Below are 144,179 nucleotides of genomic sequence, written 5' to 3'. Positions count from 1 at the left end.
TTTGTGATGCACCAATTTTGAAAGTCAAAACACATATTGCAAATATTAGATGTTTTTCTTTTCCTTTCTGTGCTGTCGTTCAGTGTCTTCGTCTCGTTCCAGTCGGTGAAGGCCAGAAATGAACAGCTGCTGATTTGTGTGAGGTCACATGAGTGACATCTTCATTTTGACGCAGACCATCACTGAATAGAAGCCTGTGTGTTTTGCGAGTGTGTGCGTGCGCATACATAGATGAAGATATGCGAGTCTTGTGTGCGTTGCCCTTACGCATAGGTGTGTGTGTGTTCTCTAAAAAGGCCCGGAGAGGACGGTCCCGCCTGAAACACTGTCACAGCTCGCCTGACTGGCAGTTCAAGAGCTCTTCATTAGAATCCCGCTGGGTCTACGGCAAAGAAAAACAATGTGGTTGGCCCAGGACCTGTAACCTTCCCATTTAATCACCGCTTCAAACTGCATTGTCTCTCTCCACCGTGGGAGCTGGTTTCCAAGGCTCTGCTCAAACAACCTCCTGTGTGACCGGGCTAACACGTCTCTCTCTGTGTCACACTGGCACACAAGGAGCTTTAGGTCTCTTTTACAGCTCCATTAGCACACATTTTATTAGCAACACATTCCGTAACGCATGTTGCTGCTTGTTGAAGAAAATATCAGGCGCTGATTTAATGCGTTGTGTATTTACACAAACAGATGCTTTCGACAAACGCAAGGAGCCTGCCAGAAGAGGCGGACAGCACTTAAATAATTTTCTGTAATTTGTGTTTGTAGATTTGCTATTAAACTAGTCGTCTATGTTTTATACATAATGTTTACACAAATATGATGCATGATCATAACAATTTTTATTTTATTTTTCAATTAAATTACTGTGTGCAAATCGGATAATAATTCAACTTGATTGCTTTCTTGCCGAATACATAATTGTGTTTTTATTGTACATATTTGTATTTCCTTGTATGGTCACACTTTAGTTTAGAGTACAATTCTCACTATTAACTACGACTTTTGCCTCAATAAACTCCTAATTAATGCTTATTAATTAGTGATGGGCAATGATTAATCGCGATTAATCACATCCAAAGTAAAAGTTTGTGTTTACATAATATATGTCTGTGTGTACTGTGTATAATTATTTTGTTTGTATAAATGCACACCTATGCATGTGTATATATACTTTTTTTTATATGTATATAAAATATTTATATATAATATAAATTATGTATATACATGCATATGCGTGTTTATACAAAATAATTATAGACAGTAGACACACATATATTATGTAAACAAACTTTTATTTTGGATGTGATTAATAGTTTCCCAGCACTATTATTAATAGTTAATAAGGTAGTTGTTGAGTTTGGGTATTGGGATTAAGGGATGTAAAATATGGAATGTAGAATAAGGCATTAATATGTGCTAATAAGCAACTAGTCAATTGCGAGAATTGGACCCTACACTAAAGTGTTACCTTATTATTAGTGTTATTATTTGTAGATGAATTTCTCCTTTAATATCAACAGTCTTTTCTCCTCTATTTCAAAGACTCCACCACTTAAATCTGTTTCCAAAATGTCGCATTCATCAGAAATGAACATGCCAATGCACTCCGGCTGCTTTGATAAATGTAAGACAAACGTGTGTTGTAGAGAGAGAGAGAGATAGAGATAGAGACAGAAAGAATGACAGCGAGAAGCCCCCACACGATCACAACGATAACATCTAGGACATCTTTTTTTTTTTCTAGACTCATATCATTCACTCTGTCTCTGTCAAGTATATAAAGAGAAAATACAGTAGCGTTTTAATCAAGCACTGAGACCTGAACAAAAGGCAAATGAGTCGTGCAGTGTGAGTGTCAGAGCTGCTCCAGTGACCTCTTCTCTACACACTGCAAACGAGGCCGGCATTCCAGCTCACCTCACCTCTGACTGCCAGTGTGGGCTTTTTTTTTGCACTATTATTAAAAAATAATAACACATCTCAGCAATTGCCGGGAGTTATTTACCTCGATAGCACTGGGGACAATTATAAAAGGATATCAATGGCATGTTTCCTGCCATTTGTTTTACTTTCCTTTTTAGTGCAATTAATTCCCAACATTTTACAGACGATATTTGACATTTTATCTGATGCGTTTAATTTTTGCAAATAGCATTTAATTAATTTTACATTTCACAACAAAATCAAACATTTCAAAGTATGTTTTATGAGATAAATTGTAAATGTAAATTTCCTGTTGTCATTTAGAAGTGAATTTCACGCTATTTAAAGACATTGTTTGTGCATAAGAATTAACTCAGCTCTTTGTGTTTTATTTGAAGATTCATAATTGGGTGTAATCGGGATCAAACTGCAACTCTCCTGTAAAGAAACTCATCTAAAATGCCTTTTAGAAATTACGTCCTCTGTATTTTTATTTCTTACGCTGTTGTGGCTGAAATCTGTACTTAGAATAAATTACTTTGTGTGAATTATGTCGGTAATATGTCGGTAATACATGACACCGTGGCGGGGGGGAATAATTTTCATGTTAGTTAGAGAACCTTCATAATGATCACATATTATAACTGACAGGCATGTCAGAGGGTCTGTGAGCTTGAGTTTATTGAGTGTTTTGTGGGTCAACTAAATGCCTTTACAATCACAACAACCACCGACACATGCTTGATGGGTCAATATATATATATATATATATATATATTCTTATTTTAATAAATATATATGACTAGTAGGGCTGTAAGCCATTAATCGCATCCAAAATAAAAGTTTGTGTTTACATAATATGTGTGTGTATTGTGTATAATTATTTTATATTATATTTACATATAATATAAATTATATACAAATATATATGCAGTATATAAATGCAAATATTTCTCAAATACATGCATGTGTGTGTATTTATATATACAAAATAATTATACACGACACACACATATATTATGTAAACACAAACTTTAATTTTGGATGCGATTAATCGCGATTAATCGTTTACAGCCCTATAGTTATTCATACTTATTCAAAAATATAGTTTATTTTTAGTATGTATTTTAATATAAAACAAGAAATAGCACATATATATATATATACATATATTATATAAAACTTCAGCCAATGCAGTACATTTGGTATTTAAGTTGTTAAATGATCTGCTATTGTATTGTGTGTTTAGACCTTATTTAGCTTGAAGGACGTTCAGAAAGAGACCTGTAAAAATGATTGGATAAATGATGACTGGACAAATGAAGGCATGAATGAATAAATGAATAGAGGAATGAAGGAATGAATGGCTAGGAATCTTCACATTATGTGTTTTTTGATGTCCTATGATAATATAATTATACTATCCACACATCTGAGAGGAGAGGTTGATTTGTCTTGCTGTGAGCTAACACACTTAATTGCAGTATGCAAATGAGAGCAATTACAAAGCTTTTAGGTAAAGAGATGACAGCTGAGGTTGAAAGAGGAAGAGGCCTCACCCAAACAGTTGTCATGGTAACAATATGGAGTAACCTTACAGTCAAATAATTATACATGGGGGAGGCAAGCTGATAAAACCTAAGGATAGTAGAGGTTTGGTAATGCACATGCATAAAGACATCTGCCACATACAATGAATCAAGCTCTTTATGCAAAAAAAAATGCTTTCTTTTTACGCCTCTGTTAATGACCAAACTTTTCATTGACTTACAGTAGCCTGTCATAAAACCATTCAGGTGCAAATAACATATGTCCAGCAGTACATTATTTGAGCAAGGAGCAAAGCATTAATGTAATTACTAATGTTAACGGGAAACTTATTTCACCGGATACTTTGATTTCACTCTGCCGTAGATTACAAAAAAATTCTCTGTGCACTTTGAATAAATTGTTATCATTGTCATTGCATTAACATCTTATCTTCGATCAATCAAGAACGCAGCAATTTATATGACAATATATCAATTCGCGCACATGCAGCACAAATGACCGATCTGCTCTCAAACAAGTAGAACGAGAGCATGATTGTGACTCAAGTACACTGTTTGAAATCATTTTCGGCTCAAAAAAAAAAAAGAAAAAAACAATTCTTGCCGGCAACTGGCACAAGGGTTGCTTTTCTCCTCTCTTTGTTTACCTCAAAATGAAGGGGTGCGACATAGCGCTGAATGCCTCTAGCATACCTAATAAAAATTGTAGTCACAAATTGATATTTTCTATGGCAATTTATTTTACAATTACTCTTGCGGAGGCTTTCATGAATTAAATATGAGTTCTGTCTGGGAATTAGATGTTATAAAGGTAAATTACAAGAGGCAGGCTGTAATTGAGGTGGCTGCAACATGGGCCTACTGAACTAATCCCTGGCTGGGTCATGTGATAGTCTGTCCTCCAATGGCAGGAGGCTGTTTTGCCACAAAGCCTGAGCAGCTGAGAAAATTGATTTCTCATCTGAGCGCTATTTGATAGCTTTTGAAATCAGAAATTGAAATTAACTAACCTACGCCCCGTCATTACAAAAGAGCAAATTAAAATTGCAACAGTGTTTCCTATTGGCAGTGTACGCCTGCCAAGGTAAATTTCTAAATAGATTTTAAGATGCTCCGCTTGCACGCCTGGCTTACTCCCTCACACACACAAAATCGCTTTATCTTTACACGCAAACAACACGCGGCACACACACACCTGCGCTGCATTGAGAGGGAGGATCTTTTCATTGAAACCTGCAGATCACTGGCAGATATTGTAATGCTACGCCGCAACAGAATTTACATGACACTGAAATTAATTCAGTTTTGACTGAAATATGCATGACGTCTTTGATCTCTAAATAAAAACAGATTTGAAGAAAGGCACCTGTGACTTTTCACTAGCTTTTAAGTGTGCATATTCAAAATGGCATAAACATCTGGGAGGGGCTTCATTTCAGTACATAGTCAAAAGGTTATTTTGCTAATACATTAATTCAGACTCATTTTTTTCATATTTGAGTTTGCAAATAAATATTCAACCATGCTAGTGGTTCTTGAAGCAGTGAGCAATACTTCCGAAACAAAGACATCCGCCGGTTTTCTCGTTCGAGCAGGTGCTTGACCTTCCCAATCCATCGCCTCACGCAATCCGAGGAGCGGAACTTTCGGCGAGGTGGTGGGAGAGTCGTCAGCGAAAAAAAAAAAGTGGATGTTTGTTTGACAAAAGACACGGAGGAACAGATGTTAACGCAGGTGGACACACAGATCAATAAGCGGTGCCGAGCGGAGAGCTAGTTACCTGAGCTCGAGCTACTTGTAGCAGATGTTAAACAGACTGATGCCTGAGTAGGCAGATCAATGGACAGCAAGCAGATGGAGGAGAACGGGCCTGCGAGAGGGAGAGCGGCGAGAAGCACTACGTACACCAGTCCTCCGTGACAGGCAGATGGGCTCACATCCACAAAGAAAAGTTTACTCTCACTGCCGCAAGTAAACAATGGGCTGCCGCAGAGGAAACTTTCCGCCATCTGTGGCTAAGCTATGTTAAATGCCCAAATCTCTGTGTACCGTCGCAATTTGTCTGTAATCGTTCTTAAATTGCATTAAGCCCAGTGCTGTCACTGTTAGACATTGTAGAAAAATGTTCTGCCCCAACTGATTACTTCTGCTGTCAGTCACGCTAAAGAGGAAGCGCTTTATTAGGCCGGAGGAAGTGCGACTCGGCCCCGCGGTCCGAGCTTTGCTAACTTTGCTCATTAACTGTGCTAACAGGTTTGAGTCAGGTTGTGAGGGAACGCTCAGTCCCTCTTGAGTCCTATTAGTGTCTTAAAGCCAGCGTCTGAGACAGGCAAGCGGACATGATTATGACTTTGCACTTCATCACGTTATCGCCGCCGTCTCTTGACCATTAGCTACCTGAGCGAGCTGGATGTTTTGCTCAGCAATTATATCACATTGCTGAAGTGAGAAAATCCCACTTACTGTTTTCTTGTGCCTGCGAGTACGGGCGCGAGGTAGAATTTGCGAGAGGTTGCGTGGGCGAGTAATTTTATTCTTTCACACCCTTCAGAGCAGTGGTATTCTATTACATTAACAAGTGGAGAGCATTCATTGGCTGAAAAGAGTGCTTTTTAGTGTGTATGCGGCGACTTTTCTCTTTGGAGATGAATTTCAATATGGATTTTTTTTTTGGTTTCGCTAATTAGCTCAAAATTCGCAGTACTTGACAGAGGTTATCTGCGGAAGATCAATATCTTTTACGTTGTGTTTTTAAAATTTTAGCGTCTGAACAAAGCACAAATGCCACCCAACGTGAGAGAGAAAGAGAACAAGGACACAAATTCCCTGACAACCCGTCCCAACGGCCTTGCTGTCCGAGGAGCGACTTGAACCGGGCGATAACCCGATAGACGTTATCTTGTCTTCTCTGGGAAGCCTGCGCAACACTCTTCAGTGGTTAGGCATTTCTGCAAACCCCCCAGAGCCCTAACCTTCCCGTGTCTCTCTCCTCGGCCCCCACTGCTCAGACACCCGGGGTTGGAAGATCTGACAGTAGCCTGTTGCTTATTTATGGTCCTGCATGTTTTATGTCTGCACGAGATATGACGGCCGTGACACAGCGCTGATTTCAATCAGCCTTCCACTCGGCGGACGGAGTGACAGCGGGCAAAATTGAGAAGTACGAGAGATGGGAGAGAGCGAGAGAGAAATAATCTTCGGAATCGTCATTGTCTTGGTTCGGGCTTTGGCCTTGTCTCCGAGCTCGGAATTCTCCAGCCGCTTTTAATGAAAATGTTTCATTCACGTCTCAAATGAAGGTGCCTGCCTGCCTCCACGGCCGATGAATTCAATAGAGAGGAATAAAAAGCGGAGAGAGGAGCGAATGGGGGGAGATAGAGTACGAGAGAAATGCGCTTTTGTCAGAGTGAGGAGGCTAGAGGAGAAGGTGACCCCTGAGCCAAAGGTGCTGACATTGCATCAATCCCTTTAGGGTAGAGGCCTGCTAGACCAAGCCTCGCTGAAGATTACCTCCAAACATCTGAGGGATGACGGCTCTATCTATTACACACGTTCCATACACGCACATTCTGGACCCTGAACTGATCTTTAAATTAAGTCTGAGATTGTTGCATAGAACCAGGGGCCCTAACACAGGCGGATCTGTTTCAAAGGCTTTGAGGGACAGCGCTGTGTATTCCTGGGATGAAATTAAGAAGCATCTCCTCCCTCTTATTCTCCGTATGAGAAAAAGTAAATTTATGCCATCCGTAATCACAATGAATCTCTCTCTCGTCATATGGAGGCTCATACACGCTTATCCTGCTAAGATTCTCCCACGCGGCTTATACACAAACACATGGCATGCACTTCAATCTGGAGTTTGCACTTATAACTTTTAATGCAGGTAAACAAATATTATTTTTATTGTTATTTTAAATCATTCACAATTAATATATATGTATTATAAGAAGTTCATATTTCGGTTGATATTCAGTTTATAAAGAAATTAAGTTTACTTAATTACCTAAATAAATTATTTAAAATGAATATTACACACACACACACACACACACACACACACACACACACACACACACACACACACACACACACACACACACACACACACACACACACATTAATTTCCACAAAACATTTTGTTTTACAAGCATATTATATTATGTTTATTATACTATAGTGTTTTATTATAAAAGTTCCTTCTCTTTTTTTTTGACAGAACAACCTATTTCATTTTTATTTGTTTGTTTAGTTCAATTTCCAGATGAACGAGATTTTCATCCTGGGTCATTATCCAAGTTCTGCTTTTTTAATTCCAATCTATTGCGTTTTTTTTAAACGTTCAAACTCGCTAATGCTTCTATTGCAGACTGGAACAGAGAATTAATTAGCTGTCATTGGATCAGTTCAATTTCCTCCTGCTAATAGCCAATGTTGACAGGTGTCTCACATTTCATCTGTTTGGTTTCTAGCTACACTTCATGTTAAAACGGATAATTGATCCATCAAAAAAAAAAAAAAGAGAGAAAAAAAAAGACTCACAACAGGCATTAAATGCCTCCAGACAACAGTAGTGAACATGCAGAAAATCGAATTTAACCCTGTGCTGACTGCAGTATTCCCTCCGGCTGTCAATCAAGCGTCTCGCTCCCTGGCAGTCCTGTTTCTATGTTGTTAAATAATCAGAGCGATAGAAAGAGAAAGAAAATGAAACATGAAAGAAAAAAGCAGTCTCAGAGGAACTGTCATGAGAAAGGAGAAATGCCATGGGGGGTGAAGAATGCCTGCAGTCCGCCAGCTTTTCACATTGTAATTTCAGTTCCCCAGAACTGACTGGTGGTAGCGGCTGAGTGAGCGAAGGCCTAGGAGTCACGGCGATGGCTGACCCTGCCATATACACACGCTCAGAGAGATGTCAGCCCCACAGCTCCCTGCGATCACCCCACTGCCAGACACTTTCAAAGCGGCTGCCAATTCAGCTTTAAGTCGTGGCTGAATGGACACGCAGGAGAAGGGGAGTGGACAGCAGCGAAAAACAGGTTGCAAGGGAAAAAGAATTTGCTTTCAAAATTTATTTGGCCTATGACCCTCGGAGTCCACCCTCTCGCCCCTTCGCTTTGAATGTGAGCATATTTTTTTTTGATTGGGTTTGGGTTGAGGGACTCCGAAAGAGGTGAGGGTGGGATGTTTCAGAGGGGGTGGGCGAGGGGGCCTGTCACTATACATATATTAATAATCTGACGGCTTCATCTGCTTTTGAGGGGCAGGCATGACAGCTTCACAATAGCTGGAGCTGTAGCCTTCCTCCAACACGCATGGCCTTCCTGTCTGAACAACACAGGCAGTGTATTAAGACATCACGCAGCCGTGAAGTATTGACTTAACACCCGAGTGCGACCCGAACGGCAGGAGTCCTTTCCAAGACACTTATTTAAAAGAATTTAAAGGCTAGAAAACCAAGACGTCACGTTAAATGCGATAGTGAGAGCATAGTGCTTACACAATTTTTTTTTTTTTTCAATAATAAAAAATCAAAAAACAATAATCAATTTGAGAATGACTGCTGCTGATCAGGATCATTTGATCAAGATCAAATTGAAAATATGAAAAAGTTGGAACAATTTACTTTGAAACAATTTTCACTCAGAATGTGTTAGTAAATTTCACAAATAATTACTTAGAAATGACAATTACCACACTGAATTAAAGGTAACATTTTAAAGTATACAAAATGGAAACTCATACACAAGAGAAAACGTTTATTCAAGTGTGCTAGTATACTTTATTTTAAACTAAACATGATAAAGTATACTTGAGGTCTACTTTTGTTCTTCTCAGAAATAAACTTAAATTTACTCATAAGTATACTTGATTCATACTGACAAAAGTCTATATTTGGCCTGTACTTGTACCTAAAAGCATAATCAAGTATTCTAAGTGGCTTGTAGTTGTGTTGACTATTTTGATTGAGTGGTCTATCTATTAAATAATTTTTTATAGTTTTACATACTGTCTTATAAACTTACATTGTTTGAAAATATTAATTTATAAAGAAAAGTTAAGTTCACAAGCATAACTTGCAGTATAAAACTACTATACACTGTAAAAAAATATTTTCATGATTTGTTATCACAACTTTTTATCTTTTGTCAAATCAACTTCGATAACTAATGTGTGAAGATAACATACTATTTTGAGTTTCTGTTTATTAAACCATTCTTCTTCATTGTATGAACTTAATTATAACAAACTCAAAATTTGAAGGCAACTAATGTACTAATGTAATGTAACTAACAAGGTAATAATGTACTTTTATTACTATGGTATGTACATGTAGCATATAACAAGGACAGTGTAAAATAAAGTGTTACCAAATAAACTTAAACCAAGTTCACTTGTTGTTATTTTCTTGTATAATGTACTCAAATCTTTGTTTTATTTACAACATCGAAAAATGTATTTTACACTTTAGTCTTACTATTTTATTCTTGTAGTTTACCATTTAATAAAACATTAAAACGTTTTACAATAAGAACACAATGCACAAATAAAAGTAGTATTTGCCAAGAAAAGTTAACACATTACACTCAAATTGTTGCTCAGACAGCCCATCGAGAGAGAGAGAGAGAGAGAGAGAGAGAGAGAGATAGGGAGGTCAGTGGGAGCACAGGTAATTGAGTAGTCCCCTCCCTTTCGTTTTCTAGTGAGCTCCTCAACCCAGTCCCTCGCCCCCGCCCCAGCCACACAGCGGGCACAATTACGCTCCCTATCACCTCTCCAGCTGGCCCCCGTGATCCCGCTCTCCTCAGCCTGCTCACCTCTCCTGGCCCTCTCCCTCTTAACCTCCTGCCAGTCTCTCCCAGGGAGCCAGCATTAGGCTCAACAAACACTGTGAGAGTGAGAGAGCCAGTTTCATCTAAATACCAGTTCTGTGAACAAAGGGTCAACTATTCTCATACTAGTGCTGTGTTTTGCATTATTCAAAATACTATTTTTTTTTTTTTTTTTTTGCTATTGTCAGGTATGCAAGTCAAAGGGGTGTGATGTTTATGAGCTCTGCATTTAAAAATGTGGACAATCTCCATAGAGATGAGAGCATAAGTGCTGCATCTTTTGGTTCACATTTTTATATGAAAATGCACTGTTTTTTAAAAGCTAATAAGACCAACATTATTCCTGTATATACTGTCAGCATCTAACTCTTGGTGAGTTCAAATTTCGTGAAGCAGGGTTATTATAGTGGTAAAACTTTACAAGAAGATCTTGATTGTTAACACTGGTTAATGTATTAACTCAAATTAACTAACAATGAGCAATACATTATTTAGAGTAATTATTTATCACTGACTATTTTTATTAAATAATATAATATAATTATTTATATTAACATTAGTTAATACAATATTACTGTTAATTTATTGTTCATGTTATATCCCAGTGCAACTTTTGATTTTAATATATTAGTAAATGTTGATACTAAGATTGATTAATAAATGCTGTAGAAGTACTGTTATTAAAATAACAAAAAAAAAAAAAAAATACTATAGAAACATTTTCATGATGTACTAAAATAACAAAATGTAAAACCTAAATAAAAATTAATAAAAGCTACTGTATATAGACATAGGAAAGAAAAACCCCCAATAAAAATAACAAAAACACACAATAAAAGATAGTTAGAAAAGAAGTTAAAATAAAAAGAGAAAATATAAAAACGAATTGAATAAAAAAACCTATAGATTAAATATTATATTAAGGGTTAGAAATCTAAATATAACAATAATGATAATAATAATATAAATAAAAAATAAATGACTAGAATATGAATTTAATATAAATAGTATTTATTTGCTTTTTCCATATAATAATTAGGCAAAAAAACATAAGATGAGATCTATCATAGATAATATATTATATTACAGAGGATATGGCGGCTCTCTAAAGCATAGGTAGAGGACACTCAGACTAGCTTTGGTTCTTAAACGGATGTCCGCCTAACGCTTAGCTATGTCATGCACAACTGCTAGTATTTCAGTGCATTGCGTTCGTACCTCAGCTCACTAATTAGCATTTTTCTGCACAGAATGTCTTGATGGACTGCGCTCTCTCAGTCTGTCCCCTCTCGCCTTGACGAGGAAGACACCTCTCTATCCCATTCGCTATTACCTGAGATAATGCCATATGGTAAAATGTAAACAACATCTGCATATTCATGTCGTAATTTCATCTGTTTAATTAGTTCCAGCAAAGCAGTTTAGCCTCTGAGGCCTGGGCTGTCAGTGCGGTGAGGCTCAAGCCGTGCCCTGCTGTCGACGCTGACAGTCTTCCATTGTTCAGCCAGCACCACCGCCCCACCAGTTTAATGCCAGGTGCGTCTGTACAGGGCGTGGGTGGGGTGGGGTGGACACTACGGCCCCTCGCCTATTAGATGCCAATTGACAAAGCAAAAGCAGTTATTTTATAGTGCCACTGAAACATATACACAATACCTTTGCATCTTTTAAAATTCGGGCAACACTTTAGTTTAGGGTCCAATTCTCAGCATGCATATTACTAGGATTTTGTCTGTTTATTAGTACTTATAAAGCACATATTAATGCCTTATTCTGCATGACCATATTCTACATCCTTAATCCTACCCTATACCTAAATGAACAACTTCCTTACTAACTGTTAATAAGCAGTAATTAGGAGTTTATTGAGGGAAAAGTCGTAGCTAATAGTTCATTAATAGTGAGAATTGGATCCTAATCTAAAGTGTGACCAAAAAAAGGGTTGTGTGGTAATTTAATTCATGTGTCATAAACAGGAATTAATCTAGAAAAAATTAATCTACAACTTTTTGACCACTGCCAAGTGCTGTACAGTTGCACTGAGCTCTAAAGTGTGTATTTATGGTTCTTGAATCAGACATTATTCACATAAAGTTCCATTGCAGCTCTGAATTGCAATGACAGCAACAGGTCTGTAATGAAATTGAAACATATGCCATTCTAATATGAACACATTTTATTTACATCTATACATACCTTATGATCAATAAGTTATGCCAACATGTTTTTACATTGCTTTAACTCTTTTTATGAGTTATACAAGATTCAGCTCATTTTTAAGGTCAGTTTAATTAATGTAATTTAAGTTGAAATGACTTAAACATGTAACCACAAAAGTTTTAATTAATTTATTATCTGAAAGTTTTATCACAATGTAGTCATGCAAAATGTTTATAGATGTCACAATTACCGTCCAAATAGTGCTCAAGACTGTGATTTTTAAAAATAATCTCGACTGTGGTCCAAATGCCCGTAGCAAATTCAGAAAAGTGACTTGTTTTTCACTCAGTCACTCTTCACTGGATACTTGTTAATGCTTCAGCATTAATACTCTTGACCTTATACTGGCCGAACAGTGACGTGCTTGGGGGAAAAAGGAAAGAAAAAGAAAACATCGAAGAGTCAGATATGTTTTAGCCTTTGTTTCCTGATGCGTGGCCCTGATGTCGCGACCCGCTGGCGCCTGGCTAATATGCTAGAGTGCGCTGTGGCATTGTTCTCAATCAATAACTAATTATCAAAGTACTGGCTCTAGCTGCCGTTGTCCGCTTTAGCCCTGGAACTCTTCGTAGTGGAATGACAAACAGAGTTGGAGGGGGAACGGATGCCTTTTGGCTGCATTGCAGCACTGCCACCAGTACATGGTTGCAAGCCTTTCAAGATACAGTGAACTGTCAGCTTGAATTACTGTCCCCCGACTAATTGATATAAATTAGAACAGAAGAATTCTTGTTGCTGGCAAAATGTCAAAATGATATCCTCAAAGTAATTGCAGGACAAGAAGGTGAACAGCACAAAACCCACACGCAGACCCCCAAAAAAGGACAAATTAGGCTGACTCCTGCAAGTGACCCAACAAACTCGATGTGACACGAAGGAAAGAGCATTAAACAAACATCTGACTGGCCATTTCACATCCGTCCTGTATAGAACCGATTCAAATACTGAGGTACTCCTCTTTGTCGGAACTATATTTTTGCTGTATTCCTCTTGTGCAGACTCTTGTTTTTGGTCGACTTTTTTTCTTTCATAAGCCGTCACAGTTTGTCATTGTTCTCCAGAGGCGAGCTGTCTGAAGCAGTATAGTGCTGTGCGGAGATGGCCTGGCTGGGCGACTGGGTTGTGGTGCCGGCCTGTCTCTGTGAGAGCGTAGCCCAGGCTCTTCCCACATGGTGGCCCCTGCCCCGCGCCCTGCCCCCCTCCTCCGTCCCACCGCCAGGGCTGTGGGTGCCACTGGCACCAGGGTTGCAGAGGTGGGTGCGTAGGGGGGAAGCTGAGGCCCCTAGGAGCCTGCCAGGGTCAGGCCAGGGGAACATCCTCTCTTCGGATGGGGGTAAAAGTCACGGAGGGAGGTTCCGGGGTGGAAGCTTCGTAATCCCTCGGTGCTGGCATGGCAGCTGGAGCAGTTTGCTCAGCCCATGTAATGATATCGCTTGCACTGGAGATGATGTCTGACCTCATTACCAGAGTTTAATTGGATTGTTACACAGTTTCACTTTTTCTTTCTCTCTTGCCTCTCCCAATTGCTTTCTTTCTTCCTCACCGTCTCTCTCTCAGCCTGCATCTGACAGCTCTCTAAAAGCATTTCCGTACTTGTTTTGAAAGCAAATTATTTCTTTCTTTATGCCTTGTGTTTTTATGCTGTTAGACAATGCATTCGCTATCATTACAAGAGTGAGTGACTTTTAAACAATGTCACAATTCCATCTCACTTGTTTATGGAACTTTAGACATATAATGTATGATGTACGTAGGCGCCATTTGCATGTGGGACATGTCAATTTTGTCCCTGTCAAAAAAAATCTAACTTGCAGAAGGCATAAACAACACACAGAAAAAGCATATGTCATTATTCATAATGTAAGGCAAAAACCTTGCCATGCACGTAGTTTTACACACACACACACACAAAATAGATGTTATATTTGACAAATTTTTAATAATTATTAATAATTTTAAATTATTTGCTCATTTTACAATATATCAGCCATTTGTAGCACATAGGAACATATGTTCAATATAGAACATGATCCGAGGACTTGAACTAGACTAGGTTGTGTGATGCAAGATCCTAACCCACCTACTTAATGCCTGATCAAAACATATCATGTTATCACAATATCTTGTCCTAGCTAATCTTAAATGACTTTAACTAACTTTAACTTTAACTTAACTATGCTAGTAGGCTAGGCTGTTAGCCTGCTAACTGAAGGCTAACTGAAAACACAAAATAGGGAAATGTTTCATTTGATACATTTGAGCAGTGAATAGGCTACTATGTTAAATTAATAAATGATAAATACACTGCAAAGCTATTTTCTATTATTTCTAATCCCGCGTTGAATAGAATACCTATAAAGCCAATGAAAAGACTATGAGGAGTAATTGTGATAGAGCCTATAGCACAACACCAGCCAAAGACCCAAAACACTAGCGAATATACTCTAAAAACCAATTAGCAAGGAAAACTCACCTGGACACAGTAGGAAGAGGACAGGAAACCAATGACAGGAAACGTTAGATTTTCATTTCATTTAACCTCCTGTCGTCAGCATGCGTTGCAACATGAATAAATTATGTTTACTGCTAAGATTTGAAGAAGAAAAAAATACTCACATAGCCATCAGTAGCACTCACAAGATGAAATGAGGTATAACTTCGAGATATTTATAGCAAGTTCAGTGACACTAACTGTGTTTATCTTTCTCACATTCTGTTCTCATCTGGTAGTTCTGAATGGTTGAGCATCAGTTGTTTCAGAATTTGTTGTTGTGCCTGGCTGATTAGTTAGTATAGTTAAAAAATGTGTCCTTCTATGTTTCTGTCAAGTGACAAAACACCAGATTAATGATCGACTCATCTGGACAGCCACACCTGTTGATGTGATCTGGGATAATGTGTAAATCACAGCACTTTTATTGGTATATTAACACCTTTTACTCCTTAAGCATAATAATACCTGACTCTGTTATAGATTACTTAGTGATGCAAATACCTATGGTGTTCTTCACACTTATGATTAGACATTAGTACTAAAGACAAAAAATGTGAGGTGTTTAAATGTATCTCCGTTTAAATTTCGAAGGATCATTGATTCCAATGCTATCTGAGAACAGTTGAGAAGCAGAAGATGTAGAAATCAATGATCAAAATAAGTCTGTTGGGTTTCATTCTGCGTTGTTCAGCGTGTTCTTGGTTTTAAGAAAGATGAGAGAAAATAAATCACCAGCATGCAGGAAAGCAGCGGACCTCAATGACACAGGGGCAGCTCTATTGAGAAAGCGCTATTCCATCAGCAGCCCTGGGACACAATTTCCTCTTTCAAGCCATGATAGCACATAAAATATGAATTAAATCCCCAAGGTGACGCACAAATTGCAGCGTGATGGGGGAATCGGTGTAGAATGTAGATGGCCTGTTCCCTGCTCTATGTGTGTGTTTTGTCTGTGTACCTGTGTGTGGTTTTGTGTGGCCGCGGTCTCCTCTCTTTCACAGAGCTCAGCAACCTACACACCTCTGCTCAGCCATGACTGGGCTGAAGGTGGCCGGGGTCACTGTGGTAAATGGGGTTGCTCTTTCAAAACGTTGGGACACAAGCAAATGGGTCACGCCACTGTGTATTATCCACAGTCAAAGCTTGGATAAATGTAAGGAAACGCAGGGACGCTCAAAGGGCTGAGGGTAGAACCTCAGTAGAGATGTGTGTGTGAGACTCTACCTACAGATTCGGTTCTATTCAATTGCTCTCTCTATGCAGGAATGACAACTTAAACTAATATGCTGGGTTCAATACAAGTCAAGCTTAATCAACAGCATTTGTGGCATATTGTTTATTTTTTAAAAGATTATCATTTTCGCCTGTCCATCATTTTCTTGTGGAAGCCCTTTTTTTTTGTGAAAAAAAGAAGAAGTTCATTTCGGATGATTTAAAAGCAGATATGTGAAGCACTTACAATAATACTTATGGTAATACTCAAATATTATTTGAGCTGTAAAGTTGTTTTAGGGTTTTAGCCATTACGCTGTCATGTTGTCATGTCATTGTCATAAATTACACTTTTTTCAACAGTGAGCATCTTAGCATTTACGGTTTGGCCCCAAATCACTTCAGTGTTATTTTAGTATTAATTATATACTCTTATATTTTAATTAATATTTTGAATTTGCTTTTATTTTCACATTTTCAAAAAAATTTTTTGTTGTTTTTCATCCAATATTTACATTTTAATTTGTTTAATATTTCTTTCAATTAACATTTTTTTTAAATAGTTTTAGTTTTACTTTTAGTGAACAGCACTAAACCAGAATATTATTATGATTATTATTTTTGGTTGCACTTTATTTTAAGGTGATGTAGTTACATTGCACTTACTTAAATAAATACTGAGTAATATTAGTTAACTACTTATTATAGTTATGGTTTGGGTTTGGTTTAGAGTTAGTTATTTGGGTAACACTTTATTTTACAGTGTCATTGTTATGTTACATGTAGTTACTAGTAATAACCATAAATTATGAATAATTACATGAAACTAACCCTAAACCAAATCCAACCCTATAGTTACTTAATATTACTCAGTACTTAAATGTATAATTACAGTGTAACAAAGACACCTTAAAGTTAAAGTGTAACCGTTATTTGTAATTAAGCATAACTTACTGTTTACCTAGTAACTACTGTACACTTAAATTTGGGTCAAATATGGACAAACCCAGCCGTTGGGTTAAATTGTTTAGTTACATTTTTAACCCAACGGTTGGGTTTGTCCATATTTGACCCAAATTTGGGTTAAACAACCGTGCATTTTTTAGTGTGTATGTCACCTTAAAATAAAGTGTTACCGTATTTTTGTTCATTACGAAAAGAAGGGTGAGTGGAAATTACTTATGCCACCAGTGCCTTCAACTGAGCTCGGCTGAACCCAGTATGTTCCTTAAAAAAATCAGCTCAAATCATTGCCACACTTTTGGATTATTTTTCAATCTGTTACTTGCATTGCAGTGCATTCTGTTCTTTCCAATTCTATTACTCTCTCAACACAATGAAATTAAATCACCTCGAAGCATTGACAACAAACAATGTGAAGACTACTCTATTCTGTTTTTCCCCCTATTATATTCAATTCTATTCAATTGAATTCTATTCAATTCTATTTTATTCTGAGTACATACATCAGGGTTTGAGGAATAGAGCAAAGTCTATGCAAACAAAGCTGCAGAGAAAGGGAGAGTTGAGTGAAAATGTGAGTAAGTCTGGGCTTGGGAGAAGGCAAAAAGGGAATCAAACAAATGAGAGAGAAGACAGCAGTGTGTGAGGAAGTAGTAAGGAGTACTAATCCTCTATTAGGCTCTGGTGATCTAATGAGGCATCAGGCAGAGCTCTGTCTCCAGCTCAGTAGAGCCCAGCTGTGGCTGTGCGCTGTGGATAAGAGGTCAGTCTGTAATGGAGGGCTCCATGGCGAACCCTCCAGAGAAGGGAGGGGCCTGCTCGCGTTGACCCATTAAGTCGAGTTGCTCTCCACTGACCCTCCAAAAAGATGGGAAGTGGGCGTCCGACAAGCTCCAGACTCCCCACACATAGCAGCCCCTCTCATGCCCACAGCTATGGACCAACCAGCCGGCATGTAGCAGGGAGACAGGGCCCGCGAAAGATGTAAATTGAAAGGAAAAGGAGCAGAACTTTAACCTATGGGCTATTACGCGGGCGAGTGAAACCGAGCTGCCGTTCGAAATTAAAGGACAATGAGGAGGTTCAGGCTGAGGGCATTTACCCAACGGGCTGCGAGAGTATCACATCACAATCTAAGTGACATCGCTGACCACCTCCTTGCTCTAACGCTGATCTCTGGTGGCAGCGCAAGAAAAAACAAGGGAGAAAACAGGGTCTACATGATATAAGCTGGCAGAAAATAGCGAAAAACGGATGAGAAAATAAAAATGAGACCCCGGTGGACATTACAAGCCATCGTGTGGTGCAGAGGGGCAGCAAAGCTGTGTAAATAGTCACCGGTGCACGCAGTCAATAATTCTTGCAATCTGGGGGGACAGAAAGCTATAATCAACAAAAATCCATAACATGGGTGAATGCCATAGTTTTTTTCCAAATGTCAGCGGCGTGTTTGCAGAAGGGCAGCGATGACAGATGAGGTGTGTAAACCGAGCGGAGTATTTGAGCCTGATGAGGTGCCTGTGCATGCGTCCAAGCTGGGAACATCGAAGGCTTCGGGGATTCACCCAAACCTGATGCTAGAAATCTATGTAAAGCAATTAGATGCAATGTTCAGTGAATTTAGAATCATGTCATCACACCCCTAGTATCTTCAGAAGTGCATGCTGTATTTTGCATGTGTGTGTTGAGCAGTGTTAAGTTACAGCAGAAATTCATGGCCTGCTGTCATAATATTCCTAGCCTGTTTGACTACTTTTACTTGGCGGAGGTCCACAGGGCAAAGCTTCTTTGGTTCTCCTTAGACCGTAAGCTCAACAATCTGCCAGTGCTCTCCATCTTAACGTGAACTGTGTTGCAGTGAAATTGTGGTGTTTTATGTTCGATTTCTCTCAACTCAATCATTTTGAATGAGAGAAGTCTATTCTTTTTTTCCCCCTTCTCTAAGGTCTTTTAAGTCATTATGAATTTTTTTCTCCTTTTTTCATTTTTGGCTTAGTCTGCTTGAATGAAATAAGTGCAGATTTGCTGGAAATCAGAGGCTTTTGTGTGTGGCTGCAGGAGCATGGTGAAATGTTTGGACACTAATACCCATTCATTTCAGGGAGCCCCATAAATAAAAGCAGCCAGCTATGCGGCTTGCCGTGAAGTGGTATTCTTTGGTTCCCAGCAGGACGTCCTGTTCACATTAGCCCAGCAGGGAAGCAAAGCGTCCGGAACAGCCAGACAACTAAATCAAGACATTTTCAACTTTTGACAAAAATTACTAACGGAGGAGAGAGCCATTTTTAAAAGGTGGGAGGGATGGAGATGGGGGGTTAGTATTCAATGTGTGTGTTAGGGATTTTTGAGGGGAGGGGGGAGAAAGATGATGTCTTTTCAGAAATTTTGTATATTCCAAAGAATACCGTAAAGGAAAGCTCCATGTGGTTGACATGGCAAAGGAAGTATTACCAGAACGTGAATTACAATGCCTTGAAAGATATTTAGGCTGATGTATTAAAAAGACCACAGCTGTGTATAAAATTAAGTAGACAATGGGAAAGAAATACAACAACAACAAAAGACCATCAGACTCCTGCTCAGTTTTATTCCACAGAGAGAAACTACACTTGGCACTAGGAATGCTAAGGCATTGATGTTTTGGTTTTGTAATTAAATATAAATATAAATCCTTATATAAAATAATATTTCATTTAATATGTTCAGAATCATTTTCATATCATAGTTAAGTTAAATTTGACAGTGATCTTACTGATTTATTGTTAATGACTACAAAGTTAAAACATTTCAACTTGAGACTTTTTTTTAGCCAAACATGTTTCTTGGAAAATATTTTTTAATAATAAGTAAAATAATAATAATATATATATTTATTATATATATTTTATTAAATAAATAAAATATTAAAATATACATTTTTTTTGTATATTTATTCATCAGTTTGTCTTAAAAATGTATTATATCTTTTCAAATTAATTTTTGTTTTATCTATATTTGACCCAATCATGGGTTGAAACAACCCAACATTTTAGAGTGTTGTTTTATTCTTTGAATAGTTTGAATTAAAATAAAATAGCAAGTGTGATTCAGTTATTAATTATATGAAAAAAATATCCATGACCATGTCCTGAATCAATCGTCAGTGTCATTATTTGTAGCTCGGTTTGCAGGTGGTCAGTTGCTTGTTTCTTTTTGGGGTTCAGTTGGAGAGGATCACTGTCCAGTCACTCCAAGACCACAGCTGGGATGTGCCATGGCATGGCCATCTTGATTACTGCTGAGTTTAATTGAGAATAAAATGAGACAATTGTGCTTTGCGCTATTGGATTTTCAAAAGAATAAAAGAGATAGTGTAGTGCATTGTCCCTCCCTTCCCCCACTCCACCAAGCACATATTGTATCCAGTGGAGGAAAATGAGGTTTGGCAGTGCCACCACGAGGTTGGGGCTGGATTTTATTTGTCTTGAGGCAAACTGGAGCCCTTCCAGCCCTTCTCTCCTCCCTTCTTTTTCCACTCTTTTAGAGTTCTGTGAAGTAGAGCTGAGCGAACGCTCCCTCTCTCGCTGCCGTCTCCCTTTTGTGTGACTCGGCTTGCAATCTTTGCTGCAGGGTTCAGTGGACCTTGAGAAAACACCAGCAGAATCTGTCACCATCTCCCCTCCCCTGAAGGACAAAGTTGGCCGGCCACTTCTGAAGCTGCAGTGACCCGAGGACTGAACCCTGCTGTTCTCAACTCCCCGTTCAACGTCAGCACTGGGATTGCCTGACCCTCTAGAGCATCAGTAACAGGGCCATATCAAGCCAACCCTGCCATGCTGTCATGTACATATCCTACTGTACAGGATGATGTTTACATCTTTGCAGTCCAAAGAATTGTACAGCCCCAAAAAACGATTCAACCTCTACCTAGCCATTGACTGACAATTATTATCATGACTTTGTTATCATGAGTGCAATAATTCTGGGAAATTTATGCCAATTTGTCCTGGCCCAGATGGCTCTTAATTGGTTGGCAAAAGCAGAGAGGGAGTCCTCTTTGAGGCGTGAGGAGGGATTGTTGCAGTGAATGGCTGGCGGTGTGATATAGGGCTGAAGCGGGGAGAGAGCAGCTTGCACAAAGGGAGCACCAGCCATGCTTACAGGGGGTGGGTCCTGAAGAAAGACTGCCCGAAAGGTCTAGCTCTGCAGAGGAGAGGGGACTACAAGTGTGTGGGAATGTATCCTCCCCACAGACTTCAGAGAGAAAGTGTGATGCGATAGACTATGTATGAGTGTGAATGAGCTATGTAAAAGTAAAAAAAAAAAAACTATACCGAAATCTATTTCATATACATTATATTGACATTCAATTTATAATTAAACTTTATTTGGAGTATTTCTTTATTGCACAATGCACATTTCTTAATATTACGCCTAAAATGTTTTAATATCATTGTCAATAAGGATTTGTATGATCTCTGTATAATATCAATCTTTAAATGCAAGATATTTAAAGTGTACCTTAAGTATCTATCTATCTATCTATCTATCTATCTATCTATCTATCTATCTATCTATCTATCTATCTATCTATCTATCTATCTATCTATCTATCTATCTATCTATCTATCTATCTATCTATCTATCTATCTAATCTATACGTTGTAAAAAAAGAAAAAGAAAAAAAAAGAAATCTGTGAAATTTGCTGGGGGGGGGGGGAAACAGCAGCTATATGGTTGCACATTACAGTAACTGTATACAGTAGCAACATTTTAAGTTGCGTGGATTTGTTAAATTTACAGTGAAAAAAAGCATATTTCTCCTATTTCATTCATTCATATAATATTAAAGAGAAAAAACTACGTGATCAATCAAAGTTTATAATTTAGCATAGCTTTTGTATACATATATTAATGTATAAAAAGATTCAAATGATGTATTTTCTATCTATCTATCTATCTATCTATCTATCTATCTATCTATCTATCTATCTATCTATCTATCTATCTATCTATCTATCTATCTATCTATCTATCTATCTATCTATCTTCGACCCTTACAATAAAATAAACTGAGCTGTCTCTATGACACCTTTTCATCTCGACTTATTGCCCGTTTTAAATAAGAGACAAAAGACAAAGAAGGAAAAGAAAAAAGACAGTGGCCTTACATTGCCACAACACCTAGAAGTCGATGTTTTTACAAGCACAAGGCAAAATTAACCTGTGTCAACTTGATAAGCCTGTGGAAACGTCGAGAGAGCCGTCGAATCAGGACTTGTGCAATAGCAGATCCCATTATAAATGACACTGGCAGACCTGTGCAGTCAGAAGCCAGCAGCGCGGGAGAACTTCTGGTGTGACTGGCTTCATTAGAGCCCTGTTTTCAGGTGAGGTGATGGCTCTTCACTTGTCCTGAGAGGGGTGAGAAGCGAAATCTCTTTCACTCCTGCCAGCACCTTGTCACTTTAATTTCTTTTCTGACGCTCATCTTTGACACCTGGGAATGCTATGAGACAAGAGGAGTAGACCAGGATCATGGGAAGGTCCTATTTAAAGGCAGTGCTTGACACAGATGACATTTCCTCTTCTTTCGTCTCAGCTTTTTCATCCTTTCCTTATTAAGAAGAGAAATGTGTCACAGTTTAAGGCATGATTTTCCAGATACTGCCCTATACCGACAAAAAAGCAATGCATTGTTTTTGGTTAGACTCTGAAGACAATCTTTCTTTTTTAAATCATAACTTTTAACCCTTTGCCATATTTCCTTCAACATAGACTGTACTCAAGCATATTATTGTAAACTCTAAGCCCTTTTAATGTTGCAGATAAGAGTGGGTCTGATTATTTTCAGTTTAAATGGAAATGCCAAGAAAAAGCACACTACACTGTGCACAAAATACTGGCAGCTGTGGTTGCTGTAAAAATACATTTTAAACTGGTAGATCCAACAGCCCTTAATTAGTAAGGCCACATTGCTTCTAAAATCAGTTTGAACCTTTAACATTGACTGGCAAGTTGACATCCACCATAATAACAATAATTGTCACGTTATTTGATATTTTGGTTCACTCATGTCTTTTCTTTTGTAGTCATGGTTCCTTTGCTTTTGTCATGTGATTCCCTTATCCCATCATGTGATCATGTATTGTGCTTCCCTAGTGTTAATATTGTCATGTTCTTATTGGTTGATCGTCTTTATTGTTTAAACAGCTCTCATGTTTCCATTGTGTCTTTTTTGTTCAGGTAACCCGCTGTTGGTGAGTTCATGTTTCTGTTCAAGTTTAGTTCATGGTTCAAGTCAAGTCATGCTAATTCTTTTTTATTGTTTTGTCTATGGTATTAAACTGTACATGGGTTCTTCGAACTTGCCTTCAGTGGACATTCGTTACAATAACATGAATCAAAGTTCATCTTAAGCTACACAAAAAAACCATCATGGAAACACACAACACCAAAAAAACCCCAAAAAAACAACAACTAATTTACAGGTTTAAACTATAGCGTTTTTACAGTGTTTTACAAGGAGTGAACCATGACTTGATTAGAGAAACTGACAAACGTCTGGATTTGCATCAAGGATTTGCATCAAGGATGATGTCATCATGACATGACCCTTTGAAATTCAAAGTTGTTGGCTATTGATGTTTTTTATATATATATATATATATATAATAAAAAGGGTAATTTCTATGTCTTGAATTAAAAGCTCAGGCTCCAGACCATCCATGCAGAACAAGTGAACTCGATAAAGTTGACAAGCCGTCAATGGCATGTTAATAATACAATATGCTCCCTCTTCCTCAAGGGGGTGCATCTTCACTATGCGGGTCAGTGACTGTATTGAAGAGGTTAAGGGTGGGCCATAAATTTATAGTGGATGCTACAGCAGCATTGGAGCTGGAGCACTAATGGATGACCTTGTGGCTGGGCTGCTCCAGACTCAAGGAGATCAGATCTCACCAGCTTCCAACCAGCAGGATGACCTCCTTCCCTCACCGGTCCCGGCCTCAACCTTTAACTTGCTGATCTTTGACCAACTTATTAAGCAGACACCTGCTTTCCGGTGTGGCTGTAAATGGAGGAGAATGTCTTTAATTTGATGTAAATGTTTGGTGTGACAGTATCCTTCCGACTAGAGGGATTCCATCTGTGCAACAGTATAGATTATTTACTGTCTTTACAGCAGAGAGCTGCTCTTCTCTCCTCATATGCCCTGAAGTCAGTGAACTCTGATCTGAGGGCCTAGTACTGCTTTGACAACAGTAGTGCTCGGGGAGGTCAAAACATAACATGGAAGTAAAAATATGCTGATAATACGGCATGAGTTGATTATCTTTACTCTGGGCCTCCCTATGTCCAGTCACCCTAAAATGTATTTAGCAAATTACTGTTTACTTCATTAATATGAGCACTATTCTGAATTAATGAATGGAATGAACACTATTCACTATAGTTGGTTATTAGCATGCGTATTACTAGCATATTGGATGGTTATTAGTACTTATAAATCACATGTTAATGCCTTATTCTGCATGACCATATTTTACATCCTTTAACCTTACCCCATACCTAAACTTAACAACTACCTTATATACTATCAATAAGCAGAAAGAGGAGTTTATAGAGAAAAAAAATGTATATAGTGAATGTGTTCCCTAATCTAAAGTGTTACTAATTAAAGTTTATTTAATCCATTTATGTTTGGACTAAATTAATGGTGTCCAATGAGGAGAGAATGGTTTCCAGCATGCATGCTTTTCTTGAGATTAATTTACTTCATTTGATTTTAGGCTACTTTGTGGTGTTTAGAATTGGTGATCTGGGTAGGGGATAGGGATAATATATAGATGCAGTAAAGTGTTATTTTATGCATTTTGTTATCAAGATGAGCTAATTGTATAATTGTCGATGTTTAAGTGTGTATCTTGGTATTTAAAGGAGTTATATGGTATCTAAAATAGCTCAAATATATTGCCATTGTGGTGAAGATTAATGCATGCATAAGTTGAGGTCAGGTTAGTACAATTTAATGTTACATCTTTCAAAAGCAGTTACTGTTTATGCCAGAGTGGTAATCAGTCACGACAATATCTTCCTACAGAATGTTGAAAGAAGGAAGAAGGTATATTGACCATACTAGTGTGGGCTTTTGTTAAGAATCACTGATGTTTAACCATCTTTGAATCGTTACAGTGTCTGTAGTGTATGTAAATGAACAATGTGTACTCTTTCTCTGTGTTACCTGCACCCAGATTCGCCTCTTTAGTTGTCAGCAAACATCTGCCAGATGATGCAAAATACATTTGATCGCTTCAGGGCTTTTGATAAAACATTTTTGAATCCTCGCCCATGGGCAGTCGGATCAACAGAGGGGTGGCAGTGGCACCAAAATCAAAAGTGAGTTATGGGTTTTGAAGTTTTTGGCAAAAGGGAACGTCATCGCTACATGACTATAGAAAAAAGAAAAGGAGAAATGTTTAGCCTTTCTACTGCATACACAGCCAATTTGTATTAAAAGTGAGCAGTGAATTACCCCATTAATAACTAACTGCAAAAGATTTGTGCTACATATAGTATTCGCAAAGAGTTTACACATTTCCAAATAATTTTTTTGATTATATAATTTATATATTTATTGAGGTTTGCTAAATTCTGCTTCTCAAGGTATTTGAATAGAGTTTATATATAAATCTAAAGATAATAAAATCTATTTCTTACATGTAAATCCACTGTCCACAATTTTATCATCATTATTATTATCACTTTTTTTGTGTGTAGGACATGAACCACCAGCATCTAGACTATATCCATTACACACAGGGACACACACAAACGTATAGTCAAACACCTTTACTGTGACATTTTATTTGCTTGGACAGCTCTACGGTCTTGGGGACAGGTAGTTATATGAGATAAACTGTGTCCTCTTGGCTATGGACTCCAAGGGCATTACTTCCTGCCCTATCTAATGTGCAGTGAAAAGTAAACGCAGTGGCAGGAGAGGACGCCCAGGTGTGTGTCTGCAGGGCAAAGATCCACTCTGTATTAAAGCAGCTCCTAGTGGCTTCTGACTGCAGTGCGTAAAACAATTCAGACAGGATTTAGTGCCATTTGTTGGTGCAATTTGTCACTTTTGTGCCCAGGGAGTTACTATTAGAGGACACATTGTGTCCATGTACAGTAGAAACAAGCTATTGTGACCTTTCTCTGTAAATTTGGATTAAAATATCTCAGAATCTTAATGAAGGATGTACTGAAAGCAATAAAACATGGCGGACATTCTAAAGGCATAGTGTCATTATCGCATTTCACAGCCTATGTGTTGATTATTGTGGAGTGCATTAGGAATCTGCATCCCTCATTTACAGTTTACCCTTAAGACCTCATCCGGTTATAAAAGTCAGGCTGTTTGCAATTGTTAGTGACATGTCAATGGTATGGAGGGAAGTTATGATAATTGGTGCTATTATACATCCAGTTGAGGATGTAGTCCTCTGTCAAGGACACAAAGCTAGCAGCACAAACCCTAAAGACCTCTCGGTATCTCAGGGACCGGCCTGTGTCAAACTTCAGGCGAACAAAGAAAACCCAGCCCGAGCCATTAAGGTATGGCTTGGGAATGACACTGACCTAGGTCTGCCATCCTGTATTGTCCCACCATCTGCACCGACGTGAACTTTGCCTTTAAATCCTGCCTTCTCAATTAACATGTCCAGCTGGGTGGAGAATTCCGCCAGCTCCCTAATATCATTACTATGGCGGCAGAGTGGGATATTAATATTAAAAAAGTGCCCAGAGCTCTTTCTTGGGCTCCGGGAAGGCCTCTGCTTCTCACGGCGTAATGAGGTGCACATACACAGCGGTGTAATTCTAGACGCCATGCTCTTATTAGGTTCTGTTCAATGGGAGAGGGAGGGGAGAGAGCGAGCGAGAAAGAGAGACAGGCAGAGAGGGAGATGTCTCGGACTGTCTTTGTTTGTTATACTCTCACAGATTCTCCTTTGTGCTCCACAGAGAGTCCAGACAAAGAGCCATCTCTAGCCTCTCACACCTTGATCATGGACAAGTGGCTTCCCCCGTGCCTCTATCTCGCACTCTGCCGCCAATGTCAGAAACGCTGCCGTTTCCGGCAAGCAAAGTGCGTTTCAAAGGAAAACGGCTATCTTTCAAAGCCAGCCTGGTGAGGTCTCTTTTGATACCTTCCGATTCTGCAAGAAGGCCGTTTGGTGCAAGTATACATCTTAGGTGGGAAAAAAAGAAGTGGTTCTTAAAACCAATGAAGTCTTTGAATGTAGTACACCGCAGCTTGTGACAGTTAATCTCCCCCCACAGTTCTGCAGACGGTCGTGGATTTAGGGAGTTGGCATCCTTGCTGACCAGTGCTGTTTGATTAGATAACAGGACCTACTTCTGACGGCATCAATGGTCCACCATGCTGAAATGAAATGGTTCACCCAGCGGTCGCCGTCCAGTCAGCCTATAGCATGATGGGGGAACCGCTTGCCCGTCTGACACACTGCGCTGCCAAGCTGGCGTGGCTCTGCCGATTCCATGCAAAGGCAGCAGCTTGCACCAGATGCTGGGAATTAGTCGGTCCCTGTGACAATCAGAGCTTGTGAGCACCTCTCTCTTCTTGGGACAGATTGCTCGGTGTTGCTGGGGAAGCCAGTATGCTTTATTCAGACCATCTTCGGCATTCTTTCTTCCTATCTGGCTTTTGCCTCTTTCTCGGTTTCACGTTTGAAACTGTGGCTCTGTCGGAGCTATTATTGGCTTCGATAATGCTGAGTGGCCCAAAGGACGCCGCCTGGCTTGCTCATTATACTCGGTTAACATGTTGACCAGATCAAGACCCCCTCTGTGCCCTTTTGTTGCCAGAAGAAGTCCATTCACTACTAGAAGACAATAAAGAATATTGACACTGATTCGAATCCATAGAAAGGCATTATTGGATAGAGAGGAGAATCGTCTTGATGAATTTAGCGAAACCGATCAAATTAGTATCAGGCGCTGAATGAGGCGCGATGGAGGGGCACAATGATTTTTGTAGAACAGGCTGTGTGAATTCAGAAAGTATGTGAACCATGCTAGAAACAAAGTCGCTCTGGCCACAACATTCGAGCCATGCAGCTGTGCAAACAATAGGACAAAATGTAAGAAAGCTTGATTTGTTTGTCTTATCGCCAGGAGCTACAGTCATTCTTCCCTTCTCTTAGATATAGACATCCCCCATTCATCTTTCCTTCTTTATTTTCATGAACCGTTATTGTTGTGGTTGTTATTTGTTGATTTTGCAAGAACAGGAATCTACAAGAAGTTTACAAATTCAAATGATGAACTTGAAGGAAGGACTTTTCAACCTAGTTCACAAATGCATGAAGGTTTTCTTGTAGCGTTATTTACAAAATAAGCAGTTTAGTAATCCTAAATTCAATTGACAGCACTTGTCACTTGTGTCATAAAGTATTTTTTTATGGGGGACATTTGGAATCAAAGTGAATGGTGCCATTCACTAAACATAAAAAAAAATAACTTACCCATGTAAAGTAATTTTGCAACTTAAGTGATATGACCACATGATGTCCAAAAGCAACATTATGCTAGCCTGGGTTTCCCCAGACTGCCTTTGCGCAGCGCGATTTTATTCTCGCTGAAAGGCAGTCTGGAAACCATGGACCTGATTTTCGCCTCGTTTAGGGAACCAATCACAGAACGGGGAGGGAGCAGCAAGACGATGACGACATCTTTGCGACACAACTAAGCAGTTAGTTTATATCTATGGAGTCAACATGGCAGCAGACGCGAAGCTACCTTTTGATGCAGCCTTAGATATTGTTCTAAGTAGTTTAGATCGCAATTTTATTTAGAAAAAAGAGCAGCGTTTGGCGTTAAACCATTTCTCTACATACGTCATCTGGTATAATGGAAACGATTGGCTATGAGCTACGTACAGGCGCATTTGATAGACATTCTTAGCACCCAATAAACGGCGCCGGCGCATTCGTAAACCACGCCTCAAATACGAGAAAATGAACATGTGGTTCCCAGACCCAAGTCTCAACGAGAATTGGGTCTGGCGTTAGCCAGGCTAACATTATGCTACAAATCATGTCGAATACTGAACCAAGAGTATTCCTTTAAATTGTGTTTATTTTTGTCTTATAAATGAATAGATGCAAATGTATTAAGATGCTCTGTGATGAAGGCAAATTCAAAGCTGATTTGTCTTTTAGGTTCTTTGTGAGCTAAATCTTTGCACTGTGTATAGATTTAAGCATGTGCTGTTTTTGTGTTATACTGGAACTCACATTTGGGGTCCTCATGGGGGAAATAATATACTACAATGATATCTTTGATCATTGTAAGAAGTCCGGCAGCCCAGGAGCTGTGTTGAGTGTGGTTATCATCAGCCCATTTTCTATCCCCCCTTCTCCACAAACACATACACACACACACACACAAACAGCGAGCACAAATCATTCCCGGCCTGCTCCATCCCATGCGCCAGTGCGGGGCTTCAAAAGCAATTTCAGCTGAAAAATAAGGTGCTTTTCTTCAATTTTCGAGCCATTTGTGCAGGGGTTAGTCTTGTTTACCTAGCCAGTACACTGGTATTTACATACCTCTTTAAAGGGAAAGGAAAAGATGGCCAGTATGATTTATGGACTGCAGCAGAAGCACAATTTTCCATGTTGTGCACCTAATCTAAGAGGCCAGAGAGAAAGGTCGCATCGGCCATACAAATACCAAGGCCCCTCTATGGAGAGGGGGAGAGCATATTCAATCCCTCTGAAAAAAAAACTCAGTGGACCTTTTAAGGTGTAGGATTATAGCATGCATAAAGCATCGGAGTTTCATATATGGCTTTGAGGTATATGCACGACGAAGGAGCTCGTGTCGCCATTGGTAAACATTATTATTACAAGAAATACACGTGTGCTTGATGTATATGAAAGCTAATCTTGTGTGAGTAGCCATTATCAGAAGCCTGTTATTATATATATATATATATATATATATATATATATATATATATATATATATATATATATATATATATATATATATCCATTCTGGTATATACAAAGGATGCAGTTCTCAATATTCTATATAAAATAACCAAAATATAAGACAATAATGTTTCATGCATGACCACATATTTTTCATTATGACTTGACACAAATGTAAATTATAATGCAAAGGAAAAGATTACAGCAGGTTGGCCTTATACCAAATGTGTTAAAGCAATAGTTGAAAAAATCAAAGATTCTTTCATAATTTACTCAGCTTCATGTTGCTTCCAAACCTATATGACTTTTCTTTGTTCAGTGGAATACAAAAGAAAATGTTTTGAAAAAAAATGTTTCAACTGCTTTTATCCACACAATGAAACTCAATGGTGTCCAAAAACAACATGATCTGTGTTCTGGTTTGGCATGACATGAGGGTGACAGAATTTTAATTACTGGGTGAACTTTCCCTTTAAAGTGAGAAAGCAAAGATGGGAAAGACGATGAGACAATAAAAAAGAGAGCGATGCCCTGTGTCAAGTTCTGATGCTCCATAGTTCTAACCTTTACCCTGTCCCTTCCCTTGGAGGCTACATGCTACCATGGGATTGAAATAGAGAACGAAAGTACATTTAAAAGTACTTAGTGAACATGATACCGCTTTAGGCCTTTCTGTGTATTTATTCATTTCCCATGCAAGCACGCTGTGTGTGAAAGAAAGCTATCTTTCTTTAGCAATGCTTTGGCTTGAATTTGATCTGCTTGGCAGGGGTTGGGGGCAGAGGGTTGTGGGGGGATGACCTGTACTCAGTCTTTTATGATTTATCAAAATACCCGTCACAAAATGGATGGCATCCCGCCTGAGGCAGTGGTTTCTGAACATGCACAGTTAACAATCAATGGCCAGTCTCTCTAATTTAATATCCATTACAGGCTGACATTCCTTGTGTTGCTCATTAATATTAACTCTGTGGTATTACCATGTGGCATGGACTTAGGTTTCTGTTCCTGGGGAAAAAAAGGGGGGATGAAACTCATGAAAAGGTCAGAGGAATCACAGAACTGCTGCAACACTCGACAAAATAATAAAGGGCATCACAATCAAGCTATCGTATCGGGACAAGCCACCGGTGGCAAAATGACAGCAAGCTCAACTGCATTGAAAAGCCTGGAATAATGTATGCATTATTTCTCATGAAAAGTATTGTTGTTGCTGTAGGCTGTAGGTACTCTATGACATTTTAATGGTTTGATAAAAAAAAAACGGTGACAATGAGGATAATTGGAAAAGATTTGCATCTTGACAATTATGATTTAAATGGCTTTGGTTTGGGTAGCCATCGCTAGCGGGAAACACAATCGCATTTTATACTACATTTGTGCACAGTATCAAAAAGCAATATTTACTCTACTGTTTTTTGTATATTAATATATATATTTCACAATTAGTTTGCTTGTTTTTTCCCCTTTCAGCACAACAGTACACTATAACCACTCATTAGCCCCGTGACTCCCTGTGTCCGCTCTCTACCGACCCACTGATCTCTCTTCGTGTTGAGGAGGATCAAGTTCAGTCCTAATGACGACCCAGAGCTGACCTCTGCAGAGAAAACAAATGGAACCTCAAGGTGATGTTTCAATCCAGCTAACCACTTGGGTGTCCCAGGGAGGCATGAACAGATGTAGCTCTAAGGATGGGAAAGGGGTGAGGTGCAGGTCAAGGTTGCCATACGCCAAGGTTAGGGTCAGATAAGCTCGGCTGGCTTGGGGTCTTCACATGCCCAAAGGCCAAAAAGGGGAGGGAAAGATTGCAGGAACTGTGGATCAAGTGTTGGTCCTCGGAGACTGGGTGGGGGCATTTGCTGTCATCTGTGAAGCTTCAGAGTAGCAATTCTCAGGGTCAGGGTTTAAAGACACAGGATGCTAATTTGAAAATGTGTAGCTAGCTGTTGTTTTTCTGCGTTTTGGGCGCTCGTTTGCATTTGGTTCATCACAGCATCTTTAGCAGCAGGTCGCTGTTTCAAAATACATTTGCATCCAATGATTTCATTATAACGCTATGAGGTACCATGCATTTGACTTTGTGTGCTTATTAAGATTTAAGATTAAGAGGTGCATTAGTTAATGCATCACTATTTTTATGATCTCACACAGCTGCCAGAAACCTCTCCCAGACTATTACAGATGATTTAGATCAAACCTAGTGATGTGAAAACAAATTCTGATGTTTTTATATCAGACTTTGCCATAAGAAAAGTCGAAACATACCTGCAAACAGGAAAAAACAAAAAAAAAAGAGTTGTTATGGCACTCTGATATATTTAGCTGAAGGTAAGAAATCTAAGTCTTGACTGAAGAAAACATGGATGTGATGGTGCAATTAAAATTACCAGGTATGCGTATGTATCTTTAGACAGTAAAACATCAGTTGGAGTTGTCGGTCCCAGGGTATTTCTATGGAATATATTAACTCCAGCATTCTTATTTTGACTTAATTAATAAGATGGCTTAAGTGATTTATTTGATTTTCCATGTCTGGATGTTGCAGTAATAATGCACCGGGAAAGTGCGAAGAATTCAGCCCTGGAATAAAACCGCAATTAATGTCATCCTCGGTAAGAGGAAGTCTAATAAGGAGCCTCTCATTTCGCAACAGGTCCAATCAAATGTAAATGTATTCTGTCAGGTTGTGTCTCCATTAATTAGAATGAGCTAGTTGTTTGTTAAACTCCTTTAGCACCACTGGCTGTCACTTCTTAGCTAATTTACTCCTGATTTCGGCACAGTGGTGCCCATTTTGTAACATTTTAGCCTGTTAATAACAAACCTAGGTGAAAGCACCTCTGTAATAGAGATAAAATGGTATAATAAACACGTGTTAGCATGGCTACAGGGCACATTTCCGAGGTGTGTCTGCTCTTCAGTTGACAATGTGAAAGAGAATCATTGCACTCTTCATTAAATTGAACAGAATTACAATGTCATTTAGACTGCCATACATTTTTTCTCCTATGGTTTACTAATAATGAGCAAAAACTTTAGCTTAATCTTGAGTGTCATGTGACACAAATATGCATTAAGATAAATAAAATTCAATGAATAAAATGATAGGCACGTTGTAGTTTCAGCAAGAAAACTGCAGATGAAACATTCCTTGTTGGTCTGTAACACTAACATAAACATAGCAAAAATACTAAATATTTAATGAAGATGGAGATACTGGAAACTCATTGAATTTCTCTCACATTAACATGATATCCAACGGAAAACCAAGCAGAACTAGAATAGACAGGCTGCTGGATGTTATCTACAGTATAGACCCATTTGAAAACTGCGGTGCATACCTCTTGACTTGTCACTATAGATATGATTTCAAAGTATTATTCTTTTGTCTATATACAATTTCTGTGGAACATTGATGGGTGTATAAATGTGTCCTTAACAGTAACGGATCATATCTTACAAAATCAGAACGGGGAGTTATATGATTGTCAGTCAGTGATTTATTTTTGTTTAAACAGTTTCTGATACCTTGCATACGATAAATGTACACTAGAAAAAAAGTGGGGGGAAAAAATATTTGAAGGGTAAAAGAGCTGTCATGTGGTCAGTACTCTCAAAGGGAAAACTTTCTACCCCTAAAATAATAATAATATGTACCCTTAAAGGTAAACTGTGTAGTTTTTTAAGTATTGTATTAGCTAAAATCAATGTCTTTATTAATAAATATGTCCTCAATGGTGTACAATTACCTCTCCCAATGATCCGACTTATCCTTGTACGCGAAGAATTTCTTATCTTTATTTACATGGGACAGGTAACTCCATGGACGCTTCCATGTTGTTCCGCCATCTTGAAAAACTGTAATAGCATAGAGGGACAAAAAGCACTAGGCTACCTCAACGCGTTTCCACAACGCGTTTTCGTTCAGAGCCAGCGTAACGTGACTGAAACCAGCAGAAACGGACAAGGAGAGAGGCGTAATGCGTATCACTGCCCCGGTAAATGTGAAAGGCTGCACTGCACGGTACTTCATAACTCAGGATCATACTTATGCCGAGCCACAGGAGAAATGCCAAAATTTTATTTAAAAGGAAACGTGACCGGCAAAGTAAAAAACCGAGGGTAAATAGCGGGATATCTTTACCCAGTTGGAAAGAGCTAATGAAGAAGTAAGACTTTGAAAGGGACACTGAAGTTGCCTGCTTTCTTCTCGACAGGTAAGTCAATGTTACGGTCTAAATTACAAGCTTTATTTTCATTGCTTGGATGTGTAATTCATTATATAGGCAGCATAACAGTAGAACATGTAACTTTGACGAAGGGCTGTTGTCATAGCTTCTTGGTACATAGCGGCTACCGTAGTTGCGACATGCATTTGAAAAAGCGAGGAGCTAGAGAGCACTATTCGTTTGAATGCAAAATACAATTTCACTGCTAGATGGGAGAAATTCCTACACAGTGTACCTTTAAGGTACCACTATATGAACCTTTTAATGGTAAAAGAAAGGTAAAAAAAAAGTGTTCTGTGGCGTTTATGCACTTGGTTTTGAGCTCTTTTAACTGAAAGCAACTTGTTTTGTCTCAAGATTGTCTCAAGGCAAAAATTGCTTAAATGTCCTAATTTAAATAAGGCCTAATCTTAGTCTAAGCCCTGTCTATGAAACCAGGCCTTAATATAATTTGTAAAGCTTAATATTTATATATTTTTAATTTACACTCTGTAAAAAAATAAAATAATAATCAGTAAGTTATGACGCCATATGTTTTCACAATGCTTTAACTCATCAAAATAAGTTATGCAAATTTCTACAGTTTTATTCAACTCGTTTTTTTAAGTTGAAATGACTTAAGCATCCAAATTGTACTTAAAAATGTAAGGCAGCAAATGTATCTTTTATTTTTATTATTTATAAGAACATAGCCAGATAGAAGGTATTGTAAGCTATCATACTTTAATAAAAAGAAAATCTTAGTGCAACAGGACATTCAATGGTTACACTTTGCCACTTTTAGTGCACTTTGGTGGAGATCAGCTGTAATTTAAGAGAGGGACCGACCACAGTGTTTGGGTTCACTAATCATGTGATTAAAAACTTGTGTGGCAATAACAACTAGGGTTTAAATAAAAGAGAAAAAAGAGAGCACGGTATCATTAGCACCAGCAATAAAGAAAAGCAGACACAAACCTGGAGCGAGAAAGAGAGGGAAAGAGAGCGAGAGAGAACGTGCTCTTTCAAAGGTCAGTCCTTCTTTGTAGTCAATAATTGACATTTAAACGTGCGTTTCAGACGTCACTGATAATGTTAGGCGAGATAATGGGGGAGAGCTGCTTACACTGCCACGTAATTATGAGCAAAATGAGATGCAAAAATGCAAATGGCTTTGAGCCCACTCCAGCCCGCCTTTTGTCCGGCACGATGACGGTTGTGCTGGATGATAGATACCACGCCGGCGGTGGCAGACTGCACCGTGACATGTGGGAGTGGAAGCAAGCAGGGAACAGAATTAGGGCAACTGCACCACACTCCTCCTTAAAAAAAAAAAAAACATGCTCGCACATGCACAAACACACACAAACACAACAAATTCACCAATGCGACGGTGAATGTCTGTGAACGCTCTCCAACGCGCCACTTTACAGATGACTAATTGTTACAGGCTGAAAAGCCTTGGAGTCAATTTATGATTTGTGAAAATGCGAAACTGTGAGAGTGTGGAAAGCTGTGGGGAGTCAAAGAGGAAAAACAAAATCAGCGATAACCATCTATCCCTTCCCATACGACACAAGGAAGCATCTTGATTATGCATACAGCTACTGTACAGACTATACGGTGACCTCATGTGCAACCAACACAACAGCAGCTTAGATCCTGTAGTAAGCAGAACGCAGAATTATGCAGAGGGAAGAAGTTCCTCCCGGCTTCTATATGACATCAGGTCACCGGTGGGGTCAGACAGTGGGATGTGGGCGGCTGTATGCTAAGCACAGTGCAGTGGTCAGATGCCCTGGTCACGCTAATTGGCGTATGAGGCAGACCTGCACGGGACGGGGGCCAGAAGAACACAAAGCGCAGGGAATACAAATAGCGTTTGGAGAAAACTTTTGAGTTGGAGAAAGAATCACTGTAAACCTGACGTCTGTATTCAGCTTTCAAGGCTTTTAAGCAGAATAATGGGAATGTTTTAAGCTCAATGTACTTCAAGATTATGCAAAGCAATGTTATGACATAAGGTTTTGCTCGAAAGCACAGGGCGCGCAAATATTTATAGCTTGACCAAGTTTTTAATCAAGCTGCGTGGTGTTAAACACCTGAAAAATACAATGAAATAACATAATTTTCCCGCATCACTGGAAGTTGTTTAGGCGGCCAGTGTCCTCCGACACAATAAAAATGGTAATGAGCTTCCTTTCTCCAGATGAGGCGTGTAAACCCGCGCCTCCCGGCATATGTTTTGATAACATAAATCACCTTAGATCAAGTATGCCCTAAAACATATTGCCTTGACCCCCTACCCGGCCCGCCAGACCTCTCCCACCCTTCCATTTTGGGTAGGTAACGGAGTGGCACAGACTGGCTGTAAGCAGTCATGCTGTTTGTTAGCGGCAATTAATTTCTCTGCTGCTTTTGCTCTATTCAGCTAGAAGCTTTTGTGCTTTAAATCCTGCGCCTCTAAGCCTCCCCTCTTGTTAAAAGGGGAAAAAAAGGAAAGCGAGTGAGAGATGAGAGAAAGTGAGGTGGGGGAGAGAGAGAGAGAGAGAGAAAGAAGGAGTGTGAAGCAGGTAGTGAAAGAAAAGGCACACAGTAAGCTAAGGATGACAGATTATCTTGGTCCAGTTAAGCATGTAATTGCTTAAATTAGTTAAAATCCTTTCAAATATCTTCTTTGCACCTCATCTCACTACTTCTTAGACTCAAATATTTGACAATGGAAGAAGATCAACTAAAATACGAATCTCCATTAATTGCCAACCAACCACCAAGACAGACATTCTCTTCCAGAAGGCCATTTTCAGAGGATTTGCGAAGGCTTCAAAAAGTGTTTAACACTCTCCCCTTTTTTTTCCTCCCATGTCCTCTTTCTCTGCCATAATGGACTGAACTGTGTCTATGGCTAAGCATATCCATTAGCTCTGTTCCTTTGTGTACGACATGCACTAAACCGTCGTGCTATACCTTCAACTTTTTAAGTTAAAGTTTCCGATGTTTATTTTCTGCTCACAGAACAACACCTGTCTGTAATCTCCCGTAGCCGGCGTTGACTCCGCCATCGGGGCCGGCGTGCAGCGACCCCAGTTCTGACGAGAGCGGCGTGCGGGAAACAGATTGGACGGAACTGATCAGAGATGTCTGTGATGGAGTAACAGAATGGATGTGCCTTAACTCCTGAGACCGGGAGATTGTGATGGAGGGTGACAGACACAGCAGTCCGCACAAGGATCTGGAGATTGTGTGCACAGCTTCTGCCAAGCCTTTACACATAGCCACTGTTGCTCTAGGTCCGTGTGGATGGATGCCCACCCTGTGGAGGAGGGGCTTCCTCATGCCAGTTTAACTGGGAGCTGTTAGGTAAAAGAGAGCAATTGACTTTCACGGTAACACTTTACAATAAGGCTCATTAGTTAACATTAGTTAAGTTAACATGAACTACGAATGAGCAATACTTCTACAGCGTTTAGTAGTAATTTCAACATTTACTAATACATTATTAAAATCAGAGGTTGTATTTGTTAACATTAGTTAATGCAATGTGAACTAACATGTACAAACAATGAACAGCTGTATTTTTATTTACTAACATTAACAAAGATTAACTAACACAGTAACAAATGTATTGCTCATTGTTAATTTAATACATTAACTAATGTTAACTAATGAACCTTATTGTAAAGTGTTACCACTTTCTCTTTTATAATGTCATTTATCTAATTATGTTACAGTTTTTTTTACTTTAACCTAATTCCCTTTCATCAAATTAAATATATATAAGTAAAAAAAACTAAACCAACCGTTTCAGGTAATGGTCAGCAGATGCGACGGCTGTCCGGCGATTGAGATGACGTGACAGCGGTGTTGAAAACTAACACACTTGACTGCGGATAAAAAGGTAACAGTGATGAATGTCATGAGGTGGGAGGGGGGAAGGTTTAGAGTTTCGCCAGGTGTATTTGGGCCTTGCCAAATGCCACCTTCGGAGCAGAGAGGGTGAGCTGTTTTGCCGCCCGCCCAATGAATGCTAATGAGAGCATGTGTGTGTGTGTGTCTAAATGTTATTCACACCGGATCAAACTAAGCCTACAAAGAGGTGCAAAAGCGAGGCTGGCAGACTACCAAACCAAAACACCCTGGAAGCACGTCAATACATTACATTTACTTAACACATGTAGCAGTGGAAAGTGTGTCAGCCACAATAACCATCAGCGCATAATGGCTTTTTTAGAGTTTTATGTTCAATTGCATCATAAACTGCAAATCTAGCAGTGGCTGCTCTTTTTTCACATGATTGGATATATTGAAACATGCCAAGGTTTACACGGTATAATGCGACACACTGTTTTGCTTTTTTTATTTTATTTTTGGCTGAAAATTGCCACCAAAAAAAAAACCTGTCCTTTTGTTCCCGTAAAGTTAAGCGAACTGAAAGATCCCAAATTTTACTGTCACCTTCTCGCACACCTCTTCAATTCATATAACTTCCTTTTGAAAAGGTGGGTGGAATAGAAGAGTGTGTGTGCTTTGCCTGAAGTTTTCCTACAGATTTTATTTCAGTCGTACTTCTGCAGTAAATGGAAGGCCAGTGCTGTAAAAATTTCTCATAACTGTTTTTTTTTTTTTAAGTTGGTCATGAGCACCTTCTGTCCTACCCATTGTTTTCAATGTCATTCAGTGCAGAATTGCTATGCACAGGATCTGGATGAGAGAAATGTATTCTGAATAGGAGTCACCTGATTGGCTGACAGTTGACAACCTGACAAGGTCATTGGATGTACAAGCTCTCATTAAAAAAAATAAAAAAAATAGTCATTTTAGCAGGGCTGGGGTTAGTTGGGTCTATCAGGACTGTCAATCAATTAATGACAATTATTGAGCAAGGACACCCAGGGGAGGTGAAAGGGAGAATGAGAATGATAGTGGCAGGAAAGAACAGAGAGCAGGATAAATTAAGGAGATTGGAAAATAATGACGGAAACCCCCAGGATGATCAGGCCACACATGTAGATATTATTCATTAGAGTTTCAATTTTAGTTTTGTGAACCGATTTACACCATTTGATTGATTTTGCATCGTTTATATTGTCTGATGCTACACAAAGAGTCATCACAATACTGTGAAACACTTAAATCAAAGAGTGATTAATTTAGTGAGCAGTGTGCGTCAGAATCATATCAAATATACTGTATTAGTGACTACAGTGATGCCAGTGTTTCTTTTGAACTAGCACTGATAGTAGGTTAAGTGATTTAAACAGAGGGCTCACGTATTTCGGTATGAAAGGAATACCTTTTGATTAATGAGAGGGCCTGCATGGAAACCTGGTTAACCCGTTTTAATGAATAAAATAAGAATACGAATACTTATGAGACTGTTTGTGCAAGAGAGATATAGTGAGAAGAGTGGAGGCCATGGAAGAAGAAAAAAATATCACACAGAGCAGAACACACTTTCTCAAATTGAAGCTATTGAGAGAGTAAGAAAGACACAGAGCGAGGGAGAGAAAGCTTTTTGAAATTCTCCAGCTGGCAGGCTTTAATTTTCCACCATTCTAATTAAAATGCAAATTAAATTTATAATTAGCAACCACAGTATCCGAGAAACCACCTTGTGTGCAGCCCAAACATATGGGCCAGCCAGCGGTGGGTAGAGCTGGGTGTCTGTGGCACCGGGGGTGGGGGAGTGGAGGGATAGAGGGCCATCCACACCCTCTCAGCGGGTCTGGAAAATCGAGGTGGGCAGCTTAGATGGCGAGCTCAGGCTAGCCGCTGCGTTTTTTCCTGGGTTCCCCAGCTGGAGGACGTCCAGGCCCTTTTCAGGCACGCAGAGCGGTGAAGGCGAAGACCACGTTCCACACTACTGTCACTGTCTATGTCACAGTTCAGCGCCTGGGTCATCAGGGGCCCGTAGAGGTGTAAGCACTGTTGTGTCCTCTCAATCGAAAGGTCCCCGAACAAAATTAACCTCTGTGACACCCAGATAATTAATTTTCACTCACCGAGAACAACAGCAAATATCTGGAATTGCACATTCTTCTGTAATCATTTGGGAAAGGAGCATGACATGAAGCTACTGCCAAGGGCCTCAAAGTATTTGGGCATTTAAGCCAAAATTAAAAACACGCATAATAATAATAATTGCAAAAATTGGTAAGAAAAGTGACGTTTCTTTGCAGATTCTTCCTGGTTTGATATTTTGGGATGCAACGACATTTAGACCGTTTGAAGAATGACTGGTCAGTAGTTTGAGATCGGTAAGATTTTTCGAATGTTTTTAAAAGAAGTCTCCTATGCTCACCAAGACATTAATTGCAGTAATATTGTGAAATATTTTTACATTTAATAATGTGTTACTTTGAGGCAAAGCGAATTTTCAGCATCATTACTCCAGTCTTCAGCGTAACACAATCCTTCAGAAATCATTCTAATGTGTTGATTTGGTGCTTAAGAAACATTTCTTATTATTTGTAATGTTAAAATGGTTGTTGTGCTTAATATTAATTTGGAAACCATAATCCATGTTTTTTTTTTTCATGATTCTTTGATGAACAGAAAGTTTAATAGAAAATATTTGATTTGAAGTAGAATTTTCGTGTAACATTATAAATGTCTTTACTGGCACTTCTGACCAATTAAATGCATCCTTTTGGAATAAAAGTATGATTTCTTAAAAAAAAATGCTGACCTCAAACTTTTAAATGGTAGTGTATGTGTTCAAATACGTTTGGGACAACTTTACAGTAATTAAATGAGGGAGAGAGAAATATTAAAACCTGGAAGAGGAAAACAAAGTCCACATAAAATGAAAGTTTCAAACTTGTCAATAGCTTGTTTTTTTCCCATTAATTTTGCCATTGACCCCGTATACACAGCCACCGGTTCTCTTGTGTGCATGGGTCAATATTTCATTTTCTTTAAGGTGACCGGTCTGAACACTGATGCTGGCCAAATGGCAGCATCAATCTCTCGTCAGCTGTCAGCGTTGAAGTGTGGGGTCAAGGCTGGAACATGTCAAGATGAAAGCCACCTCTCCCCATGCGCTTTCAGTTCGGACAGTGAGACTGACACGGGCTCGCCGCAGAGGGACCGCCACCAGATACCCAGTTATTCTCTCCAATCAACCTGCCCCGTGTGGAAGTAACCAGTGTCACGTACGACCTCCTCAGTGGCTGTGTCAGTTTGTCACCTGTGTGAGACCTTTGGTCCTGTTGTGCGCTAAGTGTCTTGCCCAAAACCAGACTTATCTTGCTAGCCTGTCAGGTCATTGAACAAGCAGGCCTCTAGCTTTCAATGGACATTTTGATGTGGCCCTGTGACTCGGCTGACATCGCTGGGTCTTTGGGGCTGCTTACGGGGCGCTATTCAAAGCTACATAGGCATCTGGGACAATGACCATTTAAATAATTCACCCCTTATCTGAGGATTCCTTCACTGAAAGAGGTGTCCTGACTCAGGGAGAAATGTTGGCATGGGTTACTTCCCCTCTGTTTCCCTGGCCAACTGTTTTTATGTTTCCTTTTGAACTCCACAAAGAGTTTACAAAGATTAATGCATGCGACTCTTTAGTATGCATCAATCTGCGGAGGACCTTTAAGAGAAGCCTTTCAAGAAGCAATGCTACTGATAACCACAGACCAGCCACATTCAGAAAAAGTCAAGATGATGTATGGTTCCACCAAGGTGGGAGCCATTTTCAGACAAAACGCTTTTCCTCTGCACAATCCCTTACATTGTCTGGCCCCTCTTTTGCAATATTTCCCCTTTTGCTGCGTGGCAGTGCCACCTGTTGCCCCATTAATCATGCAGAGAAGATACTCATAAATCATAAACATTCTGCAATTAATCAAGCTGTCAGGTCCGGGGTCACAGGTCAGCTTCGCAGGAGCCAAAGGTCGTCACTGGGGTGCGAAAGGGGTCGCGGTTGTGTGGCATCTCTCATTCTCGGGAGATGTCAGAAAGGAGACCGCTAGAACAAAGGAGAAATCAAAGTCCAGGGGGGAGAAAGAACAGACCTGCTAGGGTCCAGATCACAAAGCCAGTCAAATTGACCTGTCATTATATCAAGGGTTTCTCGCCAGACTCCAGCACTATCGCGCTCCGCCATACCCGTTCAAAATGACAGAGCTCCTGTAACCTTCCGGGCTCCTCACTTGCTCTATTTACATAATTAACAAGTCCGTTCTTCCCTTCAGTTGACTTACATTCATTTCTTGTGGTAATCAAATGAGTTGGCACCTGCTGTATGATATGTGATGTGTTTTTTTAATGAGCTATTAAAGCAATATTGCAGTTTAATATGAGTTAAGCTCAATTGACAGCACTTGTGGCATAGTTGATCACCATAAAACATTTTTGACTTGTTTCTGTCAAACAAAAAATGTTACAGTTAAGGCACTAATCAGTACAATAAACGTTAAAATACTCAGTGTTTCAATAGTAAAACAAGATGTAAACTACATGCATGTTAACATTATTACCAAAAAAAAAGATCTCTTGTGTAAATTTAGATCCAATTTACAACTGTGAATTGGCAATGGCTAAAATTACCATAAAACGAGTTACAGCTCAGATAATAGTGTATATAACTGAAGAATTAATGTAATTTTCACACTTCTATGAAATTCATATTCATACATATATTCTTCATATACTGTAAATTTCTGTTTTTAAATCCTCCAAAATCAGGAGTGCGTTTTTTTTAATGAAATAATCAAAAACTGTTTGTGATAATCAGCGTTATGCAACAGATTTTGTCGATTTAAGCTTAAATTAACCATGAAATCAAAATTGACAATTAAAAAAAAACATGTATGTAAGGTTGAAGTTTTTATTATAAATGATATAGTGCATATATTTGCAATAATCCCTCCTCTACAGCAACCTCTCACATGACATCACAGCAAATGACTCAAAATCAAAATCAAATCCTGCCCTACATTTTCATTTGGATATACGCCACAATCGCAATTTCCATTTCATGCCAACTTTAAATTCTATTGAACTCTGAATATTCCTTTAAAAAGTGCATAGTTGTCTTGTTTTGATAAATCAAACACTTAATAGCATAAGTTTATAAAATTAGAAAAACAAGTATTTCTAGATATCTCTGAGTCATACATGCTGTGTTATGTCTACCACCTCTCTTTGAAACTGTCTAGCTTGACTTACCAAGCACCATTTCACCTCTGGCAGCCATGAGTTATTATCTGGCACCCTTTCTCAAATGGGAATGCGGGTTTGCAGATGGCGACCTTGGCATGGATGATGGCGAAATTAGCCCACATCACAAAGCCACCGTGGCATTTGTGCAGTGCCTGGCACTTTCCTGGCAGCGCTGCAGTTGTAGGGTGAGGGTCTGTCAATGTTCGTAGTTAAAGCTGAAGCCTGTGAGGGCGTATGTGAGAACTGACACCAGGCCTGCTGTTACCTGCTCTCTGCACACCTCATCTCATCTCCCTGCATCATCACAGCCAGAGAACAGGACTTTAACAGGGCTCTCGCAGGTGTGGGGTCCATAAGAAGCCAATGGATTGTGACGAGCACTTCTGAAGACTGCTTGTAGGTATAGTTCTTCTTTAATAACACGAGCCGCTCGGGGAATGAAACGTTGCGTTCATGCACATATGTAAGTGCAAAATAGCTCAAAACATTGTTTTAGCCATGACCACCTGCATGGCTCAGACTCAGAGGAGTCATTGACATCCATTTCGCTATCGTATTTGTCTTTTACCCTGCTAGCTCTAGGGTGTACAGCGGGATAATAACAAGGCAGGACGGCCACTCTGTTCAGCATTGTCTCAATCTTCTGAAAATGAGATGGATGCTTTCAGCTCACATCCATAATGTGGAAAAGAACATTGCGTTTGTTGGAAACTTCACACAGGATAATCTAATCTGTAGGCTCACAGGGGAACTACACTAGACTATTATGTACATGTTCTGCTTTATACTGGGAACTTCTGTTTTGTTTCGTTGATGTATTGAAAATCTGAAAATGTCAAACATGGTGATTCAGGGCATGGAATAATCATTTATGCGTGTCACTAAGATGATAGGAATTGTCAAGGATCAATTCTGCATTACACTTTTCAAGCAGTCAGATTTGTGTAGTATTAAAAATAGACAGTTTAGTGAGGAATATGCTAAATATATATATATATATATATATATATATATATATATAGAAACATATGTATCTTATTGAAAATATGTTTTAGTTTTATTAGGTATATTATGTCAGAAGACATGTTGTTGTTAAATTATGATTATGATAATAATAATAGCAATAATAATGGTATTGGAATCTAAGCACTTGTAAAGTTTTTGCAATTCATTAAAGTTTTGAATGTTTTGTTTATTTATATTTTTCTACTACTACTTCTACTAACAATAATACTGGCATTAAAACTAAGTACTTATAATATAATATAAGTCTAAACATAAGTTTAGAATGCTTGATCTTATTAATATATATATATATATATATATTTGTTACATTCATGTTCATTTAAATAAGGATAATAAATTACATGAATACATTTAAATGAAACATTTTAAACTTGAAGAGATTGCGTCTTATCTACAAGTGCTTGGCTTTTAATGCCATGTGCATCAAATGTGAACTCTGAACAGCTGAACACATCAATCACTCCTCAGATTGTGTTTGTCGTTGCATTAGTGAGCATGAATGACATTTAAATCTTACAAGTGTTGCTGCTGCCCTTTCACAGGCTACTTACGCTCTTTTAACTGTATATGATTCTGTCAATGACTGAAAAGTGTTTAGCGTGCGAATGCTAAGATTGTCAATTGCCACTGTACAGAAGGAGGAAAATGGTCTATAATTGCAGGTGGTCTCCCACAATGCATTTCATGTGCATATTAATGAGGAGAAATTATGGTAAAGTGAAGAAGAAAAGAACGGATTCAAAGAGCAGACTCGAAATATTCTTAAAGAAACTGATGGTGAAATTTAAATAATTGGCATATTTGCGACTTTTAGTTTAAATTATTAATGAAAAATATGTAAGGAAAGTGATTTCACCTTTACTAATATCTCCAATTACATAAAGGGTATTTTTTGTCAAAAAGAGAGAGAAAGAAGAATCACAAAGAGACAAAAGAAAAAAAACTTGAAATATACTTTTTTGTTGAGTGTATGCACCATTGCAAATAGTGTCTGTTTAACAGTTTGATTAAATACTTTAATCAATCACTATCTAGGCCTGTTTATTAATCACTTTATCAAGCAGTTGATGCATTGCTGCTTTTAATAGACTCCATTTATTTTGATTTCTCTCCCCTTTGTCTTATCAGGACACTCTCCCAATCTGGGGCAGATAAAGGGAGGGGCGCTGGTGGGGGTGCGGTGGCGTACAGGAGTGAGTACACCCGAGCTCAGTCTCCTTAACTTCATTACCATCACCGCACACTGACTTAACCAATTTATTAGAGGCAATATGTTCCCTGGGCAAGTGGTGAGTAAACCACACAGCTAAACTCAGATAAACAGCGGGCCATTCGTTTGCCTTTTCACCTGACACAGCGCAGATACACAATCCTAATAAGATTAATATCCCCTCATCTTCTTCCCCTCCCTTTTTCAATAGAGTGCCTCTAATGTTCCACCTCGACGATTGCAGCTATAAATATGTAAAGAGTAGCGTCAATGTATTTATGCGCTTTTAAGTAACACATAGCAGTTCATATCTTTATCGCAGGTAAAACATTTCCAGTTCATTTTCTCATGCAAAAGCACTCTCAGAATGCCGCGTCCCGTGCTTCGCGGGGCTTGGGAATGTTTTTGGAGTAGTCCTTGAACTTGTCATGCTCTGGTCAGAAATGGCCATCATTAGCAAACAATCCAACCCTCCTTTTGTAGTCTGACCAACCCCGACTTACCTACCCCCAACCGGCCTTGCCTATCCTCGGCACTCACGGCCCCATCCCTATCTGTCCTGTGTCTGCCTCTTCCATTCTCCTTATCGCTCTGTTGTGTGCTAAAAAGCTATTGTCTGCATCATCTGAGGCTCTGTGTGTGCTCACCAGGCATCAGTGGAGGAAAAAAGGGAAGACAAAAATGTGGAGAACACAGGTTGGACCAGTGAATAGAAAATTGCACTTAAGTGGCCTTCGCCAGCCCATCACCCAGCGCTGCTCCTCTGGCTCCCCATGAGAGGGGCTGTGGGCTCAGGCTGTGAGGGCTAGCCAGGGGGGCACAGGCAAACTTGAAAGCTGCCATACATTTGCAGCACTCTCAAAAACAAGCGTTTCACACCTGAAGCCTTTCACGTGGGGCCTCTGAGTGTCCCCCTTCAAGGTATTTAATTGGCTATTGCCTCTGAGCTTGTTGAACGGGGCCATTATGGTGAGGCGACAGGCAGCCAAGTATGCGGAATGAAAAGGGTCCTTCTCCCAGATGGGCCGGGGGGCATTAAAAATCGCCAGATAACTTCTTGCTGTTGACTGACAGAGAGAAGGCACAGTTCATGTGTAGACACAACACAACCTCACCTGAACAGAAGACAAAGGCGACGCGGGTTGTGTAAAGGTGCAGCGTTGTGTACGAAGCGCGTTCGGAGCGATTCGCAGAAAAAGGATTTGTTTTGACATGCATATGCGCGGCCGTTTAAAAATGACCGTGAACTTTTATTGCACGCTCGCTATTTATTACAGCAACGCGGGGAGAGTGATTGAGGTGGGCCGCGGTGCAATACCCTGTTGCCCGCTTCTAAAAGCGGCTTGTATACAAGCAGTTAAATGCGAATAATTCTTTGTGGCTTAGTTGAGCAATTCATTCAGAGGGTAGAAGTGAAAAGTACATGGCTTTGATGAAAGGCATATCAATCTCACCCCTGAAAAATAATGATGTCTGTTTCTTATATGCAAGAAATGGGAAATGTAATGGAAGCTTTGTGTCAGACCTACAGTATACCTCTAAGATATGTATTTTCCGTTCCTGAGCCATCTGCCTCGTTCATTCACTCTCGGATTTGCCTGCGGCAGCAGGTCCCTCCAATGGCCTTGCTTTTGGGCTAGGAGAGGGGGGAAGCGCAGGGGCATGCTGACTCTCTGGACAGCCTTGAGGCGGGCCAGTGAAACTAGGTGCTAACTCCTTTTATGAGGGAGGGGCTGCCGGTTAGGCGGTGCAAAGGCTCATGGGAAATCTGTCTCACAACTGATTCTGACTCGAAGCCAATATGCGGTATCACAAGCTATTAATGGGGACAAATTTTAGTTTGATTAATATGATTTCTCTCTCTCTCTACATCTGTGCCAAAAAATGTGAATACAGAAAAAAATGCAATAAAAATGACTGTATGATATTTTAAAGAGATGGGCTATTGTACTTCCCTGTTCAGGTTTTATGTTAAATCAGATCTTCCCAAGTATGACAGCTCACATCAGAAAAGTAATTTCCAAAGTCACTTTTTGGAATATTAAAGGAACCTTTCTTTCCATCCTTGGTAACGTTCGAAATCAAAGCACTATATTTTGCTTTTAGCAAAGGCACAGAACAGATATTGAGAGAAGTGATAAGTCTAAAACACTTAACTGAGAGAGAAAGAGACCATTCTGCTAAAGAAAATAATAATGTACTACTCGCTCTTCCGTGCAGCAGAAATCAAGAACATGTGACAACACCATCTAATTATTCTGTCCATATTTCCCCACCTGCCAGTCACACTTTTTGGGGACTAAAGCTTAAAACACGTTAGCTCACAAATGATCTGTTGTATTTACATTAACACCTCAGCTGGTTGCACAGACGGCCCCTGATGGAAAGCAATTCATTAGAGGCATTGCCATGCTGGGTAGGCACGTTCGTCCCCATTTTATGGTAAATGGCCTGGTCTTAAATGGAGAAAAATATTTGGCTCCAAATATGATCATAAAAAAAAATTCTGTCATTTTTCCCTGTCCTTCACAATTGTCAGACTATAAACTGAAGAGTGGACAGTGCTGATGGTAATGGGGTATAAATCAGATTGTCTACCTCATTACTTTTATTGCTTACAATTGTTTCCAATGTTAAGAGACATTAAATGATACAAGATTTCACAATTTACACAAAATCACACACACACATAAGAAGTACAAATAATTCATACAGCTTCACAATATGTGTTTGGTGTTTTTCTGGAGGTCAGAGGGTTTGGGCAATCCTTCTTAATCAAAATTAGATCTTACAAGAGAGAGATCTAATATCATGGCACTGCATTCTGGTTGAATTGATGCGCCTGTTGAATCAGTCACTGACACAGAGCAACATGATATCAGAACAGTGTGTATATGTGCATGTGTAACTGTGTACAAGTGGCAGTGCACTTCCTGAGTCCTCATTTTTCCGATGGGTCAGACTACAGTTGCGGTCAGGGAGGTGGAATGGTGACGAGAAGGTGGCAGGTTCAAACTCCAGAGTGAGATGTTTCAACAAGACGCTTAACCTGGCAGATTTCAATAAACATGCTACTGAATAAATACAGAATATCAGTGCGTGTGTAGGGGAAATGTATAGATGACCAGAGAAGAGGAATCTCTCACCTTGTAGAGTTACGTGAGGTAGTTCAAATTGATTGTGGTTTATCATGTGTTTTACAAGTAGGGCCTTCCAGTCACAATTATGTGGCTTAAACCCACTAAATGAAAAAAAGAAAAGATAAAAGAAATTTGAATATGCTACACAAGTAGGCCTATATGTTTTAGAGATTATTTATTACAACTAATAAAATGAAATAAACATCGTAAATATCGTAATATCGCTATTGTTCTGTTTATTAGCATATTAACGTGTTCTGCTGTTTTGTCTTCTGCCTCTTTAAAGCAGGGTGGATTCTGATTGGCTGTCAATGTTTTATCGTTTATCAGCTATACTGTCTATGTTTATCAGTTGGACAAAAACGTTCTGAAAGTGATTTCAACGATATGGTTTCAATGTGCCCTAATCGTTATAGTTGTGGTGTACTCTGCTATTCTTTTATATTTAGAACAATGTTTAGAACTATCTTTATCGTTATTGCTCTAGCGTCTTTAGCGTGAACGGGCCTTGTATGTATTCATATTTATCCTACAAATGAATAAATGCATTGTTTATTTTTTAGTTTATTGATATATAAAAAAAAATTATGCATTTATTATTATTATGTTTATAAATTAATACTTTTATTTATTAATAAGAAATAAAAAATTTGGAGAAATACTGCATAAGAGCAAGTGGGGTGAGGTGTTCAGCTGTATCTGCCCTGATGCCACCCCTGCTCTCCTCTCTCTGTTCCTGGTTCAAAGCAGGAATCAAAAAATCAATAAAGCAGCAAGATGCCCAGTCTCAATAGCATTCGCTTCAGATTAGATACTGGCCAAATAAAGAGGGGGAAAACACACATAATGACCCCACTGAATTACAGCATCATAATCAAAATCCTGATTGATTAGCGGACAGTAAAGAATGCATAATAAGCTTACCTGAATCTGAAATCAGTGGCCCCCTGAATAGCTGATGACATGATATTAATGGGGGGGGGGGGGGGGGGGGGGGCTTAAGTGATCTGGCAGGCAGTATGATGCCCTCCCTGTCAGAATCGATCAGTCCTGCTGAAATTAAGAGCTAGTAAGTAAACTGCATTTAATATAGTGTTTTATCCATGCCCCCTTACACTCTGGGAGTGCTGGTGGCCTGCCCCGGTGCTCCAAAGAGGATGGTTCTCTGAAGGGCCACGGCCCCCAACCGCAGAAAGCCAGGGCGGGAACACAAATGTCACCGCCTCTCTTTTTGCCCAAAGCTTGCAATAAATAGAAATGTCAGAGTGCTAGCATGGTGCAAAGTTGGGCTACTTTGAAATATTGAGTAGTGTTCTGTCGTGCATTGCACTTTGTGATTAGGAGACACGGGACAGAGCACCACCTCTCACCCAGCAACAAACTGCAATCGCTTCCCCTTGGCCTGAAGCAATAGTCTCCTCTGTCCGTAAATGTTAAAGACTCCTTTAAATAAAGAATATATGGGTTCCCCCACCCGCTTCTTTTTTCTGGAAAATAATCTGCTTACATCATTAGGCTAAGCTTGCTGAAACTAATTACCAGATGTTGTGTTCCTTTTTTCTTCTTCTTTTTGCATGTGTGGGTGCATTTAAAGACCTACTACTATTCTACCCTTGGTAGCGCCTCCTCCTTCTCTGGCACTTCTATACAATAAAACCATTTGCAAATAACCACAATTGAAAAAAAAAACAGGGAATTAGAGAGAAAGAAAGGAAGAGCGATAGGAGACCTATCTTGTGCTTTTCACCTCCCTCCCCCTTGTTTTTTTTATATGGTGCAGTCATGTGGGGGCTAATAACCTGAACTGAGAAAAAGGAAAATACCTGGAGAAAAAAAGAAAACAGAAAGGACCAGGGCAATTGGGGTCCCCCTGTCGCATTTACACTTGGCAGGAATTTTTTAAGGGCCTAGTCTAGCTTATCACATTATTAGCCATTAAGAGACATAAAAAGCTCCCCGTGCTTATTACACCACAGAGGCCCGCTGAGCTTACAAACACCTCTTTTATTTCTTCTCAACTATTTGGAACACTGATGTTCCTTTCACTTGTAGTCTCCACAACCACAACATATATTCTTGCAAATGTATTGTATTAGAACCTCAGAAAAACGAGAGAGAGAGAAAAAAATCTGAACAGGTTGATTTCAGAAGTTGTTCAATGCTGCATTTTCAATGCTTTATAACATAGCCTAATAAAATATACATTTCTGCTTGGAGGAAGCCTAATAGGAAACTAAATATTTAGGGGGAAAATATTAATTTTAAAAATCGTGGCGAATTGTATTGTATTGGAGTAAGCTGCTTTGAACTGCATTGTGAAAAGCGCTGCAATATTTTTGACGACTATTATGATCATAACTATTAGCCTATGATCGTGTACTTAAACATATAGGCTAAGGCTATGTCAAATGTATGAATACGCGAAAATGATCACAACACAAATAAGGTCGTAATCTACAAAGAAAAACGAAATAATTTTATTTAAACGAAATATTGACAATAACAACAACAACAATAATAAAGCGTATTATTTTTTATTTTAAAGGCCAAAATATTTCGTGTTGCTCTTTTTTTTTTTTTTTTACTTTGATAAATAATAGCTCACTTTCTATTGCAGAAGTATAGCCCTAACATGACAAAACCTGTGACAGTGTCATTACACTATTGTAGAACAGACAGCAAACACTGGATCCTGGCGATGTTACAGAGATGTTCTTTTCCCCAGCCTATAAAAGAATAAACAGACAACATGCTCTGTCTGTGTGTGTGTGTGTGTGAGAGAGAGAGAGAGAGAGAGAGAGAGAGAGAGAGAGAGAGAGAGAGAGAGAGAGAGAGAGAGAGAGAGAGAGAGAGTCTTATCGCAATCCAGACAGCGTTATAGTGATTCATAGCGGTCATTTAAGCGATAATACACTCATTCACAATACTAACAAACACGCGCCCACAGTTATCTGTAAAGTTAAGTCGGTTGGACGCAGGGCGCGGAGCAGGAGGGAGAGATTCAAGATGGTGGTGACTGAGAAATTGACAGGTTAATTTTGGAGCCGATAATAAGAGTAAGAGCACACGGGCTGAAAGGAAAGCGCACGAGACTGTGCTCTACAGCTTGGGTGCAGCGCCATCTATCTGTAGCTTGGAGCGCAGCAAAAGTTGCTTTCTTCAGTCAAGCACTTGTGTGTGCACCAACATTTCAATTGTGTCAAGTATTTTATAGCCTAATAGTTATTTTAGCAATGTTTTATAAAGCTCCACTAAATGTTATATAAACTATTTTATGTAGCTTTATTATTATTATTATTGAGACACATTAGGCCTATATTAATTTTGTGGGTGTCATACGAATTCGGGTTATTTTTAGTTTATAGCCCACTGCATATAAATAAAATATACTTTCATATTTCTTCAAGGTTAATAAAGATCGATTTAATCTAATACTGACAAACTTCACATAGGCTTACTTAAAATAAGAAGAGTTAATATAGGCTTATTAAATCGCAATCAAAATGAACAAAAATAGTTCTAGCAAGTCGTTTGTCGTTTACGGTTTAATAGCCTACATTTTATTTAAATTCACCGACACTCATCATATATGCGATTTGAGTAAAATACCATTTTTTTCTGAAAACTCTGTTTTCCAGTATTGCCTCCAGTCTTTTCTTTTTTTTATGTATGTGCACGTGTGTTTTTTCCATAACCATTTTTCCAGCCTGCATTTTATATTTTTTTATTGTTTCATTTTCAAATGTTTTACGTACCATTATATCTATAATATCATGATTTAAAAAAAGGTGTATAGGTAGCCTACACATGGCTGATGGCTTACATACATGTGGTAGTTCAATACAGAAAGGGAACACAAATTCTTAAAAAATTTCCTCGAAATTGTATTTCTGGAAAGCATAATATTTAGGCTATGCAAGCATTTACAAAATCTTAATTGTTTGCAAGTTATTATGCGCACGAATATAGCCTATATATACTGAAACAAAGTGGTGCTATTCTGTTCGTGTGTGTGTGTGTGTGTGTGTGTGTGTGTGTGTGTGTGTGTGTGTGTGTGTGTGTGTGTGTGTGTGTGTGTGTGTGGTTATTAGCGTTTAAAAAGTATTTTTGATCCCTATCAACTTTCATTGTTTGTGATGTGAAAATTATTGGAAATTATATTTTCTTTGATTAAAAAAATCACTGTCACATAATTTTGAACTATTTAGGAGGCAGTTGGCAAACTAGTCAAGAAACCTGTATCAGGCTTAATTAGCAGCTACAAACTCTTCAGCTAGGTGGGAGAATGTTTCAGGAAAGGTTAGAGAGAGGTTTCTAAATCTGACACATATTTCTGCCGCTTGTCAGTACAATGTGCAGAGTCGGCAAGCTTTCCTAATTAACTCTGCTCTCTTCATGGCTTTATATGAATCAGCATGCAACATTATCATAATGATATAGTATTATTGTCGTCCCTATACGTTTCTCTGTGAAGAAATAATTCCAGGCCTTCCTTTTTTTTTTCTCCACACAAACTTGTTTACGCGGTTTTGCGTGTTGTTGTTTTTTCCCTCTTATTATCGCAACGGACACCATACATTATGTGCGAAATATGTGTTTATTGAAATATTCACTTTGCTTTTTGATCATTTTTTACATAAGTTTGCAATCTACTCCAACCTAAAAAAAATCAATATATACAAATATTAAAACACCTAAAATTGTTATTGTTTTATTATTATTATTTAAATCAAAGTAATTCGTGAGGAGAAAACGCTATCGAATTTGATACGAATTTGATTGTGTATCGAAACGAGCTGTGCTTGGGCGCAGTGAACAGTACTTAAAAGGCAACCTATTTTGACCCAATTAGTGTATTTCTCTGGAGCTTGCCTGTTGTACAGCTCCCAAGACCACGATCCCTTCTGGGTTCTTCTGAATTGAATTTTCTGGCTCTTAGATGCCTCTGCCCATCTCCCAATAGCGTAGCCGTTGGCTGGGAAACTCCAGTTCTAAGTTCACTATGCTGAACCCTTTGGCTCTTTTGCTGTGCTGTAAAGCTGTCAGCTTTGTGATCGAGAAGCCCCATGTTTCCAAAGCAGGTTATAAAACACTTACCTCTCTAATATTTTTTTTTTTTTTTTTTTTTTTTTACAATTAGAGATCATTGATGTATTTTGATAGTGCTACGTTTTATCGCCTGCGAGTATAATTTTAAATATCGTTTAAAATGTTTTAATGTAAAAACACAGAGTTAATTGGGAAATCAACTGTTAAAAATTAGTGGAGCTTAATCTTTTTTTTTTTTTTTTTTTTAAACCACATTTCAAGCGTTAGCTGGTACTAAACACGTGTGATTTAAAAAATTGCAATAATAAAAGAGCCTGATAAAAAAGTAGACACCATAGTTCATTAGCTCCATTCATTTCAAGGTAGCCCTTAAATTGCATTCTTTGTTTTGCCTGTCTGCTCTGCATGGAACCATCAGCCTATACCCAAAGGGGAATTACAAACAGCAGAGCAATTTGGCATCATTACAAAGCACCGCTACCTGGGTAGCTTCAGTGTTCAGACACACTCGGCTTGTGTCTTGAAGGAATAGAGCATTCTGATGTGACAAGTGAACAGTGTCCCATGAGTAGAAGGCTCTCTTGAGCTTTTGCCAAGTTGCACTACTTCAACTTCTTGTTACTCAAATGTTCTTCCAGCATAACTTCCCACAGAACGCTTTATTGTTTTGCCATAAACACAGAAAGAAAAGAGACAAAGACATGTAAATATCATCCTACCTGTTCTCAGTGTGATATTTTTTTCTCCCTCTGAATTCACTTAGGGTCTGTACAATATCCCTGTGAATTTGCTATTTAAATTGTATGTAGATGCTATAGATTTGCATTAATCATACAGCTGATTGTCTTGAAGTGGCAACGGAATAGTCTGATCTCTCAGGCCGTGCAAAAGAGGTGAAATAATCGCAAATCATAGAAAATAAGTGACTCTTCGTTCCAGAATAAAAAGAGGACACAAAAACGGCACCACGATTGAACTCTGACCCCGTGCCATACGGTGCTGGGTGCCCGCGCGTTGACATCAAGTTGCCCATAAGAAACTGATGACCCACTTCATCTCAATGTAGCTGTAACTTAAACTTGTCCCATCAGTCAAGCTCCAATCAAGTACTCTAGTAAATTTCTCTCACGCCTGGCCTCTGATTACTCATCAGCCATCTTTGGTTTAGTGTGAAATGGCTTCTTGAGACTCATAAGTTATGAAGAATGACCCAATTATCTCAAGGGTGTTCTAAAACAGAAGACGCCGAATAAAATTGTGCCGTTAGGAATCGTCATATCTGAAATCTCTCTGTTAAAAAAAATGCTCGGTATTTTGAATTTTAGCACTATTTAGAAAGTAATGGATTCGTATGATTTTCATCAAAACAATAAGGGTTTTGTCCACGGTCCACTGAATATTTCTTGTTGCAGGTGTCCCAAAAGCAAAATGGCCTCTGTGTTCCCACTCATTATCAGAAACTAAACCAAACTCATCTCAGAATGAGCGATGAAGATGTATCATTGTAAATCAAGAGTGGTTTAATCTTCCATTCTGCTGGTGTTAATTCTCTTGTTGGTAAGGAGCAGCTTGGTGTCACCTGGGGGTCCAAACGGACGCCTTTCTTTGCAGAACCCCCCGCCTCTGACAGACAGACAGCACGACAACAAACCGCCATTGACTTAGTGCTGCTGAGGGAAGGGTTGCTGGGGACGCATCTTTGAAAGATCATCCCGAGCACCAACAGCTTGATCTTGTGTCAATCTGAGGGTATGTGACTCGGGTCTTGCTCTCCTTTTGTCTCTGAAAGCTAAATGGTTAATTGTAATGGATAAAAAGGGGTTTAAGTGGGAGGCGTTTCTCAAGAAAAGAGTCTGGATGCGAAATATAGTACATGAAAAGCTACTGAGGATAATAAAATTAGATATGGGGGGTTTAGATTTAGAAATGAGCCAGGCAAAAATAGAGCAGGAGAGAATTTGATGCACTGACCCTCATCGTATGGTGAAAATAGGAGATTAAAAACTGTGCCATGCTAATTTCCATGGAGATTTTTTATTTTATTTCTTCTTGTCCGTCCCGCCAGACCCCCACCCTCCGGAGCGGGTAGGGTGGTCTGCCCTGTCACACCGTTGGCCCCTTGCTGTGCCCAGGCATCCCGAGATTACTAGAGCGAAGCTGACGTCTCTATCATCCCGCGCCCCACCATGCCCTTCTCCCATCTTTCTTTACCACACACACACACATACACACCTAGATCTGTCAGACGACGGCTTGATCACTCTCTGCAAACTCTCACCAGTTTCTCACTTTTTTTTTTTCATCCTTCTAACATTTCATAAAACTGTCCCCCTCCCCTTTTTTTGTAGACCTTTTGCTACCGCTCTGCCTTTTCCCCAAGAACTTGCTGCCTGCTCTGAGCTTGTGCTTGCCACATCAAAGGAGAATCAAGGGTCACAAAGCCACCGGCATGGAATATAAATGCAGCTAGCAGCGTGGAAGTATGGGAAATCAATCCTCTAAAGATAGCTTCATCTACTTCATGAACCCATCATCATCCTCCATCATGTGCACTATAGACGATCCCGCATGAACACTTGCATTCACGAAAGCAAATGTGCAAGATTACAGATATTGTAGAAAGGCCATGTTTGTCCATTTTTACCTTTCCTCTTGTGTATGCTCTGCTCCTACAAACATTGTGTCTAGATCCACCAGGAAATCAATGGAGATTCAATAAACAAGAGAATATTTGAAAAGAGTTTGTGTTTTATACAACAAACATGTGTGAAGAGGGGTGGTTCTAGAATTTCAGTCTTTGATGGTGTTATTTGGTGTTATTTACATGTGTTGGTCTGGAAGATCACACACACACGCACGCACACGCACACACACACACACACACACACACACACACACACACACACACACACACACACACACACACACACACACACACACACACACACACACACACACACAGCTTTTTTGGAAAAGGTAATTAGCATTACAAGCTACTAAAAAGTAATACACTACATTATTGAGGCAATAGCTTATTTTTAAATATAACCTGATTGTATTATTTATCACTTAATTAGGCAGATTTTCTGGCACAACCATTTTGTAATGATTAAAAAAATGTTTTTTTTACAAACAAGTCTCAATTAGAGTGATCAAACATTAATATATAAATGTACACTAAATACAACAAAACATCACTGAAAGAAGTAATGAACAGCAGCAATAATTTAAATTTGCAGCTGTAGAAATTAGATTTTTAAAATACCATAAATTATTTACATTCTTTCCAATGCACATATGAGAGAGAGGACAGTTTAGGAAAATGTGTTATATTATTATTTCAGTTTGCTCAGCGCTAACACTAACAGTGTGACATTAACAATACTTCTTGTTAATTACTCCACAATGTGGATTGTAAGGCATATTATAAGGCAAATCTGGTGATTTTTATGAAGGTCTATATGGTTTAGCACTGGCTGTGATAAGACGACTTGTAAAGTTTATCTCTGGCTGCATAAATGGATCAGACAGTAATTTTAACTCTCGTTTGTTCACTTTAGCTTGGACAACTCGTGAAGTATCCTGACAAAATAACACAATATAAATTCACACAAAACATAACAGTATGAGTAAAATATCGGCAAACGGTGGCCAGGATCAGCTCTCTATTCATGCCGCACAAGCTTGAGCCTCTCATCACAGGAGGGAACCCGTGGCTTTGTGCTGTTTCTGGAATCCTGGGAAAAAATGTCAGACAGTTTATTGAGCAAAACACTGTGGTGGAAATATGTAAACAACCTTTGTCGGAGGCCCTCCGCAGAAGACTACTGCCAGCAGAGTATTCAAGCTTCCCGCTGTATGTCAATATCATGCTCCACTTTGATTTAAACATCTGTGAAATACGCCTGCATCTTTCACCATGGAGATTGTCTCCTTAGAAATGTTTGATAACACTTCTCAGTTCCTGTTTTCTTTACAGGAAAACAGTTACGCAACCTAGCATGTAATAGCGATTGTGTCCAAAAGATAAATCTCGCAACCCTTTTGATTTGTGAGGTCTGCTAGCAGCCAGAGCAGCGAATCGTAAATAAAACGAAGTAAAGTGAAGCTTTCGCTCATTGCCAACCGGCCTTGTTTGAATGTGATGGCTCCACACGGAGGCTATTGGTTGCGGTTGCTTAGCGTTAGCATCAGATAAACACGCTGCCGGAAGATGTCAACGTCTCCATTAATGTTGGGCCTGCCACACAGGCTGTGCTTGAGTGACACTGGGGTTTGTGAAGTGTGACGGGGGGTTGTAAATGTTAACTCTTGCTGGCTGCCTCTCGCGGCCTGGCAGCAGCCTCGCCTGATGACTCTTGGGAATGAGGAACCCCCAAAGACACGAACGTTAAGTGAACACACACAGATGTTGTCCTCTTGCTGTCTACTCGCACTCAAATGACTCAATACAAGCATCATGTCACATTTATAGTGTGAAAACTTACAGTTCATTAAGATGTTGACAGATGCATTAAGTTAGGCTGGGATTAAGATATAAGATTGGAATTGTCACAGTTGTAAAAGAAACATTAGCTTAGCAGGAGTGTCTTTCTCCAGGGAGGAAGGGAGGTAGTTCCTCCACCCAAAAATATGGATGATAATATTAAGAAAATTGACAGTACAAAAATGTATCAAACAAATATTATGACTAATATTATTTAGTTATTATAACAACCCCCCCCCCCCCCCCCAAATAAAAATCCAACAGCAATAACCGCTGTTAAAAAGTTCAAAGCATCTCATTGAGGTCTTAAAGCGAGACATCACCACACAGTAAAAAAAAAAAAAAAAGTGTAAAATGTATAAGACTTTGTGACTTGATTTTAATAAAAAGCATTTCAATATACACATATACAAAAAGATTTAGTTGCTCATCAATATACCCAAGTTAAAATGGTGTCTATAACCTGGAAACTGTGTGAACATTAAATGGAAATGTAACATGAATGTTTACTGAAGAAAAAAGAAAAGAAAAAAAGCCAGAGAGGGGACTTTGTCATCTCACTTCTGAAGTCCACCACACTCCGTTGTTATGTAGATATCAAAGAGTGTAAATCTGGACAAGGTAAAGTGAAGCACATCAGCAAAAGTTGTAGTTTTTTGTGGCCATGTGGACATTTTTTAAACCATGTTTTATGACATTATAGTGATAAGACAGGGCTTATTCGGCTTTGGTGAGTTATCACTCTGTACCACCTCAGTCTGAGAGATTATCCTCCTCCCATGGACCGTTAACCGCACTAGGCCTTCTCACTGAGCTCTTCAAGCCACAATATAAAAAGCTGTACATTCAGCACAAATGTAATGCACTTAAAGCATGCCACAAGTAAGCACATCCAGCGGCACAATGGGCAGGATATGGGTTTTTCCATGCTTTCACAAAGCGAACAGAGAGTTGTTCCAGTCAGAAACGGAGCCGCTGTGTCTGGGGATACGATACTTTTGAAGAGGAGTAAAAACATTTTTAATTAATTTTTGTCTGACCCTGGCCCTGTATTTACCATAACAATTAAACACATTTAAAAAAAAATTTTTTTTTTTGCTTTGTATAATGTGCCACTGTAAGATTATTTAAATTGTAATGCCTATCTGACCACAAAGCTGACACAAGGGCTGAAAAAATATTATATGGACAAACCATGGCTATATTTATGACTATATTAAGAGTGAATTTACAATTCCAACCCATTACTAAAAGCCAAAGTCATGGAGTAACGAGGAAGCAATATGATTGTGTGATATTACATTTATACATTTACACTTATAACTGTTCAATAAACAAGAAGTTAATATTGAGTAAATTACATTTTAGACACAACATTTCCCTTTTCCCTTCCCTTTTTCCCCAAAACAACTCGTTTCCCTTTTTTTCTGCTCCTGCTCTGTCAGCAAAAATAGTTGTGAACAAAGCTACAGAATAACCACTGCAACACCAAGCAACAGTGGGTTTTGTTAAAACAAATCTGTGAATGATTCAATTACTCAATCAAAAGACTGCCACTACACTGTGAAAAATGATTGTTGGTTTAACTTAAAAAAGTAAGTTGCCTATATTTTTGAGTTAATTGAAATGAAAAAATTTTAGTTAATACAATGGAGACAGATTTAATAAATAGAAACTCAAAATATTATGTTATCTGAACCACATTAATTATCTAAGTTGTTTTGACAAAATATAAAATGTTGTGATAAATCATGAAAGTATTTTTTTACAGTGGTTCCTGAATGAATCAGTTTTTTTTAACAAATCCGGTTGAATGAATGAATGACTCACTCATAAAGAGTGCCGCCACCTACTGGCGTAGTAACAATCAGATTCAATCAATCAAATAAATAAATAACAGTGATAACTTCAATAAAGCCTCTGTATTGAGAGAAACTTACTTGGTTTTAATGCCAGTCTGCCTGTACTCTGTCCACCTGACTCAGAGGCTCCACATTAAACCCATTAACCTTCTGTCTTTTCAATGCTCATTCCTCTCTAGGTGGAACCTGAACCCTGTAGGCCCAACAATAATTAGCTAAATTAATATTGTTTTGCAGTAGGCTTCATATTGCGTGTGTGATAACTTTTCCAACACACAAAAGCCTGATTAAAATGACTGCGGGTTTGTTTTTGGGAATGTGCACATTCATTCATAAGCTTGTGCCACATAAGATCCTAACCTGTATGAGCAACTGGGGAGCAGAAGGAAATATAAGCATGCTTCCATCAGTCTCCGACTAGCCGGGACTCGATAAGACTAGCCCACTAAGAGCCCCTCTGTTGCCTGATGGCAGGGCCAGGCAGAGCAGTGTACCTAATGCCCCGGTTTCATTGATCTTTCCCGTAACTGCAGCCCTCCACACAAACCCACACTATCTAGACTGGGGAGTGCTCCTGGGCACCCCCCACTTCAAAGGTGCATATTTACTCTTGGAAATTTAGAGAAAGTGCAGCTGTGGATGCATCCAACAACCACAATCAATAATGGGGCTGGTCCTCCTGACCCACCCTGCTGGCTAATAAAGTGCTTCTCAAGCTTGGTGGTTTTTTCCTGCCAGTCTTTTAAAGTTGGCTCCAAGCAGCACTTAGAGGTTCCTTTCCTTTACCTCTTCTCGTAAACAGAGTTGCGTGCATGGTTTATTTGTAATATTACTTTTACCTGTACTGTACTTGACAGCTCACCAGTCACGGTCAAGTGTTAGATGCTTTTGTGTTGTTTAGGAGGTTTAATCCCATAAAGTCAGCATGAAACTGAAGTTGAGATAGTCTTCTCTTCCCTATTGTGAAGTATATCTGAGTGTGTCAGGGTTACGTCTTGTTTAATGTGTTTTTGTTCATGTGTCTCAGTTTCTTGTCTATCCTTTCAGTTTAGAGTTCTTCGGGACCTTAATTACTCCCTTACATGCATCCGAAAGCTTAGCTGACGTGTTGCCTCGCTGCCCGATGACTCTGCAGGCAGTATTTACACACAGAAGGACAAAATGTGGTACAAAACTTTTGAACAGACTTCTAAAGCAGCATAATGTTTTAATGATCTACAACAAAATGTGAACTTTGGTGATAGCTAAGTAAATATTTATTTACTATAATAGTGATTTCTCACTTTTAGTAGGCTATACATATGTAATCAGGGCTTGACATTAACCTTTTTGCATACCAGCCACTGTGGCTAATGATTTTACAAAGTTACTAGCCACTCAGCATTTTCACTGCCACAAAACTGGCATGTAGATATTTTTAATATCTCACAATTTGGCTGACAGAATCTTAGGCTGCTGTCACTTTAAGACATGACGGACCCATTATACTGTTTTATATAACTAATATACTTGTCTTTATGTGCACGCACTTTTGGTGTGCTCCAAAATGATGCTAATTATTTACGTGCAATTCCACGCCAAAATTCAAGCCCTGTAACACCAACAATATTTATCCGGAGCAAATGAAACGAGTGAGTAAAGGGAAGCGGGTTTGTGTGTCAACTAGCTCTCGGAGAGATAAGAGAGCAAGAACGCGCAGCTGGTATTGTGTATCCTGCAGAAGAGTTTCAGATATTTCAGTGTCGATACCTAGTTTATTATTTCAGATGCCTTTTTAAAAGACTGAAAAATGTATATTATATAAAATTCAACCCGCCAAAGTGTCTAGTAGGAGTGACCGTGTTACATTTCCCGGGTGTTAATGTCAAGCCCTGTATGTAATATAAATACATTTAGACCACTCAACTTAGTGATTGCTATCAGGACGTGAAGAGACTTTCAGCCAGCATAACAAATGTTTCTGGAACTAATCGCCTATGCCCTGCCTTTAAGGTCACATATTTAAGTGAACGCAGAATCATCTTGCTACTCAAGCTTGTTGCATTCTGAGCACAATTCATAGCCTAATGCAAGTGCGCATTGCATTCTTATAGCCTTTCTTCATAGCAAGGATTAGCTTAGCCTGAATGTATTATTTTGAGGTCATGACTACTGAGATTTGTAATTGCCAGACCAATGCAAGTAAGTTCAACTGGACCAATCCTTTGTAAACGTAGTAGGTTTGAGTAGGTTTAGGTGTAGTGTTAGTGTATAGGGGGATAGAATATACAGTTTGTAAAGTATAAAAACCATTGTCTATAGGGGGAGAGTCCCCGTAAACCAAATGTGTGTGTGTGTGTGTGTGTGTGTGTGTGTGTGTGTGTGTGTGTGTGTGTATAATCCCACTATTTCAGAGTGATTTTAACCTCAAAATGAAGTAAAGCTTGATATCTCCTGGTGTCTAAAGTCTCTTGATTGTCTATGAAAGCTTATTACAAACGCTTCAATTTCTTTCATAATTCTGGATGTGTGGATTACATTTTTTAGCGGATCTTTCTCTCTCATTTTGAGTATAGTCTCATGCTGAGACCCATATAATCATAATTGTCTCTGACACCACTAAAACAAATGTGTATTAAAGCAGAGGATTGGGATGGGCCTTCTGCAGCAGTGAAATTGAGACAATCAAAATCTTTTGTAATTATATGCAACAATATTCTAATTACTGATGATTACAGATACTCCATGAAGCTCGCTTTCCCTGTAGGCAACAATTAGACAAATATATATCAGCTGTGTTTTTGTCAATCATTTCATTTATAGTTGAGCCTGTTAAAGTGGCACAGTTGGAAATGTATTTTAGAACAATGAAAATGCAATTGTCCTCTTTGTGTAGACCATGTTTAACTTTAATACAGCTTGCTGGAGTCAAAATGCTAAAAACGGCATCCATTTAGCTATTTATTTCAGAAGAATCCTGCAAGCACATGTGAAAGAGTTCCCTTCTTTTCCCTAATTAAGCTGAAAAGATGTACCCACACCCCCTATTTAGAAAGAATACAGATATAACCCCTATACTGTAAAACAACATCTGTCTGCAGATCTCCAGACAGAAATTCATAACATAGTCTTCTGGTTTTAGTTTGAGCGAGTAACTGCGCACCCCTGTGAACTCATCGTATTTATATATGGAGTTAACAATGTGTACTAAATGGACCATCACAGAGTTCTTTCAAGTGTGTATATGGATACTGTTATTAGTGACATTAAGGGAAACAGATCAGGCTTTTTTCCTCACATATGACTGAATCGTTTTACTGAAAACACTTAAGATTTAATTTAAGAGAGCGCTGAAGCTAATAGAGGCACATGTACGAAAATATATTTCCCCTCATAGTTTACAGTGTCATTGTGCCAGGCTCAGTCACGCGTCGCTATCAGTAATTCTGACTATTGAATTATTCTTTCACTTTCTTTATCTTTCACTTTTCATATCTCTCAATTTCTCTCTCTGTCTCCCCAAGCTTGTCTTACATGTTGACAGCCGCTTGTTAATAGGTATCAGTTTGCAGTGAGTGAGACTAGAGGGATGTGTGGTAATCATTTTCATCTCAGCACTGTTGGCAGGCTCTTCTCTCTCACTATGCCGGCAGACACTTGCCATTGAGTGGCTGTCAGGCAGAAAGGGTGTGTGGGATGTGGGAGCAGGTAGCACGGGTCATGCTCCTTTCTCTCCAAAAGCCGCTCCAGCTAAAACCTTAAGTGGTGTTTTAGCTACCTGCACTGTCACAGCTGACACTCTCCACTTCTATAACGAGGAGACCACCGGAGCTGCAGCCAACTCTATTACCTCTCGGCTGCCAATGTGTGTATGTCTGCGTGCATATGTGTGTAATGGCGGGACATTACTGTCACGTCCCCTCTTCAAACAAAACTGTTCAGTCAGATTTGCAGTCATATTAAAACAAGGAAATTAGCGCCAGTGGTCACCAGAATTTGTGAATTTATTGACTTGGATGTGAGTGCTGATGAAATTGACATATTGTAATGTATAGGCCTATATGTAGTAAAAGACAATATATCATAAGTGATGGGGATTTTTTTCAATAGACCCCTTTTCAGTTAGTAAACATGGTGACGTTTTTTTGTGGGCGGAGCTTAGTTGGTTGCAGAACAATCCCTCTGGCCGCTTCACTAACGTTAGTTTGCAAGTTTTGTTAGCTTGTTTTTTAACAAAGACTGGAGAAAATCTGATTTTATCTTAATTTGCAAGCTTACTCACTGTCCAGGACCACGATTGTTATTTGCAAAAGTTAATTTTAACGAACCAGCCGACCCCTACACGCTCAGTCAATGGATGGACGATCTGATAGGATTAACCGTTAACGCTACCTCCGTTTGAGAAGCCTGACCGAGCGTAAAGAGAAACTGAGGGCACATACATCTTTAGATTCCTATAACTATGCGCTGAATGGCCACGGCTACAAGACTTGTGGTACGATCCGAAGTTCTGCCTAGCCAGCGCCAAGGCCAGAAGACGACAATTTAAAGAGTGACATTACGGTGCAATTTTAATTATGTGAATATTTTCTAGAAATAAAAATTCCAGATACAGCATATTCATTTTTTACCTATGTATTTGATTACCCTTTCTTAACAGGTTCTTCAAAAAGTCTAGTCACAATCAATCAAAACAACAATCATAGATGATTCACAAATAATCACAATAATTTAGAAAACATTATGTGATAAAATTTAAAATTGGAGCCTGTACTCCGTCGATTCTAGAACCCAACAACACAACAAGATGACATTTAATAATAATAATAATAATAATAATAATAATAATTTAAGCTCCTTATTATGTAGTCGAATCTGTGCTGGTTTGTGGCCGCCTCCAGTTTTCACTTTTTTGCAACCAGCTAGCATCGTGACGTAATTGTGACATCGGCGCAAAAGGGGTCTATACAAAGCCTTTTTTAGTTGTTGCCATAACCAAAAGTATCATTTCCACAGTGTTCCACAGTCTGTCATGCTCCATAGCTGACTGCTGTCTACCAATAAGGCAAAGTTTCACTTGTCCGGCATTGTGAGCACATGTTCCCTAGACATAAAAACATTTGTCCACTCTCCCCATGTTTTATCCTCACACATGGAGCCTGCTGTGGCGCTCGTGAATATATAGAGTGCAGGCTCGTAAATGGATCACATCAACAGTCCTTCAGGCTACAAGTCTGGAGGCACTGAGAAGGTTTAGTCAATGACCGGCGAGTAAGTTATTGTACGGCACAATCGGAGGCACTCTGTCATCGTCGACTCTTTCCCAGCTTTGACGGATGTGCTGCTGAATAGCTGGTGGATCTGGTTAAACACGATGAATGAAAGATTTACAGCCACTGGTCAGCAAGGTTTACAGAGGTCCCTGCAATGCTCCACTGGTTTGTTTTGTGTTCTGCTCTGGGTAATGTTAAAGACCAGGCAAAGTGCTGAGGTGGTAATTGGCCCTAAACCCAGAGCAAAGGGTGACTTTGAAGCGAAAAAAAGGCAATTTATTAGGATGACATTTTGGACTTCTTACTGATGGGGGGGGGGGGGGGGGGGCAAGCATTGCTTTGTGGCTTTGAATTGACATTCATCTGCTGGCAATATGTTAGTCAAAATGAGTTAACATTTGTGTTGCTCCAAAGGCTCCATGTGCGGGCAAAGTGGGGACACCAAAACCTATTTGCCAAGAAAATTAGGAAAATTACTTTTTTTAGATGGTGTTTCCTAACTTTTATGCCCAAGGGTTTGATTTTTATTATACCTAACACATTGAAATGCTTTAAATGGCCATACAAACAGGAATTATTAAAATTATTACTTAAAAATATGCATTATTAAAAAAATATTTCAAGTAAGATAATCTGAAGAGAGTAAAATTCACAAACCATTGTAATATTTTTAGTGTGAAAAAATGTGTTATGATTTTTTTTTCTGCCAAAAATGATGACATTTCCAACACAACTGTTAAACACAATAGTGTTGATTTTAAATTTGGTGGAAATGTTAACTATTTTGAGAAGAAGAAAAATGCATAAACCCTGTTGAATCTCAAACCCACACATGTGGAAAAAAACACACATTTGAGAGTGTGAAAAGTAGGAATTTATTTCAAGAGTTTCCTTTTTTAAAAGTTCATCCTATGCACCTTTACGATGTAGTCTATATGTAGTCTATTATGTATCTGCAATGTTTTCATAAATAGCAGACATAAAACAATAAAAGAAATTCACTTTGCGAGTAAGAAAGACGTTTAAAAAAATGGATGTTGTTAAACTGCAAGAAACAGTGAGTATTTTACGCTGAAAACAAAAAGAGCAGGAAAACAGAAAACAAAGACATTTTGCTTGGATTTTTCGATGCAGCAGACACTCCCAGTGTTCCTGTTACTCCCTGACAATTATTCTGAATTAATGCAGGTTCTTCCCCAAGTTCAACAAGCGAAGCCCTCCTAGTGTACGCTGTGTTATCTAGCAACAAAACTAATTAGCAATCAAAATCTCAAGCTGCTCCATGAGGTTATCTCCCTAAACAAAAACTGCATATGAAAGAGAACGGCGAGTTGTGTGGATGCGAATTGGCTTCTGCTCGATATGTTACAAGCTCTCGTGACCCAGACCCACAATCTTTTGAGGGATACCCTCAAGTTCACTGCAACAAATGCACTCAATCACTAAGGGAAAAGCGTTTTCTCTCAGTAGACCAATTACTGGTTTCTAAAAGCCTGGGGCGTCCAGCAAACTTTGACACTTGGAAATAAAGACCAATCTGAGAGAGAAACATAACGGCTATTAAAATCTTTATAATTCTACAAATCGCAAGTGATTTGTTTTGCCCAGTGGCTTGTTCAGATAGATGCTTACCACTATTGCAGGGGTCATGAATGCACCGCAATGGAGGAGAGCAAGCTTATTTTTACCACTCAGCCTGAAAGGAAAGGCTGGTCTTTTTTCATGTGCCGGGTGCCTGGAACAGTCAAAGATCTCCTGTGTGTCATAATTGCCTGAAGTGAGGGAGCAAAGGCCCACGAATCCTGATAGAGGAGGGTGTCTTTCATCAGGGCATCGGAGTCAGAACTTCTTTTAAAGGATCATTGTCCTTTGAGGATTTTGCACCATGTTTTGTATATAATAAAGCACTTTGAGAGAAATGCATGAGCGAGTAAACTCTTCTTTTTTTCTCTCTGGTGCAGATGCCCTTTCATTCTTACACAAATTGATTTCCAAAATCTATCTGGTTGTTGTTGTTGTTGCTGCTTTCATTATTCTTGCAAAGAGTTAATATTTCCCTTGAATTAATTGCATTTTACAAGTAAAACATTGCACTTTTCCAGATACCACGTGAATTAATTAACCATTTACATAGTGGCGTTGGATTACTTATCTCAACAAAGTGAAAGCCCAAAGTGCCAGAGAGGGTCATGCAATTATGTATAAAATCACTCCAATAAAACATTAGCGTGTTAACTTTTGGAGTGCTCACACTCAGCTTTCAACTCCACATAATATAATTAGGAATCTACTTTATAAAAGCCCGAAATTAGATGCAGACATTAACAGTGTACGGGCTTATCCTGTGATGGTTTTAGGTTAAGAATGGCACTCTAACTCTGGCTGCATCGCCGCTGGAGAGCTGATAGGCCTTCTGATAGGCCCTCTGCAAGCAGATGAGGGCCCTGAATGAGGAGCCTCTCATACTTCTCTCTCTAATCACTGCCATGTCCCCTGTGCCCAGCTGATGGACCACATGGGTCGCAGGAAGGGTGTCTCACCCATAAATCAGAAGGCTGGGGTGACAGCACACAAAATAGGTGAATTGTTCTTGGGATCCCAGGCCGACGACCATCCATGTCTTCGGAACACACGCTCCGCCCCCCGGTCTATATTTTTTTTTGCAGGGGGGGATCACAGATGCCACCAAACCAGCTTTTCTTACCCCCTTTCCCATCTGCTCCCACCCCTATGACTCCGCTCAGCCAAGCACCAGCTATGAACTTCTTCCAGAGTCAGTTACTGGTGTAATTGAAAGTGCTTTGTCATGGCTTTCAGGCCAACACTGATGGATGTGAAGTTGAATGAGCTTTAGGTTTTGTACAGGGGGAAGTCAGGGGGAGATTTATCATCTCTGACTCGTGAGGCCACCAGGAGCCATTGAAAGCGCAACCTCCCTCTACCTTCCTGTGATCTGTTAATTATAACTTAGTTAACCTGGCCCGGTTAAATCACTCTGCTATATCTTGCCTGGTGAAGTTAAAAGGAAATATCAGCTTTTCTTTTTATTCATTTAATTTTTTTCTTTCAACCCAGTGAATAGAGGAACAAAAAATACTTTTGGAATTGTATTCCGCCTTTACTTTCTTTTGTAGACATTTTCATGTAGGCTAATGGAACCTGTATTCTCTAGATTGAAGAGTTAGAATAGAACATGTTAGAAAATGTCACTACATTATGATAATAAACTATATTAGAGCCGCACGATTAATCGTTAAAGGAACGCGATCTCGATTCATACAGTGACAGATCTTTTTCCTAAATGACAATGGTTCGGCTTTGTCTTGTATACTTATGACAAGTACGATTATAGCAAACATTGAAATCTGCCCCATACAGCAACATAGTGTCGGCCCAGATCCGGGCCACATCTGGTACATGTGGATTCAACGCGTACTAGATGTGGGCCGGATCTGGGCCAGAAGAACTGGAATAAAAGTTTATATTCACTGATGTCTACTGTAGCAAAATAGAGTAAACCATTTGAAAGTAACTTGACATACTTGGTGACAAGTGACTGTTAAATAATGTATTTGTCATTGAATCATTCATTAAAGAGATTCGTTCAGAAATGCTTATTCATCCAGTAATGAAACAATTGAAGTCTTTATCATTGACTCAGATTTTTTAAATAATTATTTCAAGTTATTTATCTAGACTGCAGCAAATAACATTTTGTATGAACCTCTAGTAAATTTCATGTTATTTTGTTTAGTTGTCTGTTCAGAATCGTGGGAGAATCGAGATCTCTATTTAAAAAAAAAAAAAAAAACTAATTATAACTAATAATCTTAACGAAATATTCCATACAATACTCAAAACAATCGGTCTAGCAACAAGACAAACACTGCAGCGCAGTTTTACATTAATATTATTGCTGAAGTCTACTGAGGTCAATTACTCAAATAAATACTGAGTAATATTAATTAACTATACTTACTATAGAATTACGGTTTGGTTTAGGGTTAGTTACTTGTAGTTATGCATAATTTACTGTTATTACTATAGTAAGAACATGTACAGTAGTAACGTGTAACAACATCACCTTAAAATAAAGTGCTACCAAAAAACGACTTTCGTGAATTAAGATGTGTGTGACAAAAATGTAATGTAAAATGAAAGTCAAAGCTTCATATATAGCCTGTGTAGCTTTGTGGGTGTTACGTCTCATTTCAAAAGCACATTCATTAGTTAAGCAGTTAAAAAGTACAACTTTGATGACCCACAATGCAAGGCGCAGGAAGTCAGTGCGTTCTTATTGTCTCCTGATTAGAGCACGCCCCCAGCTGCCTCAGCCCTGGCGAAGGGCCAGAGCGGGGCCAGCTTTGCTCTGATCTGGGCTTCTTTGTGAAGCGAGGAGTGTAGAAGTTTTGCTGGGGCTGCTGTCCTAGAGCCATGTTGGAATGTTAGAACAGCAGAGGAGGTGCAGAGGAGGGATGTGACCCTGCCGTGTGATGTGTGTGCAGGGGTCATGCCGTGAGGTTAGCCAGATTATAAATAAAGCCGAGCTTGATCTCTTTGCCATGGCGATGAGGAGACGTGGAAAGGTGAATGCCAGCGCTAGAAGCAGAGTTGTAAAAGCCCACCCGCACTTGCTCCAAACCCTTGGCTCAAGGCACAGAGGCAACATATGTGAGATGGATGTTGCACTATATGGTGCAGTGAAAACCCCATAGAGGGGCTGTATCGAAAACGTGTCCTGTAGGCTTCCTAACCCTAAGTGCTCCAAAAGAACCGCAATCAGTTCAAGAATGATATCAAATGTTAAAGGTGCTGTCTGCATTAAAGTTTTCAATTCTTCAATAGATAAGTCTTGGAGAGAGTGTTATCTGAAAGAAAAAGGGCCTTGTTTTAGTTTAGTTATTGCCGCTCATGGGAGTAAAGTTTTTACATTCCATGAGAAACTCAGTTGGAATGCTAAGTCAGAAGAGGTTGTCCAAAGCTCATTTGTTTGGCTAAAGGCAAATAAGTTGTGGGAGGTGAATGATTTTGGGTCATTGCACATATGTAGCAGTTTTATCTGGTGCAGTTCATGGACAGAACCACGATAAAGAGCAGTATCACATTCACCAAGACTAAACTGATCCGAGGAGACGGAAAAAGGGAGAGAAAGAGAAAAGGAGGCAACCAAAATGAATTCCTTAGTCTCCTAAATATGCCTTGCTCAGACCAACCTTCTGATTTAAAATCATTTAACTTTTAATACTTCTTTAAGGGCTAGCATCCAATAACCGTATTTTAGTGTAGTACAGTTTTTGACAACCTACCAATTATATGCTCGACATGCCATTGTCTAACTCTGTGTTACATGTCATTTAGTCTGTTCTTAAGAATGACGAAATCCCCCAAGTAGAAATAGATAGACTGTTACCTTTGGGAAAATTAGCATGGTAAATGAATATTAACTTGCAGATGGTTGGATATAGGGCACAGCAGTAGCTCCTAACTAACAATTGATTAACTTGTAAATTCCCATTGCCCAGCTGTTGTTCAGGCTGTTTACCATAAAGAACAGAAAAAGGGGGCAGAGAGAGGATCCAGATGCTACGGGTACAGAGGCAAAGGCAATCTGTCATTGTTGAGAACTAACACTGATGGATGCTGCTTTGAATGGGTATTGGTTTTAGTTAAACATGACAGATTGAAGGATGATATGTCATTGGTCACACAGGTCTGACAACGACTCGGCACCGGGTTTATTTTCCACCTAAGACTTCATGACAATGGACCAGCAGCAAGTTAAGTCAAACAGTTTGGATGAGTTTAGGTAAAGGGAAACAAATCAATGATAAACAATGTGGTTTATCATGTTATGATAACATATACCGGTTTTCAGGTTTTAAGTTTTCATTTGAACCACCTTAATGACTCTAGTCCAGTTATTTTGTCAAAATAATAATAAAAGAATACTTTTAGTTTAAAGATTTTTTTTGAAAGAAATTAAACTTTTATTCAGCAAGGATGCATTAAATTGATCAAAAGTGACAGTAAAAACAAAATGTTGGATAACATTCCTATTTCAAATAACTGCTGTTTTTTTATATTTTTTTATATTTTTATTTATTTTTATACATCAAAGCCACCAGGTTTACCAATCAGCAGCAGCATTGCCAACATAGGAATAAATAACATATTTTAAAACATATAGTTTTCCTTTTTTTATTTTTTATTATATAAATGCATCAATGAGCATAAGATAAATCTTTCAAAAAAAAAAAAAAAAAACCTACCGACTCTACTTTTGAACAGTAGTGTGTGTGTGTGTGTTTTGGTAACAAACTTTTTAAATGAAGGAAGTCAGTCTCAATGCCTACCCAAACCCACATACTTAAGCTACAGTATGCACATTTCTCAAAAATCTACCCTGAACTCAATACATGGCAGCATAGAGGCAGCCCCCTAAACACACTGAGCTGATGCTGTGCTTTAGTTTAGCACTCACATGGGAAATACAGAATTTGCATGAAACTTTTAGATCACAGCCTGGCTTCAAATAAGGCCAGAACGAATCCTGAAACATTGGATGGTCTGCTGCACCCTGACTCTCTGACCCTCAGTTCCTCAGGGTGAGGCCAGGTACATGTGGACCTTCCATCCAGCTGCACAGGATCAGACGTACAGCATGTGAGAGACACCGCTAGGGACCCTGCAGGACAACAAGCCAATCCATGACCCGACAGGCAGGCCTCCTAAGCTGGCCCCAGGTGACGTCTGGTCAGCCGAACACAAGGGCAGAGTCTGGGGAGTGTCTCCATGGGTTTGAATAAACAACACTTCGGCAGAACTCATCTCCCACTGGCTGCCAAACCTCGTTAATGTTTCATCTCCAAACCTTTAGAGTAGCAGGAGTCATAACGCATATTTCGTATAGGAAACGTATATATTTATTATGGACTGTAATTTATTTTCTTGCCTTTTCGATTCTGGAATATTGTAAACACCCAGGGCACATTGTTATGAAATGTAGTTTGTGAGGTCCCCTAACAAGACATCAATTGTTTTTCACATTTAAAAAGACTTTGGTGTGAAAATCCATTGCTACTAGCAAATGAGCAGGTTGTCGTTTTCTTAATACATGCCGATTAGCATGGCAACAGGTATAAGAAAAAGTAAAAGAATAATACATATGACTTTTGCAACAAAAGTGTAGTTATATTAGAGATAATTTTACTGTAAGATTTACAGGAGTATTAATTGAACATCAAACTTAATTTAAATTCATTTTATACTCATTTTATGTTTATCACTTTATGCTAATGCTTAATAAATGGGGCCAAGCCGGCCTGGATATATTTGTATCCCCCCTACCTCCATCCCCCCCACCTCCATCCCCCCCAATATATATATATATATATATATATATATATATATATATATATATATATATATATATATATATATACACACACACACACACACAATAAACAATAAATGTGTATATATATATAAAAGCTTCATGGCAGAACTTTATTCTATTGGTATGCAACTCGAGGTGTCCATTGTTTAAATGAGCACTGTCAGGTCACATTTGAGGTTATTGGAAAAAGGTCGAGTAAATGTTAATTCATGTTAATATGGCAATTACATCAACACAACTAAAATGCACAGTAGATCATTATTTAGTTATTGCTTGTAAACCACAGTACAACGACTGAGTGAAAAGCTATTTCCCTTTTCTGCAGTGTACTGGGAATTGTACATTGTCTTGTTATAAAACAGTATGACATTCCTTGCAAATACATATGTTTTCTACCTAAACAGTGGGGAATTAAATAGGACTAAATAGGCCGGATCTGTAGGCGGATGTGCGATGCAGCCCTTAAAGAGCGAGAAACACTCTGATCGAAGCCCTTGAGGCTGCACTGCTCTCGGACATAACCGCCGACGGTAGCAGGTGAAAGTGTACAGGAAGAAGGACTCACTGCTTTGGTCAAAAGGTAGATGGGTGAAAAAAGAAAAGCAGTTGAGAAGCTTTTCAGCCGGTGAGCTTCAGATGGGAAGACCCTGGAGGAAACAGGAGAAAGCCATTAATAACCACAGTATCACGGTGATCTATTTGCATGGATGAGCTACAAACGGATAATGAACTAGCCGTACTGTTTTTCCTTTTCTCTGCGTAGCTGTCTCTTTGCTTCCTTCCAAGCTTGTAGCGCACCACTGGGAGAGCTCTCGCCTGTACAAAACAGCATGACAAATCAATGCCTTATTCCAAAATCAAGGGAAAAGGTTATTCTCTGTCTCCACGGGATTCGGCGCGCCCCTGTATCTTTTGCCCTCCCCTTCTCCATTTAATACCAAACAAGCCTCAGTCCCTAATTAAGAGTAGGGCAGTGGGGCGTTTTTTTGTGTGTCTTTTTGGTTATGCTTGCAGTGTTAGTGTGGGGAGTGTGAAAACAGATCTGATGGACTGCATGCCCCCGACTCTACTCCGCCCAGGCTCCAGCAGGTACGGCAGCATGATTGACAGCTCTCAGGTCAGCCACCCATCTTCCAGACTGTTGCAGGGTGGGCGTTAAAGAGATTTGGAATGCCTGGGACCCTGATTGCTTTATAGCTGGGCTGTCAGAGCCATTGTATGGGTTGGTATTATTAGGGTTCGCCATCTCTCCCCGTCTGGGAGGCGTCGCGTTCGCTGCTCTCAACATAAAGAGGCAACACCACACCATTTATATCTCTTCTTTCTGTTAGGCTGAAAGAAAGAGAGAGGGAGAGAGGGTGAGAAAGAGAAAAAAGAAGAGAAACAGAATCGTTAGTGTCCCTTGGGAAAGCAACCAAATGCGGTGGAACTCACTCCAAACGTTCTTTGTCTTTGACAATACAGAATTTTCAATCAATACACTGCAGCAGCTTCTGCAAAATACACAGATTCAATATGAATATTTTTATATACTGAACAGATAAAGAGTTAACAAAATAGACCAAAAATATAATGTGTACTCACTCTAAATAATATTTAGTACCTTGCCATTTTATAGTTACAATGTTTTGTTTAAAGGAGAGATGTGTTGATCACACAGAAACTTGATATTTCTTGTCAAGTTGACTATTTTAGATTTTTTTCCCAACTGAAATAAATGCTAAAGATTCTAATTCTTCCTTCACAAAATGTATTTCATTATTTATTTTGATTAATAATGACTAACATTCATGTAATCAGCAACAAAATAAGTTATGGATGTTGCATTTAAATAGTAACAATTGAGAGAAGCAAAAAGCATTTCATGGAATAAACATTTATATTAGTTTATAACACAACATCCTTCCTTTGGCAGATGTTTCTTCAGCCATCTCATTCCCGCAGGTAAAGCAAGTGTGCATCGGTCCTAAGAACAACAAGCAAGAATACATGTTCTTTTTTTCCCCCATCTCTTCCCTCCCCTCTTAATTCCCCAGGCGGGGATGACAGACTGACAGGTTGCTGGAGGTCAGTGGAGCAGCGGCCCTTCTCTCCCTGGGACTGGGCCGATAGTCTATACAGGTCCCAGACACTCCTGGCTTCCTCGTGTTTTTTGGCTGGAACCCTGCCGATGACTCGCCGGTGTACCAGCCTCCTTGGAGACATGACAATGGGCGGGGTGCTGCGTTGCAGACTCACACCTTTCTGGTCAACGCCTTTCTGCGTCCCAGTGGGGTAAGCCGGGGCCAGCATTACTCACTCAGTCAGTATATCCACCCCCCTTTCCCGCTAGCACATAGGACATCCCGGCTTCAGTCGGGCCCCGGCGCCCTGGCACGGACGGCCCTGTGAGACTTGCCGGGATACGGCGCCTGAGACGTCGGTTCAGACCTGCGAGTCTGGGCAGGGCCTGAGAGGGGCAGCGGCGCGCTGGGACGGCCCAGACTGAGGCTGCAGATCATGCTCCATTATGTTTGGACTCAGGGGGTGTGAAAGCACTGCGGTCCCCAACGACTCTCCTCCTAAAAGATCATCAGTTGGCTGTAGCTGGAGGCGAGTGCGGCCCCTAATTCACTTCATTATCCCTATGTCTTTGTTTGGGCTTTTTAGGATGTGCTTTTGTGGTACATGACTACACCATATATACCGTAACATCTGAAGCTGTCTCTAACGGAAAAACGTGTGAGGAACAGGCGGTAGAGCTTCCGGTGCTGACACCGGTATTGATTCGAACAAGTCGTGACTCCTCCGCCATGTGTCTGTATGTCTTCTCATCTGAGAAATAAGTGTTAGTCTCTTCCTCACTGTACTCCATTGTGTCCTCAGCAGTTGCCATATTGATTTAGTTTTTTCTTTGAGTCCTCCCATTGTCTGTGCCCTTTACCGCTGGGATTAATCTAATTGTTTATCTCTGAATCTTTTTCCTGCCTTCACTCCCGTCTGCCTCATTATGTGCCAAGATTTGACAAGTTGAGTCTCCACACTCTCCAATCGCATTTTACAACATGTCGATCTTCAGAACACTACAGATGGCCTGCCTCTCAGCAGACCCTCCCACATGGAATGTAACAAACATGACAACGCTGCACATTCTAACATGGTAACACGCATACACGTTCACACACGTACACAAACACACATCCACACTGGCATATACTGTTGGATGCGCTCGAGCACACACACACGCAAGCGTTCGCACAAGCAACACGTTGCGAGATGCAGACACGCACAGACGCACTGACCAACCCTTTTCGTTAATACGGGATAAAAAATAAATAAATCTGCTTTTCCACACATCGCTGTGAATTTTTTAAGAGAAATTTCAGTGGGTGCAGTCGAGGAGATGACAATATGTGCAACATCTACAAACGCTTGTCAATCCACGTGGTACACTCGACAGCATTGTAAGCACACAATGCTGGAGAAATATATAAATAATGCCAGCCAAAAAGACAACTGTCAAAGAGCTTCGTCTCTCCAGACTGAGGGGACGTACAGGCAGCGATCTTTTTCCACTCGCTTTGTGTTTCATCTTTTTTTTCTCTCCCGTTGTTTTTTTCAACAGCATTCCAAACGCTCTTGGGCCCATGGAAGCCCTGTGGTCAGGTTTTATCAGTGAGTTAACTCTACAGAAGTGGGCCAGATCAATACAAGCATTCTCTGAGAGACGGGGTGCAGTCGGAGCCTTGTGAATGTAGATATGTGTGTGTGTACGAGTGCCTTCAGGAGCAGATCGATGGGCTGACAGGGGCTCCGCTTTGTTCTCACACAGTGTTCAGATGTTCGACGTGCTTTACATGATTGCTTAAAGGTTTCTGTTTGCCGTCTTGTTTGTTTGCTACATACTTTTTTCTGTCTGCTTATTTTTTATTATGCACTTTGCTAGCACAGCAGAGTTAACAACTAGTTATTGTTTTTATTGTCAGGTTTCCTCTGTGCACACTTATAATAATAAAAGACTTCATATATTCAGCTCTACAGAACAACGGGGAACGCTTGTAGTCTCGGATACTTAACAAGTGGAAATCTGAGCAAAGTGCTGCATATCAAACAGTATTGGTCAGAGTGATAAACAATAGACTCTTCGCTAAACCCTGTCTTAAAATTGTACAAGTCAATCCAACATTAGCAACTGTTGCTAACCGCCAATTTTCTCAGACAAGCTTTTGGTCTTTTCTAATGTAAGTCTTTGGATAATCTGTGTTTGTATCATTTTAAGCACAATGTTATGGACATTTTTTTTTTTTTTAGCTTTTCCAAAAAATCTTTAAAGCTACAATTAGGTAATTTGAGTGTGGATAATAACTAACGTTCACAGTATAGTGAATATGTTGTAGAAATGTTAGAAACCATTCTTTTAACTTACAATAATGTGAATGTTTTAAATTGAGCCTTTTCTCTTTTGAGCTGACTGTCAGAAGCGGTTGGATCTATTAGCAGTCACTACAGCTCTATTAAATCACGTTACTGCGTAATTTAACAATTTCGGCAGATAAAAGTGCTCAATTCATGTCACAATTAATTCCCATTAGAATAATAATATCCAACCAGTTTTTACCACTTTAGGAGAACATTTGTCTAAAAAAATCATGCTGTTCACAGAAAACTCAAAATGTATGGGACATTCTGTCAAAACTCATATGAATTAGCAACAGTAACCAAGAAGGGGGGTGGAGCTTATGAAAGTGTGATTTGTTGCTTTTAAACACACAATTGACTGCATTTTAGAATAGAACTTACAATTGACTAACTTTCAATATGTTTAAATCATAAAAGAAAACTAAATGACCCCTTAATAAGTATCATAATTTTTGCATGATAAATAATATTTCTCAAACTACTTTCAAAATAATAAGCAAAATCAACAGGCCTCTTGTACACAAAAGTCTGAAATGTCATCCAACAATATTCACCCCACTCCACTTCTAAACAACTGTCCTAATAAGTGCTTGTAAGAGTGGCTGAAGCTTGAGAATAAGTGTCTGCATACTTGCTGTGCACAATTCTTCATCTGAAGAACTATTTTCGTCCCCTGACAGAGTTGGCCTTTGACATCCTTTGTCGTCTTTAGAGTCTAAAGAATTATTTTTTGCACCAAATTCACCCACTTCCACCGTGGCCCGCACGGTCACCTAAAGCAAGTTAAGCACTTGCCTCTCTAAATAAGCAGCCTGAAATTACTTCTAATAAGAACTTATGTGCGTAGGCTGGCCCTCCACTGAAAGGCGTTGACCGCCGAGGACAAGTAGGTGTCAATAGATCTAGTCTCCGAGCCTGTGGGACTTTGAGAAGCATGAGCTCTTCTTCAGGCCTTAATAATACTGCACAGATGCGCCCTTGTCTGAGCACGGCTTCTGTGTCTTATTGTACTTTGGCCTCACAACCACAGAGCCCCCTAACAGGGCAGGGCCGGGACCGCGTCGGCTGTGTAAGAGGGTCTCATTAAGAGAGGCAAACGAAAACCGGGGTCAAGGTACATAAAGGTGCCCTGAGCTAAGGAGCATGCCGCTAAGATGAGCTAGGAGCTTCTCCACAGCTCAGGGTCGCCCCTCCAGACCTCTGGCCCTCCCTGCCGTGACCTCCTATCTCCAGCATTATTTGATGAAGCAGAGCTTGATAATTATTTTGCATGGATGGAGAAGAGGGCAAGGATGTGAAAGGAGAATGTCATTCGGAGGGAAAGGATAGCAGGGGACGACAGAGAAGAGAAAGAAAACCAGAAGAGGAGAGGAGAGAGAAGAGAGAAAAAAAAGATCAAAAGCAGGCCTTTCGCTTTTCATGCCTCAGAAGGCTCCAAAGAGGATAAGGAACAATCAGGCCTTGGGTCTCCTGTCCTCTCTAGCAATTAGACTCAGCTGATGAAGTGAATAGGATGAATGGCAGGGTTCAAGGCCTTTCTAGGATTCACACAACAGGGTGTGTTTTTCCCCTTCTCCTCCTTTATCTCTTTCTCTCCTCCGAGTGGCACAAATGCAGCTGAAATATTTCCAAATGAAGACAATGTGGTCCAAGGTGCCAAATCTTAATCACGGTGGCTGATGAGACTGAAGAGGAGAAAGAAAAGAAGGGAGGGAGGGAGAGAGGGTGTGAGAGCTGCTCAGGAGAACAAACACATACATTCAATGCAGTGCATCTTTGCACCTTATCAAACCACTACCCCCCCCCCCCCCCCAAAAAAAAAGAAGGATTTACGTCTCAAAATCCCCTTTGTGTGTTTGCCGTTGTTCGCCTATACTAAAGAAAACAAATAAGAGCGGGGAAAAATGTATCTCTCACATCATGACAATCGCCACTGTGCTGTACTGAAAGCACCTCGCAGATGGCGCTTTGTCTGAAACTGATAGTACCCTGGAAATCTGGACGCGAATGTACGGCAACTACACATTCTAGGCATTCTAGGACAGATAATATTGCGTTTACCGCTCAATCCTGGAAATAAAACACCACATTGTAAATCCCCACATATGGTCCGTAATGACCAGGGATGGCGGAATTCAGCGAAATCCGCAATAACAATAAAGACAACAATCAGGCTCCTTTTAACCTTTACTCCTTTTTTCTAGATCATTCCTCCTATTCTATTTCATTTAACCCAAACTTAATTTACCATGAGAGCGCAGCTTTTTTTTCCCACCAACCCCTCTGGTGTGTTTTGTCAGCCATTCCTAATACAGTATATGGCAGTAAGTGGCTCTGGAGGCCCGGTCCATGCCGCCACACTGCACTAAAACCTTAAGATGCTTAGTGATATTCTTTAATCTGGCCCACTGATAATGTGTTTAAAGGAGCAATTCAGCTTTCCAAACTTTGAGGGTTCAAAGTCTCTGAGGCATGGGGTCAGAATGCCAATGAGCTAAATAAAGAGTAGCCAGAATGGGCTTTGGGGAGGATTTGAAATTTGGGCTTCTCAATCTCTTTGATCTAAATAGAGTTTCAGGCCACAATGATGCAGAATATCAAATGCTAAGAACTGTGACTCGGCCTGCATTTGCTGTGTTTGGTATGCTGAATCCACAGAAAGCTCAATAGTGTTTACACAATGGGCTTATTTCAGCAGAGCATTTGGGTAGGGGGCATTTTTTGTGGCAATGCCACAAGAAAAAAGAGAAGAGAAGAGAAGAGAAGAGAAGAGAAGAGAAGAGAAGAGAAGAGAAGAGAAGAGAAGAGAGGAGAAGAGCATAATGCACTGGCTCTTAATTGTGCATATTAAAAGAGCTCATATACTCTATTATTTATTAGTTACTTACATTAAGAAGAGGTATTCTATCTTTAATGGTGTAGTCCTCGTCTTAACAGGATATTATAAATTACAGTGAAGTGCTCCTCATAATATTGCTAAACAGTCTATTGATATTAATAATAATATTTGAGAGTTCTGGATTCATTTTGAAATTTATATTTTGATTGAAATATCAAAATGTCACAATCAGAGCGAACTCATTTATTTCATTTTTAATATTCATCCGTTCTTTAATTGTCACTGAGCAACTAAATGAACAAAAATGATATTATTAACTTGCAATTGACAGAAATATTCTAAGATTAATGAAGGACATAAAAAAGTGCTGCGCCAACAACAGCCGATTACAGGAAACAATACAGTATTTTTTTTATATCAGAAAACTTCAGAGAAAGCTAATTTTCATATCAATTGTTTAAATCAAAGGTCACCTATTAAAAAAAACAAGTTATTTTGCACAAAGGGGAATTAATGAGGTGAAATGTTCCTGTTAGAATAAACCTAAGCTTGTAAAAGCACGTGATTTCATTATTATTATTTTTTAAAGCACTTCATGCTGGTAGTAATTTTAATGTATGTTATTTTGTTACATAACCGCTCTCTCTCGCTCTCTCTCTCTCTCTCTCTCTCTCTCTCTCTCTCTCTCTCTCTCTCTCTCTCTCTCTCTCTCTCTCTCTCTCTCTCTCTCTCTCTGTATGTCTATATAATGGACAAATAAATCAGGCAGAGTACAATTATAGCAATTCATTATAATAATTAATTAATTTAGGGTACAAAAATGTGTACTCCAGATCAGATTGTGTAATATTACACGGCCATATATCCTAAAACGATCCCATTGTTTTAAATGGCAGAGTCATTGATTCCATAATTGTGGTTGTAGTTTGTGTGAAGATCATTCCAAATAAAACCAATGAAATGTGAATAGGAAGTGAGGATGCTCTAGATAATGGCTGTCTATTTTTTAATTGTTCACATATTTTTTCTTTTCCTCAGTGACATGGCCATTACTTGGCAGTCAACACTTATCGGCGAAATCGTCCAGGATTAATGGTCTAACTTGGGCTGGTAAAAAAAAATGTTGAAGTTGTCCCGATTATCAGCTCAGGAAAAAGAATAATGGTTATTTGTCATTGTGTTAGTCTGAAAGAAAGAGTAATCTAACAAAACACAAAGTTAAGTACACTATTAACCCTTCATCGAGAACACATTTAGTGGGGGAAGAGGATGCCCAGATTGCTTTGTGTATGGCTCTATTGCTTTTCTTTAGTTGCCAGTAGTGAGGCTTGAAGAAAGTACAAAGGATCATCTCAATCTACAAAAAATTGCCAAGGTTAGCGGCCATTCAAAATGAGAACTTACATTATGACATCAGCAGACAATCCCATCTTGTTTACTTAAAAGCATATGAAAAGCCTACGTTAGAACCAAGGACATTTAAAAAAAAAATCATTCAAATGATCTGTATGTCTCCATTTCATATACGTTGCACATTTCCATTGTACTGTACATTGTGTTTTAAAGGGTCTTACTATTCACTTATTTCACTTCAGCTTGCTTGTCAAAATAGATGCAACATTCAATAACTGCTGTCAGACATATATAGTCACGTAAGCAAGACGGATTGTGAATATATACATACACATAAATATAAAATGCATATATAAAATTTATAACGACTCAACACAACTCAAAGAACGTCTGAATGTCCTAGAAATTCTGATTCGGAGCTGATCTGACATTAAATGATACGAATCAGCTAGCCTATAAGATTTCCCAGGATGATATTTAAAAGCAGTGAACACTATACCGCCTGGAACCATGTTCACCTCAGTGTGGCCCACAGGACAGACAGGTTGTGACTTCTTGAGAGGGGGGCTATCTGTATGGCAGTGTTTCCTCTTCATCCCAGCCGAAGAGAGCAGCCGTGTCCCTGCCTCATTAATCTTTAACAATAATTTTTCTTGTCTCCCTCCTTGGAAGTATCTATTAGCTACTCACTGCTATCTGTTTGTGGGCTATTTTCTTCCCTTTTTCCCCATGAATGTTTGATATATTGGAGAGAGAATGATTGTTCACTGCAATGAGGCCAGCCCATGGCCCCAGTAAGACAAATTGCTCTATAACGCCCAAATGGCAGTCAATGATAACTCATTGTAAGGAGTGTAAGTGACTTCCAATGGAGTGGCTGGAGAAACTGAGAGTAATGGTGGTGCATGGGTGAAAAATAGATGTTTGGTTCTCTATAATTACTCCATTAGGGGGCTCTCTGTTAATCCACCAAACCACAGCAAGTGTTTTCGCAGCAGTTCCCAATAAATACAACTGGACGGAGACAAGAGGAGCCGTTTGTTTTCTTGACTTTCATTTTCTGTTTCTTTAAACTGAAATGCTGTAAAATGAAACATTTGCCTACACCTTTGGGATCGTATAAGTATCTGGCCGATCTCATTTCGGAATAGCAATAAAAAAACAGAGTAATAAAATTAATGCCAAAAGCAGTTCTGCCTCATCATATATTGAAGACCTGCATGTGTCTGGACAGATTTGACCCTCTCTATTCCTCCCCAACGTGAGAGCTGTTCAACTAGAAAGGAAAGCGCTAGCAGGACAAAAGAGGACAATCTGTCCTTTCAGGAACCTAAGTAACTCACCCTTCCCATCCCCAGACACACATAATGATAACAATTTTTAGACCATTTGGTGTCTGCTCCCACTGCCTGTAGCACTCTGGACAAAGACTAAGCAAAAACTGCAGCAATATGTTCTTTAGGGTTTGATTTGACCAAACAATCTGCTTTCTTAAGTAGACTTTTAAAAACACAGCTACAAGCAATGCCCACAGCTTTGCCACTAAGTCGAGAGTCGACCTCATGCCCTACTCAGACTGTACATCCCATCTGCTTGTATGCCCATCTCGGATTCACTCTGATGGGTGTAAACCTGTCCCTCTCGTTATCATTTCTCCAAACCTGTGCACATCTTTTACGTTTCACAGTAAACTGCCTGCAATATAGAGTAATCACTGAGTCTTTGTGGTTCTCAACTGGTGGGTTATGACCCAAAAATGGGCCATAGGTCTAAAAGGGTCATGGAGAACAGGAACAAAACAAAACAAAACTAAACTAAAATGAAAGCAAATAATACAACGCAAATATAATCTTGCATACTTAAGGAGGCACAATAAATAAGCTTATCAAAACAAATTCTATAGTATTTTAATTAAAATTAATTTTTCACCTGGAAGAAACTAGAAAGGCAAATACTCTCATCCTCAAAAAAACATGAATAACTGTGCAAGGTGAAAGGAAATATGAACCAGATTACAGCGAACACAATGTATTTTGTGTGTGCTGCCTATTATTGCATGGAACTATTAAAATTCAATTTTGTACAATAAATAGTTGAAGCAAGCACTTAGAGAACCAGTAATCTAAGCTACAAATGATTTGATCATTATATGAACATTACAGCGAGGCAAGCTTTGTTCAAGACTAAAAAACATGCTACTGTAACAGCTCAAAGGATGCTAAATTATATTTGTGGTGTTTACCAGCAGTCTGAAGCTCACAATGCTATGGCAGAATAGTAAGTTTATACTGTATATATTATTTTATATCATTGATATTATTTTTATTATTAAATATATCATTTTTACAGCAAAAACTTCAAATGTTCACATTGTTCCTACCTGCATTTCATCATGGGGTGTTCAGTGTGTAGTGCAGCAGAAGTGACGTGCCTCGCTCTCCTGTCACCTTGGAGCTTTCCCGCGCCCGCGCTCTAACACATCATTTTTGCGGGCTATAGCGCCGCTCAGTGGATATATCTAGTCCGTCTTTGCTCCTTTATATGGTTTATGGAGACCTTGGAGGACAAACAGAAACGTCCTGTCCTTCGCCCACTTCTTTTCTTTTTTGAATGTCTACATTTATACATCTCAGGAACTTATTATGTGTCTAACCACTATAATAGCCTTTATAACTGTCATTACGCGTGGTGTTGTTTAGACATAAATTGACCACGCGGTGTTTATTGACGTACCGTGGACTCACCAACACTGGATGCAAGTAATGCTGTTGAAAAGTGAGGTGAGTATAAACACCTGCAACACTGTATCTAAGCAACGGTCCAGAAATTCAATCAGAACAACAGTCGTTTTGACATAGGGAACTTTATGTTTACAAACCTATCCAGACAGCCCTGTTACCCATTTTTAGGCCTCACAGATATGCTGGCTCGAGGCAGACATCTTACTGTATGTAACATACAATGGTAAACTACAAGTTCGCATATATTATTATGTTTAAAAAATATTGATATAATTATTTATTTATTTAAAAGATATAGCCTATTTAATGTAATAATACTAAATTTAAAATTGTTTTAATTTGTGAAAAAAGTATTAATGTAATATTATCTGTATATAATCTGTATATAATCTGTATATATATATATATATATATATATATATTACTGGAGTGTTTTATGATACATGCATGTATCATACATGTTGTTTTAGAAAATGTTTACTGCATTATTTTAGTATGTTACCCTGATGGTGGTTTATGTAGCTAACACTCTTTCTTCATGCTATTATTGACCATTGCCAGAAAGCCCAACTTTGATGAACTTGAAATTATCATGTGGTTTTCTATAGTGTCATCAATTTTATTATCAGTACAGTTTACAAAACCGCCAAAAAGAAGTTCAGTATAGCTCAAAAATGTTGTCATGGTATACAACTTGTAATATTATAAACTAAAAAATTGCCATCCTGTAATGCTTGTTTCTTCGTCATTGTAGTTTTTACAATAACATTCTGGCAATCATAGCTGCATGTTTTTACCATACATTTAACAACAGAAAGGTGTACCGGTAGTTTTAGAGGGATATTTAGGCACATATGGCCACTCTCACAAATGTCTAAACTAATGAGATGGAAAGACCTGCATTTTATTGTTTCTGCTCAATTGTGTAAGATTTATTTTACACTGTTGAGGTGGATAAATGCGATACCTTATGAAGTGCAGCATTTTTATTTTTACTGCTCATTTTGGCAGTAAAATCAGCTGTAAATCGAGGCTACTGGTGTTGGATGCTTAAAATGTCTCTTGCGAATTGGCAATTTGGCCACTCAATGCAAAACCACTGAGTAAAATGTACAAAATTAACATAAATATTTTGAAACCCCCCTCCAAACCATGGACATTTTCTTATGCACTGTAAATCTGATGTTTTTTCAAGAAGGGCAAGAGGAAAAGACTTGTAGAGTAGAGCAGTGTGTGTTCTGACCTGCTTGAAAAGTGAGGTTTACCTTGATTAGCTTTGATTGATTAATTAATAACAGATCATTGAACAGGCATGCTGAGATCTAACTGATTACTGGGCCTGTTGTAGGGGTGGGGGTTTGCCTGAATGCTTGCTGGGGTTGTAATTGTGTGCAGCTGGGTGGCCGGGTGCTTTAAGAGTAATGGAGAGAAAGCGAGAGAAAGGAGAGTGTGGCCTCCTGCTCTTTGTAGAAGCCTGTCGCAACACGTCCGCCTGATATCACCTCTCTCTGACACCTTCCCATACAGGATGAGACCGCACCAATTTAATGGTTTCAAGCCATATGTTGAAAAGCATTGCGGTGTGTGTGCACCTTGTTGCTAAAATAAAAAAGCCTTTTTAGCTATTGCTTTAGGAATTTTAGCATATGTTGGGCCAACGTATGCATCGTTTCCATTTTTGATGATTGCTGAACCAAACCTTTTGTAAACCTGGAGGATATTTGTGTGTGTGTGTGATGTCTTCTCTTTATAGTCACCACGAAACATTTTGGGCAATTTTGGGCATCAGGGCGCATGTGGTCTTGTTTCTCTAGGCGTGCTTTGTATTAGATCAGTGTCCTTTATCTAACATAGCTCTGAAAAGATTTGCCTTTAAAGGGATAACAGTCTGTTTAAAAAGGCTCAGCGACGTGTTTGAAGCTCTAAGTGCAACAGAGGAGGGCCGGAGATTGGCAGTCTTCAGGATGTGTGAAGGAGGAACAGGCGAATTGCTTTCTCTCCTCACCCAAAAGGAGAGTATGTGGCCAAGCTTGATTTATCCAAGATGAGAGAAAAGGATTGTTGAGTTCTAAAAAATCTCACACTAAAGTTGTCCAGTGTAACATAAGATGTAGCACTAGGATTCTCTCCTCCTTTGTAGTTTTCTCACTCTTATTTCGTGATTGCATGTTTTCACCTAAAAATTGACAATTATGTTTGACAATAATAATTGCTTTTTGCATATTGAAAATCTAATATTATTACGTGCATGATGTTATTAGTCGCCTGCCAACATTTGATGCTATAACCAAAAATATTCCAACATCATCAGTTAGCGCTTTGCCAACTGGCTAATGTTGGACATACAACATCTGGTTTGTTCAGCATTAATTCATATCAAAGACAAAATAGAATTCATTTAAGTGTGCGATTGATCAATTTGGCAACTATGCTGATGATGTTATGATAGATTTGTTTTAAATGCTTTTTGTCACTCAACACAACCGCTGCCAAAATTTTACTTCATGATTAGGCCATTGTAAGCTCACTACGCCTAATGAACGCAGCGCTTAGCGCGAGCTAGACTGCTCCGTTTGCGAATCTCTGCGTCGCGACAGCCTGGTAATAACACAGCTGTGGCGTTATGTGACATCTCCAAGCATGGATCCAGGATCTTTGCTCTCCGGGTTTCGGGTGCCACTCAAGCCCTCCCTGTGAAAAGCTGTTTTTCATTTGATGCTCCAGCCGTTGGTTATTGTCAGCATATTCGAGAGGTCCTAAGTCCCGAAATGAGTCCTGTATTATTTTAGACTGGCTTGAATATTGCACTGCGGGAGGCTGAAAATGAGACCTTCCATCAAAAGATTGCCTGCAGCGCGTTCTACTCCGTGCAGCATTCGGGAGGTCTCACACAGAGCGAAAACACACTCTTTGACCACACAATTATATATTTATTATCAACTCCTTTGATGATTTTTTTTCCACTTCTATTCTTTACCTGATTTTGGTAGCTGAAGTGGACTAGAATTGAAGAGCTTCTAAGCTGTAGTAAGAATGTGGGCGGCCTTGTGGTTTTGGGCTGTTAAAAGATTAGAGAAAATGCAGACAGCTAGTGCAGGCGGAATCAAGTGAACCGTAAAATAAGGTGTTTTCTCACCTCCCTCGACTCAGGTGCACAGCTCAGACAAGGTTTAAGAATCTTGCAGTGCCTGTTTTATAAATGAATGAACCCGTAGCAGTTGTTCAGCTGCAGACGAATGCCAGATGTGTTTCTAATTCATATTTTCAGTTAGACAGTACAGTGGTGTTACTGCTTCCTTAAAAAAATCATTATAGACATTATAAATATAATTTATATTATTATAGACAAGGAAGATATTGCAGGAAATAATGGGTAGGTGCCTGATTCGATCTCGTATTGCCCGTATGAGCACCGCAGCTCAATATTGTTGCGAGCTAACCACTTGCCCACAGCTCCGACATCCTGTTTTTGAGTTTTGAATGTGAAGTTGTGTAGCCTTTTTGTTTCTGCACTGTCTGTGTACTTAAATTCAGATCACATCATGGTTTTGTTCAATTGAGCTGTGGAAGACTGCTGTGCACAAACATCTCTGTATTATCTGAAATACATCAGAGGTTATTGTAAGGTTTTCTGGGTTGAAATTGATGGATGTACAACAAAACAAATGACAGTGTTTGTTAATTCTACAACACTTGTCTCTTTTAGCAGTAACCAACAAAGCACTTCACCACAGATTGAGGATTGTATGAAAAATGTTTGTCAAGTCACAAGCCTTGATAAGAACAGAAGAGAAGAATACGTGTAGGAAAAAAAAATAGCTGCCATATTCCAGAGCTACTAATTTAAATTGCATGAAAATGCCTGTCAGTGCTTTACAATATCCACTGACCTATTGTAAAGGCTAGTTCGAATTGGCTTACGTTAAAGACAGGAGATGCCATTTGCATGGAAAAGTCCTGCTTTCAGCAAGGGAAAAGTCAGACAACAAAACCTCGGACTTAATCAAGGCGACTTCAACTGCCTGCTACCTTTGGGACGGATCCATATCTCTTTTCCCTGGAAGAAATGGTGATGATGGCAGGCAGAAGTGTCCTTTGTGTCTAGTGAAGATATCGAGTGTTTGAAGTGTTAACGCGGATACTAAGCCTCTGGGGCGAGCGGGTGAAGTCTGCATGTCACACTACGGGATGGGACTTGGATCTTTACTTCCCCTCTACTGACCTATGACCATGGCTGGTTTTCAGGGTTGCGCTGGTTCCCAGTCCTCTGAGGCAGTGTCCGCTTTGATCAGATCACAAATTGCAGTGGAAAAAAATATCAGTTTTGTTTCCAAATACTAAAATATGAATTGCACAGAAATATATCTAAAATGCATTTAAATAAATATAAAAAAATATTTAGCAATTACACACACACACACACACACACACACACACGTACGTATGTATTTTAATGGAAAATGTGAAGACATATAATTAAATATCTTGTACATGTACAGTTTAAAATATATTTATATTTATTGTAAATTTATGTGAAAAAATTTTACGTTCCGTATTTTGTGAAACTGAATATCTTTCTTGGACACTCTTCCAAGCACCCTCTGTTTACATGTTCCTTTGTGCCGCTGTTTGTGTAGTGGCCAGACTGACATGATCCATTGAGGCCACACATAAAACATCTTGCCATCTGCACTCCAAGCGTGGTTTTCGGCTGCATTCCCCCATCCTTGCTTTTTCCTGCCTGTGTGCAGTCTGACCCCTCTCTTTCCTTTTCCAGGCTACAGTGGCCCAATGCAAAGAAGCTTTCAAAGGCACTGTCTGCTCAAATCAAGTCAGGGGCCCTTTTTATACTCGGCTCAAAGATCATAGCAAGTCGAAGTCAGGGAGGAGGATGACCCTTCCCTTCAGGCTTGATCGGATCTTGGCCCAGTCAAAGCCGGTAGGGTTGTGTCTCTGTGTGGCCACGTCTCTACGGGACTGGGCTGTGTGATAGTGGGAATGAAAGAGGGCACCAGCCTGAGCTACAGTATTGCAGTGTCAGGCCCCGTGTCCCTGCGGTCTCTCAGAGCAAACGGGGGAGGCAGAGGACACAGCCAGCGGGGATGCGGGCCCGCAGCCAGACCTACAGACTGTGGCTTGTCATACCAGGGCTGTCCTAGTGCTTTTAGTTCTGAACTTTGGGATCAGCGCAGGCCTGTGATGAAGGGTAGACAAAGATGCAAGGAAACAAAGGACCATGTAGAAGAGCTGAATATTCATTATAACAAGCCTGACATAGTTAAAGACTTCTCTGCAGTTTATTCATAGTGTTTAAGCATGATTAGGATTTAGACTGAGTTTTTTGTTTTTAAATACACACACCAAATAATGTTCAATTTAATCTTTTCTGTTAGTTGAAAAAATACAGTGCTATCTGTTAATTTTAAGTGAAACAAAAACATGGGTCTAATAACTGTGGGTCTAATTCAATGTAGTTTGAGATGTTAAATGCACTAAAAAACACACTAAAAAGCTATTTAAAGATTCCATGTATTTTATAGATTAAAATGAGTCACTAAAATAATAAAATTGGAAAATTCCAGAAGTTGATGAATTAATTTTTTTTAGTTCATTTTAAAGCCTTTTTCCTTATTTTATAACATTTTAAGGAACTTGAGACTACCTAGGAGGTTGCATTGGAACTGTGGTGCAATTCTTGTGAATTTAAAAGCAACTTGAGCTCACTTGTTCATAAAATAAAGTAACATGAACATGCATTTTGGCTGATAATGACGTCATTAGTTCAACAAAACACACTTAAGGGAGGACAGTGGTGATGATTCATCTTGGATATGAGCGAGAGTCGGCATGCAGAGTAATTGCACATAGTGAGTGCAATCAGAGTGGCTAACAATTTACTGTCTCTTCAAGAGTCCGTTTGCAAGCAGCAGAAAGCCGCATTCTGCCAATACACATACAGTAAACGCAAGTGTCATTGCGTCAATGCTTGTGATCACATAAGATGAACTCAAATGCACCAGGGTTTGATTGGAATTAAGTAAGTGTGAAACCAGGCCAACACTGCGGGCAGTGCCCACTTCCCAGTGTGAAAGCCCCCTACGTCATCTTGAGGCCCTTTTGGAAGTTTAATGTGGCCCATTATTGGGCCCAGGCTCCCTGTTTGAGAACCACTGGTGTAAACAGGTGTAAAACTGATTTAAATTAATGTATTGAAATGATGTCATCATTTGGTTTTGGCAATGTATTTCTTTGTCCAAAAATGTCTTAGTCAAGTCACCTTCATTTATATAGCGCTTTTAGCAGTATGGATTGTTTCAAAGCAGCTTTACAGTGATAATAGAAATTAGCGTAACAGTGAAGTTGCGAAGATCATTAGTCATTAACTCAGGGGCAACCAACACAACACCGTTCCAACAGAAAACCCCCCAAAGCGCTCTGGCCACCCATCCACACAAAAAGTGCCTGGTGTCTCGAGAACGTCCCAAAATAATAATTAATGGAATCAATTCCCACCTCCAACTATGGCCCATTTTTTTTCTGTTACTCCCTGTTGCTAATTTTATTTACTAGCCAGTTACTTTAAGTGACCTGGCAATGCATTTAATGTATAAAAATTTTTTTCTGAGTGCGTGTGTGTGTTCCCTGCCAATTAAACCAACGACCTTGACATTGCTAGCACCACACTTAACTTTTAGGGCACCCTAGCTGCGTGGGGTTCGAGCCTAGAGCTTTACTCACTGTGCCACACAACCATTCTTATTTCAATAAATATAACATCCAGTACTATCATCATTCAGTCATACCCCATGTTTGGTCGTATTCACCCACGGCTACAGGCACACCATGTATAGATGCAGTAAGACAGTGTAGGACATTGTTGGCTCACACGAGTTTCACTGCTGAGCGCAGGCATTAGTGTGCAGTCTCATACTTCACTGTTGCATAGATTAAGCCCATCAAAGGCGGCTGCCATGCCAGGCTTCTCTTCACTGTAAATTTAGCTGCAGGTTGTGATGGTGGGAGCTAACAGTCCTCATGTTGACACATAGGATTAGTCCCTCTGTGATTTTGACCCTGTCCCTGCTTGACTGCCGCAAAACACACAAGCCCATGCACACACGCTTCCAAACACACACACACATACACAAACATACCCTCGCTCTCACCCGAGATCAGTGCATTCATTAAAGCTAACATATTGCTTAAAGACGGCCTCTCTTTACATAAAGGCATGCAGGTTTTGTGCCGGGCCCAGTGTGTGAGGTAAAGGGCTGAATTTTAAACGTGACAGTGCCTCGCCTTCCCATTGACCCTGCTGAAAAAGCTCAGTGATCTCATTCTCCGCTTCACTAGAATGCTGCTGATTCTCTCCCTAGCTATGTTACCCTTGCTTTAAAGAGAGCCTCTGTAGAAGCTGACAATAGCATATCACTGCAGGCTACTTTTCTCTGTATTCCCTTAAAATAAGAGTAGAGGGAAAATGACTTAATTCATACGCCTTTGATATGGAGATCCAGGCTGACCTCCTGTTTAAGTGTTCAAAGAAAGAAATTAACTGCCAGAAAACATAATCCATCTGAATATGTGCAAACTTCAGACTGGCAGGAGGTGCGGTGAGAGCTGCATCGTGCCGCTTTGTGCTCAGGCAATTGCTTGTGAGGACTTGCGAGTTGGTGTTATTGTTGCTAATTTGGTAAAATTCATTGTTGGCTTTTGTAACCTAAAACTGATCATATTACACTTGTAGTCATCAGATTCTTTCGGGTTTAGAGAATTTGTTGGCATTACATCTCAATGAGATCATAATGATATGTAGCTTGTATAAACGATTCGATTGAGATTACGTCCAGATTACTTGTGATCTTCCTGCCCCTGAAGCCCGTGTCCCAGCAGGGGATGGCGGTAAAGTGATATCGCTAAGCTCCTTTGTGTGTAAACTGACTCTGAATTGTCGTCAGGACTGGAGACCTGAGGTCAGGAAAGGGCAAGGAGGTAACTGCCATGCATGAAGGACGCATTATACCATCAACTTACATGGATCAAAGGCTCAGATCAGATGGACTTGAACTGCTATTCTGCAGCAGTGTGTGTAAAGTTGCACTTCAGGCTCTCTAGAACAGAGGATGTGAACATCCTGGTCCATGCACTTCCATCCTCTCTGCTGTTTTGGGACAAACAGAGTTAATAGGGTGTGTCTGAGGCATTTGACAACAGTTCTTCAGGGGAATCAGTCGGTCCGGGAAAGAGGATACCTTCAGCTACCGCAGTAGCGTATACATAACAGCGCACACAAAAGAGAGTGTTTGGCTCCGGCAGGATTTTGCCTCGTTTCCCGCTCTGAATGAAAGGAAGATTTAGCGTCAGCTCTTGTATTTTCAGTCGTGGGAATTTACTTATACGAAGCGCTTGGGGAAACGTGGTGTGCCTTTAAGTGGTATTTCCCCTTCAGCTTTAAACATATAAACAGCTTTGGCATATACATTAAAGTGACACCACTCTCACCAGCAATGATTGTAATGTGTTTAACATTATGTCAGACATCACTGCGTAATGCCAGTCAGGTGAGCAAAACTAAGCAGTCAGTGTTTTGAGAGACCCTGGAAAGGTATTTTAGACAATGGTTATTTGTTGCCAACATAATTGCTCTATTGGGATCAGGGAAAAAAGTCTCACATAGAAGTATTTTTTGCAATCACTGTCAATAAATCATTAGAGATTCATCAGGATGCTCCGAAGAGGATCTTTTATGCACTTAGTGTGTGTGCATGTATGGCATGAAATATGTATATAAAATGGACCCTAAACAAAGACTATAATAAAGCATTATTTAAAATGAATCTGGTTAATTTCAACATTGATAAAAAATAATAAAAAACTTACTGATAATTGAGCAACAAATCAACATATTAGAATGATTTCTGAATAATTATGTGACACTAAATACTGGAGTAGCTAATGGCTTCGGAAAATTCAGCTTTGTCATTACAGGAGTAAATTGCATTTAAAAATATATTAAAATGGAAAACAGTTATTTTAAATGAATAATACAGGTATTTCACCATTTCTATATTTTCTGTATTTTTGATCAAATAAAGACAGACTTGGTGAACATTACCATTTTTAAACTTTGGGGTTTAGTGTATACTTTTTGTAATATTGATTTAGAACAAAAGCACAAATGGCTTTTAATTGTTGCTCAGTTTCAGTATTTCAAATTCTAGCTTTTCATGCGCATAATGTAGACTTATATTAATACTGTAGCTTAACTTGAGATTCTTAGTGTAGCCAAAATACAGACATTATCCTAAGAGACCCAGCCTTGGGTCAGAGGGGAAAAGTCACCCCATTGTCTAGTCATGTTTCATTCCCCATCACTGTAATGACCTTTAGATGGAGACATCAGTAAATGGAGGACTTGTGATACCTCTGCATTGTCACTGGCAATATGGTGAGATGGTTATCAAAAACGGCCTCTTTTGGCCACCCTTGGCCTCTGACACGGTCCTTGTCATGTGGAGGGACAAATGGTTTCATTTTTGCCCTTTGCAAAATTTAGCTGGAGGACAGGATGATGAGACCTTCAAAGGATGAGGGCATTGTGTCATTCAGAGGCATTTCAAATGTGTGGATTTATTTTTAAGATGTAATTAGTACTATCAGCTGTAGAGAGAAGCAGGAACCATTGGGGAAAAAACTTTGGTTAGCAGCGCTGGTTAGAAAATATTCTGTAAAGATCAGTTTTAGTGACCTTTTTGAATACTAAATGCATTATTTTTTTCTATCACATACTTTAAATATCAGTTTATACAATTTAGCCTAATTAATATATTTTAGCTCTAAAAGATAAGTGAAATTAAAAAAATATCTCTGACAGACCTGAATATAATGTTTCATTGATTTTTTTTTTCTTTTCTTTTTAGAATGTCTAATTTATGGCAATAAATAAAGGCACTAGTTTTTTTTAATCACTGCAATAAATTGCTGTAAATAAAGCATCTTAGATGCATATGTATTAATATGATATGTATTATTTACCTGTTTACATTTAAGAAATGTGACATCCTTTAAATGAGGATGACTTTTGGCCCATGAAAGCCTTTTACTAATGAAACCACACAGGGAGAGAATCTTTTGGTCATCTTTCTTGCCCAGCAGTTGCCAATTTAAGTCACCTGATCAAAAGCATGTTTACCCTATTGGTGACCTCAAAGGTCATGTAATCAATACATATGATTGAGCGGCCCACTGTGTTTTGACCATTTTAAATTACTCCCCCTCATTTTTTATCGAGGCGGGTAGCCTGTGTGAAAGACAGTGCAGATCTACCATTAGCAACATGCAGTCCCTATGATGTGCCACACATTCTGTGCATTTGTGATTTTGTGTCTTTAGCAACCGAGAACCTCATCCAGTTGGCTAGATTAAATCTAGTGGGACACACATTTTGTATTTGCTTTGAATGTATGGTGTTTCTTTTTCTGATTTCTACATTATATACCCTACATCTACACCTTTTTGATTGTTTGTGTGTGAATATATTTTACATATGTGCATGTACATGTACTGTATGTAAACTCTATCCATTCCCCACCAGAAAAGGAAAAATATTGAGAGATGGATTAGAGCAGTCAGAAGAGAGAATGAGGTGAAATTTGCCGTCACTCCCTCAGCCGTTGTATTAGAAACACACTCGCAGCCTCGCACCCTTTTTTGTAAGTAACTGCCAAGGTAATACACAAAGTGTAGAGTTATAAATGTATACTACATATAAAAAATATTAAAAAAACTTTACTAGATTTCATTTAACTGTCTAAACGTGCATCACAGCCTGTAAAAAGGGTCCATGCTTCTATGGCTTGTTTCTGTTCTTGTTTTTCGCCCGTTTTGATATCAAGCGTAGCGTCAGTTCTGGCAGGTCACCTTAGTCAAGCTCGCATCAGCTGACTCTCAGCTGATCCACGTCTACCAATATGACACCTATCCCCTTGAATCAGTATAAATTCTCGAATTATGTTGTACTTTAAAATCTTGAGATGATGATATCTGCAAAAATGATATCCGTTTACCCTAAGGGGGGTTATTGCTGCTCTCCCTGCTCTTATCCATGCTAGGCTGCATGGATGCGCAGGGAGTTCTCGCCCAGAACGGAACCATACCGCCAATCCAAACTGTATGCTAATTGTCAATCGTATTTGACGATAGTGGTCCTGACAGAACTGTAGATTCTGTACTATTTCAGAAAATGTGTTATTGTGCCCCCTACCGTATAACAGTGAAACCATGGATTTCCAAAAAATGTTGTCAATGGCGTTGAAGCGTTGTCGTCATAAATTATGGAAAATTCTGTCGGTGGACGGGAAAGAGTTCAATATAATGCAAAATATAAATTATACATATAAAATGATGTTGCACCAGTGTCACTTTGCATTAAATTTTATATACATTGGCTTTCTGAAAGAGGCCCATTCATTCATACGCCACTGCCCCCCCTCCACACACACACACACGCCCAGATGCCATTATAATGATTTTTATCTACTTGAGGCATAACAGTAGGTGCTCCAGTCTCTTCCCTTTCATGCAGCTATAATTACTCTGACCAAGTCAAAACCTCTGTCTTAACCCATCGATGCCCCTACATGGCAGTGGGCTGCCATTTAGTACGTCATGGAGAATGCTATCATCACTATGCTAACCTCATAGTTCCCTGCACTGTACAGGAACCCTGCTAACAGCCAGAATCCCCTGAGTCAGTCTACCTCCTGCCCATTGCTGAGCTCTGCTGTTCCCCTGCACCGCTGCTCCACGTACCCATTAACCACTATTACCAGCTCAGGCCATTTCATGGTCAAAGAGCATTTCAGTGCCAGTGTTTCTTAGGTTCCCTGGGGCTACAAATTCATCCAAGTGTCTTTAAAACACATGTGCATGCTAAAGCTATATTCTTCATTTTTTGAACTCTGACTCTGCATGATCAATAGCATAACTCCAATATGAACTGCACACTATGTGCTCGTGTACACCGAGGGGGAATGTACACCGTGCATAAGTTTGCTTCAGCCTCGGATGTTATTCACGGCTCTCAGACATGATCTTTTAACAGCATAGCTCAACACGTGGCAAGACATTTTTTTTTTCTATGGCCTATGTCAGGGCTAGGCAACTTCGGTCCTGGAGGGCCACTGTCCTGAGTTTAGTCTGCAGAGCCTGTATCCATCTAGTAATCCTGAAAACATTGATTGCCTTGTTTAATTAGGTTTGGAGCTAAACTCTGCAGGACAGTGGCCCTCCAGGACTGAAGTTGCCTGTTCCTGGCCTATGTGATGTTTGTCATTGTGCCAATTGCAATTGTGATAACCACTAACATGTATTATTTTCAAAAAAAGTTAAAGCTAAGACCTATATGATACACTACAAAATGATGATCGCAATTCTAACTATATGTTGTTAGGGTCTGCGGAGTAGAATTTATTATTATAAACTAAAAAAAAACTTTTCAATACTTGAAATAAAATAAACATTGACTAAAATAACAAACTTAATACAATATAGACATACAAAAACTAATAAAAATGACAAAAACGCAATACATGTATTAACACTAACTAAAATTTAAATTAAAACTAAAACATAAATATAAAATCTCATTCAAAGGGTTGACAAACTATAATAGTATATCAATGATGCTAAAATAACACTACTGAGATGTATTGGTTAAAATTATTTTCATGACTTATTTATTTGTTTTGCGCATTATAAACTTATCCTATATATTATTTATGTAGGCTATTTATTTATTTCCTTCAGATCCTTGCACATGACATTCAGGGGGAAAGCAATACAACCTGTGACTTATTTATTCGCTCATTTTATTTAAATCATAACTTAATTAAAACAAGGGAACAAATTAATAGACAATTAATAAGTTGCCTTTTTTATTCTGCATGTCATGGTTCCTTACTTTTTTTCCCTCTGAATTCTGCAGCACAGAATTGTTTAGTTGCCTTATGAGGAGTTGGAAGTTGACAGAGTGTGGTGTGGAACTTTGTCTAACACCTTTTTTTATTATTGTTTAGTGTTTTATAATTATTATTCATTTTACCATTTGAAAACATTACAGAATAATTGTACTTTTTAGATTGAAATACAATCAGTGATCATATGTATGACTGGAACAGGAATGCCTTTTGAATTAAATGACTGTAAAGAGCAAATTCAGCAATGCTCCACCTTTCCTGGGCAGGAAATTATATCATGACACTTTTATTTGCCATATACAGAAAACATTAGTCATTTGTAACCCATTGGTATTCCAGGCCCCTTTAAATAATGATATAAAGGTGTTAAGTGTGTAATGATGTTATGCGAATACTGAAAGCCGATATTTAGGCTTAGGTGGCTTCATAATTGGTTCCAAATGCAAACATTCAGGCTTCTTTTGGACCCTACCCCCAGTTTTCCCTCAGCAAGATTACCCAATCACAAATCAGAACATCTGGAACACCTCAGAAATAAAGTAATCAAAATCAACGTCAAGCTGCTCTATGAAGTTTATTCCCCAGAGTGAGCAATCTGGCTCAAATCCTATAGCAGTTTTCTATGCTATATGATCATTTATTTCAGCATACATCTGTTATCGGTGAATCAAGCGCTTGGCACAAAAAGTTGCAAATTCAGATTGACTGTGCTGTGTGACAGTTTCCTTGCTGGGTTATCATAACCCTGGTTGTCTTCTCTCCCCCCACCCCTACTGGTGCTGTTCTGCACAGCCAGATACGTTGTAAAAAAGTTGTAATTGATCGCTGTTATCTCTGAGCTCCTCTCTTTTCCCTTCAGGCAAGTTGTCTCACTTTCCATATTGCTCCTGCCTGAGCTGTCCTATGGTTTATATGCAACTGTGATCTACTCACAGAAGAGAGAAGGGGAGGAGAAAAAATAAAAACGCTGGCTGATTGAGGCTGGCATACCGGTGAAATTCTGTAATTTTTCTGCACTGAGTGATGGAGAGAGAGAGGGAGGCAGTGGCGTGGAGGTTGTGGGTGGGGGGTAAACCCACCCACTGTCAAGATGCACACAAACTTAACAGCCCATGGAGCACTGACAGTCACCACAGCTGTACATTTTACGCTATGTGAAGCCCAATAATTAGCACCCCGGATTTAAGCGAGAGAAAGAGAAAACAGCGCCAAATATGCACACATACATGCTTCCATCCATTATAGTGCTCACCACAGGCTGTCTTCCATGGCTGTACCCCGTCCACAACTCCCTCCCTCACTTAGTCTCTCTCTCTCTCTCTGCAAGAGGAAAGAGCCAGGCACTGATTTCATATGATTTGTGTCACTGTTACAGTTGTCAGCTTGAAGCTGTCAGAAAAGAGCCTCGTTCTTCCTGTGCGAATGCAAACATGCCAGTCCTGCCTCGTACGAGACACTTGGATGGCAGTCCAGGAATATCTCAGCATGTGCTTTTCTTCCTCTGTAACCAGACAGCTGTTTGGGTCTGCGAATATATTGTTCAAAGACAATAGTTGAATATTTGATGTCTTGAGATGTGCCTAAACTATAAAGACAGTTTGAAGAGGCTTCCTCGGAGCATTACACATTTTGTAAAAAGGCACAAGTGTAGATTATCCAAAATGCGCTTTTAAGGGAACAAATGATAACACCCCCCCCCCCACCCCCTGTATGTTATTATCAGTAAAATTCCCAGCACAGCCCCATTGACAGTTGAGTCTTTAAGCAAAGGCGACTGATATATTGCACAATTTTCGAATAAAATGTCAGTCTACGCTAAGATCCATAGACTATCGACGTTGAGGACGGGGGAAAAAAAGAGACTGCTGTTGTGTATTTTGTCCTACAGGCAACTATGGCAGGACGAATCAGTAGGCCTCAGGACAAAACTCGCTGTCACAGGAGATGGAGAGCCCGGCCAAGCACATTGACTGATTGTTAGCATTAGCGACTGTGAGTGTGATTAATATGCTAGCTCCTGCTGTAACTCTCCGGGAAAAAAGAGTGAGAGAGAGAGCGAGGGAGAGGCAGAGCAAGATGCGTGTTGCTTAAAAACTAAACAGAGGTGACTATATATCGCCCTCTATTTTAAAGCCGAGAGTATACCTAGACCGGGCATGCGGGCCGCTGAGGCAGAATGAATGGCTGTGTGATTCCAGGTGCGAGTACATTAATTTTTCAAGCCTAAATAAGACTGACTATGTAAGCAGGCCTTAATGAGCTTGTTGTGTGGGTTGCTGAGAGAGACAGAGACTGAGACTTTCAGTGGTGCTCTCACGTAATTGCTACACTATGATGATGTTTTTTTTCCCAGTTTTTCGAAGCCCCCCAGCATCTGCTTGTTTGTAACAACTCACAATGCCAGTCCCCTGCTAGCACACAATGCTGCTTAAACAGTGAGAGCTGTACTCAGCCACAAGCTGTTGTGCCATTCCGTTGACAATAACTCTGATGCAATAATCCTTGCGGTAATGTATTAAACTTGTTTTAAAATGTAGTTTTTAATGATTTTTAATTATGTTGTAGCGCAGTTCTTAAAACCGGACCCAGACATGTTGCATAACTGTACAAATTAACATATATAAACTTTTGTTTTGGATACCTGGCAAACAATCATTAAATAAATAAATTATGGCCACTAGTCCCATTAAAAATAAACTTTATTAAGCCATGGGAAATTCTGCAAGAAATTGGGTATTTGATATGAATTACTGTTGGGAAGCTGACAAGTCCTATGGTATGGCGTCTAAAAATATATTTTTAAAGCATGCATCAATGCATTAATAAAAATTCTATGCAGATTTTTTTAATAATAAAAACGTATTAATTGTTAGTTATCAGTCACTAATAAATATGCATTTATTATTTATTACTATACGCAGGACCATAAATTAAACTAAAATAAAATAAAGTAGTATAAATACATTAAAATAAACTAGTGAAAACAAAACTTTAAAGGGATAGTTCACCCAAAAATAAAGATCGTCTCATCATTTACGCACCCTCATATCACCTCAAAGTCAAAATAATTTTTACACTGAATAAACCAAATTGATTGCACTTTACAAACACGTGCCATATTGTTACAAAGATCCGCACATCTAAGAATACTGATTCATGGTTGAGTCTGTTCACTTCTATGAATGATTCAGCAGAACAAAGGCGCTCTTGATGACACCGATTCGTTTGATATTTTTCATCCAGCCAGCTTGTTGTCCCAGCGTCTGTAGTGGGTTCATCTGTGTGCCACCGATCCAAGGTTCAACACCTCCCCAGTCAACCCTACAGAGGAAAGAGGCCTGCCAGAATGAGGAATGATGCTGTGGTGCTGTGATTATTAGGATTAATTGTCTTTTAGTAGTGTGTCAGAGCATGTTGGCCATAAGAGAGGCAGTCACAGATAATGAGGGCCATTGAGGGGGCTTATTGTTTTCTCTTAAACCACACTTCAACAGAGGCATGCTTTAAAAGTCCTGTCAACGCAGCTGAAATTGCACTCCTTCGACTTTGCAGTTAGCACCAAAGAAAAACATGCCTGTGAATATGACGGTGGGCTGTAGAAGTACAGTCACTCTTCAATGTGCAAGTATACAGGCATAACTTAGGGGATCACTGGTAGTTTATGATGAGGCCATAACTATAATATTGAAACGGCTTTCTGCCGCCCACCCCTCATCTGAACACCTGGCACAGTTATAGGCGGCCATGAGATAACGTGACCTCTGCACTTCAGTGCGTTCCTCTTGACCTCCTGCACGTCATCATCCTTGATTATCTTAACAGCCTGAACCCCTTATGCACTGGGCTTTGATCGCCCATGAAGTCGAATCCTGACAGAGATTCATGAGCGACGTCTTTTGTCTGGGATTGCTCAGGAGGGAATTATAGGGGTTTTACAGTCACGGCTCTTATGCTCCACATGACAGCATGCACCTGGACTTTTTAAACAAACATAAATGAGGAATTTGTATAGATGGACTCATGATTTACGTTTGTGCTATCTGCAGGCCCGTGCCGTGAATGTCACTTATGTGTAACAGTATGTATGATGGTTGCTTATTCTGTGCATTTAATAATACCATTATATTGATCAAAGCACCAATTTTTGGGTCATTTGTTTTTTGTTATTGAGTAGTTTAGCATAATCTTTTATTTCTTCTAAGATTGGCTAATTAATATTTGAGAAATTTTGTCCATCAAATCAAAGTTTTCTGGCACAACCAACATATAGAAGAAAATAAAAAACATAAAACATAATTATTTGTTCTTGTTACCTTACCAATTTTATACATTTATTTCAAATAATGACACTTGCAACTTACAGTACAACATGTTTTTATTTTTTTGATTAATTTTTTTTTTTTACTTTATGTAATTAATGAACTTTTCTTGTATGCTGTAATAGCCTACTATATATATCATTCAAAGGTTTGGGGTCAGTAAGAATTATAATAATAATAAAAAAAAATATATATATATATATATATATATATATATATTTTTTTTTTTAAACAGCAAAAATGCATAAAATTGACCAAAAAGAGCGATTTAAAAAATGCTGTTCTTTTGAACTTTCTATCAAAGACTGCTGAAAATAAGGTAATATGGCTTCTAAAAAATATTCATCACAACGGTTTTCAACATTGATAATAATTATAAAGTTTCTTGAGAATTAAATCAGCATATTATAATGATTTCTGTAGGATTATCTAACACAGACTGTAGTAATGATGCTGAAAATTTTGCTTTGCCATAGGAATAAATTACACTTTAAAATCTATTAAAAGTGAACTTCACAAGAAATAGAATTTCACAATATTACTGTTTTTGCAAGGGGCTTTTTTATACTGATCCCAAAATTGTAAATCATAAAAACCAACACAAAAACAAATTCACTGAAAACTAAATTTCTAGGAACTTAGAACATTTGTTTTAAACTTTTTTTAAAAGGTTTATATTAAGAGGTTTTTTTTTTGTGTAACATGGAATTTCTAACAGTACATGTCCTGACCCTTTAAACAACCTGTCAAGTGAAGCTGTTTAGCAGCAGTTTAGAACCTTGTTCTCAAAGTCAAATGAACATTTTCTGAGGAAAGTTGCAAATAGATGCTTCACTGCAAACAAAGCATCCAAACAGCTGTCACTTCCAGGGCTGTTCATTCATCATTATTAGATAATATGCAGGGAATAGCCCCTGAAAACCTCTATTACCTCTCTGTACTGTGCGCAAATGCAGAACTGATAACAGATGAGGCCAGGCCCGGTGTAAAATGAAATTGCTTTTTTTATATACTGTTTGCAATTAATGATGGTAAAAGGCAGTGTAGTCCCACTGCTTTTAGGCATGTCTCCTATCATCCCCTCCAGGGATGGCCCTGCCAACTGAAGGCCTCTGCTTCAGACTAGTAATTTGGATCTGATCTTATTCCTGAGGACCTTTTCATTAACTTAAAAAAACAACAACTTTAAACACATTGAGTTTAAAATGTGAAAATGTCTGTCATTTTGTTTCTATTAATTTTGCACCTGATTAAGTGTGTCTGCTTGACACTTGACTTGTCAAAAATGCAACTTTAGGGGTAAGTGTACAAAGCACTAGGGGGGTGACAAAATCAAGACATTAAAAAAAAACTTTAAAGACATTAAGTAGTCTTCGATATGATTTCTTAGCAGCTGATGTTGTTCATGTTAATTTGATTTCGAGTGATTGCTGTCTGTGTCTGGCTGTTGAATTAAACTAATCCTTGAATCTAGATTGACGGCTCCTTAACATGACAGCACTACATTACATTAATTTACTCTGTTAATTTATTTATTAATTTACTCGATATTTTCATTTAAACTAAATGCTGGTTGTTCAAAAGGATTCTCGAATATTCTTTATTTGATCAAACGAACCGTGCAACATCACCAGAATGGCTGTTTTAGCGTCATTGTAATTTGTACACAATTGTGGGACTTAAGTGTTCAGTGTTTTAAGACCGTACAATTCAAGGCTAAATAAATATCCTTATGGCTATTTCTTCCCATATTATGCTATTTAAACATAACACCGCTCTGGTTTCTCAAATGCAGTGTTCCCTCAGGTCAGTTGATAACATTGAAACTTAATGAAGGCAGCAAACATGCACAAATCAGAGACCGTTTTTCTCTCTCAGGCTCTTAAGGATGTCAAGGATGCAGGCTTTCCCCGTCCAACTCTACCCTGCAGTGTAACTACGCGCTCCCTATTCTAAAGAGCGGTTCAAATGCCAAATTGTGCTTTTCTGAGACATATTGCCCACACCATGTGGTAACATCGCTGTTTGTGTGTACGCATGTTTGCGCTTATACAGTGGGCTGGTGTCGGCACAACAGATAGTCACGAACCTAGAGGATTCGGTTTACCATTTCAAAGACGCCTGTTTTTTTTTTCCCTAAAGTTTACACACACACACACGCTCGCAAGCACACTCCCACATGCTGCTTCCTCGGCTTATCAACGTGCAATGTGGGCTGCCGAGGCTGGCGTGAACAGATGGGAGGAACAAACCAGCGCAAAATAAAGTTAAACTAGAACAAAATGACTGCACGAGTGCTGCGGCCGCCCTTTGTTTGCCAGGAAGGTGATCCTCAGCATCTGGGGTTGATGGAACCCATGATTAAAATTACCAGAGGGAATGATTAATATCTTCTTAAAACGCAAACTTCCAGCTTATCAATCATCTCATTACACCGCAAAAGTTAATTGTCTGAGGGGAGGGTGGGGGTCCCTGAACCATGAAAAAGTGTCCCACCCCTCGACATGTTTACTTACAACAGGACAGACCCAGGAACTCAACTTGTTTATCTGTGAGAGTCCACATCAGGCTCAGGGGTACGGCACATTAAATCACTAGGTGTGTTTTTTTTTTTTTATGGCTCTCAAATGGTCGGCATGTAAAAGCATATTTTTGTGCTCTGTAATTTACTCTTCTGCAGCCATTAGCCATTCACTCAGAAAAAATACGGAAAACCAGTGAGGTGGAATTCAAAAACAGATTCTATGTAAATATGGGCTAGACGGGCGTCTTTTACTGTTGTGCTTTAGTGTCTGGTGCATGACACCGGCGTTCTAAAAATGTTGCGCTCAAGTTAAAAGAAGTTCAACTTCAAACATGTATTTTACTTTTGCACTTGCGTCTCGCATCTTTTGCCGCATCTGTCACGACACAACGAACCCTTCCTATATATGTGCCGCTCTAGATGTGTTATGAATGGAGATTGGTGTCAGATAGGACGGTTCTGGATACGAGGGGGTCTATCCTCACTCCTCGGCCTGCCGTGCCCTTGCCTCGCCTCCCTCCCCCTGGCTGCCGGTGTGTCCTCCTCTTTGCCCTCTCTGCTCCGCTGCGCTCGCTCCCGTCTCTCTCCCCCACCTCTCCCTGCGTGCCTGCACTGCTTGAGCCAGCTGCTCCCACTTCATCTTCTGCAGCGTCACTAGCTGGGGTATTAATCATGTTTTTCGAGGGGGACACTCTGCTATTTATCTCTCTGACACTTCCAGCATTCGGAGCCCCGTTGCTGGGCACAGCCCATTGAGTAGTAAGATTACACATTACCGCGCTCCATTGCCTCTCCCTGCCCTCTCCATTGACTGGCTGTTCAACAGTGGCATTGCGCTCGCACCATTGGACATAATTTATGCCTTACATGTATGAAAAAGCACATACCGGTCCTTTTTTCTCTCTGCTCTCCCATCTTAGCGCTTTAAGTTGAGCTTAAACGTAGCATGTGGGCCTGTAATTGTTGCTATCCGTCTGTGCCCGAACTACTGTACATCAGCAGGCACTCAGGCTAATATCACCATTACTGTATGTTTACTCACAGTGATGGCACAGAGCAGAGCGAGAGATATGAGGCATCAAGCACGTTAGACGGTACTCACTTAGCGGCAGACTGCCAACACGCGGTTGGCCTTTATACAAGCTGTTAGGTAGGTTCTGTCAGTTCAAGTCTGTCAAGCTTGCTTTCCTTTACCTAGAAAGTCTAAAATCCAACAATAAAGGAGTTTTTGAGGTACTGGACTCCAGTTGACATGACGTTCAGAAGGCCTGTTTGATTATCGCCATTACACTTTGTTACACTGCATTGCTTGTGCATCCATGTATTTATAGCGTAGACCACTTTTCGAGCGTTTGGGGAGGGGAGGAGGATGTGAATATAATTTCATCCCTCGTTCTCACCGTAATGAATCTATACTTGGAGAATGCTGTCCTTCTGGTTGCAATTGTGTATTAATGATTTCAGCGTGAGGGAATCTGTGGGAATTGAAGCATCTGTTAACTCCAATTACCTTGTGGTGACCTGCTTTCGTAGTCTGGAACAGCACTGAACCGAACTGCTGCGAGAGTAAATAATTCATGTGCTTGAGATCTTTAGCTCAATTTGTTGTTTGTGGTCTGTAAGAGAGTAATAATTAGGAGAAAATAAAATAAAATCAGCTGACTCAGAAGAAGTTTTGAATGCATGTGATGTTAAATATTCCTGATGTTAAATTGGAGAGGATGCTGCTTATGAGTCATCGGTTTGATTCCCAGAGAGTTTTCTTTTATAGATTTTCTTTTAGTTTTTTAGTTTTATTATTTTAGTTTTTGCTTTTCTAATTAAAAACTTTTTGTAGTTTTTTAAAAAAAAGAGGTAATTTTTGAAAATATTTTAATTAATTTCTTTGAATTTAAATTATGCTTAATTCTGCTTCCTTGCATTCTAATTGTATCCTGTTTGCTACCTCAGTTAAAATTTAATTCAGGAATTGAACTGGCATTCTCAATTCATTTCTGAATGGTGCACAACTCTGTTGCATGAACTGATTAAAACTGTTTAAAAAGTTGGGGTAGTTGGAGATTTTTTTCATGTTTTTGAAAGAAGTCCTGTATGCTCACTAAAGCTGCATTTGATCATAAATAAAAACATTAATATTGTGAAACTATATTTTAATGATTAAAATTATTAAAATATATGTAATTATTATTTGTTGCTCAAGTAACATTTATTAATTATCATTGTTAAAAAACCGTTGTGATGCTTAAAATTTGTGTCAAATAAATGCTGTTCTTTTGAACTTCTATTCAAAGCTACTTTTTTTTATAACATCACTGTCACTTTAGATTCATTTAATTGATCCTTTATGAATAAAAGTCGTACTTTCCTTTAGTCTTTTGAATGGTAGTGTAAGTGTAAAATGTAAATGAAATCAACCTGTAACACTGACTGAAATAAGGTTAAAATAAGTAAATATTCCGTGGGGTCACTTGTATGGTTGGCAGATGGCTGTGTTGGGCCAATGAAAGAAGCACATGGAGTCATTTCAGGGTTGAATGAAAATGTGGCTGGAAGAGGTAAACTTCTGAAAATCTGGTTTCACATTGCTAGTCAGAATAGGTTTTTTTTTTTTTTTAAAGCAAAATTGCATATTTGTTTGGACATTTGTCTCATGCTGTCTCTGACTCACACATGTAGGAGATTTGCTTGCGATGCTTGGGCTAATAGTTGGCCAGAAAACGTGGTCGCCTCCTTACCTTATCAGTTCCCCCGGAGTTGACTCTGTAGTCCTGTATTGTGTTTGAAAGATTATAGATGCACATTCCTGATTCCTCATACTAATACCACCTGACATTTTAGAGAAACCCGAATCATTTCATGGTAATTTGCCCTTCACTTATCTTGTAAATCTTTGTAAAAAGAGTGAGGGGGTGATAGGTGGTCATTAACAAGAGAAAACAGCCTGGGGCAGCTCAGGGGTTTTAGAGACCCGACTCCCCCCCCCCCCCCCCCCCCCCACACCACCACCACCACCACCACCACCACCACCACACACACATCACTTTCTTTTCCATTTCCTCTCTGCATCTACTCCCTCATGGCAGAGATGTTGGAGCACAAAGTTACAAGAGATGTAAAAGAAGAGTACGGCTTAGGAAAAGAACATTCAGCCATCCTATCAGCATGTGAGCATGCTGTATCACTTTCCAATCATAACTGTTTTCTTTGGCCTGGGGACTCCAATGGGCCTCCAGAGAAGTGATTACAGTCAAATAGAAAATCCAACCCATAAACTTTCTCTTTTTTTCTTCCTTCCTCCCTCTCTTTCTCTTTCTCCCCCTTTTCTCCCTCTCTTGCCTTTCTCGGGGGACTCGTTGAAGGCACATATGGTTCAAATTCCTAGTGTGAAATAGGCCTAAACACCAATTATTTTATGGTACAAACACAGGGGAAAGATTTTCAGGCTTGTAACTTCTTACCGTAGATTAGCCTTGCTTAAGTTTTCTTGTGCGTAAAAAGGGAAATAGAAAGTATGTTTTATTGCAGACTTTTATGTCTGAGTTATTTCAGCTCCCCTTTATTTCATCCCTGTGCTTTTATAGTGCAGTGTCACTGCAGGCCCTCCCCACTCCTGGCTCTTCTAGCTTTGCAAGGAAAATCTTAAACAGGAAATAGCCACATCAGTTCGGAGGGGGTGATATGACCGCTTACATAGGCTGTAATTGGTTGATTTCTGAGGCATGTGAAATGGGAAAAGTTGAGTAGGCCGTTTAAATGGGACCATAACACCCAAAAATGACTGACTAAAGCATGTGTGAGCTCATGCTGGTCATGCACTGATCTTTTATGCTTTCTGATATGTCCTAATATCACAGTTCATGTTCTGTTTAGATAAAGTTTTGTTAGATTTGAAGTGTTAGGTTGAGGGTATAGTCCACCCAAAATGAAAATGTTGTCAATATACACTGATGACTTTCTTTCTTTAGACCACAAAAGACGATATGGTGTAGAATATCAATGTTTTTCTGTGCAAAAAAACACCATCAAAATAGACTATATTGCTTGGCTGCACTACTGTATATTTCAAGTGCATATATTATTTGGACAGCTCATCATGATACGATAAGATATCGATTCTCTCAGCCAGCAATACAATATTTGCACTACGATACCTCAAAAAAAAATTTTTTATTAACCAAAATATATTATTATTATTATTCTTTATTTTAGACCCAGTCCATATCAAAAGGGAAAAAAAAAAAATACATACAAACATACATTTTTACAGACAATTTTAAAAACATACAAGCTTTCATTCCAATTCTTCCATATAACATGGACGTTTAATTAAACTCCTTTAAATTTCATTTGCAGCGTTCATTTGCATAACATATAACTCTGTTCTTGTTCATAAATTATATTTTTTTATTATGTATTCCAAGTAATATCAATCAAACTGCAGCTGGGTTGTTTTGATTAAGTAATAACTCCAAATACAGAAATATACAGGTAATTTACTCAATTTAAGTTCATTGAAAGTTTTTTATATATTATATTATAATCTTTTTAACGTTAATCTTCTTTGCTGACAAACTTTATTGTTGTGATTACACGCAATACAGGGAGCTTTTTCCTCACCACTAACGTGCTGCTTTAGCAATGTTCCGTGAAAAAGTTTTTAATTTCCCTTTTTATTTATTTATTTATAAAGCTTTTTATTTCCCTTTTACACCCCGATGAAGATATCACAGGTTCGTTGAAATCATCAATCCTTGATCACTTTTAGTCAGCTTTGACGAAACTTCTCTCAGCTAGTGCGTCTTTTCGAGGTGACTAACAGCCTTGTCACCTGACCTGAATACCTGACCTGATTCGCTAAAACGGACTTGTGTTCACAAACAACAAGGGTGCTTGTTGGTTTCTGCTGTAAAACATGAACTCGCGATGCCTTGATAGAGGACAATCCCGGGTTTTATGACAAAACCTGTTTAGGGTTCAGTCAATCTTGTCAGACGTCTATTTCAGCTGAGAAAAAAATAAAAACGTTATGAAGACACTGGCAGACAGTATGGTGAGTAAACGGAAATGCGTAGATGTGGAGAGTGTCAAAATAAAGGTACCGTACCGTATATCGAAATTTTACGTGTGACATCGTATCGCGTATGTGTTAGACGTTTTTACTGTCACATGATCCTTCATAAATCCTTCTACAGTAATATGCTGATTTGGTGCTCAAGAAACATTTCTTATTATCAGGTTGAAAAATAAAATATTCCTGTGTATATATAGTACATTTTTCTTCATTATTAATTTGATTATATATGGGAACAACGTGATAATATCTGACATAATTTGAATCAACAGGAGGATTTTTATATAGCTGCTTGCGCACTGCAACCCATTTTATTAAATTTACACATTTAATTTGCCAAATATAATCTCCGGAATGTGTTAAAATAGCCTTGTTAAGCACAAATACAGTGTTGTTCCTGTGCACTCGCTGGTCACTACGTAGTTCTATATGAAATCTAATCTGTGAACATGGGCGTTTGGAGCAGATAAGCAGCACTGAAGCTGTGGTCCTCCTCGGCTGGCGTCTGCAGAGGGGCTGTGAGTGTGCCTCTCACATGAAAGCCCCTGACCTGCTCTCAAAAAGCCAAGGAATGGAGCCCAGAACAGCACTCTGATAACAAGGATCTGGCTTCAAACATTGACAAAAGGATAACATCAAATGCCCCTCTGTATGTGTGTGTGTATTTGAGTGTGTTTGTGCACGTCCTTGGACATGCCCTATCTGTAGACCCTCCGCATTTTACCCTTTAATGATACTGTACATGGCCATGGCCACAATATAAGGACTTAGATTCACCTCTCTTTTGATGAGCTGAAATTTTTCGGCAGAAGAAAGGAGGCAACATTTCCTAGAGGAATTCTCTGAAGGCAGGAAGATGAAAAGGGCAGCAATGACTCTGTGCTGAGAACAGTATCATAGGTACCCAAGCCCGGATAGAAAGCTCCATTCTTCTGCTGCAATTTAGGACATCAGCGCCCCACAAAATCACAGTTGTTTTGAGTACTTTCAAAGAGACCATTGTTTGTTTAAGACACCTGTACCTGTTTTAAGCACTTTAAAGCCACTTCTTCTTTGGACATACAGAATTTGGTGAGTGGTGCAGTATCCACAGTACTAACAATTACAGAAGTTCATCCAAAAATTTGAATTCTGTCATAGTTTACTAACCTCTATTTGGTTATAAATCTGTATAACAATTTTTTTGTGAATATCCTGGCCATTCACTTCAATATAAGTGAAGACTAGATCTGTAAAGCTTCAAAATGGATGCAAAATCACCATAAAAGTATCATTAAAATGGTCCATAAAACTTTTATATTGTATATGCTCTATAATCCAAGTCTTCTGAAGCCATATGATAGCTTTGTGTAAGAAGCAGGCAAAGGTCATTATCTACTGTAATCTGCTGTAACTACAAAAACAAATCAGTCTAATTCATGAACAAATTATGTAGTGCACAAGTCATTTGGACTTTTTTATATACAGTATATATATATTTTTGTTTTTTAGCTTAAAAGCCACAGTCCATATTTTGTTTCAGGATATTCGTTTGTTTTCACTTTGTGTTCGCAAATTATTTTGGAACAACATGGGTAAATGATTTTAAGTTTGAGTGAACTATTTCTTTAAGGAACTATGATTATCTCTTTCAAAAGGATGGTTTATTTTGCCACAGACTATTATTCCACCACAGGCATATTTAATATGAAATTCTTTGCATGGCTTAAACAGCAGTTATATGTAAATAGATAGGGAGATAATTATGCTTCCCTATTGAGTTTTCACCTTTTTTCCCCCTGTTCTTTGTGATTATTATGCCTGAAAGTATGCTTGTGTGCCAAAACCCTAGGAACTCAAAGCGAAATCAGGGCAGCAATAATGCTCTAGCATGATGAATCACCTCAATCTCACAGAGATTCCTGGAGGATGAAGGGATCCTCTGTTACCAAATCTCCTGTTGATTCTGATCCTGGTGTGTAACACATGACCCTTCTTTTCCCGCTTCACTGACACACTCTTCTCTCCAGCATCTGAGCCCAATCTTGCAGAAGGGGCGATCCAAGACTTGGCTAAATGAGTTTAGCTTTGAATAGGAGTTGTCTTATATTCGCTATGCCTGAAATGGAGATTGTCTTTTCTCAGTAGCCCTTGAAATACATGAATGTGCGAGTCAATGTCTCAAAACAATGTATTTATGTGCTCAGCTGTCCCCAAAGTTTGTCTGCCAGTGAATGGAAGATGGAGGTCAGGTGCTGTGATATATTTGACATAAATGATTTGACATAAAGGCAGATAAACAACGTTATACAGCAGACTCGATAACTAATTATTTTCCATTATTAATTAACACAGAACATCTGCATGTTTGATCAGTGTAATTGTTTAATAGATTGTGTGTGTGTAACAGGTTGTTAATTAAAATATCTGAATTGAAATTACCTTTGACCATTTCAGATTTCCAAAACGCTATGCATTTATTATTATTGATATATTTTTTTTATTGTGTATATATTAAAATACAAAAACTGTAATTATTATGAAATATTATTAACATTTAAAATAAATGTTTTCTATTGGAATACATTTTAAAATGTAACTTATTCTTGTGATGGCAAAGCTGATTTTTCAGCATCATTACACCAATCTTCAGTCACATGATCCTTCAGAAATCCTTCTGATCTGCTGATTTAATGTCAGGATTATTTGATAAATGGAAATGTCTAAAGAACAGTATTTGTTTGAAATAGAAATATTTTGTTACATTGTAAATGTCTTCACTTGTCACATTTGATCAATTTTATGTGGGCTTGCTAAAGAAAAGTATATGTATATATATATATATATATATATATAAATTTTTTTTTTTTTTTTTAATCTTACTGACACCAAAAGTTTGAAAGGTAATGTATATTTATTATGATTAAGACTTTGTGGTTTTCCCTAACCACAAACCACTTAACTTCTCACTTCACAATCGTACTGAACTCAAAATGAGATTTATTTTCTTCTTCTTTTTGTCTTTACACAATCCCAGTTGCAGATATCAGAGAGGAGTCTTAAACAGAAGAAATTCTAGTTAAAAAGAGGAAGATGGAGAATTATCGATCCCTTATCCCGAAGGTGTCCGCCGTATGCAGATGTCCCCAAGGTGCACCAGAGAAGGGTAAATTAAGCCCTTAAATGTGCAATTGGCAATAATGAGCTATCATTACTCAAATTACAGCAAGCACTGATTGGGTTTAAAGTAATGAAGAAAACAACATGATCAATCATCATCAGGTCCTGAGAGCGTCAGGGTGGTGGCCGAGTCCTGCACCCGTATAGCTGGATCAGAGCTCCATCTTCAGGAGCCAGACTGGAGCAGATACAAGAGCCCTCCAGCACACCAACACATGTGAACATCCTTCATGAGATTACAGTGGAACCTCAGATGCTGCCGAGCACACAGAGATCATATCATATATATGGCAGACGTCCACCTTTGTCATCTCACTGAGGCAAGTTTTCTCTCATCTGTCATTCTCATAAGTGCATTCTTCCCTCCATATGTGCCTCTAAATTACTCTAAATGCTCTTAAAAGGATGGTTCACTTAAAAAAAAGTAATTCACGTTAAAAATATATTTTGAGAAATAGCTGTGTTTTTCCGTCTATACAATCACCATGACTGTTTGGTAACGTGCATTCTTTAAAATATCTTCTTGTGTGTTACACAGATAAAAAAGAAATGTATATAGTTGTGGAATGACATGAAAGGTGTGTGAATGATAACCAAATTAAAATTTTTGGTCAGCACACTTTCCTTTCAAGAACCAATCATCATAATTCATTATCTCTATCGCCCACCCTTTATTTTAAAGGCTCTCTTTCGTCATTGTTGCTTGGAGATTGAATTGCGTTCGAGAAAGGATATATTAAATAGTAGCTTTTTATAATCCAGGTTTTAGCGAATGGGTACACTGCAAAGCACTTGCACCACCTATTATCATTTTAATACACCGCCACACTTACTTCAGTCTGGCTGCTGACAAAATGATTTTCTTAAATAAGTAGTCTTAGGAAAAAGAGAGTAATTTATGGCACAGTTCACCAACCGATAACTTAAAAAAGATAAGGGAGTCACATAATGCAGTGAATTGAAGTCATATTAGGAGGAATAAGCAGCTGAAGGCCATAAAAAAATATGTGCGGCGATTAAGTGATTTTTATAAGATGAATAATATAGACTTTGTGTGGGAAAGTTAGATTTTTGTATGCGTGATTTTTAATGCCTCTTATGAACCGAGAGAATCGTGCACCCCAGCTTTTAGGTAGAGAGAAATCACTGGTTCATCACAATCTGCACATGGACTTCTTGAACGTTTCGCCTCTACACTCTTTTGACGTTCTGGAACAAAGTTTTCTTGCAAATCCAATGGTGGCCTGGCATTAGTGTGCATGAAGGCTTCTGAAGTTGCCATCATCAATAATGAGGTCTCATTTACACAAATTACTCCGAACGCTGATTAGGTATTATCTAACGGCAAGGGCCACCTCGATCAATCATCATCAGTGCACAGAGCGTCGATGGACATCAAAAGGTTAACCCAGATCCAATGGGCCCCTGGCAGTGTCAGCACAAATCACTACGGCAGGGCCGCCACTCTGTCGATAGAGCAGCTAGACAATTAGGTAATGATTAAAATAGCTGCACACTGGAGTCAATAAGAAAATGAGCCATCCCGGCATAATTTTAGAATGATTTGTTTACCGATCTATATGGAAGCAGGAAAATAGGCACTCGAGTGGAGTGATTGAATGCCGGCCTGCTTCCTGAGTGTCACTATCGTGAACTTTTCAGAGTTGTACTTTGTTATGTGGCTGAGGTCTCTAATTGAGAGTTGTTCACATGAGGCTGTTTTATACCCGTTGCAAGGTTTTACTTTACTTTGGAGTGTCTAACATTGATATATGTTAATAACTGTTTGTGACAGTATGCTCTTTTCATAACAGTGAAGCTTTACCAGTTCTAAGATACTTGGGGCCAGATTTAGTAACAGCTTGTGCCAGTTTGGCGTCTTATGTCAGATTTACTAAAGAGTAAAGACACGCAGTGAAAACAGCATTGAAAAGGCGTAGATAAGGTTAGTTTTGCGTCTGACCTTATTGCATATGCATTTGTAGGAGTTCCCCTTTCAGACGCAAAATTTATGGGAGGAGCGTATTTAAATTAATCATGCAAGGTGATTTACTATGGTTTGCCCTAGTCAATTTACTGGTATTTGTGCCATTATTTACCGCCCAAAAAAGCACGTGTTAATATGCTAATATGCGCTGCTCTTGGTATATTGTATTGGTCATTATGGAAATGATGGCTGCGTCTGTGTTCTTTAATGTGTGCATTGTCTGTAAATGACCCGGAGAACTTTCCACTCCCATCGGCTTAGTAAATTAGGCCCTTTATCTAACAAGTACAGTTGGACCTGACCAAGTGCTACATCTTTGTTTTTGTTTTTGTTTTGTTTTATGTCTGAGCTGAGACAGATGTGCTCAGCTAAATAGTATTTTCCATCTCTGATATATATCACAAGTAAGCATAGGACATAATCATAGTGAATCGGCTCATTCTAAACGTTATCTAAACCTTATGTAGCAATTAAATTAATTGAAGTGAATCGGAATCATCTTGAAAAAGATTTTCCTCTCATTTTTTATGTTATTTATATGTCTATGTGGTGTTTTTAATATGCAAACCAAATTTTAATAGACAAACCAAATGCAAATTCATCAGTCAACACCATTGCTGAGTATTTTCTCCTTAAAACGGCAGTGCATCAAAGACGGTCTCAAAAACGTGATTTGAAAACGCCACTGTTTTCTAACGTCACAAACACATAACCAATCTACTTTCCATTATGTTCAAAGCGAATGGAAACATGGTTTGTGTAACATTCTCAACACATTATTAGCTGTTTGATAACATGGTCAAGCCAATGGCTAATCATATCAATTACCGTTATGTATCCGACGTTGTAGAGAGTGATACATAAAACACATTACCATTCTGATACATCAACTTGTAGAAGACCCTGTATAATTCGCTCTTTCTCTTCTACTTCTGAATAAATTTCTAGTTCAAACATATATGGCTGAATTAAACCAATATTTCCACTTGTAGCGTTTACTACAATGCCCAGTGGATCAGGTAGTCACAACTGGTGTGATTGAGCGGAGGCGGAGACTAATTTGCAAGGGTGTAGAGTTGCGTTCAAGCTATTTTAAGGCATGAAGAAATTGTTTAAATGAAAAACATTTAAATATGTCATTTTGATTGTCAAATGATGAGTTTTAAAAGAATAAAATGATTGACTGCAGGGGGACTTTAAATGGGCCTTGTTTAAAAATCAGATTCAGACATTTAATTGAAATTACATTTTTGGTTATGAAAACATAATATTCAGTTTATTTGTCGCATGTAACGGCGTAGCAATGACATGTTTTTTTTTCTTAGATATCAGCTTCTTCCCCCTAATGCTATACATATTAGTTCCTTCACCCTTTATGTGAACCATTTCTTACACTGGTCAAAGCATTAGCATATACTAACATGATCTAAGATGGGATATATGTTGTCTGGGCCGCACACATCGTGTGCATGTGTGTGCGTTTGTGGCTGACGTGTAGTCGTGGGTCAGAGCTGCTGTTTGGAGGCTTGCAGAAGAGAACAGTTGGCAGTCATCGTGCTGGAATGGAGAGGTGCTAATGATGACTGTAACAGGAAATGATGGACAGGATCACGTCTAAAAATAAGAGCTTGATCGGAGTGGGAGTGTTGTTTAGATCTTGACATGAAATGTAGAGAACGGTTGGTGATCTTTTCAAGACACTGTCTCCTGTTACTTAAATAACCTGCAGTTCAGCATGCTAGTGCTTGAAGCATTTGCTTGCACAATAGAGCATCCATTTCGAAAATGCTTTTATATTTACAATATTGTAAGAAAGGGTAAATGCCAAAATACTCAATTTCAATTAGTTTCTATATTGCATGTTTCTATAAATGGCAGAATATGGACTGTGAATCTAAATGGCTTCCTTTCCAATCATGTTGTCGGAGTCCAGGCAGTCAATTTCGCTGATTTGAATAAGGAAATGAAAGGCCATCTTGTCACCCCGAGTGTTTGACTACTTCTAATATAGTAGGTGGGGGTATGAACATGTGTCACCTAATTTTGGGTATTATTTGCACTGCATTGTGGAGGAAGTGATGGCAAATATGAGAGTGAAATGAGAGAATAGAAGGTGCAGCTGGGGTCATATTGCATATCTTCACCTCCACGCATAACAAAACTGTTCTGTTTTGCGGCCTTGCTGCTTTAGTTCTTAACTGACAATAGTTATTCGTCATTTTTCAGCTGGCCGAAGAAAAATGTCCTTTAAGTACTTATTTACTGTAAAACACAAAGTGATACTTTTTTTTCTTTCTTTCCAGGAAATAGGATTAAATTGGCCCAAACATCCATTTGTTTTTTGTTTTTTTTGGGGTAATCTTTGTGAAACACTACCCCGTTGAACACTTGTAATCACAATTTTTGCATCTAAATCTGAAATGGAGTAAAGAAAGGGGATAATTGCTTTATGGAGTGGCAGCTTTGCTGCTTTCCTTCCTCTTCTAATACACTTGGATGGCTCAACAAGGTACTGAGATATTTTTTTTTGTCTTAAATTACTTGAAAGAGAGCTTTGCACTCTTCCTGCATGCTAACTGCTATCAGAAACGGAAGCTCCAAATCCCTTTGGTTGAAATTCAGTGGTGATAATTTCATTGAAAACATGTTTTGCGAGGAGAAAATAGCATTATTACCTAGTTTGGGGGATTATCTTGTCCAAAAGGCCTTTGATGTGTGCACAATCACTGAAACACAGCCTCTGATCTTTGGGGGCCAGAATGAGTGGATCAGATACAATTGGGGGAAAAAGCCCTTCATTTCAAAGATCACAATATGAGGTCTTGCATTTCAGTGATATAGCTAAATCATATCACAAGGAAGCTAATAATCCCCTGGCATCAGAGAAAGTGAACCCAAAGATGTTCACATTCTTTATGACTTTATTTTCTTTATTAATATCCTATTTTATTTGAGTTTACTGAGGTTAAGGTTGACTGTAAAATATTAGCATTCATTATACACTATCTTAACAATTCGATTTAAAACAGTGTAACACCATTGGATCCAATCGTAAGAAATTTAGTGCACCAATAGGATTTGTATTTCCTTCAATATGAAGAGTCTAATTAGATAGATAACTCAATAAAGAAAATGAATCTTATCCTTTGCGCAGCATGGATCTTCCTTGTGCTCCGGTTCGGTTCTATCCGAGGACTTTTCAACAAATAATAACTATTTAATCTGCTCCTTCTAAGATTATCTGACCCCTCACCATTCTCATTATATCTAAGTCTATACACAGTGTAAGCTGTTCTGTGAAAGCTGTTACCCATGCCAGCTGGTGGTCTCTTGTCCTCTCCGCCACCTCTCTGTGTGTATCCTCATCTCCAAACGGACTCCTCCCGGTAGGGTCCGCTAAATGGATAAGATCTAATAGCCTGGAACAAACACTGTGGTCACCTTCTCTAATGGATGCCAGTGGGGAAGTACACTAATTCAGTATGATTTGAAGAAGATAGGAGAGGATGTTTTTTTTTCTTCTTTCTTTTAGAGTAAGATTAAACTCTTGTGCTTCTCAAATGCCAAGCGTCACGCTGTTCCTGCTTTTCAGTGCTCGAATACGGTTACAAGTGTTATTACTCCCACCATTTAAGAGGCCTGATCTGGAGAGATTATTACATTAACCACAGGGCACTAGTTTTCTATCCGGGAGGATAGTTGTCACTCTAGGGGTTGTGCACTCTGTGTTCGAAGATCATCCAAGCTGTTGCCCCAGCTTCTGAGATGGCAAGTGTCTTACACAGGTTATGGCCTGAGGCCTATTAAAACTACATGAATGCATAAAGGTTTCTTTCTTTCTCTCTTTCTTTCTTTCTCAATTTCTTTCAAAACACAATTCTCAATTTCCCTTTAGGAGTTATGTAACAGTTTTAATTGAGTAAGTGCTCACAGGCAATAAACGATTACTCCTGCTGAGTATCTCACATAATTTCATTAGCATCATCTCTCCAAACTGACTGGATACCCCAGTGTTTAGTCTGTTAACTTATTGTCAGTAAATAAATATGATCCTTCACTGTGCAGACAGCTGTACTTTACAGCTTTGTTGCTTTTGCAAGGCTGCACACTGTCATTCTCGACGAGGGACATGTGAGTTTTATATAATCTGACTGTAAACTGGGGAATGGAGGACATTTGCACATGAATCAATTGTATCCTGACAACTGTTAGACAGCTCAGAATCTCAGAGAGCCGTAGACATGAGCTTTTTCTCTTTGTCACATGCAAACTTAGTTTGGCTTTTGTTTATTTCATGTACTATTGTGATCCAATGGCAGAATATCAAGGTGAGCTCGTTATTAAAAGAGTGAGAGAGCAGGAAGCTTCAGTTATAGAGGCAGAGGACAGGAAATTAGATGAAACATTCTTTTTGTTCTCGCTCGTATCCATTTGCTCTTTCAACAACTACTTCAAAGTGAGTCACTCACATTGTTACTGAAGGTAACTGTTTGGCATTTCAGTCAGTCTTACTTGAAAAGCCTTCTCCAGCTTGGGCATTTGGTAACAATCTGTCATTCATGAAGCATTACAAGGAATGAAATGCATTGAAAAAAAAGAGGAGTACAGCATGACAGTTTTCCTAATTATTTAGCTTTCCATAAATAACATCAGAATTATCAGACTCAAACAGTTCTTTCTGTTCACTAAGCTTCTTGATATTTTGTCTTTTTCTGACTTTGGGTATGTTCACAGCCTTTAGAATGCAGTTTCCAGTCCTGTTTGTGTAGTTGACCTTTGATGAAATGGAAATTCTGCCATTATTTGCTTAGCATCACCTGTACGGTTAGCAGAATGTCTAAACTGCTCTCTTTAATATAATGAAAGTTGAGCTCTTAAACTCCAAAAAGGTTTTCTGAAGAGACTTGATGATGGACTGTGGCCACCATTAAGTTAAAAGTGCATTGGACATTTTGCTAACAAAGAAAGTAGAAAGTAAGTCAAATAGGTTTCGAAAGACATGATGGTGAGTTAATATTGAAAGAACTGTAATGTAAAGCAAGTAGCGACAGATCTTTTCTATATTGAAGTACATTTGAGTAAAACAGATTATCAAAAAAGCTGAATGCGAGTTGATTGGGGTTTCTATGTACAAAATAACTGGAGACAAGAAAATGCGAGGTACTTAAAAAATGTGTGTATATATATATATATATATATATATATATATATATATATATATATAATTTTTTTTTTTTTTTTTTTTTTTTTATTAAATAAAATCAATATCACACATTTATAAAATAGTGTGAATTTTCACTTCATGTCGACTTTTAAAGTAGTATGAAAAATGAACACCTTAAAGACTTTATTTTTACATTAATTATTTGTTACTATGGTTACATGCATTGCTCAAAGCTGTCACCATAAGGTTATTGACTTCATATACCTGTCCATACAGACAATATTTGATTTGCTCCTGCTAATTAGTTACAATTCTATAAATGACAGGGGGAAACAAGCTTTCTGAGTCAGAAATTAGACGTATATGTGCTACATGTTAATATTTCGAATATGTCTAACAATTCTTGAATTTGTCAGACACTGGACACAAAAATAAATATTTGATGGTTGTCATACACTAATTATTGGCTACATTCATACAGTCAGTATCAATATGGTGATGCTAGATGGAAATACAATTCCAGACTTGTTGAAGCCCATTGCGACTATTAGCAAAATTGCAGCCTCATGACTTGTTGGCACAACAAGCCGCATTACAGGAAACAGACAGTGGCGCATTGATCCGTTGTGCTCCGAGATACTGGGAGTGTGGCGTTTCACCCTACCAAGAGTTTGACAAGTGTCAGTGATCTTGCAGTGTTCCCAGTGAAGAGCTAATCACAGCGATCAGTGTTCTTTTAAAGCTTAACCAGCCACAGTAATCTGTTCACACTCGCTTAGACCCTAATGGCTCTCAAGTTCCACCCCCCGGACCAACAAACCTCCCGACGAAGGATGGGCTGCTCTGCTCCGAGGCTGATCAATTAAAATGACTTTAGCATTTGCCGGCCCATCAATAAGTGCTCCCCTCTGGCTCAACAGTTCTTGCCTACGCTGTACTGGAGGGTTTTGGGCTGCAAGCGTGGAGTCGGTTGTTTGCAATCAATGGGCTTCAATGTCATAAACAAAGCAAATTCACAGCCAGTAATCGATGTGACGAGAGCTAAATGTTGATTTACTTTCACAGCGCCTCCGTTCACACCTCTGAGACTGTTGCCGGGCTTATCTCATCAAGAATGGATGCAAATTGAAAGTTGGTTTTAGAGTAACGCCTCTACTCATCTAGAAACTTCAAATATAACCCTAGGGTTTAAAAAACAGAAGCACTGAACAGGAAGTATTCTGTAGGATGGTGTGATGGATGCAACATTAAAGGGTGTTCATTTCCAAGTGACTAAATTGTCTGAAATCTGAAAAGACAGTTTGGGGGGGTCACTGTGAGATTGTAAAGACGCACATTTCTTCATTCATCCTCGTACAAACTCTCTAAGACTAATGTAGATTCGACACCACTCACGGATTAAAAATGACACTATGACAAGCTCCCAGTGGACAATTATGATTTATGACACACATTTTTTTATGGATTTACACTGATGCTGTCAATGGCTTAATAAGTTTTACTGCTGCAATGTGAGCTGTATTCAGTACACGGCTGGGAAGAATGTGCTAAAAGAACAGGCTATAAATGGGCTAAGGTGCTCCCCAAAGGGAACCTCACTAGACATGTGTTACTAAATCTTTCAGAGATGCCATCTGCCTGCGTGCAAGCTGTTAGAAGCTGTGACCTCTGTTGGCATTAAGGTCACCCAGAGCTAATATTGACCTTGTGTTACATTCCACCATGGATGAAATAGATCTGCATTCCGAAAGTTACTACATATATAAACATTTTATCCACCATAACCTAAGAAAGGTCTTAAACCCTTTGATAGCTATAGGATCTAATAAATTGGCCATTTTGGGCTTCAAATCTCACTATTTTTATCCATTGATGTTTTTTTTTCTTTGATGTTTTTCTAATATCATGCTTATTTATCTGTCATCTGTTTTCTTTATTCTGAATGCATATTTAATGCCATCTCTTCGTGTGGCAGTCAAAAATGACCAAATCTATTTTTTAAATTAAATTAATGTACTGTATTTTAGTTCGATAATGTTTTTTTTAAGGGAATTTTATGATTCTAAATTATGTTTATGTAGTAGTTGTAATCCACTTATTCACTTTTTGAGCATAGACCTGAAAATGAAATTTCCAACATAAACTATCATAAATCTTGAATGCTTTGAAAAACAGACTTACATTGTCTCTTTTTAAAGACGACACTTGGCAGATTATTGCTGTGTGAAAATAATTCACTGTGTGATTTATTGCTGTGTGCAGATTATTGCAGATTATTAAGTGAAAGTTTAAAAAGTGAACCAAAAAAAGTTTATTGATATGAAAATGCATTAAATAAAAATAAAATAAATCAAAGCCATAAATCTAATCAAGCTGTGTTCCAAACTTTAGCTTTATCTAAAATCTCAAAGATCAAATTAGCTATCAATAATAATTTGTTCAGGCACAGTACCAAAAGTTTCCAGTAGATTCTATTTGTTTTCCATTAATTTCCAATGCAACCATTTTTGAACGTGAGGAGCACCTACTAAGTATGTCTAAGTGTGACTATTTTTTAAGGACCATTTAATTTTTTCAAATCATGTCCATGACTTTACCATGTTTCATAATAGATTCCAATGAAGTAAAAAATCCTTAAAAAGCAAGAAAGTAAAAATTTACGGTCAAAAAGTACTAAAGAGCACCAAAGGCTTAATGATGTTTAGGAAGTGTTACCTGGACAACTTATAGAATTTTTACTTCCAATACATCTAAAAAAATTCTTACAGTATATATATTTAATGTTAAAACTTTACATTTAAGGCCTTGTTTGTTAACATTAGTCAGTGCATTACTGTAGCTAGCATGAACTAACAATGAGCAATTATCTCCTGTTAAATATTTATTCATTTTATTTACCTATTTTTACCCTGTTTTTACCCTGTTCTTGCAATGAAAATTGCATGCCGTATGAACAACGAACCAAATAAATAAATAATTATTTACCTTGAGCTTTATCAATTTTTCAACATACTTCCCACCATGGCACTTTATTCACTTCATACATTTACATGGGCATTTCTCCACATTTGTTTCTGTATAGATTTGAGTGTTAACATGCATGTATCAGAGAGCAAATAGATTTGACACCTCAGGGTCCAGGGCAACTCTCAGGACATGAGTAGGAGACCATAAGGTCATTCAACATGGACTCCTACGCTAAAGTGAGGGCACTGCTTCAGGCTTTTTACACTATAGCTCGCTGGACTCTTCTATTGTGTGGAACATTCAATATTAACCGGGTAATAGTGATGGCTAAACAAAATGAGAACATTCTTCGATTTACAGGTCTGCAGGTTGTCAAGATTTGTATGAAGTGTTTATTTATTCATTAATTACTGAGTTAAATTAACATTTCCTTGCTTGCAATGCAGCTTGTGTCAATGAGACAGTAGAGATAGTGGAGAATAGCAACACTTGCCCTGAAGCAGGAGGTCGTGACTTTAACATACCAATCCTCCAACCTTACAAGTGACTGACAGGGGGAGGAAGCTCACTCGAGCTGTTTCACGTGGGAATCACAGCTTGCAGCAATTTTAAAACAAAACCGTCTGTCAGATTTTTGTGGGAAAATTTAATTGTGTGGGGTTCTTTTGGCTCCCTTACCCTGTTTCTCTTAAGAAAGCCATAGGTCCAAAGTTTGTTAGTTCAGATAACATTTTTAGTCAAACTAAAGGCACAGCTGTGTTTTCTGTTCTCCCCTCAAGGTCACTAAATAAGAATTTGCTATAAATATCCTGATATGAAAGACACTCTGATAATAATTATGATGCCATTTACCCTCCGGTTTTCAGCAGAAAGATGCTTCGGCTATTAGGTACTCCATGTTATCCTCCCAAAAAAACAAATCGGCTATTAGTTAAAGTGGGAAAACTCTTAATGGAATTAAAAAAATGCTAGTCTTGTTCCTGAAGTTTCTTTTTGCTCAGCGTCACGTCTTTTTACTATGCATATGTGCTTCAATTAGCTGGCACTTTCTCAAACTGGTGCCAGACTTTATTAATGAAGGGTGCCTGAGCCATGAAGCTGATGTACCTCAAAGACGTCCTGCCTTCGGGGAGAGCAGCAAGCTGGGGGCTTTTCTTTACATTCTTGAGTAGGACTTCAGGAAGTTCAGTTTGTCTGAGGAGGGGGTCCCCTCTGAGGTTTTCTCTGCCCGTCCCATGGGTGTCTTTTCCAGCAGTAATGAGGCCTCCAGGACTAGAGAGTTTCACTTTAAAACCGGGAGTAATGAGAGAGTTCTGGCAGAGGGAACACGGATTTGTACTCTTCAGTGAGACAAGAAGGTCGCAGAAACAACTTTTATTTTAGGAGGGAAGAAATGTTGATGGCGAGAAAAAAAAATCACGAAGGGCTATGTTCCAAAGACTGCAGTCCTAAACATGGTTACCGCTCGAAACTACACACCGTACTGATGAGGATGTGACCTTAGAGGCTGACTTTACCTTATGACTTTACGCTTAGTGTCTTTTTACAGCCCCTCAATAATTTGATCAAGAACGAAAGGCTCATTAGAGCACCTCTGACCTGAGTTTAAGCACATATACATTTGACATCTCAAAAACAGGTTTTGACCATTTCAAAATGGTACTACTTCAGAGAAGCATTGTAGAGAAATCCAGTGAAAATTTAGTTTTGTTTGTGCATGACTCGAGTTGTTCGAGGTCAAATTTAAAGCTTGTGATTTTTAAAACCGCAAGATCATGAATGTAAATCTGAATGGAGGACATCGATGCCTCAATTATCTACCACTACTTTAGCACATGGATGAAACAGTGGTAGTTATGCACTGTACCCTCTGGAGCAGATTGCAAACAACAGCCTCTTTCTGCGTTCCTGACGTTTTAATTGACTTTTTCAGCCCTCGCTGACATTTTGAATGCATTGCATCCTTTTGTACCTTTTCAATAGCAGGATCAACACTTCAGCTATTGAAGGTAAGTTTCCGCACAAATGGGGTCCTTCACTTGGTCATGACTGAACCTGGCAATGGAGGTGCACCTTAGAACCTGCTGGCCCTGAGCTGAAAGGAGAGATGCGGTGCTCACGCCATGCCTTTCTTGCAGTAATAACAGTTGCCGAGTCTTCAACCCCGCCACATTCAGCTATAATTGCCCCCGACAGCAGGGCAAATCATCAGCACAGGGATCTGATAAGCATTACAGCCAGATGACAGCACACAGAAGTGTATTAGCAACACTGTGACATATCGCATTACCACTGTGAATAAAATAAAGCCAATATGGAACACTGTGGCAGTCAAGTGAAGCCATTCTTTTCTCTCTCCTGAGGGACTATTATGGTCCATTTGCTGATGCTGATAAGTTGTCGGCTCCTTCCACCCGCCCAACTGTCACCTTGGAGTATAAATACACACACACACATACACACACACACACTATAAGCATTGTCGTAAGCATAAGTGACATTGTAGGAATCGTGTGGGCAACACGACGGAATACAAATCTCTGATGCTATAATACAACCGTAAGACAGATTGGAATAGCTGGCAGTAAGTTATTATGGTAGTCTGTCTATGAGGTCCATCCTTTCTATTTTTCTTTTTGTCTTTTCTGACCCCCACACTCAATTCCCAGAAGCTTAACCTATTAGAGTCTGTCTGTCTGTCTGTCTGTCTGTCTGTCTGTCTGTCTGTCTGTCTGTCTGTCTGTCTGTCTGTCTGTCTGTAAAGTTTACAAACAAGGGTAAAAAATGAATGTCATAAAAATACCACTTGCCATTTTAAGATTTTTTCTAGCATCTTACATGTTAAACATTGATTTTTGTAAGCATAATTGTTCAGCTTACATTTGTTTTATATTGCTGAAAAGCTTACTTTAGGCTGTGAGGTACATTATATTTTGTATTTAGAATTTTGCCTTTTTCACAGGACGGTATGAGGATAGACAGGAAGTGATAGGAGAGAAGAGGATAGACAGGAAGTGATAGGAGAGAATAGGGAATGGAATCAGCAATGGACCTTGATACGAGACTTTAAATTGGGTCACCTAGCACGGCTGCACTTTTAGATTTTTTATAAGTGCTAGACCTATTCCCAGACTATAGCAGTATTAGATATGTAAATCTAAATTTTTGAACAAATCTTTTAATTTGCAGGTAGTATGAAATTTTCACCACAGATACTCTATGGCCCATTTCCTTTAATCGTTTAAATAATTTGGCTCAATCTATCACCACTGTAACCGGAGAGCTCAGATACTGGCACAGGTCTTGAACCTGATAACTTTTACATGTTTGATAGCTGTTACATCATAAATTATTTCCACAGACTCCTGGGCTTTGGGGGATCGTATTCTGTCAGCTCTGGTTCCTGGTAATATCATTTGATGATATTAACAAATTTGGTCCTCTAGTGTTTCGGCTTTATCTGGGAAATCTTAAACGCCTCCTTGGTGAATACTTGGTTATGATATTATCGTGACCGGGCTGATTGTGCTCTGGGTGTATCGGGTGGCTATTAAGTGTGGGGAAGCAGTGGTAATAACCCAGTTTATAAATCGCAGAGACGCTTGCTTACAGCCTCACAACATTTCCTGTTGTAACCGAGAAAGATCGGCTAGAAAGGCAGGAAATAACGGTTGCTCTTTAAGGAGGCAGACATAAAGTTTGTTTATTTTCTCTTTTCCTTTATGGCTTCATTTTCCACGGTTAAATCCCTCATTAGCCTCCTTAAACTTCCTCCTCTGCATCTGATATCAAACTCTGGCCATCATTAGCAGTGCTTAAAGAGGGCAGCAGTCGAAAATGAGACCGTAGTTCACACAGGCTTCATATACTTCATTTTCAATTTGAATTAAGCGAGATGCATATTGATTATTGGTCTTTGCAGTAAAAAAAAAGAAAGTTTCTTCAAAAAATAAATGTTTATGGAGAGGGTTTTGGTCGTCTTAAACAAGTGGCGCATGGGAATTGTTAATTTCATGTTTAAAGTGGAAGTTAAATATATACAGTGCAGTTCCAACCTACTTTGTTAGTAATATTGTAGCTTAATTTTACACATGGGACTCTGCGAAGTGCGTAGTGTTACCTGGGGGAGTTGCGCGAGCCCTGTAACACAAGCCAAAAATGCTTCAAACGCAGCAGTGCCCTCTCATCAGAACGCTGTCTGTTCCGTGTAATCGAAAGCGATTTCTCTAAAGAAGGGGAAAGATGTAGTGTATCTGTAATTGCTGAACATCAAAAGCAGCTGTTCATTTTGATATTCAGCTAGCTGAAAAGGCATAATTACTATAGCTGGCTGCCACTTACACTGGTATACTCTCAAGGTCTGCAGGACATTCAGTGATGAAAAGACTGATAAGTACCTGACTGGTGTCTGTGATGCTAATAGGAACGTACACGGAATAAGAGGCTGCCAGAAATGATTCACTGGGACCATCCGGACACGTCCCGCTTCTGTAGCCACAGCAGACATGACACATTTTAATTTCATCATGGGAAAGAATGGCAAAGCCCATTTCATCCCAGAGACAGGGAAGAGGGATTTGCCATGCCTAATGGAGTTCAATGATTGCAGCATGTCAGATAACTAATAACCATAAGGAGCATGTGTGCCGGTACACGCTTAGCAACCGAACGGATGAGGGTGTTAAAAAATAGATAGAATGGGATAAGTTCTTGTGGGCAGTGGGGTTGGCGCTCAGCTGGCACTTCCTTGTCACAGTGCTGAGAAATCTCTAAAAGGCTTGACAGAGGAGATAAGGAAGCGTAGGCAAAAACCTTCTTAAACCCAGACCTCGGGCCCCCGTAAGCACTGTCACCACAGACAGCTATTTATGGGAGATGACAGTTTGCAAATATCTCAATCTGCGGGAAGGCACGCGGGGTGACACTGAGGAGTGCCGTGAAATTGGAGGAGTCAGCAGCCAGCGTTTATTTCATCAGGCTCACCAATGAGCTCCGGTCTCCTGACAGGGAAAGATTGCAGCCGGATACGTCATGGCTGCCCTCTGGACACTTTAATCCATTCTGCGTGAATCGGAATTAAGCCATCTTAAAAAAAAAGAGAGAGAGAGAAAGGAGAAACTTTAATGAGCGCAAATGAATAGGACAAGTAAATTAATGACATTAAGGGGAAGTTAAGAGGGTTTCAGAAAGTTATGAAAAATGAAATATACAGCACAAATTGATACTCGGGTGTTTTTATTGGAATACCAAACCAAACTCTTGTAATATTTTTTAAGCTCTTTAAAAAAAAAAAAAAGATCATAAAATATAATCAAAACAAAAATATAAAAATGAAATATAATCAGTGGAGAAAACTGCCTTCATCAAATGGGTCGTGATACACCAGGTGAAATGAGTCAAACAAGTTTCACATCCTGTAGTGTGTATGCATATTCTTTATTTCAGGAATATTTTTTATTTTATTTTTTACTTTTGTCTGTTTTTGTGGTTATGAGCTTTTATTTGTGTCATAAACCTAAAAAAACTCTAACATATTACAGGATATGTTTCTCTTAAGATATTTCCTTTCTTCCATGTCTTGTCCCTGAAACACCTATCGCTGTTTACAAAATGATGTCAGTAGTAAAGTGGGTCGTAAATATGGGAATACAGAGATCGTGTCTTTTGAAGCTGTTTTGGTGTGTTTTCATGTGTGTGACTGCATGTGTATCTCGGATCACAGATCAAAGCCATACATCTACGTGACTGGCTTCCAGGGTCCTGCAGATCAGCCTGGATATGGAAGCACGGGTCGGTCAGCGAGTGTGCACAGCTTAACCGCACAGCTGTACAAACATTATTAAATAAATTTGGCCAATATTTTCAAAAGGAAGCTAATAATTCAGTGAAATAATGGAGGGGGAAAAGGTTTGAAGGGAAGACACAGGTCATAAATGACCTTCCCCAGATTACTTCCAGCATTCTGTTTCAGGCAGGTTTTTTAATTGCAGTTGCTTTGGCCCTGTGCTCACTCGGCTCTTTCAGACACAAACATGGATACAGTGAAATGAGCATTAAGCCTAATTACCATAAGTGTAGGCATGTGTTGAATTTTGAGTCCGTTCAGTAGAACTACCATTGCAGTGAACTTTGAACTCTAACTGAGGTCAGGAACAAAGTGATACCTTCATCATTACAATTGCTCATGACTGCTGAATAGTTTCATTCATGATATGTTTCATTTCTTTGTACTGCTATTATTGTCCTCACTGTCTCTAGTGGTCTTTGGTTCACCTGGATTCCATTTAACATGAAGAAAAGTCCAGTGCATGTCAAAAACTCACACAGAAATTCACTAAGCATTTAGCTTGTGATGTCATGAAGCGCTCACAAGTAAAAGCAAATGTCAGTGGACCATCGCCTCTGATCATAAGTGAAAGTGAATCTAACCAAGTTTAGATTCTTTGGTGGTTTTACTTTCCACCAAAGTTGCCGTTCCTTTAACCATTAGATTGTAATTCTCTTTCTAATGTGGAATTCGCTTTCTTATATCGATGATGTTCAGATCAACAGTACAATTGTAAGGCTTATATTGTTGTCATGCAAGAGTTAAAATTGAGTAACTTGCATTGTAGACACAATATTGGCAGTTATGTTGTCTATTTTTGCTCCACCAACAAAAATAGCTACAAACAAAGCCGCAGAAGAACCTTTATGTGTCTCAGAGCAATTAGTTCCTGCATTAATTAGCATTTTGAACAAGTTTGAGTGAATGATTCGGTGACTTCCTTGTAAAGACAGCCACTTTAGTTCCTGAATCAATCAGTGTTTTGAACGAATCGGTTGACTGAATGACTTTGTGTTCATGTGGGCCTTAAGACATCAATTGTGTGAAGAAGTTTTAATTACCTGATGTGGGACAGTACATAGTGTTGTAAAATTGCAAGTACATTTATGAGCTTTACACATTTTGAATTTCAACAATTTGCACTTTAAACTTCTAAATGTCTGTTCAGTAGTTCTTACAGTATGTAACAGATGACAGTTAAAGGTACACTATATGTAACTTTTGGCCCTCTAGCAGTTAAAAACAAACCTGCATGCATTTTGTGGAAGAACATTGTTTTGGTTGTGCTCCAGCTCTGCGTGACTGCGGGTGAATATTACCCTTTTCAAGGAACTCTCATAGACAGCTAGATATGGCAGTTTATCTGTTCTATAAAATACCTTACTCACCTGTGGTGTAATAAAAATGCCTCAAACGCAATTTCAAATCCCTTGGTTCTCGCCATCTCCGTAAAGCCAAGCCAATGTTGGTTCTTTCACATGAGCTCTATCACATTCTCTTTCTCAATCAGAACACTCTCCTCTGTTCTGATTTTTTTAAACTGGCAATTCCCTGGAGGTTTGAGATTCAGTCGTGCTCAGTGTCAACCTTTCTTACTTGTTGTGATAAATATCCTATGGCACTCCCACACCATAGACGCATCAATGTCGCCAGAGCACCTTTTCTCTGTTTACGGATATGATGCGACACTCACAGGTGAGTGCCGCATGTACACAATTTCCCAAGAAAACCATCCCAACAGGTCTAAAATATAAACGCTTATAAGAGACTTAGTGAATCAGGGTAGGACAAAAAGACATTTTGGAAGCAAGATTGATGTATTGACAAAAAAAGTTACATAGTGTACCTTTATTAATAATTAAGTGATAAAGCAGTTTCAAATGTTTACAAAATGTTCATAATCAACTTTGCATCAATAAAATGTGCAACACTTCGTGTTTTACTACCAAATCATATGTAATATGTAATTGTTTTGACTTAAACTGGAAGTTTTTCCTTGACACCTCACATTTTGGGGCATGTGAGTTCCTGAATGTAATGAAAGGTGGGACATGATTGGCTTCAAATATCCTTCCAAAATGGTATTGGAGATGGGAGAGAGTGTGGATTTAGTGATCATTAATGGCACCGAGCTGTGGCATTTTTCCAACCTGGGACAGTGTTGCACACATCCTGTCGCGTACACATGCTCTCAAGTGGCCAAAACTGCAAGTCTGACCCATCAGTGCATTTGGAATGTCATTCAGCCAATCAGATTTGCTGTAATATGTCTACCCTGAATGTATTTGCATAAAAGTATCTCCTAAATGTGTAAATGTATCATTATCAGATACTAATATTTGTCTTATATGCATTTGATAAAAAGCTTCTACCGTGTCTGTAATGTTACTTAGTTAGTTTAGTCTAGTTTAAGCTTTGTTGTTGTTACTATCAAATTAGTGCAATACACAAGTGAGAACACAGGTAGGCCGTCTTAATTCTTGCTCATTGTGCCATTCATGCAAATACCATCTGCGAAGACAGTGAGAGAAGGGGGTGGAAGAATAGATTTTCTAAAACATGCTTTATGAGCGGTTGTATCCTATAGTGATATTTTTAATTGCTTCATACAAATTTGTTTTGAGGTAGGCTGCTACATTAATGTGCATTTCGGCAGATGAGCACGTAAAAGGCGTGTCCTTGGGGAGACATGCGCTGTTCCCCGTAATGAGTGAAGGTAATGAAAGACTTCACACAGACAGATGTATCCATTCAAAACAGTAATAACTACAGTTAAGATGGCAAAGAGCAAATTACACCCAACTTTCATTAAAGCACATGTTTACCCAGGCACTGTAGGGACCTGTAATTTTTATCCTGCTCCCAGGAAACGAGAAAAGGGAACTAGCGCTATCATTGCCCCACATACAAGGTCAGGAGAGAGACAGAAACATGAGTTACTCGTGACTTGGCATCCCTAGAGAACGGAGCATTTTCAGTATGCAGTAGTGCTGGCGAGAGCAGGCCGCGTCATATTCTGTCAAAAGTGCACTGCGCTGAGGAAAGCCAGATTATTCTTTCTCTGATTACATAGCAAACATAGAAACTCAATTTGTGGGAAGAGATATGGAGTGTGTAATATATGTGGCTAGTCAGTTCTCTCTGCAGGGCCTTGGAGGGTCATTGATTTCACCTTTTGATTATTAGTATCTGCTCTCATAAAGACTATCGCGGCAGTGATGAAATGTATAAATACTGGATATAATTTGAATAAGCTCTCATAACTACTAGACGGTCCTTTCTGACGTATCTTTTAATAACCACCTGGAGTGGAAGAGACATAGGCTTATAAAGATACAGGTAGGTGATATCAAGATGTGAAGGTAATTTCACAGAATTAGCTGAATAGCTTTCAGTCCTTTCAACAAAGAACTATTTCACAGCTTTTGTGTCTCAGTCTAATGAAAGAACAAGATTCTTAGATGAGTCTTGCTTGCCATGTTGTATTGTTTTAAGTGGGCTTATTCTAAAGATCCAGTATATATAAGATCATACAGATCAATAAAATGAAGGCTTAATTGTACTTATGTTGCTTATTAAATCGGTAACTGACTCTATCGCTTGGCTCAGCCTGAGGAACGGTATCACACCCCTGTTGCCTGTTCAAACTGTTGTTCTTTTACACTACATAGGAATATTATTGAAATGCATTGCTGCAACATTCAGTCTTGCTGTACGTGTGTTATCAAATAATCAGAATGTGGAAAGCAGTGACAAAAACGGCACAACACCTCACTGCAGTTGTATAGACAATCTGTTTTAACACTGATTTTGCAGTTAGCTGCTAATTAGCATTGCTAGCCTTCCATATTTGCATACTTCTGTTACACACCTAAAGTACTTTGCTTGTGATGGAAAAGTACACACTGTGTAGATACTTTTGTATATGAACTGTTGGATAGCAAAGTTATTGTCACAAAGCTGAACGGCATGCTGTATTTTAATTGGTATTTGGTAGCAATATTTTGTCTAATTGTTTGGGCTTTGTCCAAATAATACCCTTATGATTTCCATTGCTCGTTGCAAATCAATGTTTCTCTAGTAAACCGAGGCCTTGGAATTTGTGTTTCTTAGCATCAGTCATTTGCTTTTTTTTCCAATATGAAGTTTATTTGGTCAAGTAATGACCTGGTTTTGTCTTTGTCTTGTTTTGTCTACAAACACTTGATCAGCTTGAAAAGTCTTTGGAGAATACTTGGGATCAGTCTGCTCATTGTGGTGTTGTGGAAAACTAAACAGAATATTTATCATCATCATCATAGTGTCCATATTTTGACATTTAAGCTTTAGTCTGGCCTTTTGTAGAAGTTGGTTCTTTGTCATCCCTTGGGTCCAGCACTGGAGTGCTTTCATCGCTGACAGGCTAGTGAGAGATTTTGGTTGTTCTAACTTGAATAAGTGTTCATTTTAAGTATGTTCTGAAATTCTGGCAAGGTTGAATGGCTAAGTTATAGCTCGAAATAAAGTGGAAGTTCTTCAAAAGTATTGTTTTTAATGTAGCCCCACATTTTTTAAACTTTATTTTATTATTTTTTAGGAATTTAAACAACTTTTTTCATTATTTTCATTGCTTGAACTTTTCTTAACACTGCCAGTTGATAACCATGCCATAATTAGCCAATAATTAACTTGTTTAATGCTCTCTTGTGTAAACAATAGCTAAGATTAAGATACATTTTGCTCTGCTAGAATCTTCTGAATAGGTCCATTCACAATTAACATAATTTTTTTCTCTCTAAAAAACCATCTAATCTCATCAATCGTTTATCCCAATTTACATAACAGGTTTACTATAATTTTCTATGTGTTCAGCTGTTAAACCTCATAGAGGTCATTTTAACTCTGGTCATTAATAGTGTTGTGACAGCTTACGTCCCATGATGAGATGAAAGATCGCACACTCTGCACTAGGCTTTTCTACATAACTCCTCTCCATGCATGTAAGGTAATGGTTTAGGTTGGGAAATGAGAGGCAGGCGGGGGCCATGTAGGCAGGGGTAATGTGTTAATTGAAAGTTAGGATCACTTTGTGGCCATTAAAGGGGGAAACTTGAGACGTGCTAACGCGGCAGAGGCAGGCAGCACCTGCTGTCGCCAGGCTAATTGTGTTGGATTTGCCCGTGTCTGTCAGGAGCTGGCGCTCATCATGCTCAGCCTCCAGTTACAGCTGTATTATTACCCTAGTTTGACATTACAGCAGGAGTCGCTGGGAGGGGGGGGAGGACTGGGCCTGGGCCACCTCACGACCCTTTCCACCACCTTTCCAGACAGATCTGCTTCCAAAAAGCCTGCGGTGGAGAAGAATGAGGGAGACATTTATATCAGCACATAAACAGAGCAAGTTTAAAGCGAGATTTGGTGATGTTATGCCGATAAAACACCAGGAACAACAAGGCACAGAGAAAGTCGAGTTAGGCAACATTGCACATTGTGTATAGCTACTGTTCAAAAGTTGTCAGTTCAAAATGTCAGTTTATATTAATACTGGAATGAAATTGATCAAAAGTGACTATGAAGACTTCATTTTTCTTTTTTTCGTAAAAATGTTTGTTCTTTTTAACTTTTTGTTCATCCAAAGAATCCAAAAATCTATCATGATTTCCACAAAAATATGAAGCGGCACAACTTTGTTCAAGATTGTTTATGGTAAGAAAATTTCTTGAGCACTATAATCAGAAAATTAGACTGATTTTCTGAGGGACAATGTGACTGAAAATTACACGGGAATAAATTACATTTTAAAATAGAAAACAGTTATTGTAAATTGTGATATTTAAAAATATTATTGTTTTGCTGTATTTTGATCTAATAAATGCAGCCTTTGTGCACATGAAAGACTTATTTCAAAAGCGTTCGAAAAATCTTACCAACCTCAAACTTTTGAACAGTAGTGCAGCTACTTCATTATTGATAATAATGATATCAATAATAATAAATATTATTATTATCACTACTAATATCTCATTCCAGGCCTATGTAAGTGTTTGTAAGTTGGTTTTGAGAAAAGCATGCATTTAGTCTGGATGTATCAACAAGCTTAAAAACTAATGTGTGCACAGTATGTGAATGTGTGAATCCGGCCTACATTTTGCGAGAGAGAATTTTCTGCTTGAATGTTTAGGCAATTACAGTAAAGTTAACGATGCCCTCTGTCTGTAGTTTCTCTATTTAGGTCTAGGGTTATTTACTTGATCACGTTATTAAATTTGACTAATTAGATATTTGAGTGTTAATGCCTTTCAAGACATTTTTTAGACGGATAACATTAGCATCATCAGCGATGTGAACTGTTCTATAGTTGCATATAGCGCGGGATTAGCATAATTAATTGATATCTGGTTTGTAGAGACGCATTTATGTAAATGGAATGTGCGTACCCAGTCAGAGAGCCATCAAATCGATCAAGACACAGGAAGTAACTGTAGTCTGAATGTTTGAGACTGTAAAACCCCTTCAGATGTGAGGCCAAGGCATATGAGGGATCTGAGAGCTCTTAAAGGCAGCCTCACTTGCATATGCATGTGCAGCACACAAACCAGGAGTGCTGTGCGGGTGACTAGTGATGAAACCATACTGTGCTTTTGAGGGCCAGCTAGGGGCAACGGCATATAATCTGATTCCAACTCCTGCAACCCCCCTTTTATTTTTAATTGTCCCTCTGTAGCATTTAAGAGCTATTGATCCCCGGAAAAGCATTAAGTTAAAGAATCACTATTACTGTTCATATTCCCTGCTTAGGAAAGGCACATCAAAGGACATTTTAATGTCACCGACTTTCTGAGGGAATTTGAAGCCCAGGTTTGAACAGGCCAGCCTATGAGCGAAAAGGACACGCAATAGACAAATGCGAGGGCAATTTGCAGCTAATCAAATTGTGTCCGAGCATTGATTTCTCTATATGTAAAAGTTTACCATGCATGGATTTCAAAAGCTGACGGCATTTAAAAGTCAAATGTTATGTTCCCATGGTTAATCCCGTAAACTGTGCAGGGTGGGCATAGGAGGGGTGAGCTATTATTCATGACTCACAGCGCTCACGATGGAGCTGATGCGGACAAAGTCAGATATAGATATGACGTTTTGGAATAAGATTTTAAAGTGACGTAATGTTTCCATTACACACAACTTGGCTTTACTTCCCATATCAAATGCATTTGTTGCACTTGTTGGCTATGCTACCTGTAGTCAGGACTTAATTCACTTATTTTGCTGGATGGAAAATAATCTTTTGTTATTGGCTTTATCATTCTAAGTCCTCATAGTAATTTGGGTAGAAGTTACTGCCAATGATCAATAGCCAAGAGCTGAATCCACTCTGAAACCAGCGTTCTCCCTCGCACGTGTGTCTGGAAGTTTTGCGGGGATTTCACGAGCTCCCGCATTTAATATTTCTCAACACTTTTGTTTGAGCAGTCAACTTCCATCCCCTTCAGCTGCAAAATATAGCCCTTTCAAGTGAGGCGTCCCCCTTCTTATGCCTCCACCCCCAGATGTTTTGATTAGCAGCGACTCGTATGCTGGTCAGATCCCGGGATTAATGATGGATAATTTGCCTATGGTTGGCACGGCGCTCCGCCACTCTGCCAGCCTTTGGATGCCATATGGGCAGAAGCAGCTGTTTTCATTACTCTCCCTTGCCCAGATGTGTCAAACAGGATGCCTGCTTCAATCGGCTGTCTTGCTGGCACTTGGCAGGGGGTGCTTTGGACTTGCTTGGCAGCTAATTACTTTAATGTAGCCGAGGACGAAGGCCCCTGTGTGTGTTTTTAAAGGGCTTTTTACAAACAGCTGAATGCCAGCTGTCACCTCCACGCACAATAAGGGAAGACGGATAGGGTGCATGCAACCATTGACAAGAGAGACTGTAGGCGCAAATATGTTCAAGAGGAGGAGCAAATTGGGCCTGGCCCAATGAACACAGTCAAGCATCAATGCAAGTCAGCAGCTTCAGAACAAGTTCACAGTGCTGAACAGCTTGCGATACAGTCATGGCTTCTTCCTCTTGCAGTAAAGTGCACACTTGCTGTACGTATGGCATGCCAAGTCTCATCATGAACCAAACACAGTTGCCAACATAATATTCTGTTAAGTTTATACTGATTGATTTTCCTTTGCTTAAACATGCTTTAAACAACCTTGAGTCTGTCTTTAAAGTACTTTAAATGGTAAGAAAATCACATATACGTGACATTACAGTAACATCAATTTCAAAACTAGTTAAATATTTTATCACTTTACATATAAACATTACTGATCATAAATATGTTCATATACTAATACATTTAAAAAATTCAAGTTGTATAAATTAATAGTTAATGAATGTATTAACAACGGACAATATAATATTTCTAAATTAACATAATAATAACTGCTGTAAAATCGGTTTCATATTTAGGTAACATGTTATTTAAGGAAACTCATTTTATGGTGATATTACTGTAATGCCATATGTGAAATTTACATAGGCCTACTTGTGATGCCTAACAACTATGCCTTAATCTAAAGCAATAAGCATGGTATGCTATATAAAGAACTAAACATGGACTGTCAATTGGTTAAAATAATTAAACACATTAAATCTCATCCTTTTTTTGTCTATACTAAACATGTTAACACCTTTCATTTTCTTTCCTAAAGAAAGAACAGAATAAGCCAGTGTGTAACTATTAGGTTCAGCGATTTGTGTCAATGACACTTGTATCGTAAATTTATGCAACAGTGTACTCATTTCACTCATAAAAACAGATTCTGTATTTCTCAGACTGCATTAAAATGCATGAGAAATAGAAACACTTTATTGATGTATGGACATTACATGCGTAAACATGCAGGCTTCTGCTGATTCTATAAATGACAATGTTTCATTTGTGGGTGATATTTCACTCGTTAAACTTTGTTGATAATTAAATTTCACAATGCAAAGAATGCAAATTGAATAAATGCGTTGACGGCGTTAGAAAAAATTAACACCAATAAACATTTAATTAATTGCATATGTTAGCATGTTAACAGCCTTAAAAATATTAAGAACTGTGAAACACTCAACTGTGATTTCCACCAGACAAAGAAGAAGAAAAAAACCTTCAGCATCCAGCAATATCCTCTTGTTCTGCATGATTGACACGTGTCAAGACGACGACTCGTTCTATATTCACACCTACAGCTGTTCGAGAAACTCAAATAATAGGTGTGTACACTTAGTCAATAGCATCATTACAACAGCACAGGCTATCAATAAGTCTTCATTATGATGCACTGCTCTGTCTATATTAGCCCTTATGTGGTGCCCAGCAGCACCATTATGAAGCAGCACTATTTGAGAGCTTTCTGCTGCTGTCTCATATTTTTGACATCCGTCAATAAGGACTTTTCCTCTCTTGTAGGTTTAGCACCTCAAGTGCTGCCTTGACAGATCGAGTTCATATAGGGCTAATGAGCAACTATGGCCACCCACTAGTTTGTGTTCATCTGGGGCTTAACACCTTTCTGGGTGTTTTTGTTTGTTTGGTTTTCTGACATTAGGTGGTTTTAATGTTCACGGTGACCCTTGAGTCCATCATGCTTGGCTGACTCATGGAGCAATGCGGAGGGGCTATTTTAGACCATGCAGCGTTTGTTCGAGTATACTAGAGAACACAGATGGCAACACTTTGCCATCTCACCTATTTCCAGTTACAAGAGCGCTGGTTTGTACTGTTTGGCTTCTGTATTGATCTGTTGTATGTGCTCTCCATCCATAGTGACTTCGTATGTAGCGTTTACGCACAAAGGTACCTCACAAAACTAATTTTGGACAGACTACTGAGGCAGAGTAACGGTCAATGATCTACAGGCCAAATAGAGCAAGCTTTGGTGATAACTAAGAAAATGTATTAAAAATTAATTACTAATTGCACACTAGAAATTACATCAGAAGTGGAAAACCTTAGTCAAAAATGTATATTTACACACAAACCGACCATAAACCGCAACATTCAGACGGCAATTTATTGTTTAGCTCAACTGTCACAGAAAGGAAAGCACAGGATTGTGGGATATCAAAGGCAGCGAAGGATACATCTATGCTGCCTTCAAAAATCGATCAGATGAAGGTATCTCAGAGGACAGGAAGTTGAAAGTGGATCTCGAGGGCCAGAGTTGAGAACCCCTGCCACTGAAGAAACTTTGAGTGAATTTATTAAAATAACCCACTATATTCTCAGTGTAAATAACATTGCAATAATCTAAATAAACCTTTTCCACTATAAAAAAAAAACGTTGTGCTTTGGAAAGGTTCTATGGAGTGTTGTAGAGAAAAGTAAAGCGATGACATGATGGTTAGTAAATGAAGACAGAATTTAAATTGTTGAATGAACTACCCCTTTAAATGCTCTCTACCTTCTCACGTATTGAAGTGGTAATTTTGTGTTCATTCCTTTAAGAGTTGAAATTGTTAATATAGCAACATAATGTGTCATGTAATTGGCCATGTGTTGTTTCTTTTTACTCTGTTCTTTGAGTCTGTCATGACTGTTGCGATGTCTGATTCATGTCTTGTTCCCTAGTCAAAACTCGGTTTCAAGCTTTCGTCCATGTTCCCCATAGGAGCCCATTATTATGCTGTACATATGTAAGAGAGCACCGGATTTTACAGCATAATCAATTCGGGACATGACACCCTTTCGTTCAGCAGCCCACTTCTTATGACTCTGTTTGGCTGCGAACCGGCATGTGTGAGGGTGCTTCATACTTTGAAAGTTTTTCTGAAATGATTTACATCTAAAGTCATTCAAAGTTTGCCGAGGAGGTAGTCTCGAGAGAAAAGGAAAACATCATAAGTGAGTCAGTTGGTAATTTGAATAGCTGGCAGTCCGTTTACAGGACTATAAGTATAAAACTTGCAGTCTCGTTAATCTTAAATATTCAATTAGGTTTGTCAGAGATGTAAAAACAATTTCTCTATTTTTAGAAGACAAACACCCATAGTTAATATTGCACAATGCAAGGAGTCCATTCAATATTGAACCTGAAATTTGATCTAACGGATATTATCGAATGATAATATACAGTTAATAATGTGAGAATTTCATTATGTGAAGCGAATGCATTTATGTATGACTCATCACAGTTAGGCTTATATTCAATAAACGGACACATAAACTGGCCCCGGGGCCCTCCAGGATTTTGAATACATATTATGAGAGAAAAGCCAGCGAATGTGGTGCGTTTTCAGGTTAGTCTTTCAAAAGATGAAGGAGCCTCAACATTTCTTTGATATGTTCAAAATTTAATTATAATTTGAGATGGGGGGAGGGTGCTAGGAAGAGGGGGGGAACATATTGCACCCATTCAAATCTAACTTTGTTCCCCAAACTGGAAGATTGGATTTTCTTTATTAAATTATCTCTCTTGTTCACACACTCAAGGGGGCCATTGGCTGTAGGCGCTGAAAGAAGGAGACGAGGGGAGCGAGAAAAGCGAGCAAGGGGGGAAAAGAATCTCGTCTGGGTTGTTGGAAACGAGGCTGGCATAATGCTGGTTTGGGGAGGAGAATGAATTGTTTTGTTCTGCTGATGCCCTTCTCTGAGAAGGGGTGAGTTTGGACTGCTTTTTTAAAACTGTCCGTCTCTGCTCCCTCTCTGTCTCTCTCTTGTTTGAGACTTTGTTGTGTGCCAGCATCAGGCCCTGAGCCTCTCACCGCTCCGGGCCTTTGATGTAGCCCCGCTGTGCCGCCACCCCCTCGCAATCCGATTGGCTGACGGCAGGCGGGGCGGCTGGGGCGGCTGGGGTAGTGTGGGAGTGGAGGAGGGATGAAAGTGAGCGGGGCAGTGAGAGGGCACCTGCACACAGAGCCTAGCCTGTGCCTCCAGCTCCAGCCTCAACTGTGTACCCTGACCGCACTGTGAACTTCTGTGTCAGCCACCATCACACGGTCGACGTGACCCCCTTTCTCTCTCTCTCTCTCTCTGTTCTGTTCTGTTCTGTTCTGTTCTGTTCACTCTCACTCACTCACTGTCTGTCTATATGTACATGCGTATGTATGTTGGTCTCACTTTTGCATTTGAATTTGACAGTTTTCTGTCTTTTTTATTTAAAAATGTTTTATCATTAGATTTTATTTTGCAACATTGACTTTAGGATAAAGATCGTTGCATAAAGTCAAACAAATCAAATACAACAATACAACAGTCCAGTGCCAAATCTGAATTTTTTTTTGCCATTGAACAACTTGCTTATTTTGTCATGTCTTTTATCCTTTACACTTCATAAGTACATGTATACATTTTCAACAATAGATGTTTATGTGCTGCCACTGTTTTACATTCATTAATCATGTACATGTGGTTTCCAACATAATCGTTTGGTTTTCTAAATTGAACATTTTTGTTGTGAATTCTGATGATTTAAATACATCACCAAAATAAAATTCTGACCAACATAGTTTTGTGAAAAATTTAGTCTAGGAAATCAACAAGATTCAACAGCGTTATTAGAAAATTTTGTATCAGTGTCTTGGCTGACACTTTTGATCAATTTAATTCATGCTTGCTGAATAAAAGAAGGAAAAAAAAGACTTTTGAAAGGTAGCGCATAAATAGTATCAAAAATAATACTGATCAACAGAAAAAAATCTTTATTGTTAAGGCCTGCTATTACAGACAACGTTTAAATAGTTAAAAATAGTTTATCTATAGCATACTGAAGGAACTGACAAACAGAAGGACAAAAAAATGTTGAGGCCGGCTATTACACAGACAATGCTTAGATCTTTTGTTGGAAACACATTCACTATAGCAAAGCTGATTCAAACTCTAATAGAGCTGGAACAATATTCCTTAATTTCTCCATTTAAGACTTATGGTACTGCAATGTCGGTGGAAATGAACATTCGGATTCTTTGGCATAATGAGTCAGTATCTATTTAATGTGAAGCAGATGAACACTGGCCAACATCTGTTAAGTTCCAACTGTAGGCTGATTTGCAGCTTTTGAGCTCCGTGGGAATTTGATTAACCATAAAATGGTGCATTATGTCACCCCTATTAGGGCCATTTAGTGTTGCCAGAAGGTCAGCACAAAAAGAGACCTCATCTTCACTTTTATTGAGACATCTCAGCAAAAAGGGCTCTGTTTCGGAACAGCTGTATTCCAGGAGTAGCTTCATCACAATGAACCTCTATGCACGTCTTTCATCTCTCCCATTGCACTGCGGTCAGAGGAGCCTGTGATGTGCCCGTGCTCAGAAAAGACAGGAATGTTGGCTGAAGCTAAAATCGTGTACTTTGTTGAGGAGAACTTTGATTTGTGTTGGATCGCTGATGTTTTGATAGTAATTTTGACATGAGTCATGATACACCGTGGATTTGTGAACAGATTGATGATGTTTGGCTCACAGTTGGTAATTCTTTTTTTTTTCATTTGCATCTGGACATTGCTCATCCTTAAAAATGAAAGCATCAATCAGACAGAGACAAATTATTGAGCTAACAGGAAGACGCACAGTGTGTGTGCTGTCCAATTAGATTATAGCTCTTCAAACATTTCTATGACCACATGGCATTAGTGGAAGATCGGCAGTAATACCTCAATGAGTTGCAACAATGCACCCTCGGGTACCTCGAGTTGAGCTCAGCTGTAAATAACTATAATTTTGCCTTAGTCAGGGTCATGCACTAGCTCTCTCAGAGTGCCCATATGCAGGCCAGGCCTGCCTCTCAGGGAACCCTTCATAATTAAGACCTCTCCTCTGGTCAGGCCTCCTTTGAGGACACATATCTTAAGCTGACCCTGTGCAAATGCAGTTGTAGCAAAGGTGACCCACTTGTAAATGAGGGTCGCGCTTCAGGTGGGGGGAGGTCACAGGGGTTGTGCTGGTTGGCTCTCTCTGTGCTCTGGGTCTTGGCCTCTTCTTCCACCCCCTCAGCAGAAATCTGTGTTCGATTGGGTTAGTGCCGATAACGTATGGAGCTGGAGGGCGCTCTGAGGGTCACCTCTGTAAGCACAAAAATGTGAAAGGTGACAGGCAGCAAGAGCAGAGCCAATAGGGACCACTGAGCATCTGTCACATCAGCCAGACAAGACTGTTTGCTCAGCATTCGTAGAGTAGATCATGTCTTAAAGATACTTGGATGTAGGTTACAGGGACTGGATCACAATGTGACCTTTATTTATCAGTAGTATATATACATCTATATATATATATATTAGTATGTAATGTATGTTTTGTTGTTATATTTAACATAAATACCAGACTGAAAGGATTACAGTTCAAAAGTTTGGGGTCAGTCAGTAAGATTGTGATAATTTATCAAAAGTGCTGTTCATTTAGAACTTTCTATTTATCAAAGGGTCCTGAGAAATTGTTTTATATGGTTTCCACAAAAATATTAAGTAACCGTTTTCAACATTGATAATGATTTGATTAGGATTTGTTAAGCATCAAATCAGCATATTAACATACGGAAGATCATGTGTGACATCTATCACAGAAATAAATACATTTTAAAATATACTAAAATAGAAAATCATAAATATTCACTTTTTTTTTTTTTACTATATTAAATGCAGCCTTGGTGAGCATAAGAGACTAAAACATACCCCAAACTTGTAAACTGTACTATATGTCAAAGCCATGAATCATGATATTTGCTAGACTTTGGCAGTTGCGGTATTCTCATTGTAGATAGCGTTTGATTAGACGAAAATATGATAATTTATATTTTTGAACCTTGATCCAGATTTAAAATCTACTAAAAGTTAATTTTGTCAACTTTCAGGTGTACGCTAGGAGATATAGATGGCCAAAGCTAATAGAATGCAAACCACCAAACTCTTTTTTTGTCTCTAAGCTGAGCCACCTGTGTATCTGATGTTTGTAGCTAGTATCAAGAAAGCAAATGTGCGTTTTGTCTGATTCTAATTCCCCTTTCATATTTTGCTCTCTCAGCTCAGTGCAGACATCTTAAAGAGTGGAGGAGCCCGGGGGGAAGTGTGAAAGTACTCCTGCACTGTCCCTCAGACTCTCATAGCAAAGTGTTAGAGCAAACAGCACTTAGGCCAAATCCCAAAGGCCGTGCCTAGTGCGGCCTAGCCCACATTAGCTCCCGCACAGCTCCCTGAAATGGACTCGGCTGAGCGGAATGAAGCCCATGAAGTAGCGTGCACACCATGCCGAGGGCTTTATCAGGCACAGATCAATGGATGGCGGCATTCTCCTGGAGCTCCCGTGCTGCCAGGACCAATACCGGGTCTTCTGGGAGTGGGGAACGAACAGAGGGAAGGTGGGAGACATTGATGGGCTTTAGTCCATGTTTGTGTCGGAGGCATGTGTATTTTCAACGGTGTGTGTGTGTGTCTTACCCACTTTAATCAGGTTTTTCCAACAGCAAACACATCGTGGGTATTGAAGCGTTGTGGGGTGGAGGAGCTTTTCTCTGGGGAATAAAAGATAGGGAGACGGTGTAGGATGGTGTGTGCGGCCCACTCTGCCGGCTTTCTCTATGCCACTCGGTTCAGCTGGCCGGCTCCAGAATCCCCTGCCTTTCCAGCTGTAAAATTGGCTGACAGCGAGACTCTAAAGCCCTGTTCTCTTAGAAGGGTACACACTCAACTGCAGCATTTACCAGGCCTGATTGCCCCCTTAAGCAAGCATGCCTTTTCCCCAAACCACAACCGTTATCACACATTTTTGATCGACCCGCACCGTAAAACCATCCCATTCTCCACCCACGGTTTGGCACGCATTTGCACCGCGGTTCATCTTAAATCTGACGACACATCTGTAATATGGTTTGTTGAAAATAACAAGACAGACAGAGTTCGACTACTGTGTGTCACCCGGGTGTTGATAG

At 39.0% G+C, this 144,179-nt stretch overlaps 3 long non-coding RNA genes across 3 annotated transcripts in view; 2 read left to right on the top strand and 1 right to left on the bottom strand.

Moving 5' to 3' along the window:
• The window catches only part of LOC307002917, a 33,420-nt gene extending 32,465 nt beyond the window's left edge, over positions 1–955 (top strand). The window contains exon 4 of the long non-coding RNA XR_013798578.1: positions 84–955. This is a non-coding gene — a long non-coding RNA (uncharacterized lncRNA). The remainder of the gene's footprint in view (positions 1–83) is intronic.
• A 72,119-nt stretch (positions 956–73,074) lies between these two features.
• Positions 73,075–84,335, bottom strand: LOC307002725. Its single transcript, XR_013798525.1, has 3 exons — positions 83,955–84,335; positions 73,725–74,316; positions 73,075–73,631 (listed from the first exon to the last, which is right to left on the bottom strand). It is a non-coding gene; the product is annotated as an uncharacterized lncRNA (long non-coding RNA).
• LOC307002724 lies at positions 84,118–113,781 on the top strand. The gene is made up of 3 exons (XR_013798524.1): positions 84,118–84,354; positions 112,223–112,351; positions 112,468–113,781. It is a non-coding gene; the product is annotated as an uncharacterized lncRNA (long non-coding RNA).
• The last annotated feature ends 30,398 nt before the right edge of the window (positions 113,782–144,179 follow it).

Source organism: Phoxinus phoxinus, assembly GCF_949152265.1.
Source record: "Phoxinus phoxinus genome assembly, chromosome: 8".
NCBI lineage: Eukaryota > Metazoa > Chordata > Actinopteri > Cypriniformes > Leuciscidae > Phoxinus > Phoxinus phoxinus.
The sequence above is the reverse complement of the archived record's forward strand: the minus strand, read 5'-3'. Positions and strand labels throughout refer to the sequence as shown.